At 60.5% G+C, this 102,500-nt stretch overlaps 1 protein-coding gene across 2 annotated transcripts; it reads left to right on the top strand.

Annotated features, from left to right (window-relative positions):
- Positions 1–21,817: 21,817 nt before the first annotated feature.
- LRRC51 (leucine rich repeat containing 51) lies at positions 21,818–96,238 on the top strand. 2 transcript variants are annotated; one of them, XM_075337662.1, is made up of 5 exons: positions 21,818–22,008; positions 88,097–88,183; positions 92,123–92,328; positions 95,197–95,345; positions 95,647–96,238. In XM_075337662.1, the coding sequence occupies exons 2-5, from the start codon at positions 88,105–88,107 to the stop codon at positions 95,783–95,785; spliced, it is 573 nt and encodes a 190-aa protein (XP_075193777.1). In that variant the 5' UTR covers positions 21,818–22,008; positions 88,097–88,104; the 3' UTR covers positions 95,786–96,238. The 2 variants fall into 2 exon arrangements, with proteins under 2 accessions (XP_075193777.1, XP_075193778.1); XM_075337663.1 differs by lacking the exon at positions 21,818–22,008 and adding an exon at positions 22,013–22,059.
- The last annotated feature ends 6,262 nt before the right edge of the window (positions 96,239–102,500 follow it).

The following is a 102,500-nucleotide window of genomic DNA, read 5'->3' as shown; positions in this document are numbered from 1 at the left end:
CGGGAGGTCCCGGTGTGTGTGTGTGTCTGTAGGGCGCGAGGTCCCAGTGTGTGTGTGTGTATGTGTGTGTGTCTGTAGGGCGCGAGGTCCCGGTCCCGGTGTGTGTGTGTGTGTGTGTGTGTGTGTGTGCGCGCGCGGGGGGCGGGAGGTCCCGGAGTGTGTGTGTGTGTGTGTAGAGGGCGGGAGGTCCCGGTGTGTGCGTGTGTGTGTGTAGAGGGCGGGAGGTCCCGGTGAGTGTGTGTGTGTGTAGAGGGTGGGAGGTCCCGGTGTGAGTGTGTGTGTGGAGGGCGGGAGGTCCCGGTGTAAGTGTGTGTGTGTGTGTGTGTGGAGGGCGGGAGGTCCCGGTGTGAGTGTGTGTGTGGAGGGCGGGAGGTCCCGGTGTGATTGTGTGTGTGTGGAGGGCGAGAGGTGCCGGTGTGAGTGAGTGTGTGTGTGTGTGTGTGTGTGGAGGGCGGGAGGTCCCAGTGTATGTGTGTGTGTGTGTTGAGGGCGGGAGTTCCGGTGTGTGTGTGTGTGTGGAGGGCGGGAGGTCCGGTGTGTGTGTGTGGAGGGCGGGAGGTCCCGATGTATGTGTGTGTGTGTGTGTGTGTGTGTGTGTGTGTGTGGAGGGCGGGAGGTCCCGGTGTGAGTGTGTGTGGAGGGCGGGAGGTCCCGGTGTGATTGTGTGTGTGTGTGGAGGGCGGGAGGTCCCGGTGTGATTGTGTGTGTGTGGAGGGTGGGAGGTCCGGTGTGTGTGTGTGTGTGTGTGTGGAGGGCAGGAGGTCCCGGTGTGTGTGTGTGTGTGTGGAGGGTGGGAGGTCCGGTGTGTGTGTGTGTGTGTGTGTGTGTGTGGAGGGCGGGAGGTCCCGGTGTGAGTGTGTGTGGAGGGCGAGAGGTCCTGGTGTGTGTGTGTGTGAAGGGCGGGAGGTCCCGGTGTGTGTGTGTGTGTGTGTGTGTGTGGAGGGCGGGAGGTCCCGGTGTAAGTGTGTGTGTGGGTGGAGTGCGGGAGGTCCCGGTGTGAGTGTGTGTGTGTGTGTGTGTCTGGAGGGCGGGAGGTCCCAGTGTGTGTGTGTGTGTGTGTGTGTGTGTGTGTGTGTGTGTGTGTGGAGGGCGGGAGGTCCGGTGTGTGTGTGTGTGTGTGTGTGTAGGGCGGGAGGTCCCGGTGTGTGTGTGTGTGTGTGGAGGGCGGGAGGTCCCGGTGTGTGTGTGTGTGGAGGGCGGGAGGTCCCGGTGTGAGTGTGTGTGGAGGGCGGGAGGTCCCGGTGTGAGTGTGTGTGTATGTGTGGAGGGCGGGAGGTCCCGGTGTGAGTGTGTGTGTGTGTGGAGGGCGGGAGGTCCCAGTGTGTGTGGAGGGCCGGAGGTCCGTGTGTGTGTGTGTGGAGGGCGGGAGGTCCCGGTGTGAGTGTGTGTGTAGAGGGCGAGAGGTCCCGGTGTGTGTGTGTGTGGAGGGCGGGAGGTCCCGGTGTGTGTGTGTGGAGGGCGGGAGGTCCCGGTGTGTGTGTGTGGAGGGCGGGAGGTCCCGGTGTGTGTGTGTGGAGGGCGGGAGGTCCCGGTGTGTGTGTGTAGAGGGCGGGAGGTCCCGGTGTGTGTGTAGAGGGCGGGAGGTTCCGGTGTGTGTGTGTGTGGAGGGCGGGAGGTCCCGTGTGTGTGTGTGTGTGTGTGTGTGTGTGGAGGGCGGTAGGTCCCGGTGTGAGTGTGTGTGTGGAGGGCGGGAGGTCCCGGTGTGAGTGTGTGTGTGTGTGTGTGGAGGGCGGGAAGTCCCGGTGTGTGAGTGTGTGGAGGGCGGGAGGTCCCAGTGTGTGTGTGTGTGTGTGTGTGTGTGTGTGTGTGTGTGTGTGTGTGTGTGTGTGTGGAGGGCGGGAGGTCCCGTGTGTGTGTGTGTGTGTGTGTGTGTGTGTGTGTGTAGGGCGGGAGGTCCCGGTGTGTGTGTGTGTGTGTGGAGGGCGGGAGGTCCCGGTGTGTGTGTGTGTGTGTGTGTGTGGAGGGCGGGAGGTCCCGGTGTGAGTGTGTGTGTGGAGGGCGGGAGGTCCCGGTGTGTGTGTGTATGTGTGGAGGGCGGGAGGTCCCGGTGTGAGTGTGTGTGTGTGTGTGTGGAGGGCCGGAGGTCCCGGTGTGTGTGTGTGTAGGGCGGGAGGTCCCGTGTGTGTGTGTGTGTGTGTGTGTGTGAGAGTGTGTGTGTGGAAAGCGGGAGGTCCCGGTGTGTGTGTGTGTGGAGGGCGGGAGGTCCCGTGTGTGTGTGTGTGTGTGTGTGGAGGGCGGGAGGTCCCGGTGTGTGTGTGTGTGTGTGTGGAGGGCGGGAGGTCCCGGTGTGAGTGTGTGTGTGGAGGGCGGGAGGTCCCGATGTGAGTGTGTGTGTGGAGGGCGGGAGGTCCCGGTGTGAGTGTGTGTGTATGTGTGGAGGGCGGGAGGTCCCGGTGTGTGTGTGTGTGTGTGGAGGGCCGGAGGTCCCGGTGTGTGTGTGTGTGTGTGTGTGGAGGGCCGGAGGTCCCGGTGTGTGTGTGTGTGTGTGTGTGTGTGTGTGTGTAGGGCGGGAGGTCCCGGTGTGTGTGTGTGTGTGTGGAGGGCGATAAGGAGGTCCCGTGTGTGTGTGTGTGTGTGTGTGGAGGGCGGGAGGTCCCGGTGTGTGTGTGTGTGTGTGTGTGTGTGTGTGTGTGTGTGTGTGGAGGGCGGGAGGTCCCGGTGTGTGTGTGGAGGGCGCGAGGTCCCGGTGTGTGTGTGTGTGTCTGTAAGGCGCGAGGTCCCGGTGTGTGTGTGTGTGTGTGTGTGTGTGTGTGTGTGTCTGTAGGGCGCGAGGTCCCGGTGTGTGTGTGTGTGTGTCTGTAGGGCGCGAGGTCCCGGTGTGTGTATGTGTGTGTGTGTGTGTGTGCAGGGGGCGGGAGGTCCCGGAGTGTGTGTGTGTGTGTAGAGGGCGGGAGGTCCCGGTGTGAGTGTGTGTGTGTGTGTGGAGGGCGGGAGGTCCCGGTGAGTGTGTGTGTGTGTAGAGGGCGGGAGGTCCCGGTGTGAGTGTGTGTGTGTGTGTGGAGGGCGGGAGGTCCCGGTGAGTGTGTGTGTGTGTAGAGGGCGGGAGGTCCCGGTGTGAGTGTGTGTGTGTGTGTGTGGAGGGCGGGAGGTCCCGGTGAGTGTGTGTAGAGGGCGGGAGGTCCCGGTGTGAGTGTGTGTGTGTGGAGGGCGGGAGGTCCCGGTGTGAGTGTGTGTGTGTGGAGGGCGGGAGGTCCCGGTGAGTGTGTGTGTGTAGAGGGCGGGAGATCCCGGTGTGAGTGTGTGTGTGTGTGTGTGTGTGTGTGTGTGTGTGTGTGTGTGTGTGTGGAGGGCGGGAGGTCCCGGTGAGTGTGTGTGTGTAGAGGGCGGGAGGTCCCGGTGTGAGTGTGTGTGTGTGTGTGGAGGGCGGGAGGTCCCGGTGTGAGTGTGTGTGGAGGGCGGGAGGTCCCGGTGTGATTGTGTGTGTGTGGAGGGCGAGAGGTCCCGGTGTGAGTGTGTGTGTGTGTGTGGAGGGCGGGAGGTCCCAGTGTATGTGTGTGTGTGGAGGGCGGGAGGTCCGGTGTGTGTGTGTGTGTGTGTGTGTGTGGAGGGCGGGAGGTCCCGGTGTGTGTGTGTGTGTGGAGGGCGGGAGGTCCCGATGTATGTGTGTGTGTGTGTGTGGAGGGCGGGAGGTCCGGTGTGTGTGTGTGGAGGGCGGGAGGTCCCGGTGTGTGTGTGTGTAGAGGGCGGGAGGTCCCGGTGTGAGTGTGTGTGGAGGGCAGGAGGTCCCGGTGTGATTGTGTGTGTGTGTGGAGGGCGGGAGGTCCCGGTGTGATTGTGTGTGTGTGGAGGGCGAGAGGTCCCGGTGTGGGTGTGAGTGTGTGTGTGTGTGTGTGTGTGTGTGTGGAGGGTGGGAGGTCCGGTGTGTGTGTGTGTGTGTGTGTGTGTGTGTGTGGAGGGCGGGAGGTCCCAGTGTGTGTGTGTGTGTGGAGGGTGGGAGGTCCGGTGTGTGTGTGTGTGTGTGTGTGTGTGGAGGGCGGGAGGTCCCGGTGTGAGTGTGTGTGTGTGTGGAGGGCGAGAGGTCCCGGTGTGTGTGTGTGAAGGGCGGGAGGTCCCGATGTGAGTGTGTGTGTGTGGAGGGTGGGAGGTCCCGGTGTAAGTGTGTGTGTGTGGAGGGCGGGAGGTCCCGGTGTGAGTGTGTGTGTGTGTGGAGGGCGGGAGGTCCCGGTGTGTGTGTGTGTGTGTGTGGAGGGCGGGAGGTCCCGGTGTGAGTGTGTGTGTGGAGGGCGGGAGGTCCCGATGTGAGTGTGTGTGTGGAGGGCGGGAGGTCCCGGTGTGAGTGTGTGTGTATGTGTGGAGGGCGGGAGGTCCCGGTGTGTGTGTGCGTGTGTGTGTGGAGGGCCGGAGGTCCCGGTGTGTGTGTGTGTGTGTGTGTGTGTGTGTGTGTGTGTGGAGGGCCGGAGGTCCCGGTGTGTGTGTGTGTGGAGGGCCGGAGGTCCGTGTGTGTGTGTAGGGCGGGAGGTCCGGTGTGTGTGTGTGTGTGTGTGTGTGTGGAGGGCGATAAGGAGGTCCCGTGTGTGAGTGGAGGGCGGGAGGGAGGTCCCGTGTGTGTGTGTGTGGAGGGCGGGAGGTCCCGGTGTGTGTGTGTGTGTGTGTGTGTGTGTGTGTGTGTGGAGGGCGGGAGGTCCCGGTGTGTGTGTGGAGGGCGCGAGGTCCCGGTGTGTGTGTGTGTGTCTGTAAGGCGCGAGGTCCCGGTGTGTGTGTGTGTGTGTGTCTGTAGGGCGTGAGGTCCCGGTGTGTGTGTGTGTGTGTGTGTGTGTGTGTGTGTGTGTGTGTGTGTGTGTGTGTGTGTGCAGGGGGCGGGAGGTCCCGGAGTGTGTGTGTGTGTGTAGAGGGCGGGAGGTCCCGGTGAGTGTGTGTGTGTAGAGGGCGGGAGGTCCCGGTGTGAGTGTGTGTGTGTGGAGGGCGGGAGGTCCCGGTGAGTGTGTGTGTGTGTGTAGAGGGCGGGAGGTCCCGGTGTGAGTGTGTGTGTGTGTGTGGAGGGCGGAAGGTCCCGGTGAGTGTGTGTGTGTGTAGAGGGCGGGAGGTCCCGGTGTGAGTGTGTGTGTGTGTGGAGGGCGGAAGGTCCCGGTGAGTGTGTGTAGAGGGCGGGAGGTCCCGGTGTGAGTGTGTGTGTGTGTGGAGGGCGGGAGGTCCCGGTGTGAGTGTGTGTGTGTGTGGAGGGCGGGAGGTCCCGGTGTGAGTGTGTGTGTGGAGGGCGGGAGGTCCCGGTGAGTGTGTGTGTGTAGAGGGCGGGAGGTCCCGGTGTGAGTGTGTGTGTGTGTGTGTGTGTGTGGAGGGCGGGAGGTCCCGGTGAGTGTGTGTGTGTAGAGGGCGGGAGGTCCCGGTGTGAGTGTGTGTGTGTGTGTGTGTGGAGGGCGAGAGGTCCCGGTGTGAGTGTGTGTGGAGGGCGGGAGGTCCCGGTGTGATTGTGTGTGTGTGGAGGGCGAGAGGTCCCGGTGTGAGTGTGTGTGTGTGTGTGTGTGTGGAGGGCGGGAGGTCCCAGTGTATGTGTGTGTGTGGAGGGCGGGAGGTCCGGTGTGTGTGTGTGTGTGTGTGTGGAGGGCGGGAGGTCCCGGTGTGTGTGTGGAGGGCGGGAGGTCCGGTGTGTGTGTGTGTGTGTGTGTGTGTGTGGAGGGCGGGAGGTCCCGATGTATGTGTGTGTGTGTGTGTGTGTGTGTGGAGGGCGAGAGGTCCGGTGTGTGTGTGTGTGTGTGTGTGTGTGTGTGTGTGTGGAGGGCGGGAGGTCCCGGTGTGTGTGTGTGTAGAGGGCGGGAGGTCCCGGTGTGAGTGTGTGTGGAGGGCAGGAGGTCCCGGTGAGTGTGTGTGTGTAGAGGGCGGGAGGTCCCGGTGTGAGTGTGTGTGTGTGTGTGTGTGGAGGGCGGGAGGTCCCGGTGAGTGTGTGTGTGTGGAGGGCGAGAGGTCCCGGTGTGGGTGTGAGTGTGTGTGTGTGTGTGGAGGGCGGGAGGTCCCGGTGTGTGTGTGTGTGGAGGGTGGGAGGTCCGGTGTGTGTGTGTGTGTGTGTGTGGAGGGCGGGAGGTCCCGGTGTGAGTGTGTGTGTGTGTGGAGGGCGATAGGTCCCGGTGTGTGTGTGTGTGAAGGGCGGGAGGTCCCGGTGTGAGTGTGTGTGTGTGTGTGTGTGTGTGGAGGGCGGGAGGTCCCGGTGTAAGTGTGTGTGTGTGGAGGGCGTGAGGTCCCGGTGTGAGTGTGTGTGTGTGTGTGTCTGGAGGGCGGGAGGACCCGGTGTGTGTGTGTGGAGGGCGGGAGGTCCGGTGTGTGTGTGTGGAGGGCGGGAGGTCCCGGTGTGTGTGTGTGTGTGTCTGTGTGTGTGTGTGTGGAGAGCGGGAGGTCCCGATGTGTGTGTGTGGAGGGCGGGAGGTCCGGTGTGTGTGTGTGGAGGGCGGGAGGTCCGGTGTGTGTGTGTGTAGGGCGGGAGGTCCCGTGTGTGTGTGTGGAGGGCGGGAGGTCCGGTGTGTGTGTGTGTGTGTGTGTGTGTGTGTGTGTGTGTGTGTGGAGGGCGGGAGGTCCCGTGTGTGTGTGTGTGGAGGGCGGGAGGTCCCGGTGTGTGTGTGTGTGTGTGTGTGTGTGTGTGTGTGTGTGTGGAGGGCGGGAGGTCCCGGTGTGAGTGTGTGTGTGTGTGTGGAGGGCGGGAGGTCCTGTGTGTGTGTGTGTGTGTGTGGAGGGCCGGAGGTCCGTGTGTGTGTGTGTGTGTGTGTGTAGGGCGGGAGGTCCCGGTGTGTGTGTGTGTGTGGAGGGCGATAAGGAGGTCCCGTGTGTGTGTGTGGAGGGCGGGAGGGAGGTCCCGTGTGTGTGTGTGTGTGTGTGTGTGTGTGTGTGGAGGGCGGGAGGTCCCGGTGTGTGTGTGTGTGTGTGTGTGTGTGTGGAGGGCGGGAGGTCCCGGTGTGTGTGTGGAGGGCGCGAGGTCCCGGTGTGTGTGTGTGTGTGTCTGTAAGGCGCGAGGTCCCGGTGTGTGTGTGTGTGTGTCTGTAGGGCGCGAGGTCCCGGTGTGTGTGTGTGTGTGTGTGTGTGTGTGTGGAGGGCCGGAGGTCCCGGTGTGTGTGTGTGTGTGGAGGGCCGGAGGTCCCGGTGTGTGTGTGTGTGGAGGGCCGGAGGTCCGTGTGTGTGTGTGTGTGTGTGTGTAGGGCGGGAGGTCCCGGTGTGTGTGTGTGTGTGTGGAGGGCGATAAGGAAGTCCCGTGTGTGTGTGTGGAGGGCGGGAGGGAGGTCCCGTGTGTGTGTGTGTGTGTGTGGAGGGCGGGAGGTCCCGGTGTGTGTGTGTGTGTGTGTGTGTGTGTGTGTGTGTGTAGGGCGGGAGGTCCCGGTGTGTGTGTGGAGGGCGCGAGGTCCCGGTGTGTGTGTGTGTGTGTGTCTTTAAGGCGCGAGGTCCCGGTGTGTGTGTGTGTGTGTGTGTCTGTAGGGCGCGAGGTCCCGGTGTGTGTGTGTGTGTGTGTGTGTGTGTGTGCAGGGGGCGGGAGGTCCCGGAGTGTGTGTGTGTGTAGAGGGCGGGAGGTCCCGGTGAGTGTGTGTGTGTAGAGGGCGGGAGGTCCCGGTGTGAGTGTGTGTGTGTGTGTGTGTGGAGGGCGGGAGGTCCCGGTGAGTGTGTGTGTGTGTAGAGGGCGGGAGGTCCCGGTGAGTGTGTGTAGAGGGCGGGAGGTCCCGGTGTGAGTGTGTGTGTGTGTGTGGAGGGCGGGAGGTCCCGGTGTGAGTGTGTGTGTGTGTGTGGAGGGCGGGAGGTCCCGGTGTGAGTGTGTGTGTGGAGGGCGGGAGGTCCCGGTGTGAGTGTGTGTGTGTGTGTGTGTGGAGGGCGTGAGGTCCCGGTGTGAGTGTGTGTGTGTGTGTGTGTGTGGAGGGCGGGAGGTCCCGGTGAGTGTGTGTGTGTAGAGGGCGGGAGGTCCCAGTGTGAGTGTGTGTGTGTGTGTGTGTGAAGGGCGGGAGGTCCCGGTGAGTGTGTGTGTGTAGAGGGCGGGAGGTCCCGGTGTGAGTGTGTGTGTGTGTGTGTGTGTGTGGAGGGCGGGAGGTCCCGGTGTGAGTGTGTGTGGAGGGCGGGAGGTCCCGGTGTGATTGTGTGTGTGTGGAGGGCGAGAGGTCCCGGTGTGAGTGTGTGTGTGTGTGTGTGTGTGGAGGGCGGGAGGTCCCAGTGTATGTGTGTGTGTGGAGGGCGGGAGGTCCCGATGTATGTGTGTGTGTGTGTGTGTGGAGGGCGGGAGGTCCGGTGTGTGTGTGTGGAGGGCGGGAGGTCCCGGTGTGTGTGTGTGTGTAGAGGGCGGGAGGTCCCGGTGTGAGTGTGTGTGGAGGGCAGGAGGTCCCGGTGTGATTGTGTGTGTGTGTGGAGGGCGGGAGGTCCCGGTGTGATTGTGTGTGTGTGGAGGGCGAGAGGTCCCGGTGTGGGTGTGAGTGTGTGGAGGGTGGGAGGTCCGGTGTGTGTGTGTGTGTGTGTGGAGGGCGGGAGGTCCCGGTGTGTGTGTGTGTGTGTGTGGAGGGTGGGAGGTCCGGTGTGTGTGTGTGTGTGTGTGTGGAGGGCGGGAGGTCCCGGTGTGAGTGTGTGTGTGTGTGTGGAGGGCGAGAGGTCCCGGTGTGAGTGTGTGTGTGTGTGGAGGGCGGGAGGTCCCGGTGTGAGTGTGTGTGTGTGTGTGTGTGTGGAGGGCGGGAGGTCCCGGTGTGTGTGTGTGTGTGGAGGGCGGGAGGTCCCAGTGTGTGTGTGTGTGTGTGGAGGGCGGGAGGTCCCGGTGTGTGTGTGTGTGTGGAGGGCGGGAGGTCCCGGTGTGTGTGTGGAGGGCAGGAGGTCCCGGTGTGAGTGTGTGTGTATGTGTGGAGGGCGGGAGGTCCCGGTGTGAGTGTGTGTGTGTGTGTGTGTGTGGAGGGCCGGAGGTCCCGGTGTGTGTGTGTGTGTGTGGAGGGCCGGAGGTCCGTGTGTGTGTGTGTGTGTGTGTAGGGCGGGAGGTCCCGGTGTGTGTGTGTGTGTGTGTGTGTGTGTGTGTGTAGGGCGATAAGGAGGTCCCGTGTGTGTGTGTGGAGGGCGGGAGGGAAGTCCCGTGTGTGTGTGTGTGTGTGTGTGTGTGTGTGTGTGTGTGTGTGTGGAGGGCGGGAGGTCCCGGTGTGTGTGTGGAGGGCGCGAGGTCCCGGTGTGTGTGTGTGTGTGTGTCTGTAGGGCGCGAGGTCCCGGTGTGTGTGTGTGTGTGTGTGTGGAGGGCGGGAGGTCCCGGTGTGTGTGCGTGTGGAGGGCGGGAGGTCCCGGTGTGTGTGTGTGTGGAGGGCGGGAGGTCCCCGTGTGTGTGTGTGGAGGGCGGGAGGTCCCCGTGTGTGTGTGTGTGGAGGGCGGGAGGTCCCGGTGTGTGTGTGTGGAGGGCGGGAGGTCCCCGTGTGTGTGTGTGTGTGTGGAGGGCGGGAGGTCCCGGTGTGTGTGTGTGGAGGGCGGGAGGTCCCGGTGTGTGTGTGTGGAGGGCGGGAGGTCCCGGTGTGTGTGTGTGGAGGGCGGGAGGTCCCGGTGTGTGTGTGTGTAGAGGGCGGGAGATTCCGGTGTGTGTGTGTGTGTGTGGAGGGTGGGAGGTCCCGTGTGTGTGTGTGTGTGTGTGTGTGTGGAGGGCGGGAGGTCCCGGTGTGAGTGTGTGTGGAGGGCGGGAGGTCCCGGTGTGTGTGTGTGTAGAGGGCGGGAGGTTCCGGTGTGTGTGTGTGTGTGTGTGTAGGGCGGGAGGTCCCGGTGTGTGTGTGTGTGTGTGTGTGTGTGTGTGGAGGGCGGGAGGTCCCAGTGTGAGTGTGTGTGTATGTGTGGAGGGCAGTAGATCCGGTGTGTGTGTGTGTGGAGGGTGGGAGGTCCGGTGTGTGTGTGTGTGTGGAGGGCGGGAGGTCCTGTGTGTGTGTGTGTGTGTGGAGGGCGGGAGGTCCTGTGTGTGTGTGTGTGTGTGTGTGTGTGTGGAGGGCGGGAGGTCCCGGTGTGTGTGTGTGTCTGTAGGGCGCGAGGTCCCAGTGTGTGTGTGTGTATGTGTGTGTGTCTGTAGGGCGCGAGGTCCCGGTCCCGGTGTGTGTGTGTGTGTGTGTGTGTGTGTGTGTGTGTGTGTGTGTGTGTGTGTGTGCGCGCGCGCGGGGGGCGGGAGGTCCCGGAGTGTGTGTGTGTGTGTAGAGGGCGGGAGGTCCCGGTGTGTGCGTGTGTGTGTGTAGAGGGCGGGAGGTCCCGGTGTGAGTGTGTGTGTGGAGGGCGGGAGGTCCCGGTGTAAGTGTGTGTGTGTGTGTGTGTGGAGGGCGGGAGGTCCCGGTGTGAGTGTGTGTGTGGAGGGCGGGAGGTCCCGGTGTAAGTGTGTGTGTGTGTGTGTGTGGAGGGCGGGAGGTCCCGGTGTGAGTGTGTGTGTGGAGGGCGGGAGGTCCCGGTGTGATTGTGTGTGTGTGGAGGGCGAGAGGTGCCGGTGTGAGTGAGTGTGTGTGTGTGTGTGTGTGTGGAGGGCGGGAGGTCCCAGTGTATGTGTGTGTGTGTGTTGAGGGCGGGAGTTCCGGTGTGTGTGTGTGTGGAGGGCGGGAGGTCCGGTGTGTGTGTGTGGAGGGCGGGAGGTCCCGATGTATGTGTGTGTGTGTGTGTGTGTGTGTGTGTGTGTGTGTGTGTGGAGGGCGGGAGGTCCCGGTGTGAGTGTGTGTGGAGGGCGGGAGGTCCCGGTGTGATTGTGTGTGTGTGTGGAGGGCGGGAGGTCCCGGTGTGATTGTGTGTGTGTGGAGGGTGGGAGGTCCGGTGTGTGTGTGTGTGTGTGTGTGGAGGGCAGGAGGTCCCGGTGTGTGTGTGTGTGTGTGGAGGGTGGGAGGTCCGGTGTGTGTGTGTGTGTGTGTGTGTGTGTGTGGAGGGCGGGAGGTCCCGGTGTGAGTGTGTGTGGAGGGCGAGAGGTCCTGGTGTGTGTGTGTGTGAAGGGCGGGAGGTCCCGGTGTGTGTGTGTGTGTGTGTGGAGGGCGGGAGGTCCCGGTGTAAGTGTGTGTGTGGGTGGAGTGCGGGAGGTCCCGGTGTGAGTGTGTGTGTGTGTGTGTGTCTGGAGGGCGGGAGGTCCCAGTGTGTGTGTGTGTGTGTGTGTGTGTGTGTGTGTGTGTGTGGAGGGCGGGAGGTCCGGTGTGTGTGTGTGTGTGTGTGTGTGTAGGGCGGGAGGTCCCGGTGTGTGTGTGTGTGTGGAGGGCGGGAGGTCCCGGTGTGTGTGTGTGTGGAGGGCGGGAGGTCCCGGTGTGAGTGTGTGTGGAGGGCGGGAGGTCCCGGTGTGAGTGTGTGTGTATGTGTGGAGGGCGGGAGGTCCCGGTGTGAGTGTGTGTGTGTGTGGAGGGCGGGAGGTCCCAGTGTGTGTGGAGGGCCGGAGGTCCGTGTGTGTGTGTGTGGAGGGCGGGAGGTCCCGGTGTGAGTGTGTGTGTAGAGGGCGAGAGGTCCCGGTGTGTGTGTGTGTGGAGGGCGGGAGGTCCCGGTGTGTGTGTGTGGAGGGCGGGAGGTCCCGGTGTGTGTGTGTGGAGGGCGGGAGGTCCCGGTGTGTGTGTGTGGAGGGCGGGAGGTCCCGGTGTGTGTGTGTAGAGGGCGGGAGGTCCCGGTGTGTGTGTAGAGGGCGGGAGGTTCCGGTGTGTGTGTGTGTGGAGGGCGGGAGGTCCCGTGTGTGTGTGTGTGTGTGTGTGTGTGTGGAGGGCGGTAGGTCCCGGTGTGAGTGTGTGTGTGGAGGGCGGGAGGTCCCGGTGTGAGTGTGTGTGTGTGTGTGTGTGTGGAGGGCGGGAAGTCCCGGTGTGTGAGTGTGTGGAGGGCGGGAGGTCCCAGTGTGTGTGTGTGTGTGTGTGTGTGTGTGTGTGTGGAGGGCGGGAGGTCCCGTGTGTGTGTGTGTGTGTGTGTGTGTGTGTGTGTGTGTAGGGCGGGAGGTCCCGGTGTGTGTGTGTGTGTGGAGGGCGGGAGGTCCCGGTGTGTGTGTGTGTGTGTGTGTGTGTGTGTGTGGAGGGCGGGAGGTCCCGGTGTGAGTGTGTGTGTGGAGGGCGGGAGGTCCCGGTGTGTGTGTGTATGTGTGGAGGGCGGGAGGTCCCGGTGTGAGTGTGTGTGTGTGTGTGTGTGTGGAGGGCCGGAGGTCCCGGTGTGTGTGTGTGTAGGGCGGGAGGTCCCGTGTGTGTGTGTGTGTGTGTGTGTGTGTGAGAGTGTGTGTGTGGAAAGCGGGAGGTCCCGGTGTGTGTGTGTGTGGAGGGCGGGAGGTCCCGTGTGTGTGTGTGTGTGTGTGTGGAGGGCGGGAGGTCCCGGTGTGTGTGTGTGTGTGTGGAGGGCGGGAGGTCCCGGTGTGAGTGTGTGTGTGTGTGGAGGGCGGGAGGTCCCGGTGTGAGTGTGTGTGTGGAGGGCGGGAGGTCCCGATGTGAGTGTGTGTGTGGAGGGCGGGAGGTCCCGGTGTGAGTGTGTGTGTATGTGTGGAGGGCGGGAGGTCCCGGTGTGTGTGTGTGTGTGTGGAGGGCCGGAGGTCCCGGTGTGTGTGTGTGTGTGTGGAGGGCCGGAGGTCCCGGTGTGTGTGTGTGTGTGTGTGTGTGTGTAGGGCGGGAGGTCCCGGTGTGTGTGTGTGTGTGTGGAGGGCGATAAGGAGGTCCCGTGTGTGTGTGTGTGTGTGTGTGTGGAGGGCGGGAGGTCCCGGTGTGTGTGTGTGTGTGTGTGTGTGTGTGTGTGTGTGTGTGTGTGTGGAGGGCGGGAGGTCCCGGTGTGTGTGTGGAGGGCGCGAGGTCCCGGTGTGTGTGTGTGTGTCTGTAAGGCGCGAGGTCCCGGTGTGTGTGTGTGTGTGTGTGTGTGTGTGTGTCTGTAGGGCGCGAGGTCCCGGTGTGTGTGTGTGTGTGTCTGTAGGGCGCGAGGTCCCGGTGTGTGTATGTGTGTGTGTGTGTGTGTGTGCAGGGGGCGGGAGGTCCCGGAGTGTGTGTGTGTGTGTAGAGGGCGGGAGGTCCCGGTGTGAGTGTGTGTGTGTGTGTGGAGGGCGGGAGGTCCCGGTGAGTGTGTGTGTGTGTAGAGGGCGGGAGGTCCCGGTGTGAGTGTGTGTGTGTGTGTGGAGGGCGGGAGGTCCCGGTGAGTGTGTGTGTGTGTAGAGGGCGGGAGGTCCCGGTGTGAGTGTGTGTGTGTGTGTGTGGAGGGCGGGAGGTCCCGGTGAGTGTGTGTAGAGGGCGGGAGGTCCCGGTGTGAGTGTGTGTGTGTGGAGGGCGGGAGGTCCCGGTGTGAGTGTGTGTGTGTGGAGGGCGGGAGGTCCCGGTGAGTGTGTGTGTGTAGAGGGCGGGAGATCCGGTGTGAGTGTGTGTGTGTGTGTGTGTGTGTGTGTGTGTGTGGAGGGGCGGGAGGTCCCGGTGAGTGTGTGTGTGTAGAGGGCGGGAGGTCCCGGTGTGAGTGTGTGTGTGTGTGTGTGTGTGGAGGGCGGGAGGTCCCGGTGTGAGTGTGTGTGGAGGGCGGGAGGTCCCGGTGTGATTGTGTGTGTGTGGAGGGCGAGAGGTCCCGGTGTGAGTGTGTGTGTGGAGGGCGGGAGGTCCCAGTGTATGTGTGTGTGTGGAGGGCGGGAGGTCCGGTGTGTGTGTGTGTGTGTGTGTGTGTGGAGGGCGGGAGGTCCCGGTGTGTGTGTGTGTGTGGAGGGCGGGAGGTCCCGATGTATGTGTGTGTGTGTGTGTGGAGGGCGGGAGGTCCGGTGTGTGTGTGTGGAGGGCGGGAGGTCCCGGTGTGTGTGTGTGTAGAGGGCGGGAGGTCCCGGTGTGAGTGTGTGTGGAGGGCAGGAGGTCCCGGTGTGATTGTGTGTGTGTGTGGAGGGCGGGAGGTCCCGGTGTGATTGTGTGTGTGTGGAGGGCGAGAGGTCCCGGTGTGGGTGTGAGTGTGTGTGTGTGTGTGTGTGTGTGGAGGGTGGGAGGTCCGGTGTGTGTGTGTGTGTGTGTGTGTGTGTGTGTGTGTGTGTGTGGAGGGCGGGAGGTCCCAGTGTGTGTGTGTGTGTGGAGGGTGGGAGGTCCGGTGTGTGTGTGTGTGTGTGTGTGTGGAGGGCGGGAGGTCCCGGTGTGAGTGTGTGTGTGTGTGGAGGGCGAGAGGTCCCGGTGTGTGTGTGTGAAGGGCGGGAGGTCCCGATGTGAGTGTGTGTGTGTGGAGGGTGGGAGGTCCCGGTGTAAGTGTGTGTGTGTGGAGGGCGGGAGGGTCCCGGTGTGAGTGTGTGTGTGTGTGTGTGTGTGGAGGGCGGGAGGTCCCGGTGTGTGTGTGTGTGTGTGTGGAGGGCGGGAGGTCCCGGTGTGAGTGTGTGTGTGGAGGGCGGGAGGTCCCGATGTGAGTGTGTGTGTGGAGGGCGGGAGGTCCCGGTGTGAGTGTGTGTGTATGTGTGGAGGGCGGGAGGTCCCGGTGTGTGTGTGCGTGTGTGTGTGGAGGGCCGGAGGTCCGGTGTGTGTGTGTGTGTGTGTGTGTGTGTGTGGAGGGCCGGAGGTCCCGGTGTGTGTGTGTGTGGAGGGCCGGAGGTCCGTGTGTGTGTGTAGGGCGGGAGGTCCGGTGTGTGTGTGTGTGTGTGTGTGTGTGGAGGGCGATAAGGAGGTCCCGTGTGTGAGTGGAGGGCGGGAGGGAGGTCCCGTGTGTGTGTGTGTGGAGGGCGGGAGGTCCCGGTGTGTGTGTGTGTGTGTGTGTGTGTGTGTGTGTGTGTGTGGAGGGCGGGAGGTCCCGGTGTGTGTGTGGAGGGCGCGAGGTCCCGGTGTGTGTGTGTGTGTCTGTAAGGCGCGAGGTCCCGGTGTGTGTGTGTGTGTGTGTCTGTAGGGCGTGAGGTCCCTGTGTGTGTGTGTGTGTGTGTGTGTGTGTGTGTGTGTGCAGGGGGCGGGAGGTCCCGGAGTGTGTGTGTGTGTGTAGAGGGCGGGAGGTCCCGGTGAGTGTGTGTGTGTAGAGGGCGGGAGGTCCCGGTGTGAGTGTGTGTGTGTGGAGGGCGGGAGGTCCCGGTGAGTGTGTGTGTGTGTAGAGGGCGGGAGGTCCCGGTGTGAGTGTGTGTGTGTGTGTGTGGAGGGCGGAAGGTCCCGGTGAGTGTGTGTGTGTGTAGAGGGCGGGAGGGTCCCGGTGTGAGTGGTGTGTGTGTGTGGAGGGCGGAAGGTCCCGGTGAGTGTGTGTAGAGGGCGGGAGGTCCCGGTGTGAGTGTGTGTGTGTGTGGGAGGGCGGGAGGTCCCGGTGTGAGTGTGTGTGTGTGTGGAGGGCGGGAGGTCCCGGTGTGAGTGTGTGTGTGGAGGGCGGGGAGGTCCCGGTGAGTGTGTGTGTGTAGAGGGCGGGAGGTCCCGGTGTGAGTGTGTGTGTGTGTGTGTGTGTGTGGAGGGCGGGAGGTCCCGGTGAGTGTGTGTGTGTAGAGGGCGGGAGGTCCCGGTGTGAGTGTGTGTGTGTGTGTGTGTGGAGGGGCGAGAGGTCCCGGTGTGAGTGTGTGTGGAGGGCGGGAGGTCCCGGTGTGATTGTGTGTGTGTGGAGGGCGAGAGGTCCCGGTGTGAGTGTGTGTGTGTGTGTGTGTGTGGAGGGCGGGAGGTCCCAGTGTATGTGTGTGTGTGGAGGGCGGGAGGTCCGGTGTGTGTGTGTGTGTGTGTGTGGAGGGCGGGAGGTCCCGGTGTGTGTGTGGAGGGCGGGAGGTCCGGTGTGTGTGTGTGTGTGTGTGTGTGTGTGTGTGTGTGTGTGTGGAGGGCGGGAGGTCCCGATGTATGTGTGTGTGTGTGTGTGTGTGTGTGTGGAGGGCGGGAGGTCCGGTGTGTGTGTGTGTGTGTGTGTGTGTGTGTGTGTGTGTGTGGAGGGCGGGAGGTCCCGGTGTGTGTGTGTGTAGAGGGCGGGAGGTCCCGGTGTGAGTGTGTGTGGAGGGCAGGAGGTCCCGGTGAGTGTGTGTGTGTAGAGGGCGGGAGGTCCCGGTGTGAGTGTGTGTGTGTGTGTGTGTGGAGGGCGGGAGGTCCCGGTGAGTGTGTGTGTGTGGAGGGCGAGAGGTCCCGGTGTGGGTGTGAGTGTGTGTGTGTGTGTGGAGGGCGGGAGGTCCCGGTGTGTGTGTGTGTGGAGGGTGGGAGGTCCGGTGTGTGTGTGTGTGGTGTGTGTGGAGGGCGGGAGGTCCCGGTGTGAGTGTGTGTGTGTGTGGAGGGCGATAGGTCCCGGTGTGTGTGTGTGTGTGAAGGGCGGGAGGTCCCGGTGTGAGTGTGTGTGTGTGTGTGTGTGGAGGGCGGGAGGTCCCGGTGTAAGTGTGTGTGTGTGGAGGGCGTGAGGTCCCGGTGTGAGTGTGTGTGTGTGTGTGTCTGGAGGGCGGGAGGACCCGGTGTGTGTGTGTGGAGGGCGGGAGGTCCGGTGTGTGTGTGTGGAGGGCGGGAGGTCCCGGTGTGTGTGTGTGTCTGTGTGTGTGTGTGTGGAGAGCGGGAGGTCCCGATGTGTGTGTGTGGAGGGCGGGAGGTCCGGTGTGTGTGTGTGGAGGGCGGGAGGTCCGGTGTGTGTGTGTGTAGGGCGGGAGGTCCCGTGTGTGTGTGTGGAGGGCGGGAGGTCCGGTGTGTGTGTGTGTGTGTGTGTGTGAGTGTGTGTGTGTGTGTGTGGAGGGGCGGGAGGTCCCGTGTGTGTGTGTGTGGAGGGCGGGAGGTCCCGGTGTGTGTGTGTGTGTGTGTGTGTGTGTGTGTGTGTGTGTGTGTGTGTGTGTGTGTGTGTGTGTGGAGGGCGGGAGGTCCCGGTGTGAGTGTGTGTGTGTGTGTGGAGGGCGGGAGGTCCTGTGTGTGTGTGTGTGTGTGTGGAGGGCCGGAGGTCCGTGTGTGTGTGTGTGTGTGTGTGTAGGGCGGGAGGTCCCGGTGTGTGTGTGTGTGTGGAGGGCGATAAGGAGGTCCCGTGTGTGTGTGTGGAGGGCGGAAGGGAGGTCCCGTGTGTGTGTGTGTGTGTGTGTGTGTGTGTGTGTGTGTGGAGGGCGGGAGGTCCCGGTGTGTGTGTGTGTGTGTGTGTGTGTGGAGGGCGGGAGGTCCCGGTGTGTGTGTGGAGGGCGCGACGGGTCCCGGTGTGTGTGTGTGTGTGTCTGTAAGGCGCGAGGTCCCGGTGTGTGTGTGTGTCTGTAGGGCGCGAGGTCCCGGTGTGTGTGTGTGTGTGTGTGTGTGTGTGTGGAGGGCGGAGGTTCCGGTGTGTGTGTGTGTGTGGAGGGCCGGAGGTCCCGGTGTGTGTGTGTGTGGAGGGCCGGAGGTCCGTGTGTGTGTGTGTGTGTGTGGAGGGCGATAAGGAAGTCCCGTGTGTGTGTGTGGAGGGCGGGAGGGAGGTCCCGTGTGTGTGTGTGTGTGTGTGGAGGGCGGGAGGTCCCGGTGTGTGTGTGTGTGTGTGTGTGTGTGTGTGTGTGTGTGTGTGTGTGTGTGTGTGTGTGTGGAGGGCGGGAGGTCCCGGTGTGTGTGTGGAGGGCGCGAGGTCCCGGTGTGTGTGTGTGTGTCTTTAAGGCGCGAGGTCCCGGTGTGTGTGTGTGTGTGTGTGTGTGTGTCTGTAGGGCGCGAGGTCCCGGTGTGTGTGTGTGTGTGTGTGTGTGTGTGTGTGCAGGGGGCGGGAGGTCCCGGAGTGTGTGTGTGTGTAGAGGGCGGGAGGTCCCGGTGAGTGTGTGTGTGTAGAGGGCGGGAGGTCCCGGTGTGAGTGTGTGTGTGTGTGTGTGTGGAGGGCGGGAGGTCCCGGTGAGTGTGTGTGTGTGTAGAGGGCGGGAGGTCCCGGTGAGTGTGTGTAGAGGGCGGGAGGTCCCGGTGTGAGTGTGTGTGTGTGTGTGGAGGGCGGGAGGTCCCGGTGTGAGTGTGTGTGTGTGTGTGGAGGGCGGGAGGTCCCGTGTGTGTGTGTGGAGGGCGGGAGGTCCGGTGTGTGTGTGTGTGTGTGTGTGTGTGTGTGTGTGTGTGTGTGTGTGTGTGTGGAGGGCGGGAGGTCCCGTGTGTGTGTGTGTGGAGGGCGGGAGGTCCCGGTGTGTGTGTGTGTGTGTGTGTGTGTGTGTGTGTGTGTGTGTGTGTGTGTGTGTGTGTGTGTGTGTGTGTGTGTGTGTGTGGAGGGCGGGAGGTCCCGGTGTGAGTGTGTGTGTGTGTGTGGAGGGCGGGAGGTCCTGTGTGTGTGTGTGTGTGTGTGGAGGGCCGGAGGTCCGTGTGTGTGTGTGTGTGTGTGTGTAGGGCGGGAGGTCCCGGTGTGTGTGTGTGTGTGGAGGGCGATAAGGAGGTCCCGTGTGTGTGTGTGGAGGGCGGGAGGGAGGTCCCGTGTGTGTGTGTGTGTGTGTGTGTGTGTGTGTGTGGAGGGCGGGAGGTCCCGGTGTGTGTGTGTGTGTGTGTGTGTGTGGAGGGCGGGAGGTCCCGGTGTGTGTGTGGAGGGCGCGAGGTCCCGGTGTGTGTGTGTGTGTGTCTGTAAGGCGCGAGGTCCCGGTGTGTGTGTGTGTCTGTAGGGCGCGAGGTCCCGGTGTGTGTGTGTGTGTGTGTGTGTGTGTGGAGGGCCGGAGGTCCCGGTGTGTGTGTGTGTGTGGAGGGCCGGAGGTCCCGGTGTGTGTGTGTGTGGAGGGCCGGAGGTCCGTGTGTGTGTGTGTGTGTGTGGAGGGCGATAAGGAAGTCCCGTGTGTGTGTGTGGAGGGCGGGAGGGAGGTCCCGTGTGTGTGTGTGTGTGTGTGGAGGGCGGGAGGTCCCGGTGTGTGTGTGTGTGTGTGTGTGTGTGTGTGTGTGTGTGTGTGTGTGTGTGTGGAGGGCGGGAGGTCCCGGTGTGTGTGTGGAGGGCGCGAGGTCCCGGTGTGTGTGTGTGTGTCCTTTAAGGCGCGAGGTCCCGGTGTGTGTGTGTGTGTGTGTGTGTCTGTAGGGCGCGAGGTCCCGGTGTGTGTGTGTGTGTGTGTGTGTGTGTGTGTGTGTGCAGGGGGCGGGAGGTCCCGGAGTGTGTGTGTGTGTAGAGGGCGGGAGGTCCCGGTGAGTGTGTGTGTGTAGAGGGCGGGAGGTCCCGGTGTGAGTGTGTGTGTGTGTGTGTGTGGAGGGCGGGAGGTCCCGGTGAGTGTGTGTGTGTGTAGAGGGCGGGAGGTCCCGGTGAGTGTGTGTAGAGGGCGGGAGGTCCCGGTGTGAGTGTGTGTGTGTGTGTGGAGGGCGGGAGGTCCCGGTGTGAGTGTGTGTGTGTGTGTGGAGGGCGGGAGGTCCCGGTGTGAGTGTGTGTGTGGAGGGCGGGAGGTCCCGGTGTGAGTGTGTGTGTGTGTGTGTGTGGAGGGCGTGAGGTCCCGGTGTGAGTGTGTGTGTGTGTGTGTGGAGGGCGGGAGGTCCCGGTGAGTGTGTGTGTGTAGAGGGCGGGAGGTCCCAGTGTGAGTGTGTGTGTGTGTGTGAAGGGCGGGAGGTCCCGGTGAGTGTGTGTGTGTAGAGGGCGGGAGGTCCCGGTGTGAGTGTGTGTGTGTGTGTGTGTGTGTGTGGAGGGCGGGAGGTCCCGGTGTGAGTGTGTGTGGAGGGCGGGAGGTCCCGGTGTGATTGTGTGTGTGTGGAGGGCGAGAGGTCCCGGTGTGAGTGTGTGTGTGTGTGTGTGTGTGGAGGGCGGGAGGTCCCAGTGTATGTGTGTGTGTGGAGGGCGGGAGGTCCCGATGTATGTGTGTGTGTGTGTGTGTGGAGGGCGGGAGGTCCGGTGTGTGTGTGTGTGTGTGTGTGTGGAGGGCGGGAGGTCCCGGTGTGTGTGTGTGTGTAGAGGGCGGGAGGTCCCGGTGTGAGTGTGTGTGGAGGGCAGGAGGTCCCGGTGTGATTGTGTGTGTGTGTGGAGGGCGGGAGGTCCCGGTGTGATTGTGTGTGTGTGGAGGGCGAGAGGTCCCGGTGTGGGTGTGAGTGTGTGTGTGTGGAGGGTGGGAGGTCCGGTGTGTGTGTGTGTGTGTGGAGGGCGGGAGGTCCCGGTGTGTGTGTGTGTGTGTGTGGAGGGTGGGAGGTCCGGTGTGTGTGTGTGTGTGTGTGTGGAGGGCGGGAGGTCCCGGTGTGAGTGTGTGTGTGTGTGTGGAGGGCGAGAGGTCCCGGTGTGAGTGTGTGTGTGTGTGGAGGGCGGGAGGTCCCGGTGTGAGTGTGTGTGTGTGTGTGTGGAGGGCGGGAGGTCCCGGTGTAAGTGTGTGTGTCTGGAGGGCGGGAGGTCCCGGTGTGAGTGTGTGTGTGTGTCTGGAGGGCGGGAGGTCCCGGTGTGTGTGTGTGTGGAGGGCGGGAGGTCCGGTGTGTGTGTGTGGAGAGCGGGAGGTCCCGATGTGTGTGTGTGGAGGGCGGGAGGTCCGGTGTGTGTGTGTGGAGGGCGGGAGGTCCGGTGTGTGTGTCTGTGTGTGTGTGTGTAGGGCGGGAGGTCCCGTGTGTGTGTGTGGAGGGCGGGAGGTCCGGTGTGTGTGTGTGTGTGTGTGTGTGTGTGTGTGGAGGGCGGGAGGTCCCGTGTGTGTGTGTGTGTGTGTGGAGGGCGGGAGGTCCCGGTGTGTGTGTGTGTGTGTGTAGGGCGGGAGGTCCCGGTGTGAGTGTGTGTGTGTGTGTGGAGGGCGGGAGGTCCCGGTGAGTGTGTGTGTGTGTAGAGGGCGGGAGGTCCCGGTGTGAGTGTGTGTGGAGGGCGGGAGGTCCCGGTGTGAGTGTGTGTGGAGGGCGGGAGGTCCCGGTGTGAGTGTGTGTGTGTGTGGAGGGCGGGAGGTCCCGGTGTGAGTGTGTGTGGAGGGCGGGAGGTCCCGGTGTGATTGTGTGTGTGTGGAGGGCGAGAGGTCCCAGTGTGTGTGTGTGTGTGTGTGTGTGTGTGTGTGTGTGTGTGTGGATGCGGAAGGGGGGGGGGGGTCCCGGTGTGTGTGTGTCTGTAGGGCGCGAGGTCCCGGTGTGTGTGTGTGTCTGTGGAGGGCGCGAGGTCCGGGTGTGTGTGTGTGGAGGGCGGGAGGTCCCGGTGTGTGTGTGTGTGTGGAGGGCGGGAGGTCCCGGTGTGTGTGTGTGTGTGTGTGGGGGGCGGGAGGTCTCGGTGTGTGTGTAGAGGGCGGGAGGTCCCGGTGTGTGTGTGTGTAGAGGGCGGGAGGTCCCGGTGTGTGTGTAGAGGGCGGGAGGTCCCGGTGTGTGTGTGTAGAGGGCGGGAGGTCCCGGTGTGTGTGTGTGTAGAGGGCGGGAGGTCCCGGTGTGTGTGTGTGTAGAGGGCGGGAGGTCCCGGTGTGTGTGTGTGTGTGTGTGTAGAGGGCGGGAGGTCCCGGTGTGTGTGTGTGTGTGTGTGTGTGTAGGGCGGGAGGTCCCGGTGTGAGTGTGTGTGTGGAGGGCGGGAGGTCCCGGTGTGAGTGTGTGTGTGGAGGGCGGGACGTCCCGGTGTGAGTGTGTGTGTGTGTGGAGGTCCTGGTGTGTGTGTGTGTGTGTGTAGGGCGGGAGGTCCTGGTGTGTGTGTGTGTAGGGCGGAGGTCCTGGTGTGTGTGTGTGTGTGTGTGTGTGTGGAGGGCGGGAGGTCCCGGTGTGAGTGTGTGTGTGGAGGGCGGGACGGGAGGTCCTGGTGGGTGTGTGTGTGTGTGTGGAGGGCGGGAGGTCCTGGTGAGTGGGGGTGTGTGTGTGTGTGTGGAGGGCGGGAGGTCCTGGTGGGTGGGGGTGTGTGTGTGTGTGTGTGTGGAGGGCGGGAGGTCCTGGTGGGTGGGGGTGTGTGTGTTTGTGTGGAGGGCGGGAGGTCCTGGTGGGTGGGTGTGTGTGTGTGTGTGTGTGTGTGTGGAGGGCGGGAGGTCCTGGTGGGTGGGGGGGTGTGTGTGTGTGTGTGTGTGGAGGGCGGGAGGTCCTGGTGTGTGTGTGTGTGTGTGTGTGTGTGTGTGGAGGGCGGGAGGTCCTGGTGTGTGTGTGTGTGTGTGTGTGTGTGTGTGTGTGTGTGTGTGTGTGTGTGTGTGTGTGTGTGTGTGTGGAGGGCGGGAGGTCCTGGTGGGTGGGGGTGTGTGTCTGTGTGTGTGGAGGGCGGGAGGTCCTGGTGGGTGGGGGTGGGGGTGTGTAGGGCGAGAGGTCGGGAGGTCCCGATATGGTGGGGCTCGGTGACCGGCCAGCACCGTCCACTCGTACAATGGAGGGAAAACCTGATATCCACGAGTCACCCACACGGTGGCGCTATCACTTCCAGTCTGTTCTTAAATAACTTCCGGTCATGTGGTAGAACACTTCCTGTCTGCTGTTCTGTTGTTCCGTTGCCATGGTGAGTTGTCGCTAGGTTACCGTCCGTCTAATTCATCTGGGAGTGCGGCAAGTGAGTAGAGCAATGCAGGGAGCGTCATGGCCCCTACACTGAGGCTGCAGCCGGCCGCGTGCCGAAACCATCACACTCTGGGGCTCCTGTTGTGTAGTGTAGTGTCTGGCGGGGACTTGTATGGGGCTGCCACCTGTAGTGTCCGTCGGGGGCCAGGGACTTGTATGGGGCTGCCACCTGTAGTGTCTGGCGGGGGCGGGGACTTGTATGGGGCTGCCACCTGTAGTGTCCGTCGGGGGCCAGGGACTTGTATGGGGCTGCCTCCTGTAGTGTCTGGCGGGGGCGGGGACTTGTATGGGGCTGCCACCTGTAGTGTCCGTCGGGGGCCAGGGACTTGTATGGGGCTGCCTCCTGTAGTGTCTGGCGGGGGCGGGGACTTGTATGGGGCTGCCACCTGTAGTGTCTGGCGGGGGCGGGGACTTGTATGGGGCTGCCACCTGTAGTGTCGGGCGGGGTTTTGTATGGGGCTGCCACCTGTAGTGTCTGGCGGGGGCGGGGACTTGTATGGGGCTGCCACCTGTAGTGTTTGGCGGGGCGGGGACTTGTATGGGGCTGCCACCTGTAGTGTCTGGCGGGGGCGGGGACTTGTATGGGGCTGCCACCTGTAGTGTTTGGCGGGGCGGGGACTTGTATGGGGCTGCCACCTGTAGTGTCTGGCGGGGGCGGGGACTTGTATGGGGCTGCCACCTGTAGTGTTTGGCGGGGCGGGGACTTGTATGGGGCTGCCACCTGTAGTGTCTGGCGGGGGCGGGGACTTGTATGGGGCTGCCACCTGTAGTGTCTCGCGGGGGCGGGGACTTGTATGGGGCTGCTACCTGTAGTGTCTGGCGGGGACTTGTATGGGGCTGCCACCTGTAGTGTCTGGCGGGGGCGGGGACTTGTATGGGGCTGCCTCCTGTAGTGTCCGGAGGGGGGCGCGGACTTGTATGGGACTGCCACCTGTAGTGTCTGGCGGGGGCAGGGACTTGTATGGGACTGCCACCTGTAGTGTCTGGAGGGGGGCGGGGACTTGTATGTGGCTGCCTCCTGTAGTGTCTGGAGGGGGGCGGGGACTTGTATGGGGCTGCCACCTGTAGTGTCTGGCGGGGACTTGTATGGGGCTGCCACCTGTAGTGTCTGGCGGGGGCGGGTACTTGTATGGGGCTGCCTCCTGTAGTGTCCGGAGGGGGGCGGGGACTTGTATGGGACTGCCACCTGTAGTGTTTGGCGGGGCGGGGACTTGTATGGGGCTGCCACCTGTAGTGTCCGGCGGGGGGCGGGGGCTTGTATGGGGCTGCCACCTGTAGTGTCTGTCGGGGGCCAGGGACTTGTATGAGGCTGCCACCTGTAGTGTCTGGCGGGGGCGGGGACTTGTATGGGGCTGCCACCTGTGGTGTCTGGCGGGGGCGGGGACATGTATGGGGCTGCCACCTGTAGTGTCTGGCGGGGGCGGGGTTTTGTATGGGGCTGCCACCTGTAGTGTCTGGCGGGGGCGGGGACTTGTATGGGGCTGCCACCTGTAGTGTCTCGCGGGGGCGGGGACTTGTATGGGGCTGCCTCCTGTAGTGTCCGGTGGGGGGCGGGGACTTGTATGGGGCTGCCACCTGTAGTGTCTGGCGGGGACTTGTATGGGGCTGCCACCTGTAGTGTCTGGCGGGGGCGGGGACTTGTATGGGGCTGCCTCCTGTAGTGTCCGGAGGGGGGCAGGGACTTGTATGGGACTGCCACCTGTAGTGTCTGGAGGGGGGTGGGGACTTGTATGGGACTGCCACCTGTAGTGTCTGGCGGGGGCAGGGACTTGTATGGGACTGCCACCTGTAGTGTCTGGAGGGGGGCGGGGACTTGTATGGGGCTGCCTCCTGTAGTGTCTGGAGGGGGGCGGGGACTTGTATGGGACTGCCACCTGTAGTGTCTGGCGGGGGCGGAGACTTCTATGGGACTGCCACCTGTAGTGTCTGGAGGGGGGCGGGGACTTGTATGGGACTGCCACCTGTAGTGTCTGGAGGGGGCGGGGACTTGTATGGGGCTGCCACCTGTAGTGTCTCGCGGGGGCGGGGACTTGTATGGGGCTGCCTCCTGTAGTGTCCGGTGGGGGGCGGGGACTTGTATGGGGCTGCCACCTGTAGTGTCTGGCGGGGACTTGTATGGGGCTGCCACCTGTAGTGTCTGGCGGGGGCGGGGACTTGTATGGGGCTGCCTCCTGTAGTGTCCGGAGGGGGGCGGGGACTTGTATGGGACTGCCACCTGTAGTGTCTGGAGGGGGGTGGGGACTTGTATGGGACTGCCACCTGTAGTGTCTGGCGGGGGCAGGGACTTGTATGGGACTGCCACCTGTAGTGTCTGGAGGGGGGCGGGGACTTGTATGTGGCTGCCTCCTGTAGTGTCTGGAGGGGGGCGGGGACTTGTATGGGGCTGCCACCTGTAGTGTCTGGCGGGGACTTGTATGGGGCTGCCACCTGTAGTGTCTGGCGGGGGCGGGGACTTGTATGGGGCTGCCTCCTGTAGTGTCCGGAGGGGGGCGGGGACTTGTATGGGACTGCCACCTGTAGTGTTTGGCGGGGCGGGGACTTGTATGGGGCTGCCACCTGTAGTGTCCGTCGGGGGCCAGGGACTTGTATGGGGCTGCCTCCTGTAGTGTCTGGCGGGGGCGGGGACTTGTATGGGGCTGCCACCTGTAGTGTCTGGCGGGGGCCAGGGACTTGTATGAGGCTGCCACCTGTAGTGTCTGGCGGGGGCGGGGACTTGTATGGGGCTGCCACCTGTAGTGTCTGGCGGGGGCGGGGTTTTGTATGGGGCTGCCACCTGTAGTGTCTGGCGGGGGCGGGGACTTGTATGGGGCTGCCACCTGTAGTGTCTGGCGGGGGCGGGGACTTGTATGGGGCTGCCACCTGTAGTGTCTCGCGGGGGCGGGGACTTGTATGGGGCTGCTACCTGTAGTGTCTGGCGGGGACTTGTATGGGGCTGCCACCTGTAGTGTCTGGCGGGGGCGGGGACTTGTATGGGGCTGCCTCCTGTAGTGTCCGGAGGGGGGCGCGGACTTGTATGGGACTGCCACCTGTAGTGTCTGGCGGGGGCAGGGACTTGTATGGGACTGCCACCTGTAGTGTCTGGAGGGGGGCGGGGACTTGTATGTGGCTGCCTCCTGTAGTGTCTGGAGGGGGGCGGGGACTTGTATGGGGCTGCCACCTGTAGTGTCTGGCGGGGACTTGTATGGGGCTGCCACCTGTAGTGTCTGGCGGGGGCGGGGACTTGTATGGGGCTGCCTCCTGTAGTGTCCGGAGGGGGGCGGGGACTTGTATGGGACTGCCACCTGTAGTGTTTGGCGGGGCGGGGACTTGTATGGGGCTGCCACCTGTAGTGTCCGGCGGGGGGCGGGGGCTTGTATGGGGCTGCCACCTGTAGTGTCTGTCGGGGGCCAGGGACTTGTATGAGGCTGCCACCTGTAGTGTCTGGCGGGGGCGGGGACTTGTATGGGGCTGCCACCTGTGGTGTCTGGCGGGGGCGGGGACATGTATGGGGCTGCCACCTGTAGTGTCTGGCGGGGGCGGGGTTTTGTATGGGGCTGCCACCTGTAGTGTCTGGCGGGGGCGGGGACTTGTATGGGGCTGCCACCTGTAGTGTCTCGCGGGGGCGGGGACTTGTATGGGGCTGCCTCCTGTAGTGTCCGGTGGGGGGCGGGGACTTGTATGGGGCTGCCACCTGTAGTGTCTGGCGGGGACTTGTATGGGGCTGCCACCTGTAGTGTCTGGCGGGGGCGGGGACTTGTATGGGGCTGCCTCCTGTAGTGTCCGGAGGGGGGCAGGGACTTGTATGGGACTGCCACCTGTAGTGTCTGGAGGGGGGTGGGGACTTGTATGGGACTGCCACCTGTAGTGTCTGGCGGGGGCAGGGACTTGTATGGGACTGCCACCTGTAGTGTCTGGAGGGGGGCGGGGACTTGTATGGGGCTGCCTCCTGTAGTGTCTGGAGGGGGGCGGGGACTTGTATGGGACTGCCACCTGTAGTGTCTGGCGGGGGCGGAGACTTCTATGGGACTGCCACCTGTAGTGTCTGGAGGGGGGCGGGGACTTGTATGGGACTGCCACCTGTAGTGTCTGGAGGGGGCGGGGACTTGTATGGGGCTGCCACCTGTAGTGTCTCGCGGGGGCGGGGACTTGTATGGGGCTGCCTCCTGTAGTGTCCGGTGGGGGGCGGGGACTTGTATGGGGCTGCCACCTGTAGTGTCTGGCGGGGACTTGTATGGGGCTGCCACCTGTAGTGTCTGGCGGGGGCGGGGACTTGTATGGGGCTGCCTCCTGTAGTGTCCGGAGGGGGGCGGGGACTTGTATGGGACTGCCACCTGTAGTGTCTGGAGGGGGGTGGGGACTTGTATGGGACTGCCACCTGTAGTGTCTGGCGGGGGCAGGGACTTGTATGGGACTGCCACCTGTAGTGTCTGGAGGGGGGCGGGGACTTGTATGTGGCTGCCTCCTGTAGTGTCTGGAGGGGGGCGGGGACTTGTATGGGGCTGCCACCTGTAGTGTCTGGCGGGGACTTGTATGGGGCTGCCACCTGTAGTGTCTGGCGGGGGCGGGGACTTGTATGGGGCTGCCTCCTGTAGTGTCCGGAGGGGGGCGGGGGACTTGTATGGGACTGCCACCTGTAGTGTTTGGCGGGGCGGGGACTTGTATGGGGCTGCCACCTGTAGTGTCCGTCGGGGGCCAGGGACTTGTATGGGGCTGCCTCCTGTAGTGTCTGGCGGGGGCGGGGACTTGTATGGGGCTGCCACCTGTAGTGTCTGGCGGGGGCCAGGGACTTGTATGAGGCTGCCACCTGTAGTGTCTGGCGGGGGCGGGGACTTGTATGGGGCTGCCACCTGTAGTGTCTGGCGGGGGCGGGGTTTTGTATGGGGCTGCCACCTGTAGTGTCTGGCGGGGGCGGGGACTTGTATGGGGCTGCCACCTGTAGTGTCTGGCGGGGGCGGGGACTTGTATGGGGCTGCCACCTGTAGTGTCTCGCGGGGGCGGGGACTTGTATGGGGCTGCTACCTGTAGTGTCTGGCGGGGACTTGTATGGGGCTGCCACCTGTAGTGTCTGGCGGGGGCGGGGACTTGTATGGGGCTGCCTCCTGTAGTGTCCGGAGGGGGGCGCGGACTTGTATGGGACTGCCACCTGTAGTGTCTGGCGGGGGCAGGGACTTGTATGGGACTGCCACCTGTAGTGTCTGGAGGGGGGCGGGGACTTGTATGTGGCTGCCTCCTGTAGTGTCTGGAGGGGGGCGGGGACTTGTATGGGGCTGCCACCTGTAGTGTCTGGCGGGGACTTGTATGGGGCTGCCACCTGTAGTGTCTGGCGGGGGCGGGGACTTGTATGGGGCTGCCTCCTGTAGTGTCCGGAGGGGGGCGGGGACTTGTATGGGACTGCCACCTGTAGTGTTTGGCGGGGCGGGGACTTGTATGGGGCTGCCACCTGTAGTGTCCGGCGGGGGGCGGGGGCTTGTATGGGGCTGCCACCTGTAGTGTCTGTCGGGGGCCAGGGACTTGTATGAGGCTGCCACCTGTAGTGTCTGGCGGGGGCGGGGACTTGTATGGGGCTGCCACCTGTGGTGTCTGGCGGGGGCGGGGACATGTATGGGGCTGCCACCTGTAGTGTCTGGCGGGGGCGGGGTTTTGTATGGGGCTGCCACCTGTAGTGTCTGGCGGGGGCGGGGACTTGTATGGGGCTGCCACCTGTAGTGTCTCGCGGGGGCGGGGACTTGTATGGGGCTGCCTCCTGTAGTGTCCGGTGGGGGGCGGGGACTTGTATGGGGCTGCCACCTGTAGTGTCTGGCGGGGACTTGTATGGGGCTGCCACCTGTAGTGTCTGGCGGGGACTTGTATGGGGCTGCCTCCTGTAGTGTCCGGAGGGGGGCGGGGACTTGTATGGGACTGCCACCTGTAGTGTCTGGAGGGGGGTGGGGACTTGTATGGGACTGCCACCTGTAGTGTCTGGCGGGGGCAGGGACTTGTATGGGACTGCGACCTGTAGTGTCTGGAGGGGGGCGGGGACTTGTATGGGGCTGCCTCCTGTAGTGTCTGGAGGGGGGCGGGGACTTGTATGGGACTGCCACCTGTAGTGTCTGGCGGGGGCGGAGACTTCTATGGGACTGCCACCTGTAGTGTCTGGAGGGGGGCGGGGACTTGTATGGGACTGCCACCTGTAGTGTCTGGAGGGGGCGGGGACTTATATGGGGCTGCCACCTGTAGTGTCTCGCGGGGGCGGGGACTTGTATGGGGCTGCCTCCTGTAGTGTCCGGTGGGGGGCGGGGACTTGTATGGGGCTGCCACCTGTAGTGTCTGGCGGGGACTTGTATGGGGCTGCCACCTGTAGTGTCTGGCGGGGGCGGGGACTTGTATGGGGCTGCCTCCTGTAGTGTCCGGAGGGGGGCGGGGACTTGTATGGGACTGCCACCTGTAGTGTCTGGAGGGGGGTGGGGACTTGTATGGGACTGCCACCTGTAGTGTCTGGCGGGGGCAGGGACTTGTATGGGACTGCCACCTGTAGTGTCTGGAGGGGGGCGGGGACTTGTATGTGGCTGCCTCCTGTAGTGTCTGGAGGGGGGCGGGGACTTGTATGGGGCTGCCACCTGTAGTGTCTGGCGGGGACTTGTATGGGGCTGCCACCTGTAGTGTCTGGCGGGGGCGGGGACTTGTATGGGGCTGCCTCCTGTAGTGTCCGGAGGGGGGCGGGGACTTGTATGGGACTGCCACCTGTAGTGTTTGGCGGGGCGGGGACTTGTATGGGGCTGCCACCTGTAGTGTCCGGCGGGGGGCGGGGGCTTGTATGGGGCTGCCACCTGTAGTGTCTGTCGGGGGCCAGGGACTTGTATGAGGCTGCCACCTGTAGTGTCTGGCGGGGGCGGGGACTTGTATGGGGCTGCCACCTGTGGTGTCTGGCGGGGGCGGGGACATGTATGGGGCTGCCACCTGTAGTGTCTGGCGGGGGCGGGGTTTTGTATGGGGCTGCCACCTGTAGTGTCTGGCGGGGGCGGGGACTTGTATGGGGCTGCCACCTGTAGTGTCTCGCGGGGGCGGGGACTTGTATGGGGCTGCCTCCTGTAGTGTCCGGTGGGGGGCGGGGACTTGTATGGGGCTGCCACCTGTAGTGTCTGGCGGGGACTTGTATGGGGCTGCCACCTGTAGTGTCTGGCGGGGGCGGGGACTTGTATGGGGCTGCCTCCTGTAGTGTCCGGAGGGGGGCGGGGACTTGTATGGGACTGCCACCTGTAGTGTCTGGAGGGGGGTGGGGACTTGTATGGGACTGCCACCTGTAGTGTCTGGCGGGGGCAGGGACTTGTATGGGACTGCCACCTGTAGTGTCTGGAGGGGGGCGGGGACTTGTATGGGGCTGCCTCCTGTAGTGTCTGGAGGGGGGCGGGGACTTGTATGGGACTGCCACCTGTAGTGTCTGGCGGAGGCGGAGACTTCTATGGGACTGCCACCTGTAGTGTCTGGAGGGGGGCGGGGACTTGTATGGGGCTGCCACCTGTAGTGTCCGTCGGGGGCGCGGACTTCTATGGGGCTGCCACCTGTAGTGTTTGGTGGGGCGGGGACATGTATGGGGCTGCCTCCTGTAGTGTTTGGCGGGGGGCGGGGACTTGTATGGGGCTGCCATCTGTAATGTCCGGAGGGGGGCGGGGACTTGTAGTGTCTGGCGGGGGCGGTACTTGTATGGGGATGCCATCTGTAGTGTCTGGCGGGGCCAGGGACTTGTATGGGGCTGCCACCTGTAGTGTCTGGCGGGGACGGGGACTTGTATAGGACTGCCACCTGTAGTGTCTGGTGGGGGCGGGGACTTGTATGGGGCTGCCACCTGTAGTGTCTGGCGGGGGCGGGGATTTGTATGGGGCTGCCACCTGTAGTGTTTGGCGGGGCGGGGACTTGTATGGGGCTGCCACCTGTAGTGTCTGGCGGGGGCGGGGACTTGTATGGGGCTGCCACCTGTAGTGTCTGGCGGGGCGGGGACTTGTATGGGGCTGCCACCTGTAGTGTCTGTCGGGGGCCAGGGACTTGTATGGGGCTGCCACCTGTAGTGTCTGGCGGGGGCGGGGACTTGTATGGGGCTGCCACCTGTAGTGTCTGGCGGGGGCGGGGGGCGGGGACTTGTATGGGGCTGCCACCTGTAGTGTCTGGCGGGGGCGGGGACTTGTATGGGGCTGCCACCTGTAGTGTCTGGCGGGGACTTGTATGGGGCTGCCTCCTGTAGTGTCCGTCGGGGGCCAGGGACTTGTATGGGGCTGCCACCTGTAGTGTTTGGCGGGGCGGGGACTTGTATAGGGCTGCCACCTGTAGTGTCCGTCGGGGGTGGGGACTTGTATGGGGCTGCCACCTGTAGTGTCTGGCGGGGGCGGGGACATGTATGGGGCTGCCACCGGTAGTGTCCGGAGGGGGGCGGGGACTTGTATGGGGCTGCCACCTGTAGTGTCCGTCGGGGGCGGGGACTTGTATGGGGCTGCCACCTGTAGTGTCTGGCGGGGGCGGGGACATGTATGGGGCTGCCACCAGTAGTGTCCGGAGGGGGGCGGGGACTTGTATGGGGCTGCCACCTGTAGTGTCTGGCGGGGGCGGGGACATGTATGGGGCTGCCACCGGTAGTGTCCGGAGGGGGGCGGGGACATGTATGGGGCTGCCACTTGTAGTGTCCGTCGGGGGCCAGGGACTTGTATGGGGCTGCCTCCTGTAGTGTCTGGCGGGGACTTGTATGGGGCTGCCTCCTGTAGTGTCTGGCGGGGGCGGGGACTTGTATGGGGCTGCCACCTGTAGTGTCCGTCGGGGGCCAGGGACTTGTATGGGGCTGCCACCTGTCGTGTTTGGCGGGGCGGGGACTTGTATGGGGCTGCCACCTGTAGTGTCTGGCGGGGGCGGGGACTTGTATGGGGCTGCCACCTGTAGTGTCTGGCGGGGGCGGGGACATGTATGGGGCTGCCACCTGTAGTGTCTGGTGGGGGCGGGGACTTGTATGGGGCTGCCACTTGTAGTGTCCGTCGGGGGCCAGGGATTTGTATGGGGCTTCCACCTGTAGTGTCTGGCGGGGGCGGGGACTTGTATGGGGCTGCCACCTGTAGTGTCCGTCGGGGGCCAGGGACTTGTATGGGGCTGCCACCTTTAGTGTCTGGCGGGGGTGGGGACATGTATGGGGCTGCCACCTGTAGTGTCTGTCAGGGGCCAGGGACTTGTATGAGACTGCCACCTGTAGTGTCTGGCGGGGGGCGGGGGACTTGTATGGGGCTGCCACCTGTAGTGTCTGGCGGGGGCGGGGGACATGTATGGGGCTACCACCTGTAGTGTCTGGCGGGGGCGGGGACTTGTATGGGGCTGCCACCTGTAGTGTCTGGCGGGGACATGTATGGGGCTGCCTCCTGTAGTGTTTGGCCCGGCGGGGACTTGTATGGGGCTGCCACCTGTGGTGTCCGTCGGGGGCCAGGGACTTGTATGGGGCTGCCACCTGTAGTGTCCGTCGGGGGCGGGGACTTGTATGGGGCTGCCACCTGTAGTGTTTGGCGGGGGCAGGGACATGTATGGGGCTGCCACCTGTAGTGTCTGGCGGGGACTTGTATGGGGCTGCCACCTGTAGTGTGCGTCGGGGGCCAGGGACTTGTATGGGGCTGCCACCTGTAGTGTTTGGCGGGGGCCAGGGACTTGTATGGGGCTGCCACCTGTAGTGTTTGGCGGGGCGGGGTCTTGTATGGGGCTGCCACCTGTAGTGTTTGGCGGGGGCCAGGGACTTGTATGGGGCTGCCACCTGTAGTGTCTGGCGGGGGCGGAGACTTGTATGGGGCTGCTACCTGTAGTGTCCGGAGGGGGGCGGGGACTTGTATGGGGCTGCCACCTGTAGTGTCTGGCGGGGGCGGGGACTTGTATGGGGCTGCCACCTGTAGTGTCTGGAGGGGGCGGGGACTTGTATGGGGCTGCCACCTGTAGTGTCCGGAGGGGGCGGGGACTTGTTTGGGGCTGCCACCTGTAGTGTCTGGCGGGGGCGGGGACTTGTATGGGGCTGCCACCTGTAGTGTCTGGCGGGGGCGGGGACTTGTATGGGGCTGCCTCCTGTAGTGTCTGGCGGGGGCGGGGACTTGTATGGGGCTGCCACCTGTAGTGTCTGGCGGGGGCGGGGACTTGTATGGGGCTGCCACCTGTAGTGTCTGGAGGGGGCGGGGACTTGTATGGGGCTGCCACCTGTAGTGTCCGGAGGGGGCGGGGACTTGTATGGGGCTGCCACCTGTAGTGTCTGGCGGGGGCGGGGACTTGTATGGGGCTGCCACCTGTAGTGTCTGGCGGGGGCGGGGACTTGTATGGGGCTGCCTCCTGTAGTGTCTGGCGGGGGCGGGGACATGTATGGGGCTGCCACCTGTAGTGTCTGGCGGGGGCGGGGACATGTATGGGGATGCCATCTGTAGTGTCTGGCGGGGGCGGGGACTTGTATGGGGCTGCCACCTGTAGTGTCTTGAGGGGGGCGGGGACTTGTATGGGGCTGCCACCTGTAGTGTCCGTCGGGGGCCAGGGACTTGTATGGGGCTGCCACCTGTAGTGTCTGGAGGGGGCGGGGACTTGTATGGGGCTGCCACCTGTAGTGTCCGGAGGGGGCGGGGACTTGTATGGGGCTGCCACCTGTAGTGTCTGGCGGGGGCGGGGACTTGTATGGGGCTGCCACCTGTAGTGTCTGGCGGGGGCGGGGACTTGTATGGGGCTGCCTCCTGTAGTGTCTGGCGGGGGCGGGGACATGTATGGGGCTGCCACCTGTAGTGTCTGGCGGGGGCGGGGACATGTATGGGGATGCCATCTGTAGTGTCTGGCGGGGGCGGGGACTTGTATGGGGCTGCCACCTGTAGTGTCTTGAGGGGGGCGGGGACTTGTATGGGGCTGCCACCTGTAGTGTCCGTCGGGGGCCAGGGACTTGTATGGGGCTGCCACCTGTAGTGTTTGGCGGGGCGGGGACTTGTATGGGGCTGCCACCTGTAGTGTCTGGAGGGGGCGGAAACTTGTATGGGGCTGCCAACTGTAGTGTTTGGCGGGGCTGGGACTTGTATGGGGCTGCCACCTGTAGTGTCTGGCGGGGGCGGGGCAAGGACTTGTATGGGGCTGCCGCCTGTCGTGTCTGGAGGGGGGCGGGGACATGTATGGGGCTGCCACCTGTAGTGTCTGGAGGGGGGCGGGGACTTGTATGGGGCTGCCACCTCTAGTGTCCGGAGGGGGGCGGGGACATGTATGGGGCTGTCTCCTGTAGTGTCTGGCGGGGGCGGGAACATGTATGGGGCTGCCACTTGTTGTATCCGGAGGGGGGCGGGGACTTGTATGGGGCTGCCTCCTGTCGTGTCTGGCGGGGGGCGGGGACATGTATGGGGCTGCCACTTGTTGTATCCGGAGGGGGGCGGGGACTTGTATGGGGCTGCCACCAGTAGTGTCCGGAGGGGGGCGGGGACTTGTATGGGGCTGCCACCTGTAGTGTCTGGCGGGGGCGGGGACATGTATGGGGCTGCCACCTGTAGTGTCCGGAGGGGGGCGGGGACTTGTATGGGGCTGCCGCCTGTAGTGTTTGGCGGGGCGGGGACTTTTATGGGGCTGCCACCTGTAGTGTTCGGCGGGGGGCGGGGACTTGTATGGGGCTGCCTCCTGTAGTGTCTGGCAGGGGCGGGGACTTGTATGGGGCTGCCACCTGTAGTGTCTGGCGGGGGCGGGGACTTGTATGGGGCTGCCACCTGTAGTGTTCGGCGGGGGGCAAGGACTTGTATGGGGCTGCCTCCTGTAGTGTCTGGCAGGGGCGGGGACTTGTATGGGGATGCCACCTGTAGTGTCTGGCGGGGGCGGGGACTTGTATGGGGCTGCCACCTGTAGTGTCTGGCGGGGGCGGGGACTTGTATGGGGCTGCCACCTGTAGTGTCTGGCGGGGGCGGGGACTTGTATGGGGCTGCCACCTGTAGTGTCTGGCGGGGGTGGGGACTTGTATGGGGCTGCCACCTGTAGTGTCTAGCGGGGGCGGGGACTTGTATGGGGCTGCCACCTGTAGTGTCTAGCGGACGCGGGGACTTGTATGGGGCTGCCACCTGTAGTGTCTAGCGGGGGCGGGCACTTGTATGGGGTTGCCTCCTGTAGTGTCTGGCGGCGGGGGCGGGGCAAGGACTTGTATGGGGCTGCCTCCTGTCGTGTTCGGAGGGGGGCGGGGACATGTATGGGGCTGCCACTTGTTGTATCCGGAGGGGGGCGGGGACTTGTTTGGGGCTGCCGCCTTTAGTGTTTGGCGGGGCGGGGACTTGTATGGGGCTGCCACCTTTAGTGTTCGGCGGGGAGCGGGGACTTGTATGGGGCTGCCTCCTGTAGTGTCTGGCAGGGGCGGGGACTTGTATGGGGCTGCCACCTGTAGTGTCCGGTGGGGGGCGGGGACTTGTATGGGGCTGCCACCTGTAGTGTCCGTCGGGGGCCAGGGACTTGTATGGGGCTGTCACCTGTAGTGTCCGGTGGGGGGCGGGGACTTGTATGGGGCTGCCACCTGTAGTGTCCGTCGGGGGCCAGGGACTTGTATGGGGCTGCCTCCTGTAGTGTCCGTCGGTGGCCAGGGACTTGTATGGGGCTGCCTCCTGTAGTGTCCGTCGGGGGCGGGGACTTGTATGGGGCTGCCACCTGTAGTGTCCGTCGGTGGCCAGGGACTTGTATGGGGCTGCCTCCTGTAGTGTCCGTCGGGGGCGGGGACTTGTATGGGGCTGCCACCTGTAGTGTCCGTCGGGGGCGGGGACTTGTATGGGGCTGCCACCTGTAGTGTCTGGCGGGGGTGGGGACTTGTATGGGGCTGCCACCTGTAGTGTCTGGCGGGGGCGGGGACTTGTATGGGGCTGCCACCTGTAGTGTCTGGCAGGGGCGGGGACTTGTATGGGGCTGCCACCTGTAGTGTCTGGCGGGGGCGGGGACTTGTATGGGGCTGCCACCTGTAGTGTTCGGCGGGGGGCAAGGACTTGTATGGGGCTGCCACTTGTTGTATCCGGAGGGGGGCGGGGACTTGTTTGGGGCTGCCGCCTTTAGTGTTTGGCGGGGCGGGGACTTGTATGGGGCTGCCTCCTGTAGTGTCTGGCAGGGGCGGGAACATGTATGGGGCTGCCACTTGTTGTATCCGGAGGGGGGCGGGGACTTGTATGGGGCTGCCACCTGTAGTGTTTGGCGGGGCGGGGACTTGTATGGGGCTGCCTCCTGTAGTGTCTGGCAGGGGCGGGGACTTGTATGGGGCTGCCACCTGTAGTGTTTGGCGGGGCGGGGACTTGTATGGGGCTGCCACCTGTAGTGTTCGGCGGGGGGCGGGGACTTGTATGGGGCTGCCTCCTGTAGTGTCTGGCAGGGGCGGGGACTTGTATGGGGCTGCCACCTGTAGTGTCCGTCGGGGGCCAGGGACTTGTATGGGGCTGCCACCTGTAGTGTCTGGCGGGGGCGGGGACTTGTATGGGGCTGCCACCTGTAGTGTCCGTCGGGGGCCAGGGACTTGTATGGGGCTGCCTCCTGTAGTGTCTGGCGGGGGCGGGGACTTGTATGAGTTTGCCACCTTTAGTGTCCGTCGGGGGCCAGGGACTTGTATGGGGCTGCCTCCTGTAGTGCCCGTCGGGGGCGGGGACTTGTATGGGGCTGCCTCCTGTAGTGTCCGTCGGGGGGCGGGGACTTGTATGGGGCTGCCACCTGTAGTGTCTGGCGGGGGTGGGGACTTGTATGGGGATGCCACCTGTAGTGTCTGGCGGGGGCGGGGACTTGTATGGGGCTGCCACCTGTAGTGTCTGGCGGGGGCGGGGACTTGTATGGGGCTGCCACCTGTAGTGTCTGGCGGGGGCGGGGACTTGTATGGGGCTGCCACCTGTAGTGTCTGGCGGGGGTGGGGACTTGTATGGGGCTGCCACCTGTAGTGTCTGGCGGGGGTGGGGACTTGTATGGGCCTGCCACCTGTAGTGTCCGTCGGGGGCCAGGGACTTGTATGGGGCTGCCACCTGTAGTGTTTGGCGGGGCGGGGACTTGTATGGGGCTGCCACCTGTAGTGTTTGGCGGGGGTGGGGACATGTATGGGGCTGCCACCTGTAGTGTCTAGCGGGGGCGGGGACTTGTATGGGGCTGCCACCTGTAGTGTCTGGCGGGGGTGGGGACATGTATGGGGCTGCCACCTGTAGTGTCTAGCGGGGGCGGGGACTTGTATGGGGCTGCCACCTGTAGTGTCTAGCGGGCGCGGGGACTTGTATGGGGCTGCCACCTGTAGTGTCTAGCGGGGGCGGGAACTTGTATGGGGTTGCCTCCTGTCGTGTTCGGAGGGGGGCGGGGACTTGTATGGAGCTGTCTCCTGTCGTGTCTGGTGGGGGGCGGGGACATGTATGGGGCTGCCACTTGTTGTATCCGGAGGGGGGCGGGGACTTGTTTGGGGCTGCCGCCTGTAGTGTTCGGCGGGGAGCGGGGACTTGTATGGGGCTGCCTCCTGTAGTGTCTGGCAGGGGCGGGGACTTGTATGGGGCTGCCACCTGTAGTGTCCGGTGGGGGGGCGGGGACTTGTATGGGGCTGCCACCTGTAGTGTCCGTCGGGGACCAGGGACTTGTATGGGGCTGTCACCTGTAGTGTCCGGTGGGGGGCGGGGACTTGTATGGGGCTGCCACCTGTAGTGTCCGTCGGGGGCCAGGGACTTGTATGGGGCTGCCTCCTGTAGTGTCTGGCGGGGGCGGGGACTTGTATGGGGCTGCCACCTGTAGTGTCCGTCGGTGGCCAGGGACTTGTATGGGGCTGCCTCCTGTAGTGTCCGTCGGGGGCGGGGACTTGTATGGGGCTGCCACCTGTAGTGTCCGGAGGGGGGCGGGGACTTGTATGGGGCTACCACCTGTAGTGTCTGGCGGGGGTGGGGACTTGTATGGGGCTGCCACCTGTAGTGTCTGGCGGGGGCGGGGACTTGTATGGGGCTGCCACCTGTAGTGTCTGGCGGGGGGCGGGGACTTGTATGGGGCTGCCACCTGTAGTGTCTGGCGGGGGCGGGGAGGTTGTATGGGGCTGCCTCCTGTAGTGTCTGGCGGGGGGCGGGGACTTGTATGGGGCTGCCACCTGTAGTGTCCCTCGGGGGCCAGGGACTTGTATGGGGCTGCCACCTGTAGTGTTTGGCGGGGGGCGGGGACATGTATGGGGCTGCCACCTGTAGTGTCTGGCGGGGGTGGGGACTTTTATGGGGCTGCCACCTGTAGTGTCTGGCGGGGGCGGGGACTTGTATGGGGCTGCCACCTGTAGTGTCTGGCGGGGGTGGGGACTTGTATGGGGCTGCCACCTGTAGTGTCTGGCGGGGGCGGGGAGTTGTATGGGGCTGCCACCTGTAGTGTCTGGCGGGGGCGGGGGACTTGTGTGGGGCTGCCACCTGTAGTGTCTGGCGGTGGCGGGGAGTTGTATGGGGCTGCCACCTGTAGTGTCTGGCGGGGGCGGGGACTTGTATGGGGCTGCCACCTGTAGTGTCTGGCGGGGGCGGGGAATTGTATGGGGCTGCCACCTGTAGTGTCTGGCGGGGGGCGGGGACTTGTATGGGGCTGCCTCCTGTAGTGTCTGGCGGGGGCGGGGACTTTTATAGGGCTGCCTCCTGTAGTGTCTGGCGGGGGCGGGGACTTGTATGGGGCTGCCTCCTGTAGTGTCTGGGGGCGGGGCAAGGACTTGTATGGGGCTGCCTCCTGTCGTGTCCGGAGGGGGGCGGGGACTTGTATGGGGCTGCCTCCAGTAGTGTCTGGCGGGGGCGGGGACTTGTATGTGGCTGCCTCCTGTCGTGTCTGGCGGGGCGGGGGACTTGTATGGGGCTTCCACCTGTAGTGTCTGGCGGGGGCGGGGACTTGTATGGGGCTGCCACCTGTAGTGTCTGGCGGGGGCGGGGAGTTGTATGGGGCTGCCTCCTGTAGTGTCTGGCGGCGGGGGCGGGGCAAGGACTTGTATGGGGCTGCCTCCTGTCGTGTCCGGAGGGGGGCGGGGACTTGTATGGGGCTGCCTCCAGTAGTGTCTGGCGGGGGCGGGGACTTGTATGTGGCTGCCTCCTGTCGTGTCTGGCGGGGGCGGGGACTTGTATGGGGCTTCCACCTGTAGTGTCTGGCGGGGGCGGGGACTTGTATGGGGCTGCCACCTGTAGTGTCTGGCGGGGGCGGGGAGTTGTATGGGGCTGCCTCCTGTAGTGTCTGACGGGGGCGGGGACTTGTATGGGGCTGCCACCTGTAGTGTCCCTCGGGGGCCAGGGACTTGTATGGGGCAGCCTCCTGTAGTGTTTGGCGGGGGGCGGGGACATGTATGGGGCTGCCACCTGTAGTGTCCCTCGGGGGCCAGGGACTTGTATGGGGCTGCCACCTGTAGTGTTTGGCGGGGCGGGGACTTGTATGGGGCTGCCACCTGTAGTGTCTGGTGGGGGTGGGGACTTGTATGGGGCTGCCACCTGTAGTGTCTGGCGGGGGCGGGGACATGTATGGGGCTGCCACCTGTAGTGTTTGGCGGGGGGCGGGGACATGTATGGGGCTGCCACCTGTAGTGTCCCTCGGGGGCCAGGGACTTGTATGGGGCTGCCACCTGTAGTGTCTGGTGGGGGTGGGGGACTTGTATGGGGCTGCCACCTGTAGTGTCTGGCGGGGGCGGGGAGTTGTATGGGGCTGCCACCTGTAGTGTCCGGAGGGGGGCGAGGACTCGTATGGGGCTGCCACCTGTAGTGTCTGGCGGGGGTGGGGACTTGTTTGGGGCTGCCACCTGTAGTGTCTGGCGGGGGCGGGGACTTGTATGGGGCTGCCACCTGTAGTGTCTGGCGGGGGCGGGGACTTGTATGGGGCTGCCACCTGTAGTGTCTGGCGGTGGCGGGGAGTTGTATGGGGCTGCCACCTGTAGTGTCTGGCGGGGACTTGTATGGGGCTGCCACCTGTAGTGTCTGGCGGGGGGCGGGGAATTGTATGGGGGCTGCCACCTGTAGTGTCTGGCGGGGGCGGGGACATGTATGGATCTGCCACCTGTAGTGTCTGGCGGGGGGCGGGGACTTGTATGGGGCTGCCTCCTGTAGTGTCTGGCGGGGGCGGGGACTTGTATGGGGCTGCCACCTTTAGTGTCTGGCGGGGACCAGGGACTTGTATGGGGCTGCCACCTTTAGTGTCTGGCGGGGGCGGGGACTTGTATGGGGCTGCCTCCTGTAGTGTCTGGCGGGGGCGGGGACTTGTATGGGGCTGCCTCCTGTAGTGTCTGGCTGGGGTGGGGACTTGTATGGGGCTGCCACCTTTAGTGTCCGTCGGGGGCGGGGACTTTTATAGGGCTGCCTCCTGTAGTGTTTGGCGGGGCGGGGACTTGTATGGGGCTGCCACCTGTAGTGTCTGGCGGGGGCGGGGACTTGTATGGGGCTGCCACCTGTAGTGTCCGTCGGGGGCCAGGGACTTGTATGGGGCTGCCTCCAGTAGTGTCTGGCGGGGGCGGGGACTTGTATGTGGCTGCCTCCTGTCGTGTCTGGCGGGGGCGGGGACTTGAATGGGGCTGCCACTTGTTGTATCCGGAGGGGGGCGGGGACTTGTATGGGGCTGCCTCCAGTAGTGTCTGGCGGGGGCGGGGACTTGTATGTGGCTGCCTCCTGTCGTGTCTGGCGGGGGCGGGGACTTGAATGGGGCTGCCACTTGTTGTATCCGGAGGGGGGCGGGGATTTGTATGGGGCTGCCGCCTGCAGTGTTTGGCCGGGCGGGGACATGTATGGGGCTGCCACCTGTAGTGTCTGGCGGGGGCGGGGACTTGTATGGGGCTGCCAACTGTAGTGTCTGGCGGGGACTTGTATGGGGCTGCGACCTGTAGTGTCTCGCGGGGGCGGGGACATGTATGGAGCTGCCACCTGTAGTGTCTCGCGGGGGCCAGAGACTTGTATGGGGCTGCCACCTGTAGTGTCCGTCGGGGGCCAGGGACTTGTATGGGGCTGCCACCTGTAGTGTCCGTCGGGGGCCAGGGACTTGTATGGGGCTGCCACCTGTAGTGTTTGGCGGGGCTGTAACTTGTATGGGGCTGCCACCTGTAGTGTTTGGCGGGGCTGGGACTTGTATGGGGCTGCCACCTGTAGTGTTTGGCGGGGGTGGGGACATGTATGGGGCTGCCACCTGTAGTGTTTGGCGGGGGTGGGGACATGTATGGGGCTGCCACCTGTAGTGTTTGGCGGGGGGCGGGGACTTGTATGGGGCTGCCACCTGTAGTGTCTGGCGCGGGTGGGGACTTTTATGGGGCTGCCACATGTAGTGTCTGGCGGGGGCGGGGCAAGGACTTGTATGGGGCTGCCTCCTGTCGTGTCCGGAGGGGGGCGGGGACTTGTATGGGGCTGCCACCTGTAGTGTCCGGAGGGGGGCGGGGACTTGTATGGGGCTGCCACCTGTAGTGTCCGTCGGGGGGCGAGGACTTGTATGGGGCTGCCTCCTGTAGTGTCTGGCGGGGGCGGGGACTTGTATGGGGCTGCCACCTGTAGTGTCTGGCGGGGGCGGGGACTTGTATGGGACTGCCTCCTGTAGTGTCTGGCGGGGGCGGGGACTTGTATGGGGCTGCCACCTGTATTGTCTGGCGGGGGCGGGGACTTGTATGGGGCTGCATCCTGTAGTGTCTGGCGGGGGTGGGGACTTGTATGGGGCTGCCACCTGTAGTGTCTGGCGGGGGCGGGGACTTGTATGGGACTGCCTCCTGTAGTGTCTGGCGGGGGCGGGGACTTGTATGGGGCTGCATCCTGTAGTGTCTGGCGGGGGTGGGGATTTGTATGGGGCTGCCACCTGTAGTGTCCGTCGGGGGCCAGGGACTTGTATGGGGCTGCCACCTGTAGTGTCTGGCGGGGGCGGGGACTTGTATGGGGCTGCCACCTGTAGTGTCCGTCGGGGGCTAGGGACTTGTATGGGGCTGCCTCCTGTAGTGTCTGGCGGGGGCGGGGACTTTAGTGTCCGTCGGGGGCCAGGGACTTGTATGGGTCTGCCTCCTGTAGTGTCCGTCGGGGGCGGCGACTTGTATGGGGCTGCCACCTGTAGTGTCCGGAGGGGGGCGGGGACTTGTATGGGGCTGCCACCTGTAGTGTTTGGCGGGAGGCGGGGACATGTATGGGGCTGCCACCTGTAGTGTCTGGCGGGGGTGGGGACTTGTATGGGGCTGCCACCTGTAGTGTCTGGCGGGGGCGGGGACTTGTATGGGGCTGCCACCTGTAGTGTCTGGCGCGGGTGGGGACATGTATGGGGCTTTCACCTGTAGTGTCTGGCGGGGGGCGGGGACTTTTATGGGGCTGCCTCCTGTAGTGTCTGGGGGGCGGGGACTTGTATGGGGCTGCCACCTGTAGTGTCCGTCGGGGGCCAGGGACTTGTATGGGGCTGCCACCTGTAGTGTCCGGAGGGGGGCGGGGACTTGTATGGGGCTGCCGCCTGTAGTGTTTGGCGGGGCGGGGACTTGTATGGGGCTGCCACCTGTAGTGTCCGGCAGGGGGCGGGGACTTGTATGGGGCTGCCTCCTGTAGTGTCTGGCGGGGGCGGGGACTTGTATGGGGCTGCCACCTGTAGTGTCCGTCGGTGGCCAGGGACTTGTATGGGGCTGCCTCCTGTAGTGTCCGTCGGGGGCGGGGACTTGTATGGGGCTGCCACCTGTAGTGTCCGGAGGGGGGCGGGGACTTGTATGGGGCTACCACCTGTAGTGTCTGGCGGGGGTGGGGACTTGTATGGGGCTGCCACCTGTAGTGTCTGGCGGGGGCAGGGACTTGTATGGGGCTGCCACCTGTAGTGTCTGGCGGGGGCGGGGACTTGTATGGGGCTGCCACCTGTAGTGTCTGGCGGGGGCGGGGAGTTGTATGGGGCTGCCTCCTGTAGTGTCTGGCGGGGGCGGGGACTTGTATGGGGCTGCCACCTGTAGTGTCCCTCGGGGGCCAGGGACTTGTATGGGGCTGCCACCTGTAGTGTTTGGCGGGGGGCGGGGACATGTATGGGGCTGCCACCTGTAGTGTCTGGCGGGGGTGGGGACTTTTATGGGGCTGCCACCTGTAGTGTCTGGCGGGGGCGGGGACTTGTATGGGGCTGCCACCTGTAGTGTCTGGCGGGGGCGGAAAGTTGTATGGGGCTGCCACCTATAGTGTCCGGAGGGGGGCGAGGACTCGTATGGGGCTGCCACCTGTAGTGTCTGGCGGGGGTGGGGACTTGTATGGGGCTGCCACCTGTAGTGTCTGGCGGGGGTGGGGACATGTATGGGCTGCCACCTGTAGTGTCTGGCGGGGGTGGGGACATGTATGGGCTGCCACCTGTAGTGTCTGGCGGGGGCGGGGACTTGTATGGGGCTGCCACCTGTAGTGTCTGGCGGGGGCGGGGACTTGTATGGGGCTGCCACCTGTAGTGTCTGGCGGTGGCGGGGAGTTGTATGGGGCTGCCACCTGTAGTGTCTGGCGGGGGCGGGTACTTGTATGGGGCTGCCACCTGTAGTGTCTGGCGGGGGCGGGGACATGTATGGATCTGCCACCTGTAGTGTCTGGCGGGGGGCGGGGACTTGTATGGGGCTGCCTCCTGTAGTGTCTGGCGGGGGCGGGGACTTGTATGGGGCTGCCACCTGTAGTGTCCGACGGGGGCGGGGACTTTTATAGGGCTGCCTCCTGTAGTGTCTGGCGGGGGCGGGGACTTGTATGGGGCTGCCACCTGTAGTGTCTGGCGGGGGCGGGGACTTGTATGGGGCTGCCACCTGTAGTGTCTAGCGGGGGTGGGGACTTTTATGGGGCTGCCACATGTAGTGTCTAGCGGGGGTGGGGACTTGTATGGGGCTGCCTCCTGTAGTGTCTGGCGGCGGGGGCGGGGCAAGGACTTGTATGGGGCTGCCTCCTGTCGTGTCCGGAGGGGGGCGGGGACTTGTATGGGGCTGCCACTTGTTGTATCCGGAGGGGGGCGGGGATTTGTATGGGGCTGCCGCCTGTAGTGTTTGGCGGGGCGGGGACTTGTATGGGGCTGCCACCTGTAGTGTCCGGCGGGGGGCGGGGACTTGTATGGGGCTGCCACCTGTAGTGTTAGGCGGGGGGCGGGGACTTGTATGGGGCTGCCACCTGTAGTGTCCGGTGGGGTGCGGGGACTTGTATGGGGCTGCCTCCTGTAGTGTCTGGCGGGGGCGGCGACTTGTATGGGGCTGCCACCTGTAGTGTCCGTCGGGGGCCAGGGACTTGTATGGGGCTGTCACCTGTAGTGTCCGGTGGGGGGCGGGGACTTGTATGGGGCTGCCACCTGTAGTGTCCGTCGGGGGCCAGGGACTTGTATGGGGCTGCCTCCTGTAGTGTCTGGCGGGGGCGGGGACTTGTATGGGGCTGCCACCTGTAGTGTCCGTCGGTGGCCAGGGACTTGTATGGGGCTGCCTCCTGTAGTGTCCGTCGGGGGCGGGGACTTGTATGGGGCTGCCACCTGTAGTGTCCGGAGGGGGGCGGGGACTTGTATGGGGCTGCCACCTGTAGTGTCTGGCGGGGGTGGGGACTTGTATGGGGCTGCCACCTGTAGTGTCTGGCGGGGGCGGGGACTTGTATGGGGCTGCCACCTGTAGTGTCTGGCGGGGGCGGGGACTTGTATGGGTCTGCCACCTGTAGTGTCTGGCGGGGGCGGGGACTTGTATGGGGCTGCCTCCTGTAGTGTCTGGCGGGGGCGGGGACTTGTATGGGGCTGCCACCTGTAGTGTCCCTCGGGGGCCAGGGACTTGTATGGGGCTGCCACCTGTAGTGTTTGGCGGGGGGCGGGGACATGTATGGGGCTGCCACCTGTAGTGTCTGGTGGGGGTGGGGACTTTTATGGGGCTGCCACCTGTAGTGTCTGGAGGGGGCGGGGACTTGTATGGGGCTGCCACCTGTAGTGTCTGGCGGGGGCGGGGAGTTGTATGGGGCTGCCACCTGTAGTGTCCGGAGGGGGGCGAGGACTCGTATGGGGCTGCCACCTGTAGTGTCTGGCGGGGGTGGGGACTTGTTTGGGGCTGCCACCTGTAGTGTCTGGCGGGGGCGGGGACTTGTATGGGGCTGCCACCTGTAGTGTCCGTCGGGGGGCGGGGACTTGTATGGGGCTGCCACCTGTAGTGTCCGTCGGGGGCCAGGGACTTGTATGGGGCTGCCACCTGTAGTGTCTGGCGGGGGCGGGGACTTGTATGGGGCTGCCACCTGTAGTGTCTGGCGGTGGCGGGGAGTTGTATGGGGCTGCCACTTGTGTCTGGCGGGGCGGGGACATGTATGGGGCTGCCACCTGTAGTGTCTGGCGGGGGGCGGGGACTTGTATGGGGCTGCCACCTGTAGTGTCTGGCGGGGGCGGGGACTTGTATGGGACTGCCACCTGTAGTGTCTGGCAGTGGTGGGGAGTTGTATGGGGCTGCCACCTGTAGTGTCTGGCGGGGGCTGGGACTTGTATGGGGCTGCCACCTGTAGTGTCTGGCGGTGGCGGGGAGTTGTATGGGGCTGCCACTTGTAGTGTCTGGCGGGGGCGGGGACATGTATGGGGCTGCCACCTGTAGTGTCTGGCGGGGGGCGGGGACTTGTATGGGGCTGCCACCTGTAGTGTCTGGCGGGGACGGGGACTTGTATGGGGCTGCCACCTGTAGTGTTTGGCGGGGTGGGGACTTGTATGGGGCTGCCACCTGTAGTGTCTGGCGGGGGGCGGGGACTTGTATGGGGCTGCCACCTGTAGTGTCCGTCGGGGGGCGGGGACTTGTATGGGGCTGCCACCTGTAGTGTCCGTCGGGGGCCGGGGACTTGTATGGGGCTGCCACCTGTAGTGTTTGGCGGGGTGGGAACTTGTATGGGGCTGCCACCTGTATTGTCTGGCGGGGGCGGGGACTTGTATGGGACTGCCACCTGTAATGTCCGGTGGGGGGCGGGGACTTGTATGGGGCTGCCACCTGTAGTGTCCGGTGAGGGGCGGGGACTTGTATGGGACTGCCACCTGTAGTGTCCGGCGGGGGGCGGGGACTTGTATGGGGCTGCCACCTGTAGTGTCTGGCGGGGGCGGCGACTTGTATGGGGCTGCCACCTGTAGTGTCCGTCGGGGGCCAGGGACTTGTATGGGGCTGCCACCTGTAGTGTCCGGAGGGGGCCAGGGACTTGTATGGGGCTGCCACCTGTAGTGTCTGGCGGGGGCGGGGACTTGTATGGGGCTGCCACCTGTAGTGTCTGGCGGGGGCGGGGACATGTATGGGGCTGCCACCTGTAGTGTCTGGCGGGGGCGGGGACTTGTATGGGGCTGCCACCTGTAGTGTCTGGTGGGGACTTGTATGGGGCTGCCACCTGTAGTGTCTGGCGGGGACTTGTATGGGGCTGCCACCTGTAGTGTCTGGCGGGGGCGGGGACATGTATGGGGCTGCCACCTGTAGTGTCTGGCGGGGGCGGGGACTTGTATGGGGCTGCCACCTGTAGTGTCTGGCGGGGACTTGTATGGGGCTGCCACCTGTATTGTCTCGCGGGGGCCAGGGACTTGTATGGGGCTGCCTCCTGTAGTGTCTGGCGGGGGCGGGGACTTGTATGGGGCTGCCACCTGTAGTGTCTCGCGGGGGCCAGGGACTTGTATGGGGCTGCCTCCTGTAGTGTCTGGCGGGGGCGGGGACTTGTATGGGGCTGCCACCTGTAGTGTCCGTCGGGGGCCAGGGACTTGTATGGGGCTGCCACCTGTAGTGTTTGGCGGGGCTGTAACTTGTATGGGGCTGCCACCTGTAGTGTTTGGCGGGGCTGTAACTTGTATGGGGCTGCCACCTGTAGTGTTTGGCGGGGTGGGGACATGTATGGGGCTGCCACCTGTAGTGTCTGGCGCGGGTGGGGACTTTTATGGGGCTGCCACATGTAGTGTCTAGCGGGGGTGGGGACTTGTATGGGGCTGCCTCCTGTAGTGTCTGGCGGGGGCGGGGCAAGGACTTGTATGGGTCTGCCTCCTGTCGTGTCCGGAGGGGGGCGGGGACTTGTATGGGGCTGCCTCCTGTCGTGTCCGGAGGGGGGCGGGGACTTGTATGGGGCTGCCTCCTGTAGTGTCTGGCGGGGGCGGGGCAAGGACTTGTATGGGGCTGCCTCCTGTCGTGTCTGGCGGGGGCGGGGACTTGTATGGGGCTGCCACCTGTAGTGTCCGGAGGGGGGCGGGGACTTGTATGGGGCTGCCACCTGTAGTGTCCGTCGGGGGGCGGGGACTTGTATGGGGCTGCCTCCTGTAGTGTCTGGTGGGGACGGGGACTTGTATGGGGCTGCCACCTGTAGTGTCCGTCGGGGGGCGGGGACTTGTATGGGGCTGCCACCTGTAGTGTCCGTCGGGGGCCGGGGACTTGTATGGGGCTGCCACCTGTAGTGTTTGGCGGGGTGGGAACTTGTATGGGGCTGCCACCTGTATTGTCTGGCGGGGGCGGGGACTTGTATGGGACTGCCACCTGTAATGTCCGGTGGGGGGCGGGGACTTGTATGGGGCTGCCACCTGTAGTGTCCGGTGAGGGGCGGGGACTTGTATGGGACTGCCACCTGTAGTGTCCGGCGGGGGGCGGGGACTTGTATGGGGCTGCCACCTGTAGTGTCTGGCGGGGGCGGCGACTTGTATGGGGCTGCCACCTGTAGTGTCCGTCGGGGGCCAGGGACTTGTATGGGGCTGCCACCTGTAGTGTCCGGAGGGGGCCAGGGACTTGTATGGGGCTGCCACCTGTAGTGTCTGGCGGGGGCGGGGACTTGTATGGGGCTGCCACCTGTAGTGTCTGGCGGGGGCGGGGACATGTATGGGGCTGCCACCTGTAGTGTCTGGCGGGGGCGGGGACTTGTATGGGGCTGCCACCTGTAGTGTCTGGTGGGGACTTGTATGGGGCTGCCACCTGTAGTGTCTGGCGGGGACTTGTATGGGGCTGCCACCTGTAGTGTCTGGCGGGGGCGGGGACATGTATGGGGCTGCCACCTGTAGTGTCTGGCGGGGGCGGGGACTTGTATGGGGCTGCCACCTGTAGTGTCTGGCGGGGACTTGTATGGGGCTGCCACCTGTATTGTCTCGCGGGGGCCAGGGACTTGTATGGGGCTGCCTCCTGTAGTGTCTGGCGGGGGCGGGGACTTGTATGGGGCTGCCACCTGTAGTGTCTCGCGGGGGCCAGGGACTTGTATGGGGCTGCCTCCTGTAGTGTCTGGCGGGGGCGGGGACTTGTATGGGGCTGCCACCTGTAGTGTCCGTCGGGGGCCAGGGACTTGTATGGGGCTGCCACCTGTAGTGTTTGGCGGGGCTGTAACTTGTATGGGGCTGCCACCTGTAGTGTTTGGCGGGGCTGTAACTTGTATGGGGCTGCCACCTGTAGTGTTTGGCGGGGTGGGGACATGTATGGGGCTGCCACCTGTAGTGTCTGGCGGGGGCGGGGACTTGTATGGGGCTGCCACCTGTAGTGTCTGGCGGGGGCGGGGACTTGTATGGGGCTTGTCACAAACCACCGGGGGGGTCACTCAGAAATCCCCCGCGCTGGCTACCAGTACGTCACAATCGGGGGGTAACAAGTGGGGGTCACCCCTCCTTTATACCTCCCGACCGACAGACAGAGCACGTGACGCGCTCTCTAGCGCCCCTCTTATAGTCAGGCCAATTATGGAATTGCCCGACCATAAGCAAGGAGGCCACTATACTACTTATGCCGATTATTGAAGGGCCCCCGGTGAGAGTAAGGTATATATTCCCCCGACCTCCGCGGGCGGAATATATAAAATCTCCCCGAATCTCACTGGCCTCCCCACAATAATCCTTGGCACAATTCGCTGCCACCAACCGATTTACGGTAACTATTAGCCGAACACACAGACGTGGGATTCAAGATCGAGATAACAGAACAGCCCAAGATTAATTATATAATTTAATCAGCCTAAAGCACACTAGAAACTACAATATATACAATAGGGAATCTACAGAATATACATATGTCAGAGTACAGTTACAGTCAAAGCATGGGTTACAAACAGGCATACACAGTTCCAGCAGTTACCTTGTTGCGTCTGGCCACAGGGGGGCGCTGTAGACCAGGTTTCTAGGAACTCCCGCAGATGTTTCCTGCACGTGACCCCCAGCGAAAGAACACTGGAAAATGGCCGAAGTAGGGTTATCAACCTGGACAAATCCAGGTCCCCTCCTACCTTCGTGACCTCAGAGGGAGCACTGCTCCACCCCTGGCTTGAGTTATGGACAAAATCCACAACATGGAATATGGCCATAACTTTGCCTGGGAGCGTCGTAGGCGGACGCCAATGCTCTCATTGTGACAGTTATGAATTTAGCTACAGAACGAGGGGACTCATGACCTGTCTGCCAGTTCCCCATTGGCTGATATCACGCCTGGGGCATTTCCCAATGTCCTGCTCCCATAAAAAGGGTGTGCCGGCATCGTCCGCATGCGGAGACACCATTTTTATGGTTGCCATATTTATCGGAAATATGGCTTGCGAGATATGAACCATTTTTTTCTGGAGTCGTTCTGTCTAGCTAGTTCCATAGCCTTGCTAATGAGATACAACTCTTGTTACAGGGTGACGGCAGGGAGTCATCCTGTGTCCATTGTTCCCACACCACCTCATTTCCATATCACAGGACATGGCCATGGAGGTGTAAGTGGAACACTGAGAACAAGAAGGGAGGGGGCACTGCCAGGGAGTGATGAGGGATTATGACTGGAGTCATAATTCATCTTCATATCCCGGGATTTGCCTCACACCTCCCCCCTTTTGAGGGCGCTAGGGGGCAGCACACTCCGGTGTTCCCCCGTGCGCCCGTCCGCGACCTCTCCTTGTCGGGACAGCCCGTCTGCGTTACCGTGGTCACGGCCCCTTTTGTGGCGAATGGTGAAGTTGTATTGCTGGAGCGCAAGGCTCCATCGCAACAATCGCCCATTCGTCCCAGAGACGGTGTGCAACCAGCTGAGGGGATTGTGGTCCGTCTCCACGATGAAGTGGCGCCCGTATAGATAGGGTTGCAGACGCTGCAGGGCCCACACTATGGCCAGGCACTCCTTCTCCATCGTGGAATAGGCAACTTCCCTTGGTAACAGCTTCCTGCTCAGGTACAAGACTGGGTGCTCTTGGCTCGCAGAGTCCACCTGGCTGAGCACCGCACCGAGGCCGAAGTCACTGGCGTCGGTCTGTACTACAAACGGCCGCGTGAAGTCGGCTGCCTGTAGCACGGGCGGGCTGGACAGGGCGTCCTTTAGGGCCCGGAAGGCTGTCTCGCAGTCCATTGTCCAATCGACTGCAGAGGGCAGCTTCTTCTTGGTGAGGTCCGTCAAGGGCTTTGCCAGGCTACTATAGCATGGAACAAACCTCCTATAGTACCCAGCGGTCCCCAAGAAGGACATCACCTGCTTCTTGGTCCTGGGGGTGGGCCAGGATGCGATGGCTTCCACTTTCTCAGGCTCGGGCTTCAGTGTTCTCCCACCTACCCGGTGACCGAGGTACTGGACCTCGCTCATGGCCAGCTGACACTTTCCCGGCTTGATGGTCAAACCTGCCCGGTGGATCCGCCTGAGCACCTGTGCTAGATGCTCTAGGTGGTCCTCCCAGGTGGGACTGAAGACGGCAATGTCATCCAGGTACGCGGCCGCGTACCCTTCAAGTCCCTTGAGCAGGGTGTTGACCATCCGCTGGAAAGTGGCAGGGGCATTCCTCATCCCGAATGGCATCACCGTGGACTCGTACAGTCCAAATGGGGTAATAAAGGCAGAGCGTTCCCTGGCCTTGCGAGTCAGGGGGATCTGCCAATATCCCCGGCTCAGATCCATGATGGTCAGGTACTGAGCCCCGGCCAACTGATCGAGCAGGTCATCGATGCGTGGCATTGGGTACGCATCGGCGACCGTGACCGCATTGAGCCCCCTGTAGTCCACGCAGAACCGAGTGGTTCGGTCCTTCTTAGGGACAAGGACTACAGGCGAGGCCCAAGCGCTGTTGGATGCCTGGATCACCCCCAGCTTCAGCATCTCGTCAATCTCCTGGCGCATGTGTTGCTGCACCTCCAGGGAGACCCGATATGCTGAACGCCGGATCGGGGGATGATCCCCAGTGTCCACGTGATGGACAGCCAAGTCAGTCCTTCCGGGCTGGTTGGTAAACAACCCCCGGAAGGGGTGTAGGGTGGCCCACAGCTGGGACCGTTGGTCCTCCAAGAGCTGGTGGCCAACCTCCACATCCTCAATGGATCCGCCTGCCCTAACCTGGGCTAGCATATCCAAGAGGGTTTCCGCTTCTCTCTCCTCGGGCAGGTTGCACACGGGGAGCGCACATGCCTCCCGCTCATGATGTGCCTTCATCATGTTCACATGGAAGGGCTTCCGCCTTCCACGGGCAGGGTCCAGGGTGACCAGGTACGTCACAGGGTTGAGCTGCTGGTACACGAGGTATGGGCCTTCCCAGGCTGCCTGAAGCTTGTCCTGTGGTACGGGGACCAGTACCCACACCTTTTGACCCACTTGGTAGGTCCTCTCACAAGCGTTCTGGTCGTACCAACGCTTCTGATCGGCCTGGGCTTGAGCCATATTGTCGTGTACCAGTTGCGTCAAGGCCTGCATTTTGTCCCGGAAGCGCACGACATACTCGATAACCGACACTCCAGGGGTGGCCAAATCCCCTTCCCAAGCCTCTTTCACCAGAGCCAGGGGGCCCCGCACACGTCGCCCGTACAGGAGCTCAAACGGTGAGAATCCTGTTGAGGCCTGTGGAACCTCCCGGTAAGCAAATAACAGGTGTGGGAGATACCGCTCCCAGTCACGCCCATGGGAGTCGACCAACATCTTAAGCATCTGCTTTAAGGTGCCATTAAACCGCTCGCACAGGCCATTAGTCTGTGGATGGTACGGGCTGGCCACCAGATGTCGCACCTGGACCTGCTTACAGAGGGCCTCCATCAGCTGGGACATGAATTGGGTCCCCCGGTCAGTGAGCATTTCCTGGGGAAAACCCACTCGGGAGAAAATCTCCAGCAATGCGGTGGCCACCTTGTCAGCCCGAATGGACGACAAGGCCACTGCTTCTGGGTACCGGGTGGCATAGTCCACTACCGTCAGTATGAAGCGTTTCCCGGAGCTGCTGGGGATGGCCAGCGGGCCGACCAGATCCACAGCCACCCTCCTGAAAGGCTCATCGATGATGGGCAGAGATACCAGTGGGGCTTTGGGGCGTGGCCCCGCCTTCCCCACTCTCTGACAGGTTTCACACGAACGGCAGTAGGCAGCCACATCGGCCCCCATTTTTGGCCAGTAGAAATGCTGGTTTAACCTGGCCTTGGTCTTAGCGATCCCTAGGTGTCCGGCCATCGGAATCTCATGTGCGATCCGCAACAACTCCGTCCGGAACGGATAGGGTACCACCAACTGTCGGTCCCTGGGCCATGCCTCCGGTGAACCCTGCTGGACCGTGGCCCGGTACAGCCGTCCTTGGTCCCAGACCACTCGCTCCGGGTCCGAGTCCGAGGGAGGCTGGGCCGCCTGCTCCTTAAGAGCTTTCAGGCTGTCGTCAGCTTCTAACGCTGCCTGAAACCCCTGACTAGATGTGGCCAGAATCGACGAGACTGTCACATCTTCGGTCAGTACCCCGGGACCTGTGTCCTGGCCTCCACCTGACTCGGCTGCCACTTGGTCAGAAGGGGAAGAGCTATCGGACCTCCGGGAGGCCCCTTGGCTTCCAGCACTCCCACTGCGGGTGACAGCGGCCACAGCCGCTGCGACCGTGGGTCGTGCCTGCTCCTCCTCCGTTCCTGACCAAGTCGCCGGTTCAGGCAGACCTACCTGGCTTCCTGACACCCCGGTTGTGGGGGAACCATGCACCGAGATCTTACCTGGGAGCACTTCCGCTCCTGGACCGGCCCCAATCTCACCTGCCTGTTCCCCTCCTGCAGCAACAGAACCCCGCTGTGAAATCTCTGGGGACCCCACATTTGCTGTGGTAGCCCCCACCCCACACACTGGTCCTCCCCCTGCAGCACCCTGCTCTCTGCTTATCCCTGCAGAGGGCAGCAGATCCCAGCTCACAGGCTGATTACTTGTAGAGGCATTGTCACACCTTTCTCTGACCCCCTCCCCTGTCACAGCTGCAGCTGAGTGTGTGTCTATGGTGTCTATGCAAGCAGAAATATCAGAGTTCACTCCCTCCTCCCTTACATCATTCATAGATAACACATTAACATTGTTAGGAGTCATGTCAGTACGGGCTGAAGGTTCAGCCCTTGGGGGGGGCCCAAACTGGGAGGTTATCTGCCCCAAATCTGTCCCAAGTAGCACGTTTGCGGGGATCCGATCAGTTACCCCCACCTCCCTCAGCCCCCGCCCTGCGCCCCAGTCCACATAAATGTCAGCAACAGGCAGCGCCGGGTCAGTGCCTCCAATCCCGGAGACAGCGAGGGTTTTTCCAGGGATCAAGTCTTGGGGGGACACCATCTCCGGCCGCACCAGAGTCACCTCCGAGGCGCTGTCTCGCAGTCCCATGGTCACAGACCGGCCGACGGTGACAGGTTGGAAGCTGTCCAGGGACCTACCACCACCCCCACCCACACAATACACCTTGGGCGGCCCTTGGGACGGGGACGGAGCCGGGGCCTTGGGACGCTGAGGGCACATGGCCTTGAAGTGTCCAGGTAGGTTGCACTGGTGGCACCGTCTTGGTTCTGCCACGGGCCTGGAGAGGGGAGTTGAGGGGGACACCCCCTGCAGTCTAGGGGCAGGTGGGGCAGTCGCAGAGTTCATCTTACCCCCTCTCCAGGTGCTGCTGGTGGCTGCTCTCCTGGCTTCAGGAGCCCGATTGTTGGTGTAGTCATCGGCAAGGGCAGCTGTAGCCGTGGACCCCTTTGGCTTCTGGTCTCGGATGAACTGGCGGAGATCCTCAGGGCAGTTCCACAAGAGTTGCTCCGTGATGAACAAGTCCAGGATCTCCGGTCCGGTGGAAAGCTGCAGGCCTTGGGTCCAGTGGTCGGCAGCTCGGGCAAGTGCCCGCCGGTGGTCAGCCCAGGAGTCCTTTGGTCCCTTCTGTAGGCTCCGGAACTTCTTGCGGTAGGACTCTGGAGTGAGGTTGTACTGTTGGATCAGGGCCCGCTTGATGGTGTCGTAGCCCTGATCTGCCTCAGCAGGCAAGTCCCCAAGGATATCCAGGGCCTTACCCCTTAAACGGGGGGTCAGGTATTTGGCCCACTGGTCCTTGTCCAGATGGTGCTGCAAGCAAGTCCGTTCAAAAGCAGTCAAGAAAGAGTCCAAGTCTCCATCCTTCTCCAGCACTGGGAAGTCCTCAACACGGACCTTTGGAAGTTTGGTGTCTCGAAGGTCACATGTGGCTGATGAGGGCCGGAGCTGAGCTAGCTGCAGCTGGTAGTCACGGTCTGCCTGTCGCTCTCGCTCTTCACGCGCTGCCTGCCGCTCTCGCTCCGCAGCCTCACGCTCTGCTTGCCGCTCTGCCCTGCGCTCTGCCAGGAGTCCCTTGTAGCCCTCCTGGTCTCCAGCCTGGAGAAGGGCCATAGCCATTTGAAGAAGGCTATCCGAGCCTCCCAGGCTCGGTGGAATGGCACGTGGTGATCTGCGGCCCGCTGCGGAGCCTGGTGATTCACTGTCCATTTCAGAGCGGAGGGCTGGCATCTGGCTCGTTGAGGAACCTTGGGTGAGCTCCTCCTCATCTTGTCCAGCAGTGCCAGGTTGCGCAATGTCCTCGGCAGAACGGTTTTCTGGCGTCGAGCTCCTGGAGGACTCGTGGGCAACCTCCTCATTGCTGTCCACAGCACCGTCCTCCCTCTCTTCGGCTCCTGCCTTAGCATTGGCCAGTTGCATAGCTCTGCTCCTGGTGCCATCAGCCATTCTTGCAGACTTTTGGTCACTGACACAGAACTGACACCTGATGCCTCCACACACCTTACAGTATCTGCACTCTGACACTCTAGTGTTGAGCTGGTCTGAAGACCCCAGCAGCCACAGCTGCTGCAGGCAGTCTTTAGTGTCTGGGAGTATGGGTCTCACACTCACACACACTATTATCTCGATCCCACCGCTATGCCACCAATATGTCACAAACCACCGGGGGGGTCACTCAGAAATCCCCCGCGCTGGCTACCAGTACGTCACAATCGGGGGGTAACAAGTGGGGGTCACCCCTCCTTTATACCTCCCGACCGACAGACAGAGCACGTGACGCGCTCTCTAGCGCCCCTCTTATAGTCAGGCCAATTATGGAATTGCCCGACCATAAGCAAGGAGGCCGCTATACTACTTATGCCGATTATTGAAGGGTCCCCGGTGAGAGTAAGGTATATATTCCCCCGACCTCCGCGGGCGGAATATATAAAATCTCCCCGAATCTCACTGGCCTCCCCACAATAATCCTTGGCACAATTCGCTGCCACCAACCGATTTACGGTAACTATTAGCCGAACACACAGACGTGGGATTCAAGATCGAGATAACAGAACAGCCCAAGATTAATTATATAATTTAATCAGCCTAAAGCACACTAGAAAATACAATATATACAATAGGGAATCTACAGAATATACATATGTCAGAGTACAGTTACAGTCAAAGCATGGGTTACAAACAGGCATACACAGTTCCAGCAGTTACCTTGTTGCGTCTGGCCACAGGGGGGCGCTGTAGACCAGGTTTCTAGGAACTCCCGCAGATGTTTCCTGCACGTGACCCCCAGCGAAAGAACACTGGAAAATGGCCGAAGTAGGGTTATCAACCTGGACAAATCCAGGTCCCCTCCTACCTTCGTGACCTCAGAGGGAGCACTGCTCCACCCCTGGCTGGAGTTATGGACAAAATCCACAACATGGAATATGGCCATAACTTTGCCTGGGAGCGTCGTAGGCGGACGCCAATGCTCTCATTGTGACAGTTATGAATTTAGCTACAGAACGAGGGGACTCATGACCTGTCTGCCAGTTCCCCATTGGCTGATATCACGCCTGGGGCATTTCCCAATGTCCTGCTCCCATAAAAAGGGTGTGCCGGCATCGTCCGCATGCGGAGACACCATTTTTATGGTTGCCATATTTATCGGAAATATGGCTTGCGAGATATGAACCATTTTTTTCTGGAGTCGTTCTGTCTAGCTAGTTCCATAGCCTTGCTAATGAGATACAACTCTTGTTACAGGGTGACGGCAGGGAGTCATCCTGTGTCCATTGTTCCCACACCACCTCATTTCCATATCACAGGACATGGCCATGGAGGTGTAAGTGGAACACTGAGAACAAGAAGGGAGGGGGCACTGCCAGGGAGTGATGAGGGATTATGACTGGAGTCATAATTCATCTTCATATCCCGGGATTTGCCTCACAGGGCTGCCTCCTGTAGTGTCTGGCGGGGGTGGGGACTTGTATGGGGCTGCCACCTGTAGTGTCTGGCGGGGGCGGGGACTTGTATGGGGCTGCCACCTGTAATGTCCGGAGGGGGCCAGGGACTTGTATGGGGCTGCCTCCTGTAGTGTCTGGCGGGGGCGGGGACTTGTATGGGGCTGCCACCTGTAGTGTCCGTCGGGGGCCAGGGACTTGTATGGGGCTGCCACCTGTAGTGTCCGGAGGGGGGCGGGGTCTTGTATGGGGCTGCCACCTGTAGTGTCTGGCGGGGGTGGGGACTTGTATGGGGCTGCCACCTGTAGTGTCTGGCGGGGGTGGGGACTTGTATGGGGCTGCCACCTGTAGTGTCTGGCGGGGGGCGGGGACTTGTATGGGGCTGCCTCCTGTAGTGTCTGGCGGCGGCGGGGAGTTGTATGGGGCTGCCACCTGTAGTGTCTGGTGGGGGGCGGGGACATGTATGGGGCTGCCACCTGTAGTGTCTGGCGGGGGGCGGGGACTTGTATGGGGCTGCCACCTGTAGTTTCTGGCGGGGGCGGGGACTTGTATGGGGCTGCCACCTGTAGTGTCCGTCGGGGGCCAGGGACTTGTATGGGGCTGCCACCTGTAGTGTTTGGCGGGAGGCAAGGACATGTATGGGGCTGCCACCTGTAGTGTCCGGAGGGGGGCGGGGACTTGTATGGGGCTGCCGCCTGTAGTGTTTGGCGGGGAGGGGACTTGTATGGGGCTGCCACCTGTAGTGTCCGGCAGGGGGCGGGGACTTGTATGGGGCTGCCTCCTGTAGTGTCTGGCGGGGGCGGGGACTTGTATGGGGCTGCCACCTGTAGTGTCTGGCGGGGGCTGGGACTTGTATGGGGCTGCCACCTGTAGTATCCGTCGGGGGCCAGGGACTTGTATGGGGCTGCCACCTGTAGTGTCTGGCGGGGGCGGGCACTTGTATGGGGCTGCCACCTGTAGTGTCCGTCGGGGGCCAGGGACTTGTATGGGGCTGCCTCCTGTAGTGTCTGACGGGGGCGGGGACTTGTATGGGGCTGCCACCTGTAGTGTCCGTCGGGGGCCAGGGACTTGTATGGGGCTGCCTCCTGTAGTGTCTGGCGGGGACTTGTATGGGGCTGCCACCTGTAGTGTCCGTCGGGGGCCAGGGACTTGTATGGGGCTGCCACCTGTAGTGTCTGGCGGGGGCGGGGACTTGTATGGGGCTGCCACCTGTAGTGTCCGTCGGGGGCCAGGGACTTGTATGGGGCTGCCTCCTGTAGTGTCTGGCGGGGGCGGGGACTTGTATGGGGCTGCCACCTGTAGTGTCCGTCGGGGGCCAGGGACTTGTATGGGTCTGCCTCCTGTAGTGTCCGTCGGGGGCGGCGACTTGTATGGGGCTGCCACCTGTAGTGTCCAGAGGGGGGCGGGGACTTGTATGGGGCTGCCACCTGTAGTGTCTGGCGGGGGTGGGGACTTGTATGGGGCTGCCACCTGTAGTGTCTGGCGGGGGCGGGGACTTGTATGGGGCTGCCACCTGTAGTGTCTGGCGGGGGCGGGGACTTGTATGGGGCTGCCACCTGTAGTGTCTGGCGGGGGGCGGGGACTTGTATGGGGCTGCCTCCTGTAGTGTCTGGCGGGGGCGGGGACTTGTATGGGGCTGCCACCTGTAGTGTCCGTCGGGGGCCAGGGACTTGTATGGGGCTGCCACCTGTAGTGTCCGGAGGGGGGCGGGGACTTGTATGGGGCTGCCGCCTGTAGTGTCTGGCGGGGACTTGTATGGGGCTGCCACCTGTAGTGTCTGGCGGGGGGCGGGGACTTGTATGGGGCTGCCTCCTGTAGTGTCTGGCGGGGGCGGGGAGTTGTATGGGGCTGCCACCTGTAGTGTCTGGCGGGGACTTGTATGGGGCTGCCACCTGTAGTGTCTGGCGGGGGGCGGGGACTTGTATGGGGCTGCCTCCTGTAGTGTCTGGCGGGGGCGGGGAGTTGTATGGGGCTGCCACCTGTAGTGTCTGGCGGGGGGCGGGGACTTGTATGGGGCTGCCTCCTGTAGTGTCTGGCGGGGGGCGGGGACTTGTATGGGGCTGCCACCTGTAGTGTCTGGTGGGGGGCGGGGACATGTATGGGGCTGCCACCTGTAGTGTCTGGTGGGGGGCGGGGACTTGTATGGGGCTGCCACCTGTAGTGTCTGGCGGGGGCGGGGACTTGTATGGGGCTGCCACCTGTAGTGTCCGTCGGGGGCCAGGGACTTGTATGGGGCTGCCACCTGTAGTGTTTGGCGGGAGGCGGGGACATGTATGGGGCTGCCACCTGTAGTGTCCGGAGGGGGGCGGGGACTTGTATGGGGCTGCCGCCTGTAGTGTTTGGCGGGGCGGGGACTTGTATGGGGCTGCCACCTGTAGTGTCCGGCAGGGGGCGGGGACTTGTATGGGGCTGCCACCTGTAGTGTCCGTCGGGGGCCAGGGACTTGTATGGGGCTGCTACCTGTAGTGTCCGGAGGGGGGCGGGGACTTGTATGGGGCTGCCGCCTGTAGTGTTTGGCGGGGCGGGGACTTGTATGGGGCTGCCACCTGTAGTGTCCGGCAGGGGGTGGGGACTTGTATGGGGCTGCCTCCTGTAGTGTCTGGCGGGGGCGGGGACTTGTATGGGGCTGCCACCTGTAGTGTCTGGCGGGGGCGGGGACTTGTATGGGGCTGCCACCTGTAGTGTCTGGCGGGGGCGGGGACTTGTATGGGGCTGCCACCTGTAGTGTCCGTCGGGGGCGGGGACTTGTATGGGGCTGCCACCTGTAGTGTCCGTCGGGGGCCAGGGACTTGTATGGGGCTGCCTCCTGTAGTGTCTGGCGGGGACTTGTATGGGGCTGCCACCTGTAGTGTCCGTCGGGGGCCAGGGACTTGTATGGGGCTGCCACCTGTAGTGTCTGGCGGGGGCGGGGACTTGTATGGGGCTGCCACCTGTAGTGTCCGTCGGGGGCCAGGGACTTGTATGGGGCTGCCTCCTGTAGTGTCTGGCGGGGGCGGGGACTTGTATGGGGCTGCCACCTGTAGTGTCCGTCGGGGGCCAGGGACTTGTATGGGTCTGCCTCCTGTAGTGTCCGTCGGGGGCGGCGACTTGTATGGGGCTGCCACCTGTAGTGTCCAGAGGGGGGCGGGGACTTGTATGGGGCTGCCACCTGTAGTGTCTGGCGGGGGTGGGGACTTGTATGGGGCTGCCACCTGTAGTGTCTGGCGGGGGCGGGGACTTGTATGGGGCTGCCACCTGTAGTGTCTGGCGGGGGCGGGGACTTGTATGGGGCTGCCACCTGTAGTGTCTGGCGGGGGGCGGGGACTTGTATGAGGCTGCCTCCTGTAGTGTCTGGCGGGGGCGGGGACTTGTATGGGGCTGCCACCTGTAGTGTCCGTCGGGGGCCAGGGACTTGTATGGGGCTGCTACCTGTAGTGTCCGGAGGGGGGCGGGGACTTGTATGGGGCTGCCGCCTGTAGTGTTTGGCGGGGCGGGGACTTGTATGGGGCTTCCACCTGTAGTGTCCGGCAGGGGGCGGGGACTTGTATGGGGCTGCCTCCTGTAGTGTCTGGCGGGGGCGGGGACTTGTATGGGGCTGCCACCTGTAGTGTCTGGCGGGGGCGGGGACTTGTATGGGGCTGCCACCTGTAGTGTCTGGCGGGGGCGGGGACTTGTATGGGGCTGCCACCTGTAGTGTCTGGCGGGGGGCGGGGACTTGTATGGGGCTGCCTCCTGTAGTGTCTGGCGGGGGCGGGGACTTGTATGGGGCTGCCACCTGTAGTGTCCGTCAGGGGCCAGGGACTTGTATGGGGCTGCCACCTGTAGTGTCCGGAGGGGGGCGGGGACTTGTATGGGGCTGCCGCCTGTAGTGTTTGGCGGGGCGGGGACTTGTATGGGGCTGCCACCTGTAGTGTCCGGAGGGGGCGGGGACTTGTATGGGGCTGCCACCTGTAGTATCCGTCGGGGGCCAGGGACTTGTATGGGGCTGCCACCTGTAGTGTCTGGCGGGGGCGGGGACTTGTATGGGGCTGCCACCTGTAGTGTCCGTCGGGGGCCAGGGTCTTGTATGGGGTTGCCTCCTGTAGTGTCTGACGGGGGCGGGGACTTGTATGGGGCTGCCACCTGTAGTGTCCGTCGGGGGCGGGGACTTGTATGGGGCTGCCACCTGTAGTGTCCGGACGGGGGCGGGGACTTGTATGGGGCTGCCACCTGTAGTGTCTGGCAGGGGTGGGGACTTGTATGGGGCTGCCACCTGTAGTGTCTGGCGGGGGCGGGGAGTTGTATGGGGCTGCCACCTGTAGTGTCTGGCGGGGGGCGGGGACTTGTATGGGGCTGCCACCTGTAGTGTCTGGCGGGGGCGGGGACTTGTATGGGGCTGCCACTTGTAGTGTCTGGCGGGGGCGGGGAGTTGTATGGGGCTGCCACCTGTAGTGTCCGGAGGGGGGCGAGGACTTGTATGGGGCTGCCACCTGTAGTGTCTGGCGGGGGGCGGGGACATGTATGGGGCTGCCACCTGTAGTGTCCGGAGGGGGGCGAGGACTTGTATGGGGCTGCCACCTGTAGTGTCTGGCGGGGGCGGGGACTTGTATGGGGCTGCCACCTGTAGTGTCTGGCGGGGGCGGGGACTTGTATGGGGCTGCCACCTGTAGTGTACGGCGGGGGGCGGGGACTTGTATGGGGCTGCCTCCTGTAGTGTACGGCGGGGGGCGGGGACTTGTATGGGGCTGCCTCCTGTCATGTCTGGCGGGGGGCGGGGACTTGTATGGGGCTCTCTCCTGTAGTTTCCGGCGGGGGGCCGGGACTTGCATGGGGCTGCCTCCTGTAGTGTCCAGCGGGGGGCGGGGGCTTGTATGGGACTGCCTCCTGTAGTGTCCAGCGGGGGGCGGGGACTTGTATGGGGCTGCCACCTGTAGTGTCTGGCGGGGGCGGGGACTTGTATGGGGCTGCCACTTGTAATGTCTGGCGGGGGCCAGGGACTTGTATGGGGCTGCCACCTGTAGTGTCTGGCGGGGGCGGGGACATGTATGGGGCTGCCACCTGTAGTGTCTGGCGGGGGCGGGGACTTGTATGGGGCTGCCACCTGTAGTGTACGGCGGGGGGCGGGGACTTGTATGGGGCTGCCTCCTGTAGTGTACGGCAGGGGGCGGGGACTTGTATGGGGCTGCCTCCTGTCATGTCTGGCGGGGGGCGGGGACTTGTATGGGGCTGCCTCCTGTAGTGTCCAGCGGGGGGCGGGGGCTTGTATGGGGCTGCCTCCTGTAGTGTCCAGCGGGGGGCGGGGACTTGTATGGGGCTGCCTCCTGCAGTGTCCGGCGGGGGGCGGGGAGTTGTATGGGGCTGCCTCTTGTAGTGTCTGGCGGGGGCGGGGACTTGTATGGGGCTGCCACCTGTAGTGTCTGGAGGGGGGCGGGGACTTGTATGGGGCTGCCTCCTGTAGTGTCCAGCGGGGGGCGGGGGCTTGTATGGTTCTGCCTCTTGTAGTGTCTGGTGGGGGGCGGCGACTTGTATGGGGCTGCCTCCTGTAGTGTCCAGCGGGGGGCGGGGGCTTGTATGGGGCTGCCTCCTGTTGTGTCCAGCGGGGGACGGGGACTTGTATGGGGCTTCCACCTGTAGTGTCTGGCGGGGGCGGTGACTTGTATGGGGCTGCCTCCTGTAGTGTCTGGCGGGGGGCGGGGACTTGTATGGGGCTGCCACCTGTAGTGTCTGGCGGGGGGCGGGGACTTGTGTGGGGCTGCCACCTGTAGTGTCCGGCGGGGGGCGGGGGCTTGTATGGGGCTGCCTCCTGTAGTGTCCGGTGGGGGGCGGGGGCTTGTATGGGGCTGTCTCCTGTAGTGTCCGGCGGGGGGCGGGGGCTTGTATAGGGCTGACTCCTGTAGTTTCCGGCGGGGGGCGGGGACTTGTATGGGGCTGCCACCTGTAGTGTCTGGCGGGGACTTGTATGGGGCTGCCTCCTGTAGTGTCCGGTGGGGGGCAAGGACTTGTATGGGGCTGTCTCCTGTAGTGTCTGGCGGGGGGCGGGGACTTGTATGGGGCTGTCTCCTGTAGTGTCTGGCGGGGGGCGGGGGCTTGTATGGGGCTGCCACCTGTAGAGTAGTGTCTGGCGGGGCGGGGACTTGTATGGGGCTGCCACCTGTAGTGTCTGGCGGGGGCGGGGGCTTGTATGGGGCTGCCTCCTGTTGTGTCTGGCGGGGGCGGGGACTTGTATGAGGCTGCCTCCTGTAGTGTCTGGCGGGGGCGGGGACTTGTATGGGGCTGCCGCCTGTAGTGTCTGGCGGGGGCGGGGACTTGTATGGGGCTGCCTCCTGTAGTGTCCGGCGGGGGCGGGGACTTGTATGGGGCTGCCTCCTGTAGTGTCTGGCGGGGGCGGGGACTTGTATGGGGCTGCCTCCTGTAGTGTCTGGCGGGGGCGGGGACTTGTATGGGGCTGCCTCCTGCAGTGTCCGGCGGGGGGTGGGGACATGTATGGGGCTGCCTCCTGTAGTGTCCGGCGGGGGCGGGGCGGGGGCTTGTATGGGGCTGCCACCTGTAGTGTCCAGCGGGGGGCGGGGGCTTGTATGGGTCTGCCTCCTGTAGTGTCCGGCGGGGGGCGGGGACTTGTATGGGGCTGCCTCCTGTGGTGTCCGGCGGAGGGCGGGGGCTTGTATAGGGCTGCCTCCTGTAGTGTCCGGCGGGGACTTGTATGGGGCTGCCTCCTGTCATGTCTGGCGGGGGGCGGGGACTTGTATGGGGCTGCCTCCTGTAGTGTCTGGCGGGGGGCGGGGGCTTGTATGGGGCTGCCTCCTGTAGTGTCCAGCGGGGGGCGGGGACTTGTATGGGGCTGCCTCCTGCAGTGTCCTGCGGGGGGCGGGGAGTTGTATGGGGCTGCCTCTTGTAGTGTCTGGCGGGGGGCGGGGACTTGTATGGGGCTGCCACCTGTAGTGTCTGGCGGGGGCGGGGACTTGTATGGGGCTGCCTCCTGTAGTGTCCAGCGGGGGGCGGGGGCTTGTATGGTTCTGCCTCTTGTAGTGTCTGGTGGGGGGCGGCGACTTGTATGGGGCTGCCACCTGTAGTGTCTGGCGGGGGCGGGAACTTGTATGGGGCTGCCTCCTGTAGTGTCCAGCGGGGGGCGGGAACTTGTATGGGGCTGCCTCCTGTAGTGTCCAGCGGGGGGCGGGGACTTGTATGGGGCTGTCTCCTGTAGTGTCCGGTGGGGGGCGGGGACTTGTATGGGGCTGCCACCTGTAGTGTCTGGCGGGGGGCGGGGACTTGTATGGGGCTGCCTCCTGTAGTGTCCAGCGGGGGGCGGGGGCTTGTATGGGGCTGCCTCCTGTAGTGTCCAGCGGGGGACGGGGACTTGTATGAGGCTGCCTCCTGTAGTGTTTGGCGGGGCGGGGACTTGTATGGGGCTGCCACCTGTAGTGTCTGGCGGGGGGGGGACTTGTATGGGGCTGCCGCCTGTAGTGTCTGGTGGGGGCGGGGGCTTGTATGGGGCTGCCTCCTGTAGTGTCCGGCGGGGGCTTGTATGGGGCTGCCTCCTGTAGTGTCCGGCGGGGGCGGGGCGGGGGCTTGTATGGGGCTGCCTCCTGCAGTGTATAAATAAATGAGAAAAAATGAAAAAAAAATCTGAAAGTTCAGCTCCGACCTATTTTTCCACCATAAAATAAAGAATTAAACCCCCCATAATTTCCTATCGCTGCGATTGTAAGAGTCCGATCTATCAAAATATAAAGGAAATAAATCGGATCGGTGCGCGGCGGCATAAGAAAAAATAAAAACGGGGATTCCTTTTCTTTTCTTCTCTGCTGCAACATTACAATAAAAGGCGATCGAAACAACGAATGTGTCAATAACAAAATCAGCATAAAAAATAAGCCCCGAAACCGCCCCAAAACCCGGAAAACTGTCCCCAAAATGTTCACTACTTAAAGGGAATCTGACAGCAGATAATCTGAGAGCAGCATGACGTAGAGACAGAGCCCCTGATTCCAGCAATGTGTCACTGAGCCGTCTGCCGTCTCCTCCTCTGCAGATCTAGCAGATATACATGAATATGCTGGACTACCTGCAACACGCCACGTAGTCCTGTAATGATAATCTGCTGCTGATTAAACAGTGATTTTACACTAAGCAGCCCAGTAAGTGACACATCACTGGAATCAGGATCTCTGCCCCTACACTATGCTGCGCTCAGGAGGCAAAATCAGGAGAGAGATTCCCTCTAAATAATTATTAAAACCCTCTCCATGTTTATTATCCCCGTAATTGTCCATTTTACTGTACAGGACAAAGTAAATAAAAAAACATTTGTGGAATTGCTCTTTTTTTCCCCACTTTTTAGCGCATCACATGATATAATGGACGGTGTCATTCTACAGCACAACAAAACCCTAAAAAAACAAAAACAAACCATCACGCGGTGACGGGACGAAAAAATAAAAAAGCTATGTCTGGGAAAAAGAGCAGGAAACAATGGGAACGTTTTTGTTTTTTTATTACAATAATTTTTTCTACCTCTAAAAAATAATTCCTTATAATAGTGGGTGTGCACATAAATAAAAAAACACAGAAAACAAGCAACAGAGCAGATAGAAAACACGTTTCTCCTTCTATTGTTTTCCTTTTTCTGTTTTTTTAAATGGATCATAAAAATACAGAAAGTAAAGTGATCGCAGCTCCTGAGTGCCCAGAAAAATAACACAGCCCCGTACAGGAGCGATGCTGCCCTCTGCAGGCCTCTGCCGGTATCACCTGGGGATGCACAGTGTATAGTCTGTGGTCTCTGGACTGTACAGGAGTGAAGCTGCCCTCTGCAGGCCTCTGCCGGTATCACCTGGGGACGCACAGTGTATAGTCTGTGGTCTCTGGACTGTACAGGAGAGATGCTGCCCTCTGCAGGCCTCTGCCGGTATCACCTGGGGACGCACAGTGTATAGTCTGTGGTCTCTGGACTGTACAGGAGTGATGCTGCCCTCTGCAGGCCTCTGCCGGTATCACCTGGGGATGCACAGTGTATAGTCTGTGGTCTCTGGACTGTACAGGAGCTATGCTGCCCTCTGCAGGCCTCTGCCGGTATCACCTGGGGATGCACAGTGTATAGTCTGTGGTCTCTGGACTGTACAGGAGCGATGCTGCCCTCTGCAGGCCTCTGCTGGTATCACCTGGGGATGCACAGTGTATAGTCTGTGGTCTCTGGACTGTACAGGAGTGATGCTGCCCTCTGCAGGCCTCTGCCGGTATCACCTGGGGACGCACAGTGTATAGTCTGTGGTCTCTGGACTGTACAGGAGCTATGCTGCCCTCTGCAGGCCTCTGCCGGTATCACCTGGGGATGCACAGTGTATAGTCTGTGGTCTCTGGACTGTACAGGAGTGATGCTGCCCTCTGCAGGCCTCTGCTGGTATCACCTGGGGATGCACAGTGTATAGTCTGTGGTCTCTGGACTGTACAGGAGAGATGCTGCCCTCTGCAGGCTTCTGCCGGTATCACCTGGGGATGCACAGTGTATAGTCTGTGGTCTCTGGACTGTACAGGAGTGATGCTGCCCTCTGCAGGCCTCTGCCGGTATCACCTGGGGATGCACAGTGTATAGTCTGTGGTCTCTGGACTGTACAGGAGTGATGCTGCCCTCTGCAGGCCTCTGCTGGTATCACCTGGGGATGCACAGTGTATAGTCTGTGGTCTCTGGACTGTACAGGAGTGATGCTGCCCTCTGCAGGCCTCTGCCGGTATCACCTGGGGATGCACAGTGTATAGTCTGTGGTCTCTGGACTGTACAGGAGCTATGCTGCCCTCTGCAGGCCTCTGCCGGTATCACCTGGGGATGCACAGTGTATAGTCTGTGGTCTCTGGACTGTACAGGAGTGATGCTGCCCTCTGCAGGCCTCTGCCGGTATCACCTGGGGATGCACAGTGTATAGTCTGTGGTCTCTGGACTGTACAGGAGCGATGCTGCCCTCTGCAGGCCTCTGCTGGTATCACCTGGGGACGCACAGTGTATAGTCTGTGGTCTCTGGACTGTACAGGAATGATGCTGCCCTCTGCAGGCCTCTGCCGGTATCACCTGGGGATGCACAGTGTATAGTCTGTGGTCTCTGGACTGTACAGGAGTGATGCTGCCCTCTGCAGGCCTCTGCTGGTATCACCTGGGGACGCACAGTGTATAGTCTGTGGTCTCTGGTCTGTACAGGAGTGATGCTGCCCTCTGCAGGCCTCTGCTGGTATCACCTGGGGACGCACAGTGTATAGTCTGTGGTCTCTGGACTGTACAGGAGAGATGCTGCCCTCTGCAGGCCTCTGCCGGTATCACCTGGGGATGCACAGTGTATAGTCTGTGGTCTCTGGACTGTACAGGAGCGATGCTGCTTTCTGCAGGCCTCTGCTGGTATCACCTGGGGATGCACAGTGTATAGTCTGTGGTCTCTGGACTCAACAGGAGTGATGCTGCCCTCTGCAGGCCTCTGCTGGTATCACCTGGGGACGCACAGTGTATAGTCTGTGGTCTCTGGACTGTACAGGAGAGATGCTGCCCTCTGCAGGCCTCTGCTGGTATCACCTGGGGACGCACTGTGTATAGTCTGTGGTCTCTGGACTGTACAGGAGTGATGCTGCCCCCTGCAGGCCTCTGCTGGTATCACCTGGGGACGCACAGTGTATAGTCTGTGGTCTCTGGACTGTACAGGAGAGATGCTGCCCTCTGCAGGCCTCTGCCGGTATCACCTGGGGATGCACAGTGTATAATCTGCGGTCTCTGGACTGTACAGGAGCGATGCTGCCCTCTGCAGGCCTCTGCCGGTATCACCTGGGGATGCACAGTGTATAGTCTGTGGTCTCTGGACTGTACAGGAGAGATGCTGCCCTCTGCAGGCCTCTGCTGGTATCACCTGGGGACGCACAGTGTATAGTCTGTGGTCTCTGGACTGTACAGGAGTGATGCTGCCCTCTGCAGGCCTCTGCTGGTATCACCTGGGGATGCACAGTGTATAGTCTGTGGTCTCTGGACTGTACAGGAGAGATGCTGCCCTCTGCAGGCCTCTGCCAGTATCATCTGGGGACGCACAGTGTATAGTCTGTGGTCTCTGGACTGTACAGGAGTGATGCTGCCCTCTGCAGGCCTCTGCTGGTATCACCTGGGGACGTACAGTGTATAGTCTGTGGTCTCTGGACTGTACAGGAGAGATGCTGCCCTCTGCAGGCCTCTGCCGGTATCACCTGGGGACGCACAGTGTATAGTCTGTGGTCTCTGGACTGTACAGGAGAGATGCAGCCCTCTGCAGGCCTCTGCCGGTATCACCTGGGGACGCACAGTGTATAGTCTGTGGTCTCTGGACTGTACAGGAGCGATGCTGCCCTCTGCAGGCCTCTGCTGGTATCACCTGGGGACGCACAGTGTATAGTCTGTGGTCTCTGGACTGTACAGGAGTGATGCTGCCCTCTGCAGGCCTCTGCTGGTATCACCTGGGGGCGCACAGTGTATAGTCTGTGGTCTCTGCACTGTACAGGAGTGATGCTGCCCTCTGCAGGCCTCTGCCGGTATCACCTGGGGATGCACAGTGTATAGTCTGTGGTCTCTGGACTGTACAGGAGTGATGCTGCCCTCTGCAGGCCTCTGCCGGTATCACCTGGGGATGCACAGTGTATAGTCTGTGGTCTCTGGACTGTACAGGAGTGATGCTGCCCTCTGCAGGCCTCTGCTGGTATCACCTGGGGGCGCACAGTGTATAGTCTGTGGTCTCTGCACTGTACAGGAGTGATGCTGCCCTCTGCAGGCCTCTGCTGGTATCACCTGGGGATGCACAGTGTATAGTCTGTGGTCTCTGGACTGTACAGGAGCGATGCTGCCCTCTGCAGGCCTCTGCCGGTATCACCTGGGGATGCACAGTGTATAGTCTGTGGTCTCTGGACTGTACAGGAGTGATGCTGCTCTCTGCAGGCCTCTGCTGGTATCACCTGGGGACGTACAGTGTATAGTCTGTGGTCTCTGGACTGTACAGGAGCGATGCTGCCCTCTGCAGGCCTCTGCCGGTATCACCTGGGGATGCACAGTGTATAGTCTGTGGTCTCTGGACTGTACAGGAGTGATGCTGCCCTCTGCAGGCCTCTGCTGGTATCACCTGGGGACGCACAGTGTATAGTCTGTGGTCTCTGGTCTGTACAGGAGTGATGCTGCCCTCTGCAGGCCTCTGCTGGTATCACCTGGGGACGCACAGTGTATAGTCTGTGGTCTCTGGACTGTACAGGAGAGATGCTGCCCTCTGCAGGCCTCTGCCGGTATCACCTGGGGATGCACAGTGTATAGTCTGTGGTCTCTGGACTGTACAGGAGCGATGCTGCTTTCTGCAGGCCTCTGCTGGTATCACCTGGGGATGCACAGTGTATAGTCTGTGGTCTCTGGACTCAACAGGAGTGATGCTGCCCTCTGCAGGCCTCTGCTGGTATCACCTGGGGATGCACAGTGTATAGTCTGTGGTCTCTGGACTGTACAGGAGCGATGCTGCTTTCTGCAGGCCTCTGCTGGTATCACCTGGGGACGCACAGTGTATAGTCTGTGGTCTCTGGACTGTACAGGAGTGATGCTGCCCTCTGCAGGCCTCTGCCGGTATCACCTGGGGACGCACAGTGTATAGTCTGTGGTCTCTGGACTGTACAGGAGAGATGCTGCCCTCTGCAGGCCTCTGCTGGTATCACCTGGGGACGCACTGTGTATAGTCTGTGGTCTCTGGACTGTACAGGAGAGATGCTGCCCTCTGCAGGCCTCTGCCGGTATCACCTGGGGATGCACAGTGTATAGTCTGTGGTCTCTGGACTGTACAGGAGCGATGCTGCTTTCTGCAGGCCTCTGCTGGTATCACCTGGGGACGCACAGTGTATAGTCTGTGGTCTCTGGACTGTACAGGAGAGATGCTGCCCTCTGCAGGCCTCTGCTGGTATCACCTGGGGACGCACTGTGTATAGTCTGTGGTCTCTGGACTGTACAGGAGTGATGCTGCCCCCTGCAGGCCTCTGCTGGTATCACCTGGGGACGCACAGTGTATAGTCTGTGGTCTCTGGACTGTACAGGAGAGATGCTGCCCTCTGCAGGCCTCTGCCGGTATCACCTGGGGATGCACAGTGTATAATCTGTGATCTCTGGACTGTACAGGAGTGATGCTGCCCTCTGCAGGCCTCTGCTGGTATCACCTGGGGACGCACAGTGTATAGTCTGTGGTCTCTGGACTGTACAGGAGTGATGCTGCCCTCTGCAGGCCTCTGCTGGTATCACCTGGGGATGCACAGTGTATAGTCTGTGGTCTCTGGACTGTACAGGAGTGATGCTGCCCTCTGCAGGCCTCTGCCGGTATCACCTGGGGATGCACAGTGTATAGTCTGTGGTCTCTGGACTGTACAGGAGTGATGCTGCCCTCTGCAGGCCTCTGCCGGTATCACCTGGGGACGCACAGTGTATAGTCTGTGGTCTCTGGACTGTACAGGAGTGATGCTGCCCTCTGCAGGCCTCTGCTGGTATCACCTGGGGATGCACAGTGTATAGTCTGTGGTGTCTGGACTGTACAGTAGAGATGCTGCCCTCTGCAGGCCTCTGCTGGTATCACCTGGGGACGCACAGTGTATAGTCTGTGGTGTCTGGACTGTACAGGAGTGATGCTGCCCTCTGCAGGCCTCTGCCGGTATCACCTGGGGACGCACAGTGTATAGTCTGTGGTCTCTGGACTGTACAGGAGTGATGCTGCCCTCTGCAGGCCTCTGCTGGTATCACCTGGGGACGCACAGTGTATAGTCTGTGGTCTCTGGACTGTACAGGAGTGATGCTGCCCTCTGCAGGCCTCTGCCGGTATCACCTGGGGATGCACAGTGTATAGTCTGTGGTCTCTGGACTGTACAGGAGCGATGCTGCCCTCTGCAGGCCTCTGCCGGTATCACCTGGGGATGCACAGTGTATAGTCTGTGGTCTCTGGACTGTACAGGAGCGATGCTGCCCTCTGCAGGCCTCTGCCGGTATCACCTGGGGATGCACAGTGTATAGTCTGTGGTCTCTGGACTGTACAGGAGTGATGCTGCCCTCTGCAGGCCTCTGCCGGTATCACCTGGGGACGCACAGTGTATAGTCTGTGGTCTCTGGACTGTACAGGAGTGATGCTGCCCTCTGCAGGCCTCTGCTGGTATCACCTGGGGATGCACAGTGTATAGTCTGTGGTCTCTGGACTGTACAGGAGTGATGCTGCCCTCTGCAGGCCTCTGCCGGTATCACCTGGGGATGCACAGTGTATAGTCTGTGGTCTCTGGACTGTACAGGAGTGGTGCTGCCCTCTGCAGGCCTCTGCCGGTATCACCTGGGGACGCACAGTGTATAGTCTGTGGTCTCTGGACTGTACAGGAGTGATGCTGCCCTCTGCAGGCCTCTGCTGGTATCACCTGGGGACGCACAGTGTATAGTCTGTGGTCTCTGGACTGTACAGGAGTGATGCTGCCCTCTGCAGGCCTCTGCCGGTATCACCTGGGGACGCACAGTGTATAGTCTGTGGTGTCTGGACTGTACAGGAGTGATGCTGCCCTCTGCAGGCCTCTGCCGGTATCACCTGGGGATGCACAGTGTATAGTCTGTGGTCTCTGGACTGTACAGGAGTGATGCTGCCCTCTGCAGGCCTCTGCCGGTATCACCTGGGGACGCACAGTGTATAGTCTGTGGTCTCTGGACTGTACAGGAATGATGCTGCCCTCTGCAGGCCTCTGCTGGTATCACCTGGGGACGCACAGTGTATAGTCTGTGGTCTCTGGACTGTACAGGAATGATGCTGCCCTCTGCAGGCCTCTGCCGGTATCACCTGGGGATGCACAGTGTATAATCTGTGATCTCTGGACTGTACAGGAGTGATGCTGCCCTCTGCAGGCCTCTGCCGGTATCACCTGGGGACGCACAGTGTATAGTCTGTGGTCTCTGGACTGTACAGGAATGATGCTGCCCTCTGCAGGCCTCTGCCGGTATCACCTGGGGATGCACAGTGTATAATCTGTGATCTCTGGACTGTACAGGAGTGATGCTGCCCTCTGCAGGCCTCTGCTGGTATCACCTGGGGACGCACAGTGTATAGTCTGTGGTCTCTGGACTGTACAGGAGTGATGCTGCCCTCTGCAGGCCTCTGCTGGTATCACCTGGGGATGCACAGTGTATAGTCTGTGGTCTCTGGACTGTACAGGAGTGATGCTGCCCTCTGCAGGCCTCTGCCGGTATCACCTGGGGATGCACAGTGTATAGTCTGTGGTCTCTGGACTGTACAGGAGTGATGCTGCCCTCTGCAGGCCTCTGCCGGTATCACCTGGGGACGCACAGTGTATAGTCTGTGGTCTCTGGACTGTACAGGAGTGATGCTGCCCTCTGCAGGCCTCTGCTGGTATCACCTGGGGATGCACAGTGTATAGTCTGTGGTGTCTGGACTGTACAGTAGAGATGCTGCCCTCTGCAGGCCTCTGCTGGTATCACCTGGGGACGCACAGTGTATAGTCTGTGGTGTCTGGACTGTACAGGAGTGATGCTGCCCTCTGCAGGCCTCTGCCGGTATCACCTGGGGACGCACAGTGTATAGTCTGTGGTCTCTGGACTGTACAGGAGTGATGCTGCCCTCTGCAGGCCTCTGCTGGTATCACCTGGGGATGCACAGTGTATAGTCTGTGGTGTCTGGACTGTACAGTAGAGATGCTGCCCTCTGCAGGCCTCTGCAGGTATCACCTGGGGACGCACAGTGTATAGTCTGTGGTCTCTGGACTGTACAGGAGAGATGCTGCCCTCTGCAGGCCTCTGCCGGTATCACCTGGGGATGCACAGTGTATAGTCTGTGGTCTCTGGACTGTACAGGAGCGATGCTGCCCTCTGCAGGCCTCTGCTGGTATCACCTGGGGACGCACAGTGTATAGTCTGTGGTCTCTGGACTGTACAGGAGTGATGCTGCCCTCTGCAGGCCTCTGCTGGTATCACCTGGGGACGCACTGTGTATAGTCTGTGGTCTCTGGACTGTACAGGAGCGATGCTGCCCTCTGCAGGCCTCTGCCGGTATCACCTGGGGATGCACAGTGTATAGTCTGTGGTCTCTGGACTGTACAGGAGCGATGCTGCCCTCTGCAGGCCTCTGCTGGTATCACCTGGGGACGCACAGTGTATAGTCTGTGGTCTCTGGACTGTACAGGAGTGATGCTGCCCTCTGCAGGCCTCTGCTGGTATCACCTGGGGATGCACAGTGTATAGTCTGTGGTCTCTGGACTGTACAGGAGAGATGCTGCCCTCTGCAGGCCTCTGCTGGTATCACCTGGGGATGCACAGTGTATAGTCTGTGGTCTCTGGACTGTACAGGAGAGATGCTGCCCTCTGCAGGCCTCTGCTGGTATCACCTGGGGACGCACAGTGTATAGTCTGTGGTCTCTGGACTGTACAGGAGTGATGCTGCCCTCTGCAGGCCTCTGCCGGTATCACCTGGGGATGCACAGTGTATAGTCTGTGGTCTCTGGACTGTACAGGAGTGATGCTGCCCTCTGCAGGCCTCTGCTGGTATCACCTGGGGACGCACAGTGTATAGTCTGTGGTCTCTGGACTGTACAGGAGTGATGCTGCCCTCTGCAGGCCTCTGCTGGTATCACCTGGGGATGCACAGTGTATAGTCTGTGGTCTCTGGACTGTACAGGAGTGATGCTGCCCTCTGCAGGCCTCTGCTGGTATCACCTGGGGATGCACAGTGTATAGTCTGTGGTCTCTGGACTGTACAGGAGCGATGCTGCCCTCTGCAGGCCTCTGCCGGTATCACCTGGGGATGCACAGTGTATAGTCTGTGGTCTCTGGACTGTACAGGAGCGATGCTGCCCTCTGCAGGCCTCTGCTGGTATCACCTGGGGATGCACAGTGTATAGTCTGTGGTCTCTGGACTGTACAGGAGTGATGCTGCCCTCTGCAGGCCTCTGCCGGTATCACCTGGGGACGCACAGTGTATAGTCTGTGGTCTCTGGACTGTACAGGAGTGATGCTGCCCTCTGCAGGCCTCTGCTGGTATCACCTGGGGACGCACAGTGTATAGTCTGTGGTCTCTGGACTGTACAGGAGAGATGCTGCCCTCTGCAGACCTCTGCTGGTATCACCTGGGGATGCACAGTGTATAGTCTGTGGTCTCTGGACTGTACAGGAGTGATGCTGCCCTCTGCAGGCCTCTGCCAGTATCATCTGGGGACGCACAGTGTATAGTCTGTGGTCTCTGGACTGTACAGGAGTGATGCTGCCCTCTGCAGGCCTCTGCTGGTATCACCTGGGGATGCACAGTGTATAGTCTGTGGTCTCTGGACTGTACAGGAGTGATGCTGCCCTCTGCAGGCCTCTGCCGGTATCACCTGGGGATGCACAGTGTATAGTCTGTGGTCTCTGGACTGTACAGGAGCGATGCTGCCCTCTGCAGGCCTCTGCCGGTATCACCTGGGGACGCACAGTGTATAGTCTGTGGTCTCTGGACTGTACAGGAGCGATGCTGCCCTCTGCAGGCCTCTGCTGGTATCACCTGGGGATGCACAGTGTATAGTCTGTGGTCTCTGGACTGTACAGGAGCGATGCTGCCCTCTGCAGGCCTCTGCTGGTATCACCTGGGGACGCACAGTGTATAGTCTGTGGTCTCTGGACTGTACAGGAGTGATGCTGCCCTCTGCAGGCCTCTGCTGGTATCACCTGGGGACGCACAGTGTATAGTCTGTGGTCTCTGGACTGTACAGGAGTGATGCTGCCCTCTGCAGGCCTCTGCTGGTATCACCTGGGGACGCACAGTGTATAGTCTGTGGTCTCTGGACTGTACAGGAGAGATGCTGCCCTCTGCAGGCCTCTGCCGGTATCACCTGGGGATGCACAGTGTATAGTCTGTGGTCTCTGGACTGTACAGGAGTGATGCTGCCCTCTGCAGACCTCTGCTGGTATCACCTGGGGATGCACAGTGTATAGTCTGTGGTCTCTGGACTGTACAGGAGTGATGCTGCCCTCTGCAGGCCTCTGCCAGTATCATCTGGGGACGCACAGTGTATAGTCTGTGGTCTCTGGACTGTACAGGAGTGATGCTGCCCTCTGCAGGCCTCTGCTGGTATCACCTGGGGATGCACAGTGTATAGTCTGTGGTCTCTGGACTGTACAGGAGTGATGCTGCCCTCTGCAGGCCTCTGCTGGTATCACCTGGGGATGCACAGTGTATAGTCTGTGGTCTCTGGACTGTACAGGAGTGATGCTGCCCTCTGCAGGCCTCTGCTGGTATCACTTGGGGACGCACAGTGTATAGTCTGTGGTCTCTGGACTGTACAGGAGAGATGCTGCCCTCTGCAGGCCTCTGCTGGTATCACCTGGGGACGCACTGTGTATAGTCTGTGGTCTCTGGACTGTACAGGAGCGATGCTGCCCTCTGCAGGCCTCTGCCGGTATCACCTGGGGATGCACAGTGTATAGTCTGTGGTCTCTGGACTCAACAGGAGTGATGCTGCCCTCTGCAGGCCTCTGCTGGTATCACCTGGGGACGTACAGTGTATAGTCTGTGGTCTCTGGACTGTACAGGAGCGATGCTGCCCTCTGCAGGCCTCTGCCGGTATCACCTGGGGATGCACAGTGTATAGTCTGTGGTCTCTGGACTGTACAGGAGTGATGCTGCCCTCTGCAGGCCTCTGCTGGTATCACCTGGGGACGCACAGTGTATAGTCTGTGGTCTCTGGACTGTACAGGAGAGATGCTGCCCTCTGCAGGCCTCTGCCGGTATCACCTGGGGATGCACAGTGTATAGTCTGTGGTCTCTGGACTGTACAGGAGCGATGCTGCCCTCTGCAGGCCTCTGCTGGTATCACCTGGGGATGCACAGTGTATAGTCTGTGGTCTCTGGACTCAACAGGAGTGATGCTGCCCTCTGCAGGCCTCTGCTGGTATCACCTGGGGACGCACAGTGTATAGTCTGTGGTCTCTGGACTGTACAGGAGAGATGCTGCCCTCTGCAGGCCTCTGCTGGTATCACCTGGGGACGCACTGTGTATAGTCTGTGGTCTCTGGACTGTACAGGAGTGATGCTGCCCTCTGCAGGCCTCTGCTGGTATCACCTGGGGACGCACAGTGTATAGTCTGTGGTCTCTGGACTGTACAGGAGAGATGCTGCCCTCTGCAGGCCTCTGCCGGTATCACCTGGGGACGCACAGTGTATAGTCTGTGGTCTCTGGACTGTACAGGAGAGATGCAGCCCTCTGCAGGCCTCTGCCGGTATCACCTGGGGACGCACAGTGTATAGTCTGTGGTCTCTGGACTGTACAGGAGCGATGCTGCCCTCTGCAGGCCTCTGCTGGTATCACCTGGGGACGCACAGTGTATAGTCTGTGGTCTCTGGACTGTACAGGAGTGATGCTGCCCTCTGCAGGCCTCTGCTGGTATCACCTGGGGGCGCACAGTGTATAGTCTGTGGTCTCTGCACTGTACAGGAGTGATGCTGCCCTCTGCAGGCCTCTGCCGGTATCACCTGGGGATGCACAGTGTATAGTCTGTGGTCTCTGGACTGTACAGGAGTGATGCTGCCCTCTGCAGGCCTCTGCTGGTATCACCTGGGGGCGCACAGTGTATAGTCTGTGGTCTCTGCACTGTACAGGAGTGATGCTGCCCTCTGCAGGCCTCTGCTGGTATCACCTGGGGATGCACAGTGTATAGTCTGTGGTCTCTGGACTGTACAGGAGCGATGCTGCCCTCTGCAGGCCTCTGCCGGTATCACCTGGGGATGCACAGTGTATAGTCTGTGGTCTCTGGACTGTACAGGAGTGATGCTGCTCTCTGCAGGCCTCTGCTGGTATCACCTGGGGACGTACAGTGTATAGTCTGTGGTCTCTGGACTGTACAGGAGCGATGCTGCCCTCTGCAGGCCTCTGCCGGTATCACCTGGGGATGCACAGTGTATAGTCTGTGGTCTCTGGACTGTACAGGAGTGATGCTGCCCTCTGCAGGCCTCTGCTGGTATCACCTGGGGACGCACAGTGTATAGTCTGTGGTCTCTGGTCTGTACAGGAGTGATGCTGCCCTCTGCAGGCCTCTGCTGGTATCACCTGGGGACGCACAGTGTATAGTCTGTGGTCTCTGGACTGTACAGGAGAGATGCTGCCCTCTGCAGGCCTCTGCCGGTATCACCTGGGGATGCACAGTGTATAGTCTGTGGTCTCTGGACTGTACAGGAGCGATGCTGCTTTCTGCAGGCCTCTGCTGGTATCACCTGGGGATGCACAGTGTATAGTCTGTGGTCTCTGGACTCAACAGGAGTGATGCTGCCCTCTGCAGGCCTCTGCTGGTATCACCTGGGGACGCACAGTGTATAGTCTGTGGTCTCTGGACTGTACAGGAGAGATGCTGCCCTCTGCAGGCCTCTGCTGGTATCACCTGGGGACGCACTGTGTATAGTCTGTGGTCTCTGGACTGTACAGGAGTGATGCTGCCCCCTGCAGGCCTCTGCTGGTATCACCTGGGGACGCACAGTGTATAGTCTGTGGTCTCTGGACTGTACAGGAGAGATGCTGCCCTCTGCAGGCCTCTGCCGGTATCACCTGGGGATGCACAGTGTATAATCTGCGGTCTCTGGACTGTACAGGAGCGATGCTGCCCTCTGCAGGCCTCTGCCGGTATCACCTGGGGATGCACAGTGTATAGTCTGTGGTCTCTGGACTGTACAGGAGAGATGCAGCCCTCTGCAGGCCTCTGCTGGTATCACCTGGGGACGCACAGTGTATAGTCTGTGGTCTCTGGACTGTACAGGAGTGATGCTGCCCTCTGCAGGCCTCTGCTGGTATCACCTGGGGATGCACAGTGTATAGTCTGTGGTCTCTGGACTGTACAGGAGAGATGCTGCCCTCTGCAGGCCTCTGCCAGTATCATCTGGGGACGCACAGTGTATAGTCTGTGGTCTCTGGACTGTACAGGAGTGATGCTGCCCTCTGCAGGCCTCTGCTGGTATCACCTGGGGACGTACAGTGTATAGTCTGTGGTCTCTGGACTGTACAGGAGTGATGCTGCCCTCTGCAGGCCTCTGCTGGTATCACCTGGGGACGCACAGTGTATAGTCTGTGGTCTCTGGACTGTACAGGAGTGATGCTGCTCTCTGCAGGCCTCTGCTGGTATCACCTGGGGACGCACAGTGTATAGTCTGTGGTCTCTGGACTGTACAGGAGTGATGCTGCCCTCTGCAGGCCTCTGCTGGTATCACCTGGGGATGCACAGTGTATAGTCTGTGGTCTCTGGACTGTACAGGAGCGATGCTGCCCTCTGCAGGCCTCTGCTGGTATCACCTGGGGACGCACAGTGTATAGTCTGTGGTCTCTGGACTGTACAGGAGTGATGCTGCCCTCTGCAGGCCTCTGCTGGTATCACCTGGGGACGCACTGTGTATAGTCTGTGGTCTCTGGACTGTACAGGAGAGATGCTGCCCTCTGCAGGCCTCTGCTGGTATCACCTGGGGATGCACAGTGTATAGTCTGTGGTCTCTGGACTGTACAGGAGTGATGCTGCCCTCTGCAGGCCTCTGCTGGTATCACCTGGGGACGCACTGTGTATAGTCTGTGGTCTCTGGACTGTACAGGAGAGATGCTGCCCTCTGCAGGCCTCTGCTGGTATCACCTGGGGACGCACTGTGTATAGTCTGTGGTCTCTGGACTGTACAGGAGTGATGCTGCCCTCTGCAGGCCTCTGCTGGTATCACCTGGGGACGCACAGTGTATAGTCTGTGGTCTCTGGACTGTACAGGAGCGATGCTGCCCTCTGCAGGCCTCTGCTGGTATCACCTGGGGATGCACAGTGTATAGTCTGTGGTCTCTGGACTGTACAGGAGCGATGCTGCCCTCTGCAGGCCTCTGCTGGTATCACCTGGGGACGCACAGTGTATAGTCTGTGGTCTCTGGACTGTACATTAGTGATGCTGCCCTCTGCAGGCCTCTGCTGGTATCACCTGGGGATGCACAGTGTATAGTCTGTGGTCTCTGGACTGTACATTAGTGATGCTGCCCTCTGCAGGCCTCTGCCGGTATCACCTGGGGACGCACAGTGTATAGTCTGTGGTCTCTGGACTGTACAGGAGCGATGCTGCCCTCTGCAGGCCTCTGCTGGTATCACCTGGGGACGCACAGTGTATAGTCTGTGGTCTCTGGACTGTACAGGAGTGATGCTGCCCTCTGCAGGCCTCTGCCGGTATCACCTGGGGATGCACAGTGTATAGTCTGTGGTCTCTGGACTGTACAGGAGTGATGCTGCCCTCTGCAGGCCTCTGCCGGTATCACCTGGGGATGCACAGTGTATAGTCTGTGGTGTCTGGACTGTACAGGAGTGATGCTGCTCTCTGCAGGCCTCTGCTGGTATCACCTGGGGACGCACAATGTATAGTCTGTGGTCTCTGGACTGTACAGGAGTGATGCTGCTCTCTGCAGGCCTCTGCTGGTATCACCTGGGGACGCACAATGTATAGTCTGTGGTCTCTGGACTGTACAGGAGTGATGCTGCCCTCTGCAGGCCTCTGCCGGTATCACCTGGGGACGCACAGTGTATAGTCTGTGGTCTCTGGACTGTACAGGAGTGATGCTGCCCTCTGCAGGCCTCTGCTGGTATCACCTGGGGATGCACAGTGTATAGTCTGTGGTCTCTGGACTGTACAGGAGCGATGCTGCCCTCTGCAGGCCTCTGCTGGTATCACCTGGGGACGCACAGTGTATAGTCTGTGGTCTCTGGACTGTACAGGAGTGATGCTGCCCTCTGCAGGCCTCTGCCGGTATCACCTGGGGATGCACAGTGTATAGTCTGTGGTCTCTGGACTGTACAGGAGAGATGCTGCCCTCTGCAGGCCTCTGCTGGTATCACCTGGGGATGCACAGTGTATAGTCTGTGGTCTCTGGACTGTACAGGAGTGATGCTGCCCTCTGCAGGCCTCTGCCGGTATCACCTGGGGATGCACAGTGTATAGTCTGTGGTCTCTGGACTGTACAGTAGAGATGCTGCCCTCTGCAGGCCTCTGCTGTTATCACCTGGGGACGCACAGTGTATAGTCTGTGGTCTCTGGACTGTACAGGAGTGATGCTGCCCTCTGCAGGCCTCTGCTGGTATCACCTGGGGACGCACAGTGTATAGTCTGTGGTCTCTGGACTGTACAGGAGTGATGCTGCCCTCTGCAGGCCTCTGCCGGTATCACCTGGGGATACACAGTGTATAGTCTGTGGTCTCTGGACTGTACAGGAGCGATGCTGCCCTCTGCAGGCCTCTGCCGGTATCACCTGGGGACGCACAGTGTATAGTCTGTGGTCTCTGGACTGTACAGGAGTGATGCTGCCCTCTGCAGGCCTCTGCCGGTATCACCTGGGGACGCACAGTGTATAGTCTGTGGTCTCTGGACTGTACAGGAGTGATGCTGCCCTCTGCAGGCCTCTGCCGGTATCACCTGGGGATGCACAGTGTATAGTCTGTGGTCTCTGGGCTGTGCAGGAGCGATGCTGCCCTCTGCAGGCCTCTGCCGGTATCACCTGGGGATGCACAGTGTATAGTCTGTGGTCTCTGGGCTGTGCAGGAGTGATGCTGCCCTCTGCAGGCCTCTGCCGGTATCACCTGGGGATGCACAGTGTATAGTCTGTGGTCTCTGGACTGTACAGGAGTGATGCTGCCCTCTGCAGGCCTCTGCTGGTATCACCTGGGGATGCACAGTGTATAGTCTGTGGTCTCTGGACTGTACAGGAGTGATGCTGCCCTCTGCAGGCCTCTGCTGGTATCACCTGGGGATGCACAGTGTATAATCTGTGGTCTCTGGACTGTACAGGAGTGATGCTGCCCTCTGCAGGCCTCTGCCGGTATCACCTGGGGACGCACAGTGTATAGTCTGTGGTCTCTGGGCTGTGCAGGAGTGATGCTGCCCTCTGCAGGCCTCTGCCGGTATCACCTGGGGATGCACAGTGTATAGTCTGTGGTCTCTGGACTGTACAGGAGCGATGCTGCCCTCTGCAGGCCTCTGCCGGTATCACCTGGGGACGCACAGTGTATAGTCTGTGGTCTCTGGACTGTACAGGAGTGATGCTGCTCTCTGCAGGCCTTTGCCGGTATCACCTGGGGACGCACAGTGTATAGTCTGTGGTCGCTGGACTGTACAGGAGTGATGCTGCCCTCTGCAGGCCTCTGCCGGTATCACCTGGGGATGCACAGTGTATAGTCTGTGGTGTCTGGACTGTACAGGAGCGATGCTGCCCTCTGCAGGCCTCTGCTGGTATCACCTGGGGACGCACAGTGTATAGTCTGTGGTCGCTGGACTGTACAGGAGTGATGCTGCCCTCTGCAGGCCTCTGCCGGTATCACCTGGGGATGCACAGTGTATAGTCTGTGGTCTCTGGACTGTACAGGAGTGATGCTGCCCTCTGCAGGCCTCTGCTGGTATCACCTGGGGGCGCACAGTGTATAGTCTGTGGTCTCTGGACTGTACAGGAGCGATGCTGCCCTCTGCAGGCCTCTGCTGGTATCACCTGGGGATGCACAGTGTATAGTCTGTGGTGTCTGGACTGTACAGGAGCGATGCTGCCCTCTGCAGGCCTCTGCTGGTATCACCTGGGGATGCACAGTGTATAGTCTGTGGTCTCTGGACTGTACAGGAGTGATGCTGCCCTCTGCAGGCCTCTGCCGGTATCACCTGGGGATGCACAGTGTATAGTCTGTGGTCTCTGGACTGTACAGGAGTGATGCTGCCCTCTGCAGGCCTCTGCTGGTATCACCTGGGGGCGCACAGTGTATAGTCTGTGGTCTCTGGACTGTACAGGAGTGATGCTGCTCTCTGCAGGCCTCTGCTGGTATCACCTGGGGATGCACAGTGTATAGTCTGTGGTCTCTGGACTGTACAGGAGCGATGCTGCCCTCTGCAGGCCTCTGCCGGTATCACCTGGGGACGTACAGTGTATAGTCTGTGGTCTCTGGACTGTACAGGAGTGATGCTGCCCTCTGCAGGCCTCTGCCGGTATCACCTGGGGATGCACAGTGTATAGTCTGTGGTCTCTGGACTGTACAGGAGTGATGCTGCCCTCTGCAGGCCTCTGCTGGTATCACCTGGGGATGCACAGTGTATAGTCTGTGGTGTCTGGACTGTACAGGAGTGATGCTGCCCTCTGCAGGCCTCTGCTGGTATCACCTGGGGATGCACAGTGTATAGTCTGTGGTCTCTGGACTGTACAGGAGTGATGCTGCCCTCTGCAGGCCTCTGCTGGTATCACCTGGGGGCGCACAGTGTATAGTCTGTGGTCTCTGGACTGTACAGGAGTGATGCTGCCCTCTGCAGGCCTCTGCTGGTATCACCTGGGGGCGCACAGTGTATAGTCTGTGGTCTCTGGACTGTACAGGAGTGATGCTGCCCTCTGCAGGCCTCTGCCGGTATCACCTGGGGATGCACAGTGTATAGTCTGTGGTCTCTGGACTGTACAGGAGCGATGCTGCCCTCTGCAGGCCTCTGCCAGTATCACCTGGGGATGCACCGTGTATAGTCTGTGGTCTCTGGACTGTACAGGAGTGATGCTGCCCTCTGCAGGCCTCTGCTGGTATCACCTGGGGATGCACAGTGTATAGTCTGTGGTCTCTGGACTGTACAGGAGTGATGCTGCCCTCTGCAGGCCTCTGCCGGTATCACCTGGGGATGCACAGTGTATAGTCTGTGGTCTCTGGACTGTACAGGAGAGATGCTGCCCTCTGCAGGCCTCTGCCGGTATCACCTGGGGACGCACAGTGTATAGTCTGTGGTCTCTGGACTGTACAGGAGTGATGCTGCCCTCTGCAGGCCTCTGCCGGTATCACCTGGGGACGCACAGTGTAAAGTCTGTGGTCTCTGGACTGTACAGGAGTGATGCTGCCCTCTGCAGGCCTCTGCTGGTATCACCTGGGGATGCACAGTGTATAGTCTGTGGTGTCTGGACTGTACAGGAGTGATGCTGCCCTCTGCAGGCCTCTGCTGGTATCACCTGGGGATGCACAGTGTATAGTCTGTGGTCTCTGGACTGTACAGGAGTGATGCTGCCCTCTGCAGGCCTCTGCTGGTATCACCTGGGGACGCACAGTGTATAGTCTGTGGTCTCTGGACTGTACAGGAGTGATGCTGCCCTCTGCAGGCCTCTGCCGGTATCACCTGGGGACGCACAGTGTATAGTCTGTGGTCTCTGGACTGTACAGGAGAGATGCTGCCCTCTGCAGGCCTCTGCTGGTATCACCTGGGGATGCACAGTGTATAGTCTGTGGTCTCTGGACTGTACAGGAGTGATGCTGCCCTCTGCAGGCCTCTGCCGGTATCACCTGGGGATGCACAGTGTATAGTCTGTGGTCTCTGGACTGTACAGGAGCGATGCTGCCCTCTGCAGGCCTCTGCCGGTATCACCTGGGGATGCACAGTGTATAGTCTGTGGTCTCTGGACTGTACAGGAGTGATGCTGCCCTCTGCAGGCCTCTGCTGGTATCACCTGGGGACGCACAGTGTATAGTCTGTGGTCTCTGGACTGTACAGGAGAGATGCTGCCCTCTGCAGGCCTCTACCGGTATCACCTGGGGATGCACAGTGTATAGTCTGTGGTCTCTGGACTGTACAGGAGCGATGCTGCCCTCTGCAGGCCTCTGCTGGTATCACCTGGGGATGCACAGTGTATAGTCTGTGGTCTCTGGACTCAACAGGAGTGATGCTGCCCTCTGCAGGCCTCTGCTGGTATCACCTGGGGACGCACAGTGTATAGTCTGTGGTCTCTGGACTGTACAGGAGAGATGCTGCCCTCTGCAGGCCTCTGCTGGTATCACCTGGGGATGCACAGTGTATAGTCTGTGGTCTCTGGACTGTACAGGAGCGATGCTTCCCTCTGCAGGCCTCTGCCGGTATCACCTGGGGACGCACAGTGTATAGTCTGTGGTCTCTGGACTGTACAGGAGAGATGCTGCCCTCTGCAGGCCTCTGCCGGTATCACCTGGGGACGCACAGTGTATAGTCTGTGGTCTCTGGACTGTACAGGAGCGATGCTGCCCTCTGCAGGCCTCTGCTGGTATCACCTGGGGACGCACAGTGTATAGTCTGTGGTCTCTGGACTGTACAGGAGTGATGCTGCCCTCTGCAGGCCTCTGCTGGTATCACCTGGGGGCGCACAGTGTATAGTCTGTGGTCTCTGGACTGTACAGGAGTGATGCTGCCCTCTGCAGGCCTCTGCTGGTATCACCTGGGGATGCACAGTGTATAGTCTGTGGTCTCTGCACTGTACAGGAGTGATGCTGCCCTCTGCAGGCCTCTGCCGGTATCACCTGGGGATGCACAGTGTATAGTCTGTGGTCTCTGGATTGTACAGGAGTGATGCTGCCCTCTGCAGGCCTCTGCTGGTATCACCTGGGGATGCACAGTGTATAGTCTGTGGTCTCTGGACTGTACAGGAGCGATTCTGCCCTCTGCAGGCCTCTGCTGGTATCACCTGGGGACGCACAGTGTATAGTCTGTGGTCTCTGGACTGTACAGGAGCGATGCTGCCCTCTGCAGGCCTCTGCCGGTATCACCTGGGGATGCACAGTGTATAGTCTGTGGTCTCTGGACTGTACAGGAGCGATGCTGCCCTCTGCAGGCCTCTGCCGGTATCACCTGGGGATGCACAGTGTATAGTCTGTGGTCTCTGGACTGTACAGGAGTGATGCTGCCCTCTGCAGGCCTCTGCTGGTATCACCTGGGGATGCACAGTGTATAGTCTGTGGTCTCTGGACTGTACAGGAGCGATGCTGCCCTCTGCAGGCCTCTGCCGGTATCACCTGGGGATGCACAGTGTATAGTCTGTGGTCTCTGGACTGTACAGGAGCGATGCTGCCCTCTGCAGGCCTCTGCTGGTATCACCTGGGGACGCACAGTGTATAGTCTGTGGTCTCTGGACTGTACAGGAGTGATGCTGCTCTCTGCAGGCCTCTGCTGGTATCACCTGGGGACGCACAGTGTATAGTCTGTGGTCTCTGGACTGTACAGGAGTGATGCTGCCCTCTGCAGGCCTCTGCTGGTATCACCTGGGGACGCACAGTGTATAGTCTGTGGTCTCTGGACTGTACAGGAGTGATGCTGCCCTCTGCAGGCCTCTGCTGGTATCACCTGGGGACGCACAGTGTATAGTCTGTGGTCTCTGGACTGTACAGGAGTGATGCTGCCCTCTGCAGGCCTCTGCTGGTATCACCTGGGGACGTACAGTGTATAGTCTGTGGTCTCTGGACTGTACAGGAGCGATGCTGCCCTCTGCACGCCTCTGCTGGTATCACCTGGGGACGCACAGTGTATAGTCTGTGGTCTCTGGACTGTACAGGAGCGATGCTGCCCTCTGCAGGCCTCTGCTGGTATCACCTGGGGATGCACAGTGTATAGTCTGTGGTCTCTGGACTGTACAGGAGCGATGCTGCCCTCTGCAGGCCTCTGCTGGTATCACCTGGGGACGCACAGTGTATAGTCTGTGGTCTCTGGACTGTACAGGAGTGATGCTGCTCTCTGCAGGCCTCTGCTGGTATCACCTGGGGATGCACAGTGTATAGTCTGTGGTCTCTGGACTGTACATTAGTGATGCTGCCCTCTGCAGGCCTCTGCTGGTATCACCTGGGGATGCACAGTGTATAGTCTGTGGTCTCTGGACTGTACATTAGTGATGCTGCCCTCTGCAGGCCTCTGCTGGTATCACCTGGGGACGCACAGTGTATAGTCTGTGGTCTCTGGACTGTACAGGAGTGATGCTGCTCTCTGCAGGCCTCTGCTGGTATCACCTGGGGACGCACAGTGTATAGTCTGTGGTCTCTGGACTGTACAGGAGTGATGCTGCCCTCTGCAGGCCTCTGCCGGTATCACCTGGGGACGCACAGTGTATAGTCTGTGGTCTCTGGACTGTACAGGAGTGATGCTGCTCTCTGCAGGCCTCTGCTGGTATCACCTGGGGACGCACAGTGTATAGTCTGTGGTCTCTGGACCGTACAGGAGTGATGCTGCCCTCTGCAGGCCTCTGCCGGTATCACCTGGGGACGCACAGTGTATAGTCTGTGGTCTCTGGACTGTACAGGAGTGATGCTGCCCTCTGCAGGCCTCTGCCGGTATCACCTGGGGACGCACAGTGTATAGTCTGTGCTCTCTGGACTGTACAGGAGTGATGCTGCCCTCTGCAGGCCTCTGCTGGTATCACCTGGGGATGCACAGTGTATAGTCTGTGGTCTCTGGACTGTACAGGAGTGATGCTGCCCTCTGCAGGCCTCTGCCGGTATCACCTGGGGATGCACAGTGTATAGTCTGTGGTCTGTGGACTGTACAGGAGTGATGCTGCCTTCTGCAGGCCTCTGCCGGTATCACCTGGGGATGCACAGTGTATAGTCTGTGGTCTCTGGACTGTACAGGAGAGATGCTGCCCTCTGCAGGCCTCTGCTGGTATCACCTGGGGATGCACAGTGTATAGTCTGTGGTCTCTGGACTGTACAGGAGTGGTGCTGCCCTCTGCAGGCCTCTGCCGGTATCACCTGGGGACGCACAGTGTATAGTCTGTGGTCTCTGGACTGTACAGGAGTGATGCAGCCCTCTGCAGGCCTCTGCCGGTATCACCTGGGGATGCACAGTGTATAGTCTGTGGTCTCTGGACTGTACAGGAGTGATGCTGCCCTCTGCAGGCCTCTGCTGGTATCACCTGGGGACGCACAGTGTATAGTCTGTGGTCTCTGGACTGTACAAAAGTGATGCTGCCCTCTGCAGGCCTCTGCCGGTATCACCTGGGGACGCACAGTGTATAGTCTGTGGTCTCTGGACTGTACAGGAGTGATGCTGCCCTCTGCAGGCCTCTGCCGGTATCACCTGGGGATGCACAGTGTATAGTCTGTGGTCTCTGGACTGTACAGGAGTGATGCTGCCCTCTGCAGGCCTCTGCCGGTATCACCTGGGGACGCACAGTGTATAGTCTGTGGTCTCTGGACTGTACAGGAGTGATGTTGCCCTCTGCAGGCCTCTGCTGGTATCACCTGGGGATGCACAGTGTATAGTCTGTGGTCTCTGGACTGTACAGGAGTGATGCTGCCCTCTGCAGGCCTCTGCTGGTATCACCTGGGGATGCACCGTGTATAGTCTGTGGTCTCTGGACTGTACAGGAGAGATGCTGCCCTCTGCAGGCCTCTGCTGGTATCACCTGGGGATGCACAGTGTATAGTCTGTGGTCTCTGGACTGTACAGGAGTGATGCTGCCCTCTGCAGGCCTCTGCCGGTATCACCTGGGGATGCACAGTGTATAGTCTGTGGTTTCTGACCTGTACAGGAGTGATGCTGCCCTCTGCAGGCCTCTGCCGGTATCACCTGGGGATGCACAGTGTATAGTCTGTGGTCTCTGGACTGTACAGGAGTGATGCTGCCCTCTGCAGGCCTCTGCCAGTATCACCTGGTGATGCACCGTGTATAGTCTGTGGTCTCTGGACTGTACAGGAGTGATGCTGCCCTCTGCAGGCCTCTGCCGGTATCACCTGGGGATGCACCGTGTATAGTCTGTGGTCTCTGGACTGTACAGGAGTGATGCTGCCCTCTGCAGGCCTCTGCCGGTATCACCTGGGGATGCACAGTGTATAGTCTGTGGTCTCTGGACTGTACAGGAGTGATGCTGCCCTCTGCAGGCCTCTGCTGGTATCACCTGGGGATGCACAGTGTATAGTCTGTGGTCTCTGGACTGTACAGGAGCGATGCTGCCCTCTGCAGGCCTCTGCCGGTATCACCTGGGGACGCACAGTGTAAAGTCTGTGGTCTCTGGACTGTACAGGAGTGATGCTGCCCTCTGCAGGCCTCTGCTGGTATCACCTGGGGATGCACAGTGTATAGTCTGTGGTGTCTGGACTGTACAGGAGTGATGCTGCCCTTTGCAGGCCTCTGCTGGTATCACCTGGGGATGCACAGTGTATAGTCTGTGGTCTCTGGGCTGTGCAGGAGTGGTGCTGCCCTCTGCAGGCCTCTGCCGGTATCACCTGGGGATGCACAGTGTATAGTCTGTGGTCTCTGGACTGTACAGGAGCGATGCTGCCCTCTGCAGGCCTCTGCCGGTATCACCTGGGGACGCACAGTGTATAGTCTGCGGTCTCTGGACTGTACAGGAGTGATGCTGCCCTCTGCAGGCCTCTGCCGGTATCACCTGGGGATGCACAGTGTATAGTCTGTGGTCTCTGGACTGTACAGGAGTGATGCTGCCCTCTGCAGGCCTCTGCCGGTATCACCTGGGGACGCACAGTGTATAGTCTGTGGTCTCTGGACTGTACAGGAGTGATGCTGCCCTCTGCAGGCCTCTGCCGGTATCACCTGGGGACGCACAGTGTATAGTCTGTGGTCTCTGGACTGTACAGGAGCGATGCTGCCCTCTGCAGGCCTCTGCCGGTATCACCTGGGGACGCACAGTGTATAGTCTGTGGTCTCTGGACTGTACAGGAGTGATGCTGCCCTCTGCAGGCCTCTGCTGGTATCACCTGGGGACGCACAGTGTATAGTCTGTGGTCTCTGGACTGTACAGGAGAGATGCTGCCCTCTGCAGGCCTCTGCTGGTATCACCTGGGGATGCACAGTGTATAGTCTGTGGTCTCTGGACCGTACAGGAGTGATGCTGCCCTCTGCAGGCCTCTGCCGGTATCACCTGGGGACGCACAGTGTATAGTCTGTGGTCTCTGGACTGTACAGGAGCGATGCTGCCCTCTGCAGGCCTCTGCTGGTATCACCTGGGGATGCACAGTGTATAGTCTGTGGTCTCTGGACTGTACAGGAGTGATGCTGCCCTCTGCAGGCCTCTGCTGGTATCACCTGGGGACGCACAGTGTATAGTCTGTGGTCTCTGGACTGTACAGGAGTGATGCTGCCCTCTGCAGGCCTCTGCTGGTATCACCTGTGGACGCACAGTGTATAGTCTGTGGTCTATGGACTGTACAGGAGTGATGCTGCCCTCTGCAGGCCTCTGCCGGTATCACCTGGGGGCGCACAGTGTATAGTCTGTGGTCTCTGGACTGTACAGGAGTGATGCTGCCCTCTGCAGGCCTCTGCTGGTATCACCTAGGGACGCACAGTGTATAGTCTGTGGTCTCTGGACCGTACAGGAGTGATGCTGCCCTCTGCAGGCCTCTGCCGGTATCACCTGGGGATGCACAGTGTATAGTCTGTGGTCTCTGGACTGTACAGGAGTGATGCTGCCCTCTGCAGGCCTCTGCTGGTATCACCTGGGGATGCACCGTGTATAGTCTGTGGTCTCTGGACTGTACAGGAGAGATGCTGCCCTCTGCAGGCCTCTGCTGGTATCACCTGGGGATGCACAGTGTATAGTCTGTGGTCTCTGGACCGTACAGGAGCGATGCTGCCCTCTGCAGGCCTCTGCCGGTATCACCTGGGGACGCACAGTGTATAGTCTGTGGTCTCTGGACTGTACAGGAGTGATGCTGCCCTCTGCAGGCCTCTGCTGGTATCACCTGGGGACGCACAGTGTATAGTCTGTGGTCTCTGGACTGTACAGGAGCGATGCTGCCCTCTGCAGGCCTCTGCTGGTATCACCTGGGGACGCACAGTGTATAGTCTGTGGTCTCTGGACTGTACAGGAGAGATGCTGCCCTCTGCAGGCCTCTGCCGGTATCACCTGGGGACGCACAGTGTATAGTCTGTGGTCTCTGGACTGTACAGGAGTGATGCTGCCCTCTGCAGGCCTCTGCTGGTATCACCTGGGGACGCACAGTGTATAGTCTGTGGTCTCTGGACTGTACAGGAGCGATGCTGCCCTCTGCAGGCCTCTGCTGGTATCACCTGGGGACGCACTGTGTATAGTCTGTGGTTTCTGGACCTTACAGGGGTGGATACAGACTTGATATTCGGTGTCCTGCGTCTCATCTCCAGGTTTCACAATGAGTAAACGCATCGACAATGACTGTGATTCGGGGCCCCCCGTGGACCTGGCGTTCAAGTGCATCAACTCCATGGAAGGTAATGGCCGATCCATAAGCACTATAGTAATTTGCAAGTACGGTAATAATCAAAAATGTACACAGCGCGAAGGGAAAGGGTTACCAGGGTGATGATCTGGCTGACACCAGAGATTAGTGAGGAGGAGGAGCGTGTACTGACATCCGACCGCCAGAGACTAGTGAGGAGGGGGAGCATGCGCTGATATCCGCCCACCAGTGACTAGTGAGGAGGTGGAGCATGCGCTGACATCAGACCACCAGTGACTAGTGAGGAGGGGGAGCATGCGCTGACATCCGACCACCAGTGACTAGTGAGGAGGGGGAGCATGCGCTGACATCTGACCACCAGTGACTAGTGAGGCGGGGGAACATGCGCTGACATCCCTCCACCAGTGACTAGTGAGGAGGGGGAGCATGCGCTGACATCCCTCCACCAGTGAGGAGGGGGACTAGTGAGGAGGGGGAGTATGCGCTGACATCCGACCACCAGTGACTAGTGAGGAGGGGGAGCATTCGCTGACATTTGACCATCAGAGACTTTTGAGGAGGGGGATGATGCGCTGACATCATACCACCAGAGACTAGTGAGGAGGGGGAGCATGCGCTGACATCTGACCATCAGAGACTAGTGAGGAGGGGGAGCATGCGCTTACATCTGACCATCAGAGACTAGTGAGGAGGGGGAGCATGCGCTGACAACAGACCTCCAGAGACTAGTGAGGAGGGGGAGCATGCGCTGACAACAGACCTCCAGAGACTAGTGAGGAGGGGGAGCATGCGCTGACAACAGACCTCCAGAGACTAGTAAGGAGGGGGAGCATGCGCTGACATCTGACCACCAGAGACTAGTGAGGAGGGGGAGCATGTGCTGATATCCAACCACCAGAGACTAGTGAGGAGGTGGAGCATGCGCTGACATCAGACCACCAGTGACTAGTGAGGAGGGGGAGCATGCGCTGACATCCGACCACCAGTGACTAGTGAGGCGGGGGAGCATGCGCTGACATCTGACCACCAGTGACTAGTGAGGAGGGGGAGCATGCGCTGACATCTGACCACTAGTGAGGAGGGGGAGCATGTGCTGACATCTGACCACCAGTGACTAGTGAGGAAGGGGAGCATGCGCTGACATCTGACCACCAGTGACTAGTGAGGAGGGGGAGCATGTGCTGACATCTGACGAACAGTGACTAGTGAGGAGGGGGAGCATGCGCTGACATCTGACCACCAGTGACTAGTGAGGAGGGGGAGCATGCTCTGACATCTGACGAACAGTGACTAGTGAGGAGGGGGAGCATGTGCTGACATCCCTCCACCAGTGACTAGTGAGGAGGGGGAGCATGCGCTGACATCCGACCACCAGTGACTAGTGAGGAGGGGGTGCATTCGCTGACATTTGACCATCAGAGACTTTTGAGGAGGGGGATGATGAGCTGACATCATACCACCAGAGACTAGTGAGGAGGGGGAGCATGCGCTGACATCTGACCATCAGAGACTAGTGAGGAGGGGGAGCATGCGCTGACATCTGACCATCAGAGACTAGTGAGGAGGGGGAGCATGCACTGACAACAGACCTCCAGAGACTAGTGAGGAGGGGGAGCATGCGCTGACATCTGACCACCAGAGACTAGTGAGGAGGGGGAGCATGTGCTGATATCCAACCACCAGAGACTAGTGAGGAGGGGGAGCATGCGCTGACATCTGACCACCAGTGACTAGTGAGGAGGGGGAGCATGTGCTGATATCCAACCACCAGAGACTAGTGAGGAGGGGGAGCATGTGCTGATATCCAACCACCAGAGACTAGTGAGGAGGGGGAGCATGCGCTGACATCTGACCACCAGAGACTAGTGAGGAGGGGGAGCATGTGCTGATATCCAACCACCAGAGACTAGTGAGGAGGGGGAGCATGCGCTGACATCTGACCACCAGTGACTAGTGAGGAGGGGGAGCATGTGCTGACATCTGACCACCAGAGACTAGTGAGGAGGGGGAGCATGTGCTGACATCTGACCACCAGATACTAGTGAGGAGGGGGAGCATGCTCTGACATCTGACCACCAGTGACTAGTGAGGAGGGGGAGCATGTGCTGATATCCAACCACCAGAGACTAGTGAGGAGGGGGAGCATGTGCTGACATCTGACCACCAGAGACTAGTGAGGAGGGGGAGCATGCGCTGACATCTGACCACCAGTGACTAGTGAGGAAGGGGAGCATGTGCTGACATCTGACCACCAGTGACTAGTGAGGAGGGGGAGCATGTGCTGACATCTGACCACCAGATACTAGTGAGGAGGGGGAGCATGCGCTTGCATCTGACCACCAGAGACTAGTGAGGAGGGGGAGCATGCGCTGACATCTGACCACCAGATACTAGTGAGGAGGGGGAGCATGTGCTTGCATCTGACCACCAGAGACTAGTGAGGAGGGGGAGCATGCGCTGACATCTGACCACCAGATACTAGTGAGGAGGGGGAGCATGTGCTGACATCTGACCGCCAGTGACTAGTGAGGAGGGGGAGCATGCACTGACATCTGACCACCAGATACTAGTGAGGAGGGGGAGCATGTGCTGACATCTGACCGCCAGTGACTAGTGAGGAGGGGGAGCATGCGCTGACATCTGACCACCAGAGACTAGTGAGGAGGGGGAGCATGCGCTGACATCTGACCACCAGATACTAGTGAGGAGGGGGAGCATGCGCTTGCATCTGACCACCAGATACTAGTGAGGGGGAGCATGTGCTGACATCTGACCACCAGATACTAGTGAGGAGGGGGAGCATGTGCTGACATCTGACCACCAGATACTAGTGAGGAGGGGGAGCATGTGCTGACATCTGACCACCAGAGACTAGTGAGGAGGGGGAGCATGTGATGACATCTGACCGCCAGTGACTAGTGAGGATGGGGAGCATGTGCTGACATCTGACCGCCAGTGACTAGTGAGGAGGGGGAGCATGCGCTGACATCTGACCACCAGATACTAGTGAGGAGGGGGAGCATGTGCTGACATCTGACCACCAGAGACTAGTGAGGAGGGGGAGCATGTGATGACATCTGACTGCCAGTGACTAGTGAGGAGGGGGAGCATGTGCTGACATCTGACCGCCAGTGACTAGTGAGGAGGGGGAGCATGCGCTGACATCTGACCACCAGATACTAGTGAGGAGGGGGAGCATGTGCTGACATCTGACCACCAGAGACTAGTGAGGAGGGGGAGCATGTGATGACATCTGACTGCCAGTGACTAGTGAGGAGGGGGAGCATGTGCTGACATCTGACCGCCAGTGACTAGTGAGGAGGGGGAGCATGCGCTGACATCTGACCACCAGATACTAGTGAGGAGGGGGAGCATGTGCTGACATCTGACCACCAGTGACTAGTGAGGAGGGGGAGCATGTGCTGACATCTGACCACCAGATACTAGTGAGGAGGGGGAGCATGTGCTGACATCTGACCACCAGATACTAGTGAGGAGGGGGAGCATGTGCTGACATCTGACCGCCAGTGACTAGTGAGGAGGGGGAGCATACGCTGACATCTGACCACCAGTGACTAGTGAGGAGGGGGAGCATGTGCTGACATCTGACCACCAGTGACTAGTGAGGAGGGGGAGCATGTGATGACATCTGACTGCCAGTGACTAGTGAGGAGGGGGAGCATGTGCTGACATCTGACCGCCAGCGACTAGTGAGGAGGGGGAGCATGCGCTGACATTCTCCATTTCTACAGGAGATCTGAACACGGATTTGCTCAGCAGGAATTGATAAACCTGTATTAATGTAGTGGAGGTGACACACGGACCCCTCCTCGGTAGTCACTGGTGGTCAGATGTCAGAGGCATTGGAGACCCCCGTTTTGGAGATCTGCAGACATTTATTTTTTACACCAGTAATGTGTATTGTGAGATAGCCCCCCTGAATTCTGTATTTTGTCCTCATCCCCCTCAGATGTGCTGCAGGAGGACCCCCGGGAGGGACCAAAACCCATAAAGCGCTGTGAAAACGGGAAGAGGATGAGCCGTGCGCTGCGGCTGAACAACAACACGCTGACGGATCTGCACGGCTTCAGAGACATAGTGGAGACGCTGCTGAGCGAGCCGGGCCGGCTCTGCTGGATAGACCTGTCCTTCAACGACCTGCCCAGCATCGACCCCGTGAGTCTCACCCTGGGGGGCTTCATCTAATGTCAGGAATAGAAGACTAAAGAATGGAAGCAGCACAGAGTATTACAGAGCGGGATTCCAGGGGCGCAGAGGATTTCAGGATGGAGTGTTCTGACCTGATAGGGCTATCTTCACACTGGGCGTTTTTGCAGTTTTTTAGCTGCAGATTTGTCTTGGTTTTATGTAAATCCATGCTAATAAATCACTGTTTTTACACTCCCAGCACAGTCTATGAGATTTCGGAAGTCTCGCGCTCACACAATCACCTCCAGGACTCTCCTGACGGTCTTGCTGCGTTCTGTAAGCAATGAACATGTCCATTCTTGTCAGCGCTATTGCCAAGGTTTTCACCCTAGTGACGGGTGGACTCTCAGATACCCTGGATCCGCGGCTCTAACGGGGTTAATAAAAAACCCCGGTTCTGGCCCGGAATACATCCAAGGTATCTGGCCAAAACCTGCGTCTGACTGCAACCAATCACAGCCCTGGTCTGTGGGTCTATTGTATGGTAAAAATTAAAAAAAAAAAAAAAGACTTAGTGTCTCGCCATGTTCTGATACCCAGCACAGATAAAGCATATGGCTGCAGGCTGCAGCCCTCAGCCCTGTGCTTATCTTGGCTGTGTATCATAATAAGATGAACCCCATGCTGTTTTTTAAAATTATTAAAAAAAAAAAAACAACAGTGTGCAGTCCCCTCCCCCCCCTAAATTTGATACCCAGCCAAGATAAAGCGCACAGCTGGGGGCTGGTATTCTCGGGCTGGAGTGACCCAGCCTAAAAATATCAGCCAGCAGCCGCACAGGATTGTCATATCCATTAGATGTGACAATCCCAGCACTTTACCTGGCTCTTTCTGATTGCCCTGGTGCGGTGGCAATCTGGGTAATAAGGGGTTAATCGCAGCTCATAGCTACGACTAAGCCCTAGATTGGTAATGGTAGACGTCTATCAGAACCCCCCATCACTTATCTTTAATAAGTGAGAAGAAATAAAGAAACACCGAAAAAATCCTTTATTTGAAATAAAATACAAAAACCCCCTCATTCTCTACTTTCTTAACCCCATAATCACCTCTGCAGGTCCGATGTAATCCACACGAGGTCCCACGACGATTCAGCTCTGCTACATCTGAAGATCACAGCGAGCGGCCATAGAACATGACTGCCCGCTGCGAGCTCCAGAGAATGAATGAGCCGCACGATCAGCGGTCACTGCACTCAGGTGATTCACGGTCACAGCTGGCAATACCTGTGACCGCACATAGCCTGTGTGATGTCACCGCTGATCGGGCGGCTCACTCATTCTCTGTATAGACCCGCAGACCGGGTGTGTGATTGGTTGCAGTCAGATGCTGCTACACAGGCTGGGGGTGCGTCTGACTGTAACCAATCACAGATAAAAGCAGTGAATATGTAATGAGCGGCTTAGGAAGTGAAGGAGCTGCAGGAGTGTACAGCCGCGCTGGTGATCCGGTAAATATACCGCGCCTGCGCCAATCCCCCCCATCCCCACCACCATTAATAAGTGCCGGCCAGATACCATGGATCAATTCCGGGCCAGAACCTGTTTGTTTTTTTTTTTATTAACCCCGTTAGACCCGCTGATTCAGGGTATCTGCGAGTCCACCTGTCACTAGGGTGAAAACCGCAGCAAAAGCGCTGAAAAGAATGGACAGGTTCATTGTTCACAAAACGCAGCAAAACCGGAGACGGCTCAGAAAACCGCCAGGAAAGTCCCGGAGGCGAGTGTGTGACCGCGAGACTTCAGAACTCTCAGACTGTGCTGGGAGTGTAAAAACAGCGATTCATTAGCATAAAAGCAAGATAAATCTGCAGCTAAAAACGCCCAGTGTGAACATAGGCTAAGGGTCCCCAACATTCAGTCACATAGTGGAAGGATTCCCAGGGGCACAGAGTATTTCAGGAGAGGAGTGTCTGATGTTGTGGGGGGTCATATGGTGATAGATAAGCCCCCACACCCATACACAAGTACAGGAGAGGAGAGAAACCAGCAGCACAGAGTATTACAGGAAAGGAGAGGATAGACACCAGCAGCGCAGAGTATTACAGGAGAGGATAGACACCAGCAGCACAGAGTATTACAGGAAAGGAGAGGATAGACACCAGCAGCGCAGAGTATTACAGGAGAGGATAGACACCAGCAGCACAGAGTATTACAGGAGAGGAGAGGATAGAGACCAGCAGCAGAGTATTACAGGAGAGGAGAGGATAGAGACCAGCAGCACAGAGTATTACAGGAGAGGAGAGGATAGAGACCAGCAGCACAGAGTATTACAGGAGAGGAGAGGATAGAGACCAGCAGCAGAGTATTACAGGAGAGGAGAGGATAGAGACCAGCAGCACAGAGTATTACAGGAAAGGAGAGGATAGAGACCAGCAGCACAGAGTATTACAGGAAAGGAGAGGATAGAGACAAGCAGCACAGAGTATTACAGGAGAGGAGAGAGACCAGCAGCAGAGTATTACAGGAGAGGAGAGGATAGAGACAAGCAGCACAGAGTATTACAGGAGAGGAGAGAGATCAGCAGCACAGAGTATTACAGGAGAGGATAGAGACAAGCAGCACAGAGTATTACAGGAGGGGAGAGGATAGAGACCAGCAGCAGAGTATTACAGGAAAGGAGAGGATAGAGACAAGCAGCATAGAGTATTACAGGAGAGGAGAGAGACCAGCAGCACAGAGTATTACAGGAGAGGATAGAGACAAGCAGCACAGAGTATTACAGGAGAGGAGAGAGACCAGCAGCACAGAGTATTACAGGAGAGGATAGAGACAAGCAGAACAGAGTATTTCAGCAGCTGATTCCCGGTGGTGATGGTGTCCCGCTGTTGGACAGGTCCTCACCACTTACCGTCATCTCTCGGTGCTCAACCTGCACGGAAACAGCATCAGTAACCTGAGTGAAGTGGACAAGCTGGCCGCTCTGCCGAGCCTGAAGAGCCTCACGCTGCACGGCAACCCCATCGAGACCGAGAGAGGCTACAGGTGAGACCGCGGCGGACCCTGGCCGCACCAATGCGCTGCATTCCTCATGGTCACATGATGCCACAAAAATCAGCCACAATCGAAAGTTCATGCTTTTTCTCACTCTTTGGCGGTGTAGTTATGGCGTCTTCAGAACCGTGAACGTTCCGGCGGTCTGTCCCCTCCAGTGTTAATGTGATATTGGGGGAGGGGTGGTCCTGTGCATCCCAGATATCACACCCAGCGTCTTAGCTGCTGGTGGGGTGAGGACGGCAGAGTCTGGGTACAGTCACCCCCTAACATCCGCTTTGTGCCCCCACAGGTCCTACATCCTGTCCCTTCTGCCCAATCTGAAGACCCTCGACTTCAGCGCCGTCACCAAACAGGACCGGGTCACAGCGGACGTCTGGAGACGGATGAACCTGAAACCCAGACGTGTGAAGAGGTCCACGAAGGAGTGACCGGAGCCCAGCCGAAGGGTCAGAGATGTGATAGACGGGGGATGCAATAAATGCCCTCAGAGCAGAACTCACCCCGCAGCTCTGCAGATAAATGTGGTGGAACTCCGCACTACTTTTACTACATTAGCACCACTGCCCCTGCTGAGCTCAGATCTCTGCTTGCTGTCAGTGAATGGGAACAATCCTGAGCCCAGAGCAGGGGCGTCCTACACCTGAGGGTCTGTTACAGTGGGCGTCCTACAGCTGAGGGTCTGTTACAGTGGGCGTCCTACAGCTGAGGGTCTGTTACAGTGGGCGGTGAATTCCGGGGTTTGACCAGCGCCTGAGCCGTGAGGACCAGGGCACATCAGACCCTACATGAAGCTTCTACACCTTGTTCCAACTTATTATGCAAATTGGATTTAAGTGTCATAGCGATTAATTTTTTTCTTCTTCAATAAATCTCATTGATGGTTTTGTGTCTCAGGGTTCTTTGGTCACTGAAATCAATCTCAGCTACCGGTGATAAAGGATCTCTGCTGCTGAGAAGCATCAAATAGTGCAATGCCATGGACAAGGGATGAAAGGATTAGATATTTCACGAAAACGTAAGTGTGATCACCGTACTGTGAAGAGATTTGTGGCTGATTCTGAGCACAGAAGTGTTCGTGCAGATAAAGGCAGAATGAGGAAGGTTTCTGCCAGGCAAGTCCATCAGATTAAGAGAGCAGCTGCTAAAACGCCATTACACACCAGCAAACAGATATATGAAGCTGCTGGTGTCTCTGGAGTCCCTCCAACCTCAAGGTGTAGGATCCTTTGCCTTGCTGTGGTGCATAAACCTACTATTCGGCCACCACTAACCAGTGCTCACAAGCAGGCGTGATTGCAGTGGGCCCAGACATACATGAAGACTAACTATCCAACAGTCTTGTTTACTGCTGAGTGTGGAGCAACCCTGGATGGTCCAGATGGATGGAGTAGTAGACTGTGAGCCCTCGCGGGCAGGGTGCTCTCTCCTCCTGTAGACTGTGAGCCCTCGCGGGCAGGGACCTCTCTCCTCCTGTAGACTGTGAGCCCTCGCGGGCAGGGTGCTCTCTCCTCCTGTAGACTGTGAGCCCTCGCGGGCAGGGACCTCTCTCCTCCTGTAGACTGTGAGCCCTCGCGGGCAGGGTCCTCTCTCCTCCTGTAGACTGTGAGCCCTCGCGGGCAGGGACCTCTCTCCTCCTGTAGAATGTGAGCCCTCGCGGGCAGGGTCCTCTCTCCTCCTGTAGACTGTGAGCCCTCGCGGGCAGGGACCTCTCTCCTCCTGTAGACTGTGAGCCCTCGCGGGCAGGGACCTCTCTCCTCCTGTAGACTGTGAGCCCTCGCGGGCAGGGACCTCTCTCCTCCTGTAGACTGTGAGCCCTCGCGGGCAGGGACCTCTCTCCTCCTCCTGTAGACTGTGAGCCATCGCAAGCAGGGTCCTCTCCTCCTGTAGACTGTGAGCCCTCGCGGGCAGGGACCTCTCTCCTCCTGTAGACTGTGAGCCCTCGCGGGCAGGGTCCTCTCTCCTCCTGTAGACTGTGAGCCATCGCGGGCAGGGTCCTCTCTCCTCTTGTAGACTGTGAGCCCTCGCGGGCAGGGTCCTCTCTCCTCCTGTAGACTGTGAGCCCTCGCGGGCAGGGACCTCTCTCCTCCTGTAGACTGTGAGCCCTCGCGGGCAGGGACCTCTCTCCTCCTGTACCTGTCTGTGTCTTGTATTGTTTACGATTATTGTACTTGTCCCTATTATGTACACCCCTTTCACATGTAAAGCGCCATGGAATTGATGGCACTATAATAATAATAAAGTAGTGGATGGTTGGTGGATGACCACCATGTCCAACAAGGCTGCGACGTCAGCAAGGAGATGGAGGAGTCATGTTTTGGGCCGGAATCATGGGGAGACATCTGGTAGGCCCCTTTAGGGTTCCTGAAGGTGTGAAAATGACCTCTGCAAAGTATATAGAGCTTCTGACTGATAAATTTCTTCCATGGTACAAAAAGCAAAAACGTGCCTTCAGGAGCAAAGTCATCTTCATGCATGACAATGCCCCATCTCATGCTGCAAAGAATACCTCTGTGTCATTGGCTGCTATGGGCATAAAAGGAGATAAACTCATCTTCCCCTGACCTCAACCCTATAGAGAACATTTGGAGTATCATCTAGCGAAAGATCTGAGGGTGGGAGGCCAATCACATCAAAACAGCAGCTCTGGGAGGCGATTTTGACATCATGCAAAGAAATTCAAGCAGAAACTCTCCAAAAACTCACAAGTTCAATGGATGCAAGAATCGTGAAGGTGACATCAAAGAAGGGCTCCTGTGTTACATGTAACGTGGCCTGTTCGGAGGTTCTGGATGTAAATAGCTTTTTATCTCAGTGATTGTGACCTCCTAATGCTGCAAACTCCACAAATCAGCATTTTCAGTTCTTTAAAACAAAATATTTAGAAACTCTCCGGTGCCTAATAATGTGGAACAGGAAGATTATACTGTGATCATTGGGAGGTTTCTGCAATAAAATCCGATGTATCCTCTGCCGGGTGAGAACTTATTAGACTGACTCATAGGCACCGGCCATTTAGGAAAATAAGAGAAAAATATCATTTGCTTAATAATTGGGAACATGGTGTATTCACTGACACCCAGCAGAGCTCTTATTGATTGGTTATGGGGACATTGGGGCCGGCGTTCTGCAGAAATGTTGCTATGTTTTGCAGCAGCCATGATCCCGGCCGGCTCCATCCACTTTCTGAAAAGGGGCAAAGCCAATTCGGGAAGCCGTGAGGACAGTCAGCAAAAATAGTGAATAAAAAGTGCTGCAAATGACCTCAAACCCCGTCCCTCTGACATATGGCGGCACTTCTTAAAGGCGTCACATCCTCCCCCTGTGTGGGCATGTTTTATGCACAAATCTTGATGAATCCGCCCCAAAGTCTATTGGGAAATTTGCTTTGTGCAGGGATTGGAAAGGCAGCGACATCTGATATCTGTGGTGTATCCGGATACCTGGGGGTCCCTCAATGTCCCTAATCCCCCCGCCCAGCACACGGAGAATGGTGAGAGCTGCTGCCCCCGGTCTCCACCATCACCTCCCGCTGTAGATTGCAGACAGCAGTCACAGGGTTAATAGAGACCGTTGCTCGGAGCAGGAAGAGGTTTTGCAGCTTCTGATTTCGTCAGTGTGGAGGGTGAGGGGCGCAAGAAAGGCCGACAGAGGAGCCGGAGAGGACCGGGCCCCACCCCCCCTCCTTACATCACACCGCCGCCGCCAATAGCTGTGACTCCCAGCCTCTGGTATCACATCCCACCCGCTCCTCCTCAATGCTCTGCCAGAGCGTGTATACACATCAAAAACAACATTTTAAAGGGAAGGTGCCGCTTTTTTTTTTATATATTAAATTAATATCACTGATTTTGTTTTTATTTAATTCTAGCTTTACTGAAGCACTGGGGGCTGCCATCTTGGATTTGCCGTGTACAACCACGTACCCTGCAACTAGTCACAGACCTAACTAGCACAGGGACCGCGCGGTTTATAACTCTTATTAAACATTCACATCAGGTACTAGCTTTCGGCAGGAATTTGGGAACAGGGATCAATGCGGCCGCGGTATTGGGGACCGGGCAGATTTTCTTTAAAGGGAATCTGTCTCCAGGTTTTTGCTCCTATATGCAGCATAATGTTGAGGCAGAGACCCTGATTCCAGTGATATGTCACTTACAATAATTTTATTCATTTATATAGCGCTATTAATTCCACAGTGCTTTACATACATTGGCAACACTGTCCCCATTGGGGCTCACAATCCCTATCTGTATGTCTTTGGAGTGTGGGAGGAAACCGGAGAACCCGGAGGAAACCCACACAAACAGAGAGACCATACAAACTCCTTGCAGATGTTGTCTTTGGTGGGATTTGAACCCAGGACCCCAGCGCTGCAAGACTGCAGTGCTAACCACTGAGCCGCCACCACCAGACTGCAGTGCTAACCACTGAGCCGCCACCACCAGACTGCAGTGCTAACCACTGAGCCGCCACCACCAGACTGCAGTGCTAACCACTGAGCCGCCACCACCAGACTGCAGTGCTAACCACTGAGCCGCCACCACCAGACTGCAGTGCTAACCACTGAGCCGCCACCACCAGACTGCAGTGCTAACCACTGAGCCGCCACCACCAGACTGCAGTGCTAACCACTGAGCCGCCACCACCAGACTGCAGTGCTAACCACTGAGCCGCCGCCACCACCAGACTGCAGTGCTAACCACTGAGCCACCATGCTGCCCTGTTTGCTGTCATCTTGATAATCACTTTTCTCTGCTGCAGATCTAGCAGATATTGGAGTGTAGCAGTGTTATAACACGCTCATACAGCAGCTGGATAACCAGGCAGCACACCAAATACTGCTGTAATGATAATATCCTGCTAATTAAACAGTGATTTTATGAAAAACTACACTAAGCAAGTACCACCTCTGGAATAAGGCTTTCTGGCCCTATATTATGCTGCTCTCAGATTAGATATTAAAAATCTGAGTGCCAGATTCCCTTTAAGGTGTTGTCCAAATGGTAAACAACCCATTTAACAAGAGGGAGGGTCTCAAATCACAACTAGTACCGGACATTCTGGATTGTCTAAGAATGGTCACACCCCCAAAAGAAAAAAAAACCCTGCTGGTGCTGCGGGGCTAAAGAGACCACGAACATTCAGCAGAAATAAGAAACTGCAGACAATCGCTCAGGAGAAAAGATTTAATCGACAGGGTCAGGAAAATTAGTGAGGCCAAACGCAAATTATTCCAGAACAGCCGAGAATTTACACTGATTTATTACAATTATGTCTGAAATTAGATAAAGGAAAATCTCGGCATCCGTCCGATCTGCAACTCCCCACCCCCCCCCCACCCCCCGCGCTGGGGTCAGGCGTTATACGAGCGCAGATCGTCTGGTGTTATACCAGCGCAGATCATCCGGTCTGTGCCTCCCCCCGCGCTGGGGTCAGGCGTGATACCAGCGCACATCGTCCGGTCTGTGCCTCCCCCCCCCCGCGCTGGAGTCAGGCGTTATACAGCGCAGATCATCCGGTGTTATACCAACGCAGATCGTCCGGTCTGCGCCTCCCCCTGCGCTGGAGTCAGGCGTTATACAGCGCAGATCATCCGGTGTTATACGAGCGCAGATCGTCCGGTCTGTGCCTCCCCCCGCGCTGGAGTCAGGCGTTATACCAGCGCAGATTCTATTATTTGTAATGTCAGGTCCTGTGCGCAGCAGATACAAGAGTCTGTACTTCAGGGGACTGTAAAGGCCACACAACATAAGTGTCCCTGGATAGATAGGTGCAAGGAGAAGTAAGGGTTAATGAGAAGTGATCTAGTGATGACACCCGGCTGGTCACTCAGGATTATTACTCAGAATTCCCGGGCTCCGGTATGGGCTGTTAACCCCTTATGTGCAGTGAACAGAACAATGTGCATCTGACGCACCAATCCATGCCCTCGGCCAACATCGAGGCACAAGGTATAAAGGAAAGGGTTAATTAATCAGACTTTAAGACCTTTGCTCCCCGCTGATAAAGCAGCTTTGTAAGTAGAGAGCAGTGGAGGAGGCGGAGGTCCTGGAGACAATGCAGAGGGGTGCAGAGAGTCAGTGCGAGTGTTTGGTGGGGGGGAGGGGTGTCAAGATGTGAGGGGGCAGATAATTATGGGATCCCGAACTGTACCACCAGGTCCTCCTTGGCGTCCACACGGATCTGTGAGAGTGCACTGAAGGCGTAAGCTGCTGTCTTTGAAACCTGAAAAACAAGGAAAGAGGTTGACTTAAGCCTAAGCCACCTAAAAAAAAAAAAAATCGGGGGAGTGGAGTGCGATAAAACATCGGCAGAGGGGGCACTGGCGAGCGGTGTATAAAGACCCCGGCGGAGGGGGCACTGGCGAGCGCTGTATAAAGCCCCCGGCGGAGGGGGCACTGGCGAGCGCTGTATAAAGACCCCGGCGGAGGGGGCACTGGCGAGCGGTGTATAAAGACCCCGGCGGAGGGGGCACTGGCGAGCGCTGTATAAAGCCCCCGGCGGAGGGGGCACTGGCGAGCGGTGTATAAAGACCCCGGCGGAGGGGGCACTGGCGAGCGGTGTATAAAGACCCCGGCGGAGGGGGCACTGGCGAGCGGTGTATAAAGACCCCGGCGGAGGGGGCACTGGCGAGCGGTGTATAAAGACCCCGGCGGAGGGGGCACTGGCGAGCGGTGTATAAAGACCCCGGCGGAGGGGGCACTGGCGAGCGCTGTATAAAGCCCCCGGCGGAGGGGGCACTGGTGAGCGGTGTATAAAGACCCCGGCGGAGGGGGCACTGGCGAGCGGTGTATAAAGACCCCGGCGGAGGGGGCACTGGCGAGCGGTGTATAAAGACCCCGGTGGAGGGGCAGCTGCAAGAAAAATGGCAGACTGACATCAGAGCAGCGTCAGGAAAATCACTGTCGGGAACTGCGGCACCATCTTAAAGACGGGATGTGCACTTACCCTTAAAGGGATCCTGCCAGCAGTTTTTGACACCCAATCTGTGCATATAATGAAGTGACAGTGACCCCATAATCTAGTGATGTCCCTTACTGGGCTGCCTGCTGTAGCATTATCAGGAGATGATCACTAGAAGACCAGTAAATCTGCTGCCCGCTCGTCCTCCATATTTATCAGCTCTGTATAACCTCAACCCAG

Source organism: Anomaloglossus baeobatrachus, chromosome 2, assembly GCF_048569485.1.
Source record: "Anomaloglossus baeobatrachus isolate aAnoBae1 chromosome 2, aAnoBae1.hap1, whole genome shotgun sequence".
Taxonomy (NCBI): domain Eukaryota; kingdom Metazoa; phylum Chordata; class Amphibia; order Anura; family Aromobatidae; genus Anomaloglossus; species Anomaloglossus baeobatrachus.
The sequence above is the reverse complement of the archived record's forward strand: the minus strand, read 5'-3'. Positions and strand labels throughout refer to the sequence as shown.

Bases quoted from the DNA above. Each gene is read 5' to 3' on its own strand.
- LRRC51 (XM_075337662.1), top strand. From the start codon at position 88,105: ATGAGTAAACGCATCGACAATGACTGTGATTCGGGGCCCCCCGTGGAC. The intron at 92,329-95,196 runs GTGAGTCTCACC...GCTGTTGGACAG, and splicing joins ACCTGCCCAGCATCGACCCC to GTCCTCACCACTTACCGTCA. The intron at 95,346-95,646 runs GTGAGACCGCGG...GTGCCCCCACAG, and splicing joins GAGACCGAGAGAGGCTACAG to GTCCTACATCCTGTCCCTTC.